Source organism: Salvelinus namaycush, chromosome 18, assembly GCF_016432855.1.
Source record: "Salvelinus namaycush isolate Seneca chromosome 18, SaNama_1.0, whole genome shotgun sequence".
In the NCBI taxonomy this organism is placed as follows: domain Eukaryota; kingdom Metazoa; phylum Chordata; class Actinopteri; order Salmoniformes; family Salmonidae; genus Salvelinus; species Salvelinus namaycush.
Window position 1 is genome coordinate 16,029,772 of NC_052324.1, and position 118,370 is coordinate 16,148,141.

At 43.6% G+C, this 118,370-nt stretch overlaps 6 protein-coding genes and 2 long non-coding RNA genes across 13 annotated transcripts in view; 6 read left to right on the forward strand and 2 right to left on the reverse strand.

Moving 5' to 3' along the window:
- The window catches only part of LOC120063139 (calcium-binding mitochondrial carrier protein SCaMC-2-like), a 7,660-nt gene extending 6,815 nt beyond the window's left edge, over window positions 1-845 (forward strand). Inside the window, exon 10 of the mRNA XM_039013326.1 lies at window positions 1-845. This exon is cut by the window's left edge and continues 574 nt beyond it. The gene's annotated coding sequence lies outside the window, so the exon portion shown is untranslated.
- A 17,630-nt stretch (window positions 846-18,475) lies between these two features.
- Window positions 18,476-21,873, forward strand: LOC120063140. 2 transcript variants are annotated; one of them, XR_005478474.1, is made up of 3 exons: window positions 18,476-18,659; window positions 20,805-21,449; window positions 21,583-21,873. It is a non-coding gene; the product is annotated as an uncharacterized LOC120063140 (long non-coding RNA). The 2 variants fall into 2 exon arrangements; XR_005478473.1 differs by lacking the exon at window positions 18,476-18,659 and having other exon boundaries at window positions 19,626-21,113; window positions 21,283-21,449.
- A 6,337-nt stretch (window positions 21,874-28,210) lies between these two features.
- On the reverse strand, window positions 28,211-33,664 carry LOC120063582 (serine/threonine-protein kinase N2-like). The gene is made up of 11 exons (XM_039013930.1): window positions 33,560-33,664; window positions 33,198-33,324; window positions 32,697-32,878; window positions 31,587-31,677; window positions 31,397-31,490; window positions 31,075-31,251; window positions 30,926-30,988; window positions 30,744-30,820; window positions 30,577-30,625; window positions 29,914-29,985; window positions 28,211-28,247 (listed from the first exon to the last, which is right to left on the reverse strand). The coding sequence occupies exons 1-11, from the start codon at window positions 33,662-33,664 to the stop codon at window positions 28,211-28,213; spliced, it is 1,074 nt and encodes a 357-aa protein (XP_038869858.1).
- A 9,983-nt stretch (window positions 33,665-43,647) lies between these two features.
- On the forward strand, window positions 43,648-50,624 carry LOC120063141 (protein SET-like). Its single transcript, XM_039013327.1, has 8 exons — window positions 43,648-43,947; window positions 45,068-45,125; window positions 47,048-47,190; window positions 47,281-47,384; window positions 47,487-47,600; window positions 48,633-48,803; window positions 49,557-49,685; window positions 49,785-50,624. Exons 1-8 carry the CDS (start codon window positions 43,875-43,877, stop codon window positions 49,806-49,808), a joined length of 816 nt encoding a protein of 271 aa, XP_038869255.1. The 5' UTR covers window positions 43,648-43,874; the 3' UTR covers window positions 49,809-50,624.
- Window positions 50,625-51,730: 1,106 nt separating this feature from the next.
- Window positions 51,731-53,171, forward strand: LOC120063145. Its single transcript, XR_005478476.1, has 3 exons — window positions 51,731-52,282; window positions 52,643-52,774; window positions 52,993-53,171. It is a non-coding gene; the product is annotated as an uncharacterized LOC120063145 (long non-coding RNA).
- A 4,119-nt stretch (window positions 53,172-57,290) lies between these two features.
- On the forward strand, window positions 57,291-65,833 carry gle1 (GLE1 RNA export mediator). 2 transcript variants are annotated; one of them, XM_039013328.1, is made up of 18 exons: window positions 57,291-57,442; window positions 57,589-57,701; window positions 57,937-58,618; window positions 58,900-59,151; window positions 59,259-59,420; window positions 61,262-61,410; window positions 61,553-61,613; window positions 61,707-61,961; window positions 62,122-62,347; window positions 62,471-62,583; window positions 62,739-62,808; window positions 62,945-63,087; window positions 63,272-63,462; window positions 63,645-63,774; window positions 63,909-64,013; window positions 64,113-64,195; window positions 64,325-64,388; window positions 64,545-65,833. In XM_039013328.1, exons 3-18 carry the CDS (start codon window positions 58,520-58,522, stop codon window positions 64,611-64,613), a joined length of 2,172 nt encoding a protein of 723 aa, XP_038869256.1. In that variant the 5' UTR covers window positions 57,291-57,442; window positions 57,589-57,701; window positions 57,937-58,519; the 3' UTR covers window positions 64,614-65,833. The 2 variants fall into 2 exon arrangements, with proteins under 2 accessions (XP_038869256.1, XP_038869257.1); XM_039013329.1 differs by having other exon boundaries at window positions 59,262-59,420.
- On the reverse strand, window positions 65,433-68,631 carry LOC120063144 (prostaglandin E synthase 2-like). 2 transcript variants are annotated; one of them, XM_039013330.1, is made up of 7 exons: window positions 68,327-68,631; window positions 67,847-68,038; window positions 67,350-67,405; window positions 67,096-67,248; window positions 66,702-66,902; window positions 66,492-66,606; window positions 65,433-66,338 (listed from the first exon to the last, which is right to left on the reverse strand). In XM_039013330.1, exons 1-7 carry the CDS (start codon window positions 68,612-68,614, stop codon window positions 66,210-66,212), a joined length of 1,134 nt encoding a protein of 377 aa, XP_038869258.1. In that variant the 5' UTR covers window positions 68,615-68,631; the 3' UTR covers window positions 65,433-66,209. The 2 variants fall into 2 exon arrangements, 1 of the variants encoding a protein (XP_038869258.1); XR_005478475.1 differs by having other exon boundaries at window positions 66,221-66,338; window positions 66,706-66,902.
- Window positions 68,632-94,661: 26,030 nt separating this feature from the next.
- Window positions 94,662-116,115, forward strand: LOC120063146 (ral guanine nucleotide dissociation stimulator-like). 3 transcript variants are annotated; one of them, XM_039013334.1, is made up of 18 exons: window positions 94,662-94,863; window positions 102,408-102,712; window positions 102,843-102,917; window positions 103,055-103,248; window positions 103,401-103,525; window positions 103,623-103,838; window positions 103,926-104,029; window positions 104,291-104,375; window positions 105,715-105,792; window positions 105,950-106,036; window positions 106,157-106,189; window positions 106,339-106,460; window positions 106,559-106,654; window positions 107,620-107,824; window positions 108,092-108,166; window positions 109,905-110,153; window positions 110,348-110,462; window positions 113,136-116,115. In XM_039013334.1, the coding sequence occupies exons 1-18, from the start codon at window positions 94,750-94,752 to the stop codon at window positions 113,309-113,311; spliced, it is 2,454 nt and encodes an 817-aa protein (XP_038869262.1). In that variant the 5' UTR covers window positions 94,662-94,749; the 3' UTR covers window positions 113,312-116,115. The 3 variants fall into 3 exon arrangements, with proteins under 3 accessions (XP_038869262.1, XP_038869261.1, XP_038869260.1); XM_039013332.1 differs by lacking the exon at window positions 94,662-94,863 and adding an exon at window positions 95,562-96,625; XM_039013333.1 differs by lacking the exons at window positions 94,662-94,863; window positions 108,092-108,166 and adding an exon at window positions 95,560-96,625.
- The last annotated feature ends 2,255 nt before the right edge of the window (window positions 116,116-118,370 follow it).

The following is a 118,370-nucleotide window of genomic DNA, read 5'->3' on the forward strand; positions in this document are numbered from 1 at the left end:
AGGTTAAGCAACAGTTCAAACTGCACCAGTCCCCTTAAGTAGAAACTACTTCAATCTAACATGATGTTTTCAGACATCTTCCTTAGCATTAACAGGTTTTCTGAGTAGTTATTGGTTCTTTCCCCACACCTGCTTTTGTCTTTGCCTGATATGAACATTTATATTAATTAGTGTTCCCTTCCCTGTATGTAGGCAATAGGACAAAAGCACATGTGGTGAATATTTTCCCTTCTCAATCGTTACAGATGAACAATTTATTCGCACTGCCATTTCTGACTGAATGATGCTGTATTTCTGATTGAGTGAAGTATTTATTGATGTCCATATCAATCTAATATTTATTCTTTTTTTTTTCTTTTTCTTTTGAGCGAAGATGATGGCGTTAAGTTTCTGTTCAGAACACGGCAGTAACTGGCTTTATGCTTATAAGTTTGACTTGTTATGGAAAACTAACTGAAGAGCCATATTTACCATTTATGTATTAAGAAGTGGGTATGTTTGCAACGCTTTAAATTGAGTCAATTTTGCCTATTTGTCCTCTATATATATTTGAATAGTTTGTTAGTTTACATTGGTGGTTGTGTTATCGAAATGAATTGCTTCTGTTTTGGTTGTCAGGTCACTTAATCAATGTCTTTGTACCTAAAACCAAAACTTGATTTTAGAGCTTTGAGTAGATTAACACTAATGCACTTTAATAATGCTGGAGACACATTTGAAGGTTTTGCATTAACTTTAGATACAAAGTTGGAAACCACTTAAACTTTGGTTAAACTTTTTTTTTTAATGGACCATTTGGTACAATGTTCTTTGAGCAAATAAATTAAAAGGATATGTAATATTCATGTCTTTGATGTATTTCTTGACTCCTTGAGTGTGTCCTTTCACTTGGAATTGGATGTTCAATAAGATATTTCAAAGATTCAGTGTTTATACATTTTAAAAAATAATAATAATGTTGAGTTTATTTGTGTGAAACATACATTGTATTGGCCTATGGTTATTGCTTTATCAAGAAAAGGGTGCCATTGAAAGGAATAAAACCTGGGGTAGCTGAAAATTGACCAATTGAAGGGGAAGATTCCTGGTGTTTGTGATGCTTGTTTGGTACTGTGGAGAAACAAGATTCATTCTGTTCTGAGTTTTGATGTTGAGGCTTTGCCTGACTAAAGTGAGGATATTTCAGTTATCCCATAATAGCTTGAGCCGACTCTATTATTTTACAGGTGTCGAGCTTATGGGCATGTAAAAGGGTTGGTTACATGCAGACCGGACACGTCGCGTGCGCGAGCGTCGCAAAATACATTTAGAAATCCATGTTATTCAATTATTGCGCCTGCCTGCGACGGAACACAAACCGCCTGCGCAGGTGCGCTATCATGCATAAATGTATTTTGTCCCCCTACACAACGCAATCACGACACGCAGGTTAAAATATCAAAATACATTTATGCACGATGGCGCACGCGCGCAGCCGGTTTGGGTTCCGTGTTAGGCTTCCACTTGCCTCTAAAGAAATGTGTATTTAATGTTCACGCACTCTTATTGGTTGGTTCAATTCCAATGACAATAAGGTGTGTTATTGGCCCTGCTTGCAGATAGGGGGAAATCGCGAACAGAAGGCCCCTCCAACATGAAAATGTGACGCAAGGGATCGACAGCCATCAACATTAAGCCCTGCACAACGAACGTGCTGTTTCCTATTTAATCACATAATGCTCAACTGAAACCACGGGGTGTGGGTGATTTATTTGAACTAAACAGAACGCAAGGAGAGCACGATTAACATCTGCTATTGTGAGGTTCTGAATTATGCACTACAACCCAATACTATATGTGATTGTGATTGAATATTAGCAACTGTTGGCCTGGGCGCCTGGGTGTCTGTGTGTGTGCTGGAAGTAACAGTTAGCCCCAGATAAGTGTGCTGGGAAGCTGTGGTTAGCCTTGAGCGAGAACAGTGGGCTTTGTATACAGGTGAAAATAGCTCAGACAATGTTGCAGAGCTGTCTGACCTCAGTTTCTGGGGTGAGGGAGCGTAATCTACACAGCAACAGCGCCGGGACACCAAAGAGCGCAAAGAGGCTAGGACTAGCCTGAGCGCCGGCGATAGGCTGGGTGAGTCTAAACCACGCCCAGTCTCTACTCTGACAGGCCGGCTCGGAAGCGGGAACTATCTCTGTCATGAGTATATTATAATATCTTTTGTCAGGAACAAGTCAGTTCCTTGTTCCACCCTGCGGGGTGGTGCAGTGAACCCGTATATACGGAAATTGCATTTGCCATTTATTAACTTTTGAATTAAACAATTATTTTAACCAAGTTCAGGTGTGCTATTGTTCCTATCTCAGTTCAACCTTCGCAGCCTTAACACTACACTGGTGCCAAGACTCGTCTTGTCTTCGCTGGACGTCGCGTGGAGGGATCCGCGAACCGGCTTCAAGAAGTACGGTGGTTGCTGATGCACACCGGAGGCCTAGCGTGTGCATATTAACTGTTTCGCATTCTGCACGAGCGGAATTTTCAGGAGGCTCCTGCATGAGTGAGTGGGGTAAATATAATATACTGTTCATTACTTGTATGTGGTGATAGTATGATTATTTAGTGACGCTGTTATGCTAGTAACTTTCCCACGCCAATGAACGTGAGTACGACGCCACTTTTCGCCAAACGGTGGCGACAGAGCTATTTATAAGGACGTTTCTTTTTATACTTTTCTGTGTCGTTTCTTGGTCTTGTTAGAGACGGGTGCAACTTCCATTTAACTTTTATTTTGAGTGCATTATTTTATGTGTGTTGATATTGATTGTGATTTTTATTTCCATCAACAACAAAAACAATAAGAGTTTGGTTTTGGGAGAGATACGGGAGTTCTTATGTTTAACCCTTCACTGTCAGTGGGTAGAGGGGCAACTATTTCTCCACTTATACACCTCTGGCCAGGTCAACTGCACAGGCAAGTGTGCACCTTCCACGTGATTTAGAGCTATCTCAACTCAGTGCATTCAAGCTAAGCTAATTGACCTAGTCCTAGAAATGGGGATGTGTCTATGGATTTCTTTGCAGGCATTGTTAAGCAGATAGGTCACTCCATAGGTGAAAATATTACCTCTTTGGAATCAAAGGCTGTGGGAGATAAAGTGGAACTTCAGGAGGATGATAATGTTGGGGGTACCAAGGTTGGGGCCAGCTCTACTCTAAATGTTCAGAGAAATGCACAGTACATGAGTGGGAGAAGATCATATTAGTGTACATGCAGATGAAGGGCTATGGTGGGCAGGAGAGGTCAGATTAAGTTTTGTGCAAGTTGACGGGACGGGCACGGGATGTGGTAAGAGTAATCCTACACAGTAACCCAGTTGACTTAAGCCAGGGCCCTAGACTTGTTTTTGACATTCTGAAGCATCACTTTAGCGACACAACTCTGACATGTCCCCAGCTGATGTTTATTCTACGTTGCCAATGGAAGGGAAGACTCCATTTGACTACTGGATTAGACTGAACAGGGCAGAGAGGTGGCAGAGGACTGTTTGAAGAGGCAGAACAAGGAGCTAGACAATCCATCACGTGTTCTGACTGTCATGTTTATCAAGCACTGTCTGAACCCAGAGCTGTCATTGATAGTCATGTGCAAACCATTGCATGAGTAGACGGCTGCAGAGGTCCATGGCAGGCTGGAAGAGTACCAGAGGAAGTGCAAGGCTCCACGTCCCTTGCGCCTGCCACCACTGGTCAACACACTGATGCAGGAAGTAAGTAGGCCAGTGTCGGCTGTTGCAAACTGTCCGGAGCCCTTGCCACAGCCCACAAATGGCTCATCCAAGGCATTGGATTGTTTGATTGCCATGCTTGAACAGGTCTTGGAGCAGAGGCCACAGCAACCTATGATAACTGTTTCCAGAGGAGGCCCAGGAGAAGGGCGAATCCATCTTTGCAATGAAAAGTGTGTGGGGATGCAAATCACAGCACAATAGCTCATTGTTATTCACACCACCTCTGCTTCCTCTGTTATGCAGCTGGGCACACATGTCAAGAATGTCCACGCGCTTCATCAGTAACTCCCGTCATTCCATCAAACAGCAACACTGCTCAGCGGCAGGAAAACTAGCTCCCTCAGTACGACCGAAGTGGTGTTGGTTGGCTGCGGGGGGGTTGAAGACCACCCTGTAGGTGTGGGCAAATTTAATCTGTCTGTGTATGGCAGCAGTATTTCTTTCCCTGTTCTAGTAGTGGATGGCCAACGTGATGAGCTCATCCCAGGCAGCAACTTGATAAAACACCTCATCAGGGAGCTGAAGACAACCAGTGACTTCTGGGAGAAGATGTCATCATCTGAACACAATGGAGATGACAAGCTGTTCTGTCTGCTGGCTAATGTAGAGAGATGGAAAGGAACCGAAGTGCCAGAAAGAGTGGGCACGGTAAGGCTGAAGCGGGCAGTCACATTGGAGCCTATGCAGGAGCATTTGGTCTGGGGCCGGCTGTGTACGCCTCAAAATGTATCCGCGGGCAGTGCTGTTGTTGCTGAGCCTACGAGGGCACGATCAAGACCGAAAAACATTCTAGTGGGGAGAACAGAAGCGACATTGTGGAGCAATGGCTGGGTTCCTGTCAATCCCTCAATCCCTCACTGGTAGTGCAGATAGCTTGACCATTGACTGACTTCAAACCGCACAGAGTGACAAGTGAGGTGTTGCGCGAGTTAGGGCTAGGTGACATTGACATTGAGTCCACTCAGGTGTCACAATAGTGTAAGGCCAAGCTAGTTCATCTTTTAGCCCGCTACGAGTCTATCTTCTCCCGGCACAAACTAGATTGCGGGATGGCTACTGGTTATGTCCATCGCAACAGACTCAGTGACACCAAGCCTTTTAGCCTACCTTACCATACGCTCTCCCCTAACCATTATGACAAGCTCAGGCAGGCCTTGGATGAGATGGAAGAGCGAGAGATAATCAGGAAATCCAGCAGTGAGTATACCTCCCCGCTCGTGCTGGTCTGGAAGAAGTCTGGCGATCTGAGACTGTGTACAGATTTCCAATGGCTCAATGCTTGCACCGTAAAGGAGGCTCACCCTCGACCTCACAAAGTTTTTATTTTGTATTTCCCCCCCCCCAATTCCGTGGTGTCCAATTGGTGGTAGTAGTTACAGTCTTGTCTCATCGCTGCAACTCCCGTACGGACTCGGGAGAGGCGAAGGTCGAGAGCCATGCGTCCTCCGAAACACAACCCAATCTAGCCACACTGCTTCTTGACATAATGCACATCCAAACCGGAAGCCAGCTGCACCAATGTGTCGGAGGAAACACCGTACACCTGGCGACCTGGTCAGCGTGCACTGCACCCGGCCCACCACAGGAGTTGCTAGTGCGTGATGAGACAAGGATATCCCTGCCGGCCAAACCCTCCCTAACCCGGACGACGCTGGGCCAATTGTCCGTCGCCCCATGGACCTCCCGGTCGCTGCCGGCTGCGACAGAGCCCGGGCTCGAACCCAGAATCTCTGGTGGCACAGCTAACATTGCGATGCAGTGCCTTAGACCACTGCGGCACCCGGGAGGCCGCGACCTCACCAAGTTGATGCTCTGGCGGCCCTGGGTGGCAATGTCTTCTTCTCTACGATGGATTTGACCTCTTGGCTACTACAATGTTGAGGTGCATGAAGACGACAAGAAGTTTACACCCTTCACTTCTCCTTCTGGGTTATATGAATATAGCCATCTTCCACAGGGCCTTTGCAATAGTCCAGCTACATTCATGACGATGATGTTGAGCATTTTTGGGGATCAACATGTTTCTAGCCTTCTTTGTTACCTGGACGATGTCCTGGTTTTTGCCCCGACTGAAGAACTTTGATTGAAACGCTTGGAGTCCGTTTTTGAGCGTCTCAAAGCCCATGGTCTGAAATTGGCTCCAAAGAAATTCAATTTCATGAAGAGGTCAGTGCGGTTCTTGGGGCATGTCATCAGTGAAGGAGGTGTTACCACAGACCATTCCGGAATATTCCGAATATGAAACATATAATTGTATGGAATTGATTAGAATGTATAAAATCATAATCAATAAATGTGTAGTCCTAGTCAGAATTAGGGTAAAGACAATATGTCTTTATGGTATTTTAAACACAGACTGTCTGAGCTTGGTGCCGACCTGACTAGAGATTTGGGAGAGAACAGGGAGTACGTGTCAAGTACAAGGTCACTAATCTCGGCTGGGTAGCAGGACGTGTGTGCGTCTGTTTGTGTGTATGTGTGTGCGTCTGTTTGTGTATGTGTGTGCGTCTGTTTGTGTGTATGTGTGTGCGTATGGTTGTGTGAATGTGTGGGCGTGAGAAGTCAGTATAAAATGTATTGTTTTCTATTCTTGATTTTAGAACGTTCCCGTGAATAAACCTTTTTGACTATTTATTTTAGCTGGGCCTCCGTCTGTTTCATTCGACCAGGATCTTACAAATTCTGGTTTGCAGACTGAATAATATAATTAAATTGGGTTATGTACCTGGAGAACAAAATTCTCCTATCAATAGGAAACTCGCAGCAGACTGGACTGGTGAGTGCAAACAGGCCTTCAGTCAGTTGAAACAAGCTCTCCTCGATCAGGTCATGCTAGCCCAACCTGACTTTAGTAGACCTTTCTTTGCGGTCTGTAGATGCATCTAGTAATGGCTGTCCTCTCCCAGGTGCCAGAGGAAGGGTCTGCAGCCAGACTGGTAGTATTCGCTAGCAAATCACTTACTTGTGCACAGTCAAAGTATCCTGCCCATAGGTTAGAGTTTTTTGCTTTATGCTGGGCTATCTGTAAGAGGTTTAGTCATTGGCTAAGTGGCAAGTATTTTACTGTATGGACAGACAACAACCCATTAACGTAATCCTTTCCCAGCCCAAATTGGACATCTGAACAGAGATGGGTTGCTAAGCTCGCTCCATTCGAGTTGGACATCAAGAACATCCCTGGCTCCAATAATTTTATTGCTGATGCACTCAGTAAACAGCCATTTGTGCAGCAGAGCGCTCTCCACCGCATCACAAGGGTTCCATACAAGGCGTTGCTGGAAGAAGCTGCGGGAGTACATGCTGAGAAGGTGCAAGATGTGTTCCACTGGTCGAACCACCCATTTGACCTCGAGAGCTGCTCACCGTCAATTGAGGCAGATTCCTGTGAAATTGTAATGAGCTGCCAAACTACCTCCTATCCCTCTCCTGGTTCTCTGTCAAAGGAAGCGGTGTCAGCAGTCCTGAAGTCGCAAGGGAAGGCTGGTCTACAGGACTGTGCACTGCTACTGCCTCAGCTCACTCAGTCACTGGTGCCATCTGAGATGTCAGATGTGAGTGCTATCCTATGATGACCTGATATCAAAGCAGTGTCAAGATGACACACTAGCCATAGTTGTCTTCTACGTGGACATGGGCTGGAGACCTCTAGGAGGGAACGTGGCCATGAACCAATCGAGGCTGCAGATTCTGAAGACCTGGGAGAAGCTCACTCTGAAAATGTGTGTACTATATCGTGTTACCAAAAGTTCACTGTCAAAGAAGACGTACCAATATGTAGTACCCACCTCCATAAGGGCGACAGTCTGGAAGGGTGTCCACGATGAAGCCGGTCATCAGGGGCAACAGCGGACGTTGTACCTGACGAGACAAGAGGTTCTTCTGGCATAGTCTGGAGTCTGATGTGAGAGAGTACATCAAGAGCTTCAAGGGGTGTGTGTTCAGTAAGGCCCCCGAGCAAGAGACCAGAGCTCCATTGTAGAACATCATCGTGACTGAGCCCCTCGAGTTGGTGTGTGTGGACTTCTGGTCTGCTGAAGACTCCAACATCAAGTCCTTGGATGTTCTGGTCGTTACTGACCATTTTACTAAGATGGCCCATGCCTTCTTGTGTTCGAACCAATCAGCTAAAGCAGTGGCCCTTCAGCTGTGGAACAACATCTTCTGTGTGTTTTGGTTTTCCTCGTATCCACTCCGACCAAGGGACCAACTTCGAAAGTAAATTGATTGCTGAGTTTAAGTGCTGCAGGAGTCCAGAAATTGCACATGACTCCCTACTATCCGATGGGGAAAGGGGGAGTTGAAAGGTTCAACAAAATGCTGGGAAACATGATCAGGGCCTTACCTACGAGAGCGAAGCACAGGTGGCCCCAGAAGTCGTTGACCTTCGCCTACAACTGTACAGTCCATGCAACCACGGGCCACGCCCCATTCCAGTTGATGTTTGGGAGAACCTCATGTCTGCCTGTCAACATGCTGTTTGGTACCATGCTGCAAGACTCAGAGGTTGTAGACTATGACGAGTACGTCAAGTCCCTAACGAGAGACCTGAGGGAGGCCATGGAGACCGTACAGGTGTCGGCAACCAAACAGCTGAAGAGGCATGCGGGCCTCTACAACAGGAAGATCAGAGGAGCTCCTGTGGAGGTCAGTGATCGGGTGCTGCTGGCGAATAAGGGTGAACTTGGAAAGAGGATGCTGGCTGATCGTTGGGAGAACAACCTCTATATTTTTACGGAGAAGAATAGTGACATCCACATCTTCAAGATACAGAACATGTCGACTAGCCAGGAGAAAACAGTCCACCGTAATCTGATAATGCCTGTAAACCTCTTGCCTCTCCCTGACACTTCCTTGGAGACACCTAATACGGGAGACAGTGAGGATCAGAGTGAAGAGATGGCGGCCTCATCCATGAATGATATACCAGAAATGGACTTGGGTGAGAGGACTAGTGTGTGGGTATCCGAGCAGACCTCTGGTGAAACACAGTCAGACCCCTCTGAAGAAGAGACCCCAGATGTGCTGGAAGATGGGCCACTGGCGAGGGAACCTCAGAACTCACCACATTCTGAGGGTGCCACTGGTGGCGCAAGTGTGTCAGAGCTAACCTTTAGAGAAGAAATGTCCGAACCCTCTGAAGAAGAAAGGCATTCTGAAGATGCCACTGATAGCACAAGCTCCAGCAACAGTCACATAACCTTTGACCTTGACTATCCACTGACTGTGGACAGTGACCCACCAATGGTGGTTGTAGTTAAACAGCTTAACCGTAATGATAACTCAGTTAGGCCTGTCAGGTCAGCGGCTGGTTGGGTTAGGAAACGCCCAGTGAGACTCATAGAGACTATGCTGACAGAGGGTTTTTCATACAGAGTTAATTGGAATACCTGTGCGAGTGTAGGATTAGAATCCAAGTTGGCCTGTAGATTTCCAGATCTTTAGCCCATTTTTTGGTTTTACCTTCAAGAGACCCCATGGAGGTAATGGGTCAGGGGTCAAGTAGGCCAAGGTTTTTCTGTCTGAGGTTCTTATTGTCACTGAGTGTACTGAACATGTAACAGGCATGTTTTCCTACAGGGTCTTTAAATTCCCCTAATTCTCTATAGAGAATAGTCTTTGCACTAGAATATTTGGTTATATATATATATATCTCAGCAAAAAAATAATTGTCCCTTTTTCAGGACCCTGTCTTTCAAAGATAATTCGTAAAAATCCAAATAACTTCACAGATCTTCATTGTAAAGGGTTTAAACACTGTTTCCCATGCTTTTTCAGTGAACCCTAAACAATTAATGAACATGCACCTGTGGAACGGTCGTTAAGACACTAACAGCTTACAGAAGGTAGGCAATTAAGATCACAGTTATGAAAACTTTGGACACTAAAGAGGCCTTTCAACTGACTCTGAAAAATACCAAAAGAAAGATGCCTAGGATCCCTGCTCATCTGCGTGAATGTGCCTTAGGCATGCTGCAAGGAGGCATGAGGACTGCAGACGTGGCCAGGGCAATAAATTGCAATGTCCGTACTGTGAGAAGCCTAAGACAGCGTTACAGGGAGACAGGACGACAGCTGATCGTTCTCGCAGTGGCAGACCACGTGTAACAACACCTGCACCGGATTGGTACATCCGAACATCACACCTGCGGGACAGGTACAGGATGGCAACAACAACTGCCCGAGTTACACCAGGAACGCACAATCCCCCCCATCAGTGCTCAGACTGTCCGAGGCTGGACTGAGGGCTTGTACCCCGTTGTAATGCAGGTCCTCACCAGACTTCACCGGCAACAACGGCGCCTATGGGCACAAACCCACCGTTGCTGGACCAGACAGGACTGGCAAAAAGTGCTCTTCACTGACGAGTCGCGGTTTTGTCTCACCAGGGGTGATGGTCGGATTCGTGTTTATCGTCGAAGGAATGAGCGTTACACCAAGGCCTGTACTCTGGAGCGGTATCGATTTGGAGGTGGAGGGTCCGTCATGGTCTAGGGCGGTGTGTCACAGCATCATCGGACTGAGCTTGTTGTCATTGCAGGCAATCTCAACGCTATGCGTTACAGGGAAGACATCCTCCACCCTCATGCGGTACCCTTCCTGCAGGCTCATCCTGACATGACCCTCCAGCATGACAATGCCACCAGCCATACTGCTCGTTCTGTGCGTGATTTCCTTCAAGACAGGAATGTCAGTGTTCTGCCATGGCCAGCGAAGAGCCCAGATCTCAATCCCATTGAGCACGTCTGGGACCTTTTGGATCGGAGGGTGAGGGCTAGGGCCATTCTCTCCAGAAATGTCCGGGAACTTACAGGTGCTTTGGTGGATGTGACGACCCTCCCACTCTGTCTGCCGTATTCTCTCTTTTGCTCTTGTTTCCTTATTAGGATGCCGGTGGGCGGAGCCGGGAGGGTCGTCAGCGACATGGGAAACACCTGGGCCCGGGTGTGTCCCAGGATAAATGGACCTCTTCCACATTCATTGGGAGACTGTCTCCATGCAGACACACTATTGTTTATTTGTATATAGGTTACCTTAGTTAATAAATATATTTTGTTTTTCGTTATCTCCAAGTTGTCTCCCTTTTTGTTACGGGCTTCGAGCCGGTTCGTGACAAGTGGGGGCTCGTCCGGGATCATAAGGTTGATTCCTAGACATTTTGGCGTATAGCACATTGTTGCATTATGAAGGACTAATACTAGTGTCATTTGGCTTTCTAGTATGTGTGTTGTGTTTGGGAGAAAACGTGGAGTTAATGTTAAGTTCTGTCGGTGCTTTGTTTGCATCTTTTGTTACAGTTTTTGAGTTTGGTAGGCCCAGTATTGATTGCCTTTTGTTTGGTAAACTTGCCACTGTGGAGGATAGTTGTGTGCTGTGTTGGAGAGCGTACATTGGTTAGTTTCCAGGCCCATGCCCAGGCTGGAAAATCTTGCTCTACTCGCTGTTGGGACATCGTTCCGAGGAGGTGAGTACAATCGGCTGTGTACCTCAGTAGGAGATTTGGGTAGGGTAGTGACACTAGCTACCCGGAGCTATATTTTTTTCCCCCTCTTAGTCTTAGCGATGTGTTTCACTTTGGAATACGTTGGACATGGTTATTTTGTTATTTTTGTGTGTGGTGTCTGTGGACTGAGCAGTTGTCTCGGGGGCACATCCGTGGCTTGGGGAAACCTGCCAGCGTGCTGCGGGGTTTATTTCCTTGCCAGCGGGCTACAGTGCGTAATTACCCACTGCAAATCCACACGAAGACTAGGGTTGAGTTACTGTAGGTTTTGGGGAAACTCCATATATATCTCATCTCTCTCCTGTGGTGCCCAGTGTGATTGTCATTTCTCTGGTTGTGGTCTCGTGTGCTCAGCAGAGGGGAAGAGCGAGATTTTTTTGGGACTATGGCGTCTTACGTAGATGAGTTCATTCGCTTTCCATCAGAGGAACTGTTAGAATTATGTGCTAAAGAACAGCTGTTGAAAGTTTCTCAACACTATAAGGTTGAAATTAGTGATAAACGTCTAAAATTATATTAGGTTGATATTGAAGGCCAATCTGATGGAGAGTGATATTCTTGAAGTTACCACTGGGGCAGCCTCTGCTGAGGACTCACCGTCTCCCCGTAACGTTACAATGGCCGCTCCATCAGTTAGTCCTAGTGGTCTTCTTTTTGAACAGCAGAAATTACTGCTTCTGTTACAGCTAGAGCATGATCGTGAGAAGCTAGAGCATGATTGTGTAAAGTATGAAAAATAATTGGCATTTAAACAGGATTTGGAGCATGCTGATCGGTTAAAATATGAAAAGGAATTGGCATTTAAACAGGATATGGAGCGTGCTAAAATCAAGCTGCAACAAGAGCGGCTAGAGTTGGTTAGGGAAGGAAAGCTCTCAGGGGAGAGTTTGCGCTGGGAAGGTGACCCAGATTTACCTAGGGGTCGTTCCTCTTTTGGTCGTGCCCCGGACACATTTGATATTGTTGGGAACTTACAATTGTTGCCTCAATTTAATGAAAAGGACCCTGATACATTCTTTTTGTTGTTTGAGCGTGTTGCTGACGCTAGGAGTTGGCCTGAATCTGACCGCACTTTAATGTTGCAGTGTGTGCTGACTGGTAAAGTGCAGGAAGCATATTCAGCTCTTAGTGTAGCCGACAGTGTCAGTTATGATAAGGTTAAAATGGCTGTGTTACAGATTTACGAATTGGTTCCTGAGGCTTACCGCCAACGATTTATAACTTTAAAAAGGGATGATAAACAGACTCATGTTGAGTTTGCGCGAGAATTATCTTCAGTTTAATCGCTGGTGTTCCGCCTCTGCAGTTATGACTTTCCAAGGGCTGTGTGATCTGATTGTTAGAGCAATTTAAGGACACAATTCCTGATCGTATAGCCACGAACATTAACGAACGAAAAGTAAAGACTGTCGCTGAAGCTGCGGTTTTGGCGAATGAGTATGTTTTGACTCACAAAAGTGTCGTTGCAGAGCCCCGTATTCGGAGTGAGTGGGGGCGTTCGGAGAGATTTGGGCCTCGCTCACCAAGATACTTTGGTTCACGGGCAGAGTTTCATTCAACTAGGGTTGAGCCTGACTCCCGTGGTAAAGCTGACTTTAGTCAAGAGTGTCACTACTGTCAAGGTTCAGGTCATTGGAAAAATGAATGTCCGTTTCTCAGGGCTAGGGGTAAATTCAGTACGTGTGCTTGCGTTAAATCTAAACCTACGGCGTTAGCTGCGCCTGTTCCACATCAGTACACTTCTGACACATTGTCTCAGGCCCAGGGGCATGTGAAAGTCCATATTGACCCAGACTATTTACCTTTCATTACGGAGGGTTTTGTGTCTATGTTAGGAAGTAAGGACCTAGTGCCAGTGAAGATCCTGAGAGACACAGGTGCCTCTGAATCATTTGTGTTGGAGTCTGTTACCCTTCTCTGCTGAGACTGATTCGGGGAATAGTGTTCTAATTAGGGGAATAGGTTTGAACACTGTCAGTTCCATTGCATAAACTGATGTTGGAGTGTGGACTGGTGAAAGGTGAGGTTGTTGTGGGGGTGCGTCCTTCGTTGCCTATTGAGGGTATCAACGTTATCCTTGGGAATAACTTGGCTGGTGAGCGTGTGTGACCTGTCGTGTTTCCATCTCTAGTGGTTTCCACTAAGCCGTCATTTGTAGGGATTCCTGATGAGAGTGCGCAGAGTTTCCCAGAGGTGTTCTCTGTGTGTGCAGTGACGCGTTCTATGAGCCGTGGCGAACTGGCCACTGCGCCGACTAACGAGAATACCTCAAAGAAGTCTGTCACTGCTTTCCCTGTTATCTGTATCCCGCTCCGATCTAATCAATGCACAACGGACTGACCCCACATTAGAAGAGTTGCGTGACCAAATTGTGCCTGTGGAACAGTTGGGAGATGTCGCCCATGGCTATTTTCTCCAAGAGGATGTCTTGATGAGAAAGTGGGTGTCTCATGGTAGTTGGTTTCTGGGGGAGGTGATTAGTCATTTTGTTGTACCAGTTAAGCTTCGTCAGTTGGTGTTGACAACTTCCCACAACGACATTGCTGGACATATGGGTGTGAGGAAATCCTATAATCGCATATTAAGACATTTCTTTTGGCCTAGGTTAAAGAGGGATGTTTCTGAGTTCATCAAAACTTGTCACACCTGCTATTAAGCCGATACTACTGTTTCCTATTCCTGTACTCAGCCAACCTTTTGAGTATCTGATTATTGTCTGTGTTGGTCCTCTGCCTCATTCTAAAAAGGGTAGTAGTTACCTGTTCACTGTGATGTCAGACCACTAGGTTTCCTGCTGCCTATCCTCTCCGGTCTATCACGACTAAGTCTGTTAACAGCTTTTACTCAGTTTTCTCACTGTTTGGAATCCCTAAGGTCATTCAGAGTGATCAAGGATCTAATTTCACCTCTAATCGGTTTGGTCTGGTTCTCCAACAGCTCCATATTAAACACAATTTGTCTAGCGCCTATCACGCGCAAAGTCAAGGAGCACTGGAATGTTACCATCAAACACTTAAGTCTTTGTTGAGAGCTTATTGTACTGAGATGGATAAGGATTGGGAGGAGGGGTTGCCTTGGTTACTCTTAGCCGCTAGGGAGGTTTCACAGGAGAGCACAGGTTTCAGTCCAAATGACCTTGTGTTTGGTCATAGGGTGCGTGGACTTCTATCTGTTCTCCAGGATGACTGGAAGTCCCCTTAGTCCCTCTTATCGTATGTGTGTGATTTCCGGCGCCTGTACGCCGCTGGTGAAATGGCTAAAGAGAAGCTATCATCTTCACAGAAGAAGATGAAGGGCATATTTGATCGGCGAACTGAGCCTTGTCACTTTAGTCCAGGTGACCAGGTTTTTGCTCTGCTGCCAATTGTTGGTTCTCCTTTTCAAGCCAAGTTTCAAGGTCCATATACGGTGGTGCGCCAGTACACTGAGCAAAACTATCTAGTTGCCACTCCAGAACGGAGAAAAGCACACCAACTGTGCTATATAAATTTGTTAAAACCCTATTATAAACGTTCCTCTGACCTGTTCTTTTGGCTGATACCGTTATTTCCCTGGGTTCTTGTCATGCTAGGTCCGTGCATGAGGAGGAAGATGTTCCTGGTCCCGACGATTGAAAAATTCAGAGACACTGGATATTTTAGACAGCCTTCTCGCTCATCTACCTGTTGATGGGCGGAAAGAGATGGTTGGTCTGATTCGGGAGATTTCCATGTTTGTTTTCTGATACACCTACACGTACAAACTTAATAGAACATGATATTGACATTGGAGATGTTGACCCCATTCGTCAGCGGTTCTATAGAGTTTCTTCAGAGAAAATGCGTTGTCTGGATGCTGAGGTCAGGTACATGCTGGAGAGTAAGATAGCAGAGCCTTCTTTCTCCAGTTGGGCTTCTCCCTGTATTTTGGTCAGTAAACTGGATGGGACAATACAGATTTTGTATGGACTACCGTAAGGTAAACAGTGTCACCAAGCCAGATTAATTTCCTCTTCCTTGGATGGAGGACTGCGTTGATCAAGTCGGCGCAGCTAAGTTTGTGAGCAAATTTAACCTGTTAAAGGGCTATTGGCAGGTGCCACTGACAAGTTGGGCACGTGAAATCTCTGCCTTTATTACACCCTCTGGTCTGTACTCGTATTCGGTTATGAGTTTCGGCCTGCGTAATGCACCTGCCACTTTTCAGTCGACTTATGAACAGGGTTGTCGCCAGTCTGGCCGGGTGCGCTGTTTATCTGGACGATGTAGTGATATATGCAGATACTTGGGAGGAACATCTGTCCCGTATTCAAGCCTTGTTCTACCGCCTAGCTGCGGGTCGCCTCACGATCAATCTGGCTAAATGTGAGTTTGCTCAGGCGACCGTTACATACCTTGGAAAGGTGGTTGGGCAGGGTGAAGTGTGTCCTGTTCGGTCTAAAGTGGTAGATATTGATGCTTTTCCACCACCAACTACTAAAATGGAACTGATGCGCTTCTTGGGAATGATTGGTTATTACCATAGTTTTTGTAGGAACTTCTCTACTGTGGTCGCTCCCTTGACAGATTTGCTGAGAGCTAAGGCTCTTTACGTATGATCTTCTCGTTGTAAACAGGCTTTTGAAGATGCAAAGAGGTTGCTTACCTCAACTCCGGTGCTGGCTGCGCCTCGCGTGGATTTGTCATTTACCTTGCAGGTGGATGCTAGTCATGTGGGGGCAAGTGCAGATGTGTCTGGGGTTGAGAGGCCTGTTAGTTTCTTGTCCAAAAGGTTTAACCATTATCAGTTGAACTACTCATTGAAAAAGAAGCGCTAGCATTCAAATGGGCGCTACAACACTTCGAAGTGTATGTCGGGTCGGGAGTAGTACCTCTTGTGGTTTACACCGACCATAACCCTCTTACCTTTTTGAGGTCCATGATGTGTCCTAATCAGAGGATAATGAGATGGTCTTTATTTTTACAAGTGTTCCATCTCGATGTGCGGCACATCCGGGGGACTGATGACATCATTGCTGACGCACTCTCTCGTGCGCCCTGTTCCTGAATGTCCATGTGACTGACCATTGTTTGGTATTTCCATGTTCTATCTCTCCTGTCTGTTCCCTCCTGGTCTCGTTTTCTTTCCTCTTAAACGTTGCTTCCTGTGCGCAAAGGTTGCTGGGGTCTGGTGAGGAGGAGGTTGGCTGGGGCAAGTGGAAGTGTAAACACCTCATCAATTTGGGACGCAGAGGCCGTGTCAATTTGGAACGCAGCGGCTGGTGCGTTGTTCTGGGGTCCTTGTTGGTCCCCGGTTTTATGGGAGGGGGGGGGTGACGACCCTCCCACTCTGTCTGCCGTATTCTCTCTTTTGCTCCTGTTTCCTTATTAGGATGCCGTGGGCGGAGCCGGGAGGGTCGTCAGTGACATGGGAAACACTTGGGCCCGGGTGTGTCCCAGGATAAATGGACCTCTTCCACATTCATTGGGAGACTCTCTCCATGCAGACACACTATTGTTTATTTGTATATAGGTTACCTTAGTTAATAAAGATATTTTGTTATTCCTTATCTCCACGTTGTCTCCCTTTTTGTTACGGGCTTCGAGCCGGTTCGTGACATGGAAGAGTGGGGTAACATCTCACAGCAAGAACTGGCAAATCTGGTGCAGTCCATGAGGAGATGCACTGTAGTACTTAATGCAGCTGGTGGTCACACCAGATACCGACTGTTACTTTTAACCCCCCCCCCTCTTTGTTCAGGGACACATTATTCAATTTCTGTTAGTCACATGTCTGTGGAACTTGTTCAGTTTATGTCTCAGTTGTTGAATCTTGTTATGTTCATACAAATATTTACACATGTTAAGTTTGCTGAAAATAAACGCAGTTGACAGTGAGAGGACGTTTCTTTTTTGCTGAGTTATATGTGTATTGCATACCTCATTTTGTTTTTATTTTTATTTCTTTATAGTATGCAAGTGGAATTCAGCAGGGCAGAATGTAACAGGGTTAGTTATGTTTCCACTTGCCTCTGAAGAAATGTGTATTTAATGTTCAAGCACTCTTATTGATTGGTTCAATTCCGATGACAATAAGGCATGTTGTTATTGGCCCCGCTTGCAGATAGGGGAAGATCGCGAACGTCAGGTCTCCCCAGTATGAAAATGTGATGCAAGGTATTTTACCATCGACAGCCATCAACATCATTAAGCCCTGCACAACTAACATGCTGTTTCCTATTTAATCACATAATAAATAACGCTCAACTGGAACTACTGGCTAGGGTTATTTATTTGAACTAAACACAACACAAGGAGAGTGCTATTAACGTCTGTTACAGGAGCACAGAGGTTCCTAGGTGTGAGAAGTGTGCAGAAGGGCATGAGAAAGATTGTGTAGTATTTGGGAAAGAAGCGGTATGTGTTAATTGTAGGAGTGCCCATGGGGCTGGGGGTCAGAAGTGACGGTGAGAGAGAGGCAGGTTGAGGTTACCAGGGTTAGAGTAGTGCATATGATGTCATATGCTGAAACCGTGAAGAAATTAGAGGAAGATGGGTCAAGGGGGAAGGATCCTGAGAGGATTCTCATGAGTAGTAGATCTGTTCCAGCACAGAGGGATAGGCCAACAAGTGATATATGCTTCAGTCTTCAGTAAGATGACCCAGCTATTCTCCTCCCGCTCCTGCTGGCTTTCACAGATTCTGCCTTTACTCTCCTGAAGTTTCCAGTAATAGGCTACAGGAGGAATCGGCAACCTTTCTCATGTGGAATGCCAATTTATCTTACAATTTCTACCGATTTCCGTGAAGTTATGGTTTTCCTATGCACATTTGTGTGAAACAATTTAATTTATAATAACGTCTTCATATCTCTGTCAATTTCATGTGGTTAATCAAAATTCTATCCAAGTCTAAATGAAAATGATACAAGCCTAAAAAGTTAATTCTATTGTTATTACCAACTATGTAAAAATAGCCTACATAAAGCCAACAAATAAAAACATTGCAGCCTGGAGGTATAAATATCCAATAAATCGCATTGGCTACATATGGCCTGTTTGCAAATAACTTGAAACATTGTATCAACTATTAATGTGGGTCTTGCCTGAAGCTTGCACTAGTGAACTTGCAACATTGTACAAAATATTCTGGGCCCTCAGGGTTTCCAGCACCAGTGAACTTCGAACAGACACAGCTGTAGGCTATTTGCACAAGGGATAAGCATTTGCTTGACTTGGGCAGGAGCTCACCGGAGCTGAGTACCAGCACCTAAAGTGTTCTACTGTTTGAGCTCCTGTTCCTCTTATAGAATATTAGCTCAAAAGTATTGTGGCACTCCTTTGCATCTAAAAATAAACAGCACCAGCACCCAAAATGAATACCGGAACCTATTTCAGTCCAGGTCAAGCACTGATAAGAAGTAATCAGGTAGGCCTATTTTGTGACGTTTTCACTGAATCGGAGCATGACATTTTTCCCAATCACGCTGAGTGGTTAACGAGGAACTATTGTAATTCTCAATGGATGTAAAAACAGACTTTGTTTGCTTGTTGTTTGAGGTGAAGAAAACATTACTTTGAGAAGCTCCACAGGTCATTAGTGGTGGTGTATTAAGCCAATCAGAAATACTATCAGATCCCCAAATGAGAACATTTATATGCCTACATTTGCACGCAGGCCAGGTAGCCTATAAACCTACTTCTATGTGTGCGTGTCCTTACTCAACATTGACAGGAGCGCTCCAACTAAATTGACAAAACTCAAATTAAATGAAATAAACCAAAACTTGTTTCTCACAAGTGTAGCGTAGGTCTGCAAACAATGTTTCTATTCCAACAATAACTGGAAGCCTGGAATAATAATATTGAATGCATTAACAGAAATGACCATAACCAAAGTAACAAACATTGTAGATTAGGAATTAACGGTAAATATACTGCTGGTGATATATGTAATGGGGAATTGATATACACTAACAATCAAACCCAAACAACTCACACAATGAAGTTATGAAACAATGAATGTGCACAAATTGTCAGGAGAGAGCGCATTCTGGAGAGAACTGCATTGTGCATCTTGGCCATGTTCTCATCTTGGCCATGTTCTCATCTTGGCCATGTTCTCATCTTGGCCATGTTCTGTTATAATCTCCACCCGGCACAGCCAGAAGAGGACTGGCCACCCCTCATAGCCTGGTTCCTCTCTAGGTTTCTTCCTAGGTTTTGGCCTTTCTAGGGAGTTTTTCCTAGCCACCGTGCTTCTACACCTGCATTGCTTGCTGTTTGGGGTTTTAGGCTGGGTTTCTGTACAGCACTTTGATATATCAGCTGATGTAAGAAGGGCTATATAAATACATTTGATTTGATTTGAGCGCATGGTCTATCTGACGTCTGCATTGGCCATGCAGCATTTACAGTGATATGGCCTCAGCAGAAGTCAGGGCATTTATACTTCTTGCGCTTCCCGGAGCAGTGCAGAGCTGTTGCCAAGGAAGTGAGTTTGACAAGATTGGTTGGCGGTAGAAAACACAATGTGGAGCTATACAGAGCCCTCTGCATTGTTACATTTTGTGGGAGGCACATGACGATGCGGCACAGAGCTCGAATTGGCCTCTGCATGCGTCTGAAGCCTCTGCAATTGCGTTACATCCTCCATATGCAGCTTCTGACCACATTTTCATGAAAGCAGATCGATCTTTTAGTCTAGGCCTCTGCAATGGATTAGTTCCTGAGATGGGCGCATAAAACAATCTTGGTAGACCAACAGCCTAACAACCAAACAATCGACCAGTTGACTAAATTGGGGTCAGCCCTAGTTCATAGTAATGGTTATCAACTGTACCGCAGGGATGGAACGTAAAGTTGCAGAAAATAGAAGTTGTGGCGGCAGCTGCAGAAAAGTATTTGGGTGTACGAGACTTGGTGTCAAGAGTTACAGGGTGTGTTGACTAGTGGAGTCCAGTCCTCTCAGGCCGGTTTAAATGGTGGAATAGGGTGGTGTTTTTTTAATTTTTATGAGTGTAGCGTTAGATTTGATTTTGTATTTTTTTTGTATTTTTTTTTTTACTTTCCCCTTTTTCCATGCAAAGTATTATGGGTTAATACCCCAGTCTAGTTGGTGGCAGTAAGGCAACATTTATTGGATGCCAACCGCCGCTAAACCTCATCGAAGACGAATAACTTTGCTAGCTAAAGTTAGTTAGCTAGTGTTCGACTTCGATTGTGCCATGATGTTTGAAAACGTGTTTCAATTTTGTTGACTAATTAGGACCGTACATGTCATCCTTACATGGGTTATCACACTGATACTATTCTTACAGGACACTGGCAAATTACTCTTTGAGGCGAAACAATTTAATTTGCCATTTAGCTAGCTAGCTAACGTTAGCATGCCAGGCAAGACCGACTGGGAGACTGTCACATTATGACAACAATACAAGCTAGTGATAGCTTGCAGGCTAGCCAACCTTATAATTTAGCCAAAGTGAATACAATAGCAATTTTAACAACCTTCCACTTGTTGCCGTGCTGGATTTCTGTGGTGTTTTGGTGAATTTATATCTCGCCTGTTAAGATATGCAAAGACAAGAGGAGAGTGGAGAGTTTATGCAGCATGTGGTGTTTTCCTTGCTGGTCCTGCTGTCAGTGATGCTGTATTACACTCTCTCTGATGCACCTGGGCTTTGTTCACTCTGTGTCAAGGTGAGCAATATCCTCAACCAACCACCCAAAAACCCTTCTTATAATATGTATTCCTTTCTGCTATTACATTATCGTTGCCCTTGAATGTGTTAGTGTGCTCAGGGCTCAAGTGAAGAATTGGAGATGATACCTCAAAACCCCACTCCTTGTCTGTGCCGGTGTGGCTCCTTTTTACTAACAGGTAGGACAGCGGGTAGATTACCATCCAATTGCAGTTAGATCATTACATGGGGAATAACTTATATACTTACATTACCACAATCTTAGATCACAGATTAAATAACATATTGGGTGTGTGTTATGTTATTGTTAGTATGTATGGCTTCTTCTCTCCCCTTGGTCTCAAGCAGCAGCCCATGAGAGCTAAGTACTGCCAGACCTGTAAACACTGTATATGGGGGTTTGACCATCACTGTCCATGGATAGAGAATTGTGTGGGTGAGAGGAACTACCGCAGGTTCATCATCTATCTGGCTGTGCAGCTGCTTGCTCTACTCTGGGCCCATCAGATTGCTTGGTGAGTGTGGGTGATTTAACCTGAGATGTGTTGAAATGCTTTTGGTCCAACATACACAATGGTTCCCTTTGTTGTATTATTGCTGTAAATATCATTTGATGTACTGTTAAATGACAGATGTTTTGTCTTTCAGGTCAGGTTTCCATTCAGCCGCCACTTGGAAACTGTGGCTCAGTGTGAATGGGTTTCTGCTGGCGGCGCTGTGTGTTGTACTTGGTGGTGGTCCTGCTCCTGGGCTGCCACCTCTATCTGATCTCCATCAACTCCAACGCCTGGGAGTTCATGTCCCAGTTCATGTCCTGCTACCAGATGTACTACAGAGTATAGGTCGACCGATTATGATTTTTCAATGCCGATACCGATTATTGGAGGACCAAAAAAAGCCGATTGTCACGTTCCTGACCTTATTTCCTTTATTTTGTCTTTGTTTAGTATGGTCAGGACGTGAGCTGGATGGGCATTCTATGTTATGTGTTTCTATGTTGGGTTCTTTTCAATTAGCCTGATATGGTTCTCAATCAGGGGCAGGTGTTTTACGTTTCCTCTGATTGAGAACCATATTAAGGTAGGCTGTTCACACTGTTTGTTTGTGGGTGATTGTTCCTGTGTCAGTGTTTGTGCCACACGGGACTGTTTCGTTTGTTAGTTTGTTCCTGTTCGTGCGGGAGAGTTTTCAGACGAGGAGGAGAACGAACGTTACAGAATCACCCACCAACCAAGGACCAAGCAGCGTGGGAGAAAGCAGCGGCAGAAATCCCAGGACTCCTGGACATGGGAGGAGATTTTGAACGGAGAAGGACCCTGGGCACAGGCTGGGGAATATCGCCGCCCCAAAGCTGAGCTGGAGGAAGCGAAAGCTGAGCGGCGGCGATATGAGGAGGCAGCGCGACAGGTACGAGAGGCAGCCCCAGATTTTTTTTTTGGGGGGGGGGGGAGGCTAGAGAGGAGTGTGGCTAAGCCAGGTAGCAGACCTGAGTGCACTCCTCGTGCTTATCATAAGCAACGCGTTACTGGTCAGGCACTGTGTTATGCGGTTAAGCGCACGGTGTTGCCAGTGCGTGCCCATAGCCCGGTGCGCTATAGGGCAGCCCCCCGAAAGTGTCATGTGAGTGTGGGCATCCAGCCGGGGCGTATTGTGCCTGCTCAGCGTGTCTGGTCTCCGGTACGCAGTTTCGGTCCAGGGTATCCTGCGCCGGCTCTGCGTGCTGTGTCTCCGGGGCGCTGGGAGGGTGCAGTGCGTCCTATGCCTACGCTCCGCTCGTACCGGGCAAATGTGGGAGTGGAGCCTAAGGGAGAGGTGCGCGTAGTAGGCACTAGATCTCCAGTGCTCATCCACAGCCCGGTTCAACCTGTGCCTGCACTCTGGAGGGTCCGGGCTGGAGTAGTATTCCAGCCTGGGGGAGTGGTGCCAAGGCTGCGCACCAGAGCTCCAGTGCTCCCCCACAGCCCGGTCCTTCAGGTGCCTCCTCTTAACATCAAGCCTCCTGTAGGTCTCTCCAGCCTGGTGGGTCCTGTGGCAGCCCCACGCACCAGGCTGTCTCTCCGTCTCCCCCCTACAGGTGTGCCCGTCTGCCCAGAGCCGCCTGTACTGCCCGTCTGCCCAGAGCCGCCTGCACTGCCCGTCTGCCCAGAGCCGCCTGCACTGCCCGTATGCCCAGAGCCGCCTGAACTGCCCGTCTGTCCTGAGCCTTCAAAGCCGCCCGTCTGTCCTGAGCCGCTAGAGCCGTCCGTCAGTCAGGAGCCGCTAGAGCCGTCCGCCAGACAGGAGCAGCCAGAGCCGTCCGCCAGACAGGAGCAGCCAGAGCCGCCCGCCAGACAGGACCCGCCCGCCAGACAGGAGCAGCCAGAGCCGCCCGCCAGACAGGAGCAGCCAGAGCCGCCCGCCAGCTATGACCTGCCAGAGCCGTCAGCCAGCCATGACCAGCCAGAGCCGTCAGCCAGCCATGACCTGCCAGAGCCGTCAGCCAGCCATGACCAGCCAGAGCCGTCAGCCAGCCATGACCAGCCAGCCATGACCAGCCAGAGCCGTCAGCCAGCCATGACCTGCCAGTGCCGTCAGCCAGCCATGACCAGCCAGAGCCGTCAGCCAGCCATGACCAGCCAGAGCCGTCAGCCAGCCATGACCAGCCAGAGCCGTCAGCCAGCCATGACCTGCCAGTGCCGTCAGCCAGCCATGACCAGCCAGAGCCGTCAGCCAGCCATGACCAGCCAGAGCCGTCAGCCAGTCCGGAGCTGCCCCTCAGTCCGGAGCTGCCCCTCAGTCCGGAGCTGCCCCTCAGTCCGGAGCTGCCCCTCAGTCCGGTGTTGCCCCTCAGTCCGGTGTTGCCCCTCAGTCCGGTGCTGCCCCTTAGTCCGGTGCTGCCCCTTAATCCAGTGGGGTTAGTATGGAGGGTGGCCGTTAGGAGGAGGCCACGGAAGCGGGGATTGACTATGGTGGGGTGGGGACAACGTCCAGAGCCAGAGCCGCCACCGTGGACAGATGCCCACCCAGACCCCCCCCTATAGGTTCAGGTTTTGCGTCCGGAGTCCGCACCTTGGGGGGGGGGGGGGGGGGGGGGGGGGGGGGTACTGTCACGTTCCTGACCATATTTCCTTTATTTTGTCTTTGTTTAGTATGGTCAGGACGTGAGCTGGGTGGGCATTCTATGTTATGTGTTTCTATGTTGGGTTCTTTTCAATTAGCCTGATATGGTTCTCAATCAGGGGCAGGTGTTTTACGTTTCCTCTGATTGAGAACCATATTAAGGTAGGCTGTTCACACTGTTTGTTTGTGGGTGATTGTTCCTGTGTCAGTGTTTGTGCCACACGGGACTGTTTCGTTTGTTAGTTTGTTCCTGTTCGTGCGTTCTTCGTTGTCTGTAAGTTCTCATGTTCAGGTCTGTTTACGTCGTTTATTGTTTTGTAGTTTGTTAAGAGTTTTTCCGTCTTCGTCTTTCGTTAATAAATCAAACATGTATTCTACCCAAGCTGCGTTTTGGTCCGATCCATGCTCCTCCTCAGACGAGGAGGAGAACGAACGTTACACCGATACCGATTAATCTGCCAATTTGTTTAATTTATTTGTAATAATGACAATTACAACAATACTGAATGAACACTTATTTTAACTTAATATAATACATCAATAAAATCAATTTAGCCTCAAATAAATAATGAAACATGTTCAATTTGGTTTAAATAGTGCAAAAACAAAGTGTTGGAGAAGAAAGTAAAAGTGCAATATGTGCCATGTAAGAAAGCTAACGTTGAAGTTCCTTGCTCAGAACATGAGAACATATGAAAGCTGGTGGTTCCTTTTAACATGAGTCTTCAATATTCCCAGGTAAGAAGTTTTAAGTTGTAGTTATTATAGGAATTATAGGACTATTTCTCTCTATACGATTTGTATTTCATATACCTTTGACTATTGGATGTTCTTAATAGGCACTTTAGTATTTCCAGTGTAACAGTATAGCTTCCGTCCCTCTCCTCGCTCCTACCTGGGCTCGAACCAGGAACACATCGACAACAGCCACCCTCGAAGCAGCGTTACCCATGCAGAGCAAGGGGAACAACTACTCCAAGTCTCAGAGCGAGTGACGTTTGAAACGCTATTAGTGCGCACCCCGGTAACTATCTAGCCATTTCACATCGGTTACACCAGCCTAATCTCGGGAGTTGATAGGCTTGAAGTCATAAACAGCACAATGCTTGAAGCACAGCGACGAGCTGCTGGCAAAACGCACTAAAGTGCTGTTTGAATGAATGCTTACGAGCCTGCTGGTGCCTACCATCGCTCAGTCGGTCTGCTCTATCAAATCATAGACTTAATTATAACATAATAACACACAGAAATACGAGCCTTAGGTCATTAATATAATCGAATCCGGAAACTATCATCTCGAAAACAAAACGTTAATTCTTTCAGTGAAATACAGAACCGTTCCGTATTTTATCTAACGGGTGGCATCCATAAGGCTAAATATTACTGTTACATTGCACAACCTTCAATGTTATGTCATAATTACGTAAACTTCTGGCAAATTAGTTCGCAACGAGCCAGGCGGCCCAAACTGTTGCATATACCCTGACTCTGCGTGCAATGAACGCAAGAGAAGTGACACAATTTCACCTGGTTAATATTGCCTGCTAACCTGAATTTCTTTTAACTAAATATGCAGGTTTCAAAAATATATACTTCTGTGTATTGATTTTAAGAAAGGCATTGATGTTTATGGTTAGGTACAGTCGTGCAACGATTGTGCTTTTTTCCGCAAATGCGCTTTTGTTAAATCATCCCCCGTTTGGCGAAGTTGGCTGTCTTTGTTAGGAAGAAATAGTCTTCACACAGTTTGCAATGAGCTAGGCGGCCCAAACTGCTGCATATACCCTGACTCTGTTGCAAGAGAAGTGACACCATTTTTCCTAGTTAAAAGAAATGCATGTTAGCAGGCAATATTAACTAAATATGCAGGTTTAAAAATATATACTTGTGTATTGATTTTAAGAAAGGCATTGATGTTTGTGGTTAGGTACACGTTGGAGCAACGACAGTCCTTCTTAGCGAATGCCACCGCATCGATTATATGCAACGCAGGACACGCTGGATAAACTAGTAATATCATCAACCATGTGTAGTTAACTAGTGATTATGAATGATTGATTGATTGATTGTTTTTTATAAGACAAGTTTAGTGCTAGCTAGCAACTTACCATGGCTTCTTACTGCATTCGCGTAACAGGCAGGCTCCTCGTGGAGTGCAATGTAATCAGGTGGTTAGAGCGTTGGACTAGTTAACTGTAAGGTTGCAAGATTGAATCCCCGAGCTGACAAGGTAAACATCTGTCGTTCTGCCCCTAAACAAGGCAGTTAACCCACCGTTCCTAGGCCGTCATTGAAAATAAGAATGTGTTCTTAACTGACTTGCCAAGTTAAATAAAGGTGTAAAAAAAAAAACTTTTAAAAAAGAGGTCACTTGAGGTCATGCCACAGCATCTCAATTGGGTTGAGGTCAGGACTGACTGGGCCACTCCAGAAGGCATATTTTCTTCTGTTTAAGGCATTCTGTTGTTGATTTACTTATTTTTGTTGTTGTCCTGCTGCATCACCTAACTTCTGTTGAGGTTCAATTGTCAGACAGATAGCCTTACATTCTCCTGCAAAATGTCTTGATAAACTTGGGAATTCATTTTCCCGTCTGATAGCAAGCTGTCCAGGCCCTAAGGCAGCAAAGCAGCCCCAAACCATGATGCTCCCTCCACCATAGTTTACAGTTGGCATGAGGTTTTGATGTTGGTGTGCTGTGCCTTTTTTTCTCCACACATGGTGTTGTGTGTTCCTTCCAAACAACACAACTTTAGTTTCATCTGTCCACAGAATATTTTGCCAGTAGCGCAGTGGAACATTGAGGTGCTTCAGACGTGCAGCAATGTTTTTTTGGACAGCAGTTGCTTCTTCAATGGTGTCTTCCCATGAACACCATTCTTGTTTAGTGTTTTATGTATTGTAGACTCGTCAACAGAGATGTTAGCATCTTCCAGAGATTTCTGTAAGTCTTTAGCTGACACTAGGATCCTTCTTAACCTCATTGAGCATTCTGCGCTGTGCTCTTGCAGTCATCTTTGCAGGACGGCCAGTCCTAGGGAGAGTAGCAACAGTGCTGAAATTTCTCCATTTATAGCAATTTGTCTTACCGTGGACTGACTTTTAGAGATACTTTTGTAACTCTTTCCAGCTTTATGCAAGGCAACAATTCTTAATCTTAGATCTTCTGAGTTCTCTTTTGTTCGAGGCATGGTTCACATCAGGCAATGCTTCTTGTGAATAGCAAACTCAAATTTTATGAGTGTTTTTTATGGGGCGGGGCAGCTCTAACCAAAATCTCCAATCTCGTCTCATTGATTCGACTCCAGGTTAGTTGACTCCTGACTCCAATTATCTTTTGGAGAAGTCATTAGCCTAGGGGTTCACATACTTTTTCCAACCTACACTGTGAATGTTTAAATGATGTATTCAATATAGACATGAAAAATTATAATTGTTTGTGTGTTATTAGTTTAAGCAGACTGTGTTTGTCTATTGTTGTGACTTAGATGAAGATCAGATCAAATTGTATGTAAAATGTATGCAGAAATCCAGCAAATTCCAAAGGGTTCACATACTTTTTCTTGCCATTGTATGAGAACATGGCATTTTTCATCTAAAGACGCAATTTATTTTTTGAAAAGGACGTATTGTAACAAGAATAAACAGCCTTTTTCATTTGCTCAGTCAGGCAGTGGGCAAAGCCTCTCACAGTGAAGCATAGAAACAGCAGCGTGTATCTTTCTGATGGGGACAGAGTGGTCCCCATTATAATAGCAAAATAAGCAAAGGCCACAAAGCATGCCAAATTCTGTCCCCATAGACCTCTCATCAAATTCCTTTATGTTTTGTAGATGGCAGCCATTTTTATTTGAGTGAAATCCATTCAAAAGAGCATTACACAGTAGTGTTCATTTTTGGATTTCACTGGGTACTATAAACAATGAAACAGTCATAGAACCAGGACGTCAGACTCATTCATGGCACAACAATACCAGGGTTGCATTCATTTATCCTGCTTATTTGGGTTTGTTGATGTTGACTTTGATGACAGTCTGCCTCATCTATGTACCATTAGGGTGTCATACATTCAGTTAATGTCAGTCAAGGTTGTGCTAGGAAACTGTTCATGCAACCGTTTCATGACCTGGATGCAACCCTCAGTCTCTGACTGCTTCATCCATGCAGAGCTGAGAAGTCAGTCTGTGAAAGCATCCTGCTGCTCAGGGGAGAGGCTGCAGGACACGGGAGGAGGTGCCAGGGTTGGCTGGAGAGTCGTGAACTCGCTATCAAAGTTACTGACGTCCACAGACTCCGTGATTTTTGTCAGGAAAAATAGATATGGTACATATGGGTTAAGTTACAAAATATAACTTATTCTCCCACAAGCATCTCAAAGATACGGTTGATGCATCTACACTACCGTTCAAAAGTTTGGTGTCACTTAAAAATGTCCTTGTTATTGAAAGAAAAGCACATTTTTTGTCCATTAAAATAACATCAAATTGATCAGGAATACAGTGTAGACATTGTTAATGTTGTAAATGACTATTGTAGCTGGAAACGGCTGATTTTTAATGGAATATCTACATAGGCGTACAGAGGCCCATTATCAGCAATCATCACTCTTGTGTTCCAATTGCACGTTGTGTTAGCTAATCGAAGTTTATCATTTTAAAAGGCTAATTGATCATTAGAAAACCCTTTTGCAATTATGTTAGCACAGCTGAAAACTGTTGTCCTGATTAAAGAAGCAATAAAAGTGGCCTTCTTTAGACTAGTTGCGTATTTGGAGCATCAGCATTTGTGGGTTTGATTACAGAATGGCCAGAAACAAAGAACTTTCTTCTGAAACTCGTCAGTCTGTTCTTGTTCTGAGAAATGAAGGCTATTCCATGCGAGAAATTGCCAAGAAACTGAAGATCTCGTACAGCGCTGTGTACTACTCCCTTCACAGAACAGCACAAACTGGCTCTAACCAGAATAGAAAGAGGAGTGGGAGGCCCTGGTGCACAACTGAGCAAGAGAACAAGTACATTAGAGTGTATAGTTTGAGAAACAGATGCCTCACAAGTCCTCAACTGGCAGCTTCATTAAATAGTACCCGCAAAACACCAGCCTCAACGTCAACAGTGAAGACGCAACTCCGGGATGCTCTGTCTGAGATATGATAAACAATTTTGAACAGTAGTGTATATCTAAAAGCATTGATTGAAAATGACTTGAACTAAACTAGCTTGAAAAATTGCTCGCCCTTCACTTCATTTGCGTCCCCCTCTCCGGCTCCCAGTTTTTTCTCTGTATTCCTCTCAAGAAGCTGCATGTACAGACAGGGTGAGGGTTCAAAACAAACGCTGGTATCTTCATAACAAAACAAATTCTGAACGGTTTCCAAATATATACAAATATGAGATACAAAATGAGAAGAGAAAGGAGGGTGGTTGCCTTTTGAGTGATGGAGATGGAGTCTGGAGAGAGGCATCCAGGATAATGAACATCATCATTAACTATGCTGTCAAGCACCTCCTCTTCATCTTCTCCTGGGAATGGAGACTGGCAAAAGATTGATAGAGGGAAGGCTTTATTCTGTTTTATGGCCAGTCATTGAAACTATATAACATTACATATCTGTGTATTTGTGGTTATTCATTTGTATTTGTATTTATTATGGATCCCCATTACTCTTCCTGGGGTCCAGCAAAATTAAGGCAGTTATACATTTTAAAAACATTACAATACATTCACAACAGATTTCACAACATATTAAGTGTGCCCCCTCATACCTCTACTCTACTACCACATATCTATAACACAAAATCCATGTGTACATGTGTAAAGTGTGTGTGTTATTGTGTGTTTGTATGCATATGTCTATGTTTGTGTTGCTTGTTTGTGACAAACTGTTTAGTCTGTCTGTGTTTTAGGGAGTGCATTCGTGTGTAGTTATCTTCAGTAAGCACCTCAGGCGCCAGGGCCCAAATTCACAAAACACTTCTTACGCAATTACTTAAGAAGCTTCTTAAGAAAAAAAATAAGAAGTTCATAAGATAGTTCGTAAGTGCAATTCCTCAACAATATCTTAAGATTCAATGATTTTCTTACAAACTTCTCAAATATCTTATTCCGAATCTTCTTAAGATGTGTGTTGCTAGGCAACTGATTTAGCTATCTAGCTAGCAATGGCAATCATGTTAGCATATTTCCTTCAGAGACTAGTTCTAAAACATATTATTGGGTTTAAAATAATCAATACTGAAACTGTCAGATGAAGTTTGTGAGTGAATTGCTTTCAATTGCTTTCATGAGCGTATTCTCTCACTACCCTGAGTTTAAGACAAGGGTTCAGCTATCTTAGAATTAAGAACAAATTCAAAAACCTTATTTAAAATAATCCAATTTGTTCTTAACTTTTTGCTTAAGGAGAAACATAAGAAATAGCGCAAGAACATTTCCAAAAACAACCTTTATGAGGAATAGCAACTTTGCTTAACTTTCTTCATAAGTCTAAAATGGCAGTTAAGAAGACATTTCTTCTGAAGAAGGTTGTGTGAATCTGGGCCCAGGAACTCTGGAGTTCCACAGAATGTTGACCTCCGGTCGCCATGCCCCATCCCTGCCAGGTCAACAGCAGATAGAGAAGTGTTTAACTACACACACACATACAGTTTGTAATATGTCATTTCCACACATACCCACATACTCTGTCTGAGATACGATAAACCATAATTTACCTTCTTTACAAAGTCCAAAGTCTGTGATTTTAACAAATCCGTCTGCGTCTATCAGCAAGTTGTCCAACTTCAAATTCCTGTGTAAAACACATCCAATTGAAATAAGCTGCAGATGCAAGCTATAGCTGTATTTAGGGCTGGTTTATAACACCCGTGAGTCAATTGACTCAGACACGACTTACCGATAAACTATCTTATTCAGATGCAGGAACTCTAGACCCAGCAAAACACAGGCTGAGTAGAACCTGTAACCTAAAGAAAAGTCAAGAAAATCTAAGAGAAGTCATGACAATCCAAATGTGCACTGTTAAGTGTGTAAGGTACAACTCACCTGGTTTGCACCTCAGAGAAGGCGTTATTATGGATATGGATCATGAGGTCACCCCCTGGTGAGTACTCCATGACAAAACATACATGCTCACTGGTCTGGAAGCAGCCGTGGAGGTTGACCAGAAAAGGGTGCCTCGACGCGTTGATTATCTCGAAGATCCTCCTCTCACACATAAGGCTGTCAAGCCATCAGAGAGAGCATTTCTTACTGTAAATAAGTTATTATCTGTGGGTATCACTACTGTATGTGTGTTAAGTGAGCAAGCCTATCCATTGTATGGTATACTGTATCATTATGTCTCCTATTCTTAAAGAACACTAACCTGTCTTCTTCATCATAGGTCACAATGTCCCTCTTCTTCAAGGCTTTGAAGACATAGAGTTTTCCTGTCTTCTTAAAGTCAGCTAGAAGTACCTGGATAGGGTGAATATTGGAGTACATGGTGCAGTGGGCTATTACAAAATCATATAATACTCTAACATCATGTTGTGTTGGCAAAAAACACTGGATCTTTCCAAAGTGTCCCCTTCCCAGGACAGAGATACATTTGAAATCTTTCATCTGCATCCTTGCTCTCTCTGTTGTGTAGTTTTCAATGGAGGACTGAAAAGGGGCAGACAGATATGCTACAAAGCTAGAACCATGGACACCAAGGCCAGTGTGATGGAAATGTCATACTTGTGCTTTTCTATTTACCAATTTCTATGTTCTATGTTTGTGCTTTTCTATAAACCAATTTTTGTGTTCATGCAAGTGACTGACTGAACAAATCCTTACTAACAGTAGCTGCAATTTGGCAGTACACCCAGACCTTGTTTTCAGAACGAAAGATATCTCAGTTTCAAGGTCTCAGCTTAGAGAGAAGAAGCCTCGTGAGGTATTGGTCTGTCACATGTTATGAACCAGTATTGGTATGTCACATGAATGAAACAAAACAGTAATGATGAATTAATTAAGCTAAATTATGCAAATATGACTTGTCTGTGTATAGCCATATATAAGACAACCGCTGGGACTGCCCCAGCAGAGCTCCTGACAGACATTCACTATGGTGCATTAAGTTTGTTGGAACCTCTCCAGCGCACTGACAATAAACAATCTTAAATCAATAAACAATTGGTTTAAGATTGACTGAGTGTCCCTATGTAAGAATTTCCACAAAACCAGTCATTCCTTTGAATAACATTTCATCAAAGTCTTCTAAAGGACTCTATGCACATGACTTTACCAAAATGGCATTTGACTGCCACAGTTTTCTGTTTAGTGGAGCTGGTAAAGGTGTTCACCACTTTTTCTGTCAGAGTAGGAATTTGTGGTGTTTTCTGTGCTGTTGAGATCATGTTGGGGATGCATCTTCCCTGGTCAGTGCTAGACGTTTTAGATTACTGCTCTTCACTTATGTTAAGCCTAATCACCGGCACGTCACTGCAGATCAAGAGAAACACAGTGATGGTCATGTATATAGTCAGGGAAATCATGCAGTGAAAGTGATATTACATATAGTCCCATAACCAAATATTCTTATAAATACACAACACACAATACCTGTTTTACAATTGATGTTCTTAATGCACACATTGTCTGTATTGTGTTTCCATGGGCAGCACTGTGCTTTCTCTCACCCTGGCAGAAAGGGGGTTGAGAGTGGCCTTATTGGTGGAAAGTGGCGGGTTGACCACAACATCAGAGGAAGTAAACAGACTCAAAGTGGTGAAGGAACTGCATTGAGGCAGGACACTCATCATCAGATGGCCCCATGTGGCAAAGTTCCTGTTCATCTGGGCAACACGTAGGAAGTTCTTCCCTGAGTGGAGGGAAAAGAACGCTGAGTTCAATCCATCAACCCAATATACTGTACCTATCATCAACAGTAACAGGAGTAGGCCTATTCGATCTGTGACTAAAGGACCAAGGCAGGTGACAGAGTAACTTTCTCTTTTGAGAAAATGCACCTTTCATTGGGTTGGCGCTCAATCACAGGTTTGACTAAATTAATCTGCAAAGCCACCAGAAAAATAACAAGTAGTGTGTTACATATGGATATCTGATTGATAAGCCGCACTGTGGCTATGCCATCTCATATTCGGAACTATAAACAAATCACACCTCAGTGAACAGTGTACCCTGGGGCTCCAGGCACAAACACAGAAAATGTTGTTGGTTGTCCAGGAACTCTTCCAGGCGCAGGTACTTGACTGTATACGTCGCCCTCCATTTTTGCCAGAAGAGCCCAATCCCCAGCTCCCGAGACTGTGGGGGTCCAAATATGAAATATATTTATAATCTCCCAACTGAGAATTAATATGACCTTTTACCAATATAGACATGTTCAGACTATGTATAACACATTCCTTTGAGTTCACATACAACCAGGTAGGGGCAGTACAATGGCTCCTCCTGGTGTTCTGTATAAGAACTAGCTCTACTAGTCACCCTTTCCACTTCAATGAGAATATCAATCACCCACTCTATTGACACTACTTGCCTGCTCCAGTTGGATGCTGAAGCTTTGTCTCCAGGCCTGCTTGTTCAGGGGTTTGCAGTGGGTGCAACCCACCATTCTGTTATCCAGTTTCAACACTGCACTCATCTCCACTGCCAGACACAAAGTCAGATATTACTGTTCTCTATTTACTTGACTACAATAACATGTAGAAGAGCTGGTTCTACAGGTACAGTACTTGGGATATTCAAACACGACAACCACAGCTTCAACAAAGAAGTCACAAGCCCTCTGGGCACTTAATACCATCCATACACAGTACACTCCCCGCAGGAGAGGAGGAGGTAGTGGATGTTCAATATAGCACTAAGGATGAGTAGGGCTAAGGTCCTTTATACAGGAACTTACAGAAGAGGTCTTCTGTGTGATCATGTTGGCTGTCAACTTTGGAATCTGTTGGGCTATCCGGAGCAGAAGATGCACTGGTTATTCGGCCTCATCCTGGCAAGGATTTCAGCAAGTCCTCACATCCCAGAAGCCTGACCTCAATTGTGCCTGTAAAATGTTACATTTATCAGGAGAACAGACCATAAAATAAATAGTATCATTCTGCTTTTACCTCAGATCCATAAACATACATAAAATATCTGTAAGGTTTGAAGAGAGTGGTTACCTGTTAGGGAGGCCGGCTTAAGTAAGGATGAGGAGGTTGAGGAGGAAAGGGAGAAGAGTAAACAACTTTGTCATTGTCCCCCAGGGGGAGGGGATCCTGTAGGGAGCCCCTCTTTGGTGACAGGCTCCTGGACAGCTTCCTGGGAGGACTCCCTCAGGCGATACTCCAGAGAAAGACGCAGAAGATGTAGCTTCTGAGACAAATCTTACACATGGAATTGGGTCTGGTAGAGATATACTGTATGCAATTCCTCAAACACACATAGCATAGAAACAAAAACAAATGTTCCAATGTAAAAACCAATAACCTGATGATGTTTTTCCAATCTTAAACTAATTTTACGAAAGGTTCCTTAGTCCCTGTGAATTTATACTAATTTTGTACTGTTTTCTAATAGAATAGTAAAAATTTTTTTTTAAAGTGTTTCTAGATATAACCAAGCTACCCACCTCAGCCAGGGCCAGTTGGCCGTGAGATGACAGCTCCTCAAGCTCCTTCACCACATCCCTAGCCACCTTCACCACCTCTGTCTCTCTCTGGACATAGTGTTTTAACTCTGCCACACGAATGTCCAGGGGATTGACACCCACTAGGGCACATCTTCCTGAGTCAATGGTGCATGAGAAAAAAAGCACAGATTTCAAGCACAGATCATATCAGAAAACATACATTGTAAATCTCCAATAAACATTAAAGAACCATCGTCCACATACTGAGGAACTGTCTCTCTCACCGTCTCTCTAATAAGAGTACAATCTCCATAACTTACTACTCAATCAGTGTAAAAATTCCAGAGCCATCATCCTTTAATTCATGGTTCTTCAAGCCGGATTGAGTTAACAACCCGAAGATATGGATCCAACACATACGAACGCACCTGACCCCTCCGTGCGGCCCCGTTCACAGAGAGAAAGACATCCCCCGGCTCACCTCGGAACATGAACCCCCAGCTCACCTCGGAACATGAATAGAACTGAAGAACTAAGCATCTATGAGTGGCAGGTCTTGCCATTCAGCACGACTTGTAGTCCCTGTTGCGCCATCTACGCTCTGCAAGGACACATTCAGGACAACATTGGAGTCAACCAAGAGCTTGTGAAGCCCGCCGAGGAGTCATTCTACGTGGACAACTGCCTTTGAAGCATACCCTCTGCCGATGAAGCAAGAAACATTGTTAATGGACTGCGGCAGTGGCTCCATACTGGAGGCTTTGAGATACACCAGTGGGCTAGCAATGTACCAGCTGTCATCGAGCACCTACTGCCCGAGGCAAGATAGGAAAGAAGCGAACTGTGGCTTTCCCAAAGTAACACGGATCTCCAGGAACCAACCCTGGGGCTACGTTGGAACTGCCTCAGAGACTCCTTGGGATACAAGCACTGCACTGCGGAGAGCTCAAAACCTACAATGAGTAATATCTACAGCATGCTCGCCCATCAATATGACCCATTAGGCCTTTCACAACCTGAGCCAAGGTACTCATCCAGGACCTGTGGAAGGAAGGGGTAGGTTGGGACGACCCCATTCAACCTCAGAGCCTGCTGGACAGATGGCTTGTCTGGGAACAAGACATTCCTGACCTTGTCCAGATGGAACTCCCCAGAACTTATACACCACCATATGCTGACAATATAAAGTCGACCAGAGACCTCCACATATTCTGTTATGCATCAGAGAGAGGATATGTCTCTGTGTTGCAGAGGTTCAGAACCTTAAGGATGTAGCCAACTGGAGGTATATGGATATCGCGAACAACCTGGCTGATGACGTCACTCGGGGCAAGGCCTTGAAAGAGCTGGCCCAACCAGATCGATGGCACCAAGGCCCTGAGTTCCTCCAACAGATCAGTGGCCTTCAATGTCTGTTGCTTACCCGGAGCCTGATGACAGCGAACTGAAGAAATCAGCCTTCTGCGGACATGTCTGTCAGTCCTAGTCCTCAGCTCCCAGATATAAGCAAGTTTGATACATGGAAAGACCTCATGAAGGCAACAACTAGATCCCTACACGGCACGGCCAATCCACTCTCCAGCGAAGCAGCAGACTACATAGAGAACCTCCTCCTGAAGCAAGCTCAGATGGAATCGTTTCCTGAAGAGGTCAAGGCCAACATGTCAAACCGGTCTTCTAACAGTCATCTGGGTCCCTTGTCTCCCCAGTATGATAAGGATTCAGGACTCCTTAGAGTTGACGGTAGACTATGAAGAGCAGAGCACCTGGAGATGGATGGTATGCACCCCATCGTCTTGGATCCGCTGACCAAGCTACTCATTCAAGATTTCGACAAGACTCTCCTCCATCCGCTACTCATTCAAGAGTTCGACAAGACTCTCCTCCATCCCGGCCCAGAGAGGGTTCTGGCGGAACTGCATCATAGATACTGGATTCTGCGGGGAAGGGAAGCCATCTGGGAGTTTCAGCACACCTGTTTGCAATGCCAAAGATAGTGTGTAAAACCTGAAGTTCCACTTAGTGTGTTGTGAATTTTGTTACGAATGTATTGTAATGTTTTTAAAATTGTATAACTGCCTTAATCTTGGCAAAACACAGGAAGAATAGCTGCTGCCTTGGCTAATGGAGATCCATAATAAATACAAATACAAATGGCAGACCTACCTCCTGCTCTTCTGCGACTGTACAAGCCACCTTTCTACTGTCCCGGAGTGGATTGTTCCGGACCATTCAACATAAAAATCGGACGTCGCAACGAAAACTGATGGGGCATCGTCTACAAATGCATGACCAGCCGCTGCACCTACCTGGACCTCCTGGAGAGCCTGAATGCCAAGGCCTACCTGATGTCTCTAAGACGCTTCATTGCACTTCGAGGCAAGCCTTTTAAGCTTCTTTCGGACAATGGTATGAACTTCGTTGGAAGAGACCGAGAACTGCGAGAGCCCTTCAAAGTGATGCCCCCCCCACCTGAAGGAACATCTCCGATGTCGCGGAACCAGATCCCGTCACATCGAGCCTCCTACTCATGGGACGCTATGACGCATCTCTTCCTCAGGTTTTGTATGACTCCAGTAACATCCTAGTGAAACGCCGCTGGAGGCATAGCCAAGTCCTTGCCGATCACATTTGGTCCCAGTTCATTCTCTATTACTTGCCCAGTCTACAGGAAAGACAGAGGTGGGGTAAGGATGGAAGCGAACTTCCTGTGAACCCTGTGGGTTCTCATCATGAACACTCAGCTCCCTCGAGCTCTCTGGTCTGTCAGGAAGGTGACTCAAACTTACCCTGGAGCTGATGGACGTATTTGGACTGCTGCTATCCAGGTTAAGGGTTAGACTTACCTACGACCAGTGGCCCGGCTGGTGCAGCTCCCAGCCATCCTCGATTACAATGCAGAAGAACCTGGTCACCTAGAACAGACTTTCTATCTGGTTACAATGTTGTAGCAGACATTCGGGGCGGCTGTGTAAGAAAGCCTGTTCTTTTAAGAACTCAGTGATGACGTCAAAGCTATCACAAGCTGGCAGAGTGTTTAGGTCATTACCAAGTGCAGCTCGCCACCTACTGCTGTGAACATAAATCTCCGATTTGGACATAATTTCCTTTCTGACCAATTTATTAATCACTGTGCGTGAATACAAAACTGTAAGTAAGGTATATGTTTGAATGACAAAGTTGTCAATAACGTTAGTTTAAGTATATTTGTGTCATTATTTCAGCATTATGTATCTCATTTTTATGCAAGCTATTTGGCATTGTTAGCTGGTTAGTCTGATGTTGCTAGCTACTTGTATTTTCGTTTCAGTCATTGGATTGTTTTAACAGATGAGAGCTATATATCTTGTTTGTTATTGCTAAATGAATGTGCCTTGTCTTAGTATTGATGCCATTGTATTCATGTTTATTATTGTCAGACCACTTCTTGTATGGAAAAATTAGCAGTTAATTTAATAATCAAAGCTGAGTGACATGGCACAGAATTGCAAACATTGTTAATCTCCAATCAATATTAAAGAATCCTAAACAAAGGGACTGTCTCTCTCACCGTCTCTCTAACAGGAGTACAATCTCCATAATTTATCCCTACTCAATCAGTGTATAAATTCCAGATGCATCATCCTCTAATTCAAAGTGTGTGTGTGTGTGTGTGTGTGTGTGTGTGTGTGTGTGTGTGTGTGTGTGTGTGTGTGTGTGTGTGTGTGTGTGTGTGTGTGTGTGTGTGTGTGTGTGTGTGTGTGTGAACAAACTAAAGCTTTCAGTCCAAGATGGCGTAGCAGTTGGACGTGTGTTTTTGTCTTGTCCCGTGTATATATTGTCTTCTTCGTATATATTTCGTATGTATTTAATCTCACTTTCCATCTATGGATTGAATATACTCTCCTGCAACCAACCTCACCCAATGTGGTACGGATCTGCTATTTTTATACTTTAGAACAGGAACCCCCATCAGAAGCTAGCCAACTGACTAGCTAGTAGTCAGTTAGCCACTGCTAGCGGTCCTCACCATTAACTCAGACATCAGCCAGCCTCAACCCGGTCAATCCCTGCCAGTCTGCACAGCGCGATATCAACCCAGAGCATTTCGGACTGTTTTTCTCTACCACATCTCCGGATTCCTAGCGCAAGCTCTGAACCTTTACACCGGATCATAGCAGCTAGCTAGCTGCTATTCGAGTAGCTACTCCAGGCTAACGTCTCTGTCCCGAAGCAAGCACCAGTTAGTCTGGAGCTAGCGTGGAGCTAGCCAAAGAGGTCCACCAGCCAATTCTTGGGCTACAATACGTCTTTTGCCAATTGGCCTGGACCCTTTACTGCCGACACAGAGCCCCGCCGATCCATCACGACTGGTCTGCCGACGTAACCGTCCAAGATGGTTTCAACAGGCTCTTCCATTGTAACGTCGCTGGATGCCCATCTGCTAGCCCCGGCCCGCTAGCTGTCAGAATCGCCGTGTCTCCAGCTCGCCTAGCGTAGCAGCGACTACGGAATCGGCTCCCTGACTCATCTAGTGCTACTCATTGGACCCTATGATCACTTCGGCTACACATGTCTCTCCCTAATGTCAATATACCTTGTCTATTGCTGTTTTGGTTAGTGATTATTGTCTTATTTCACTGTAGAGCCACTAGCCCTGCCCAATATGCCTTAGATAGCCCTTTTGTTCCACCCTCCACACATGCGGTGACCTCACCTGGCTTAACTGGTGCCGCTAGAGACAAAACCTCTCTCATCGTCACTCAATGTCTAGGTTTACCTCCACTGTACGCACATCCTACCCTACCCTTGTCTGTACATTATGCCTTGAATCTATTCTTCCGTGCCCAGAAATCTGCTCCTTTTACTTTCTGTTCCGAACGCACTAGACAACCAGTTCTTATAGCCTTTAGATGTACCCTTATCCTACTCCTCCTCTGTTCCTCTGGTGATGTAGAGGTTAACCCAGGCCCTGCAGCCCCCAGCACCACTCTCAACCGTAAAAGCCTTGGTTTCATGCATGTTAACATTAGAAGCCTCCTCCCTAAGTTTGTTTTATTCACTGCTTTAGCACACTCCGCCAAACCTGATGTCCTAGCCGTGTCTGAATCATGGCTTACGAAGGCCACCAAAAATCCTGAAATTTCCATCCCTAACTATAACATCTTCCGACAGGATAGAACTGCCAAAGGGGGCGGAGTTGCAATCTACTGCAGGATATCCTGCACAGTTCTGTTATACTATCCAGGTCTGTGCCCAAACAATTCGAGCTTCTACTTTTAAAAATCCACCTTTCCAGAAACAAGTCTCTCACCGTTGCCGCTTGTTATAGACCCCCTTCAGCCTCCAGCTGTGCCCTGGACACCATATGTGAATTGATTGCCCCCCATCTATCTTCAGAGTTCGTACTGTTAGGTGACCTAAACTGGGATATGCTTAACACCCCGGCCGTCCTACAATCTAATCTAGATGCCCTCAATCTCACACAAATTATTAAGGAACCTACCAGGTACAACCCTAAAACCGTAACCATTGGCACCCTCTTAGATATCATCCTGACCAACTTGCCCTCTAAATACACCTCTGCTGTCTTCAACCAGGATCTCAGTGATCACTGCCTCATTGCCTGCATGCGTGATGGGTCCACGGTCAAACAACCACCCCTCATCACTGTCAAACGCTCCCTGAAACACTTCAGCGAGCAGGCCTTTCTAATTGACCTGGCCCGGGTATCCTGGAAGGATATTGACCTCATCCAGTCAGAAGAGGATGCCTGGTTGCTCTTTAAAAGTGCTTTCCTCGCCATCTTAAATAAGCATGCCCCATTCAAAAAATGTAGAAACTAAGAACAGACATAGCCCTTGGTTCACCCCAGACTTGACTGCCCTTGACCAGCACAAAAACATCCTGTGGCGTTCTGCATTAGCATCGAATAGCCCCCGCGATATGCAACTTTTCAGGGAAGTCAGGAACCAATATACTCAGTCAGTTAGGGCTAGCATTTTCAAGGCTAGCTTTTTCAAACAGAAATGTGCATCCTGTAGCACTAATTCCAAAAAGTTTTGGGACACTGTAAAGTCTATAGAGAATAAGAGCACCTCCTCCCAGCTGCCCACTGCACTGAGGCTAGGAAACACTGTCGCCACCGTAAAAATCTACGATAATCAATCATTTCAATAAGCATTTTTCTACGGCTGGCCATGCTTTCCACCTGGCTACCCCAACCATGGCCAAATCAGCTGGGCTAGACAATCTGGACCCTCTCTTTCTAAAATTATCCGCTGAAATTATTGCAACCCCTATTACTAGGGGTTGCAATAACCTCAACCTCTCTTTCGTATCATCTGAGATCCCCAAAGGGGGAGACACTCTAGACCCAAACTGTTATAGACCTATATCCATCATGCCCTGCCTTTCTAAAATCTTGGAAGCCAAGTTAACAAACAGATCACCGACCATTTTAAATCCCACCGTACCTTCTCTACTATGCAATCTGGTTTCCAAGCTGGTCATGGGTGCACCTCAGCCACGCTTAAGGTCCTAAACGATATCATAACCGCCATCGATAAAAGACAGTACTGCATCTTCATCGACCTGGCCAAGGCTTTCGACTCTGTCAATCACCGCATTCTTATCAGCAGACTCAATAGCCTTGGTTTCTCAAATGACTGCCTTGTCTGGTTCACCAACTACTTCTCAGATAGAGTTCAGTATGTCAAACCGGAGGGACTGTTGTCCAGACCTCTGGCAGTCTCTATGGGGGTTCCACAGGGTTAAATTCTCGGGCCGACTCTTTTCTCTGTATATATCAATGATGTCGCTCTTGCTGCTGGTGATTCTCTGATCCACCTCTACGCAGACGACACCATTCTGTACACATCTGGCCCTTCTTTGGACACTGTGTTAACAAACCTCCAAGCAAGCTTCAATGTCATACACTCCTTCCGTGGCCTCCAACTGCTTTTAAATGCTTGTAAAACTAAATGCATGCTCTTCAACTGAATGTTGCCCTCACCCGCCCGCCTGACTAGCATCACTACTCTGGACAGTTCTGACTTAGAATATGTGGACAACTACAAATACCTAGGTGTCTGGTTAGACTGTAAACTCTCCTTCCAGACTCACATTACGCATCTCCAATCCAAAATTAAATCTAGAATCGGCTTCCTATTTCGCAACAAGGCCTCTTTCACTCATGCTGCCAAACATGCCCTTGTAAAACTGACTATCCTATCGATCCTTGACTTCGGCGATGTCATTTACAAAATAGCCTCCAACACTCTACTCAGCAAACTGGATGCAGTCTATCACAGTGCCGTCCGTTTTGTCACCAAAGCCCCATACATTACCCACCACTGCGACCTATATGCTCTCGTTGGCTGTCCCTCACTACATATTCGTGGCCAAACCCACTGGCTCCAGGTCATCGATAAGTCTTTGCTTGGTAAAGCCCCACCTTATCTTAGCTCCCTGGTCACCATAACAACACCCACCCGTAGCACGGGCTCCAGCAGGTATATTTCACTTGTCATCCCCAAAGCCAACACTTCCTTTGTCCGCCTCTCCTTCCAGTTCTCTGCTGCCAATGACTGGAACGAATTGCAAAAATCACTGAAGCTGGAGTCTTATATCTCCCTCTCTAACTTTAAGCATCAGCTGTCAGAGCAGCTTACCGCTCACTGTACCTGTACACAGCTAATCTGTAAATAGCACACCCAACTACCTCATTCCCATATTGTTTTTTATACTCTTGCTCTTTTGTACCCCAGTATCTCTATCATCATCATCTGCACATCTATCACTCCAGTGTTAATGCTAATTTGTAATTATTTCGCCTCTATTGCCTATGTAACGGATGTGAAATGGCTAGCTAGTTAGCGGGTACGCGCTAGTAGCATTTCAATCAGTTACGTCACTTGCTCTGAGACCTGAAGTAGGGTTTCCCCTTGCTCTGCAAGGGCCGCGGCTTTTGTGGAGCGATGGGTAACGACGCTTCGTGGGTGTCAGTTGTTGATGTGTGCAGAGGGTCCCTGGTTCGCGCCCGTGTCGGGGCGAGGGGACGGTTTAAAGTTATACTGTTACACCTATTTATTGCCTTACCTCCCTACTCTTCTACATTTGCACACACTGTACATAGATTTTTATATTGTGTTATTGCCTGTGTTTGTTTTTGTGTAACTCTGTGTTGTTGTTTTTGTTGCACTGCTTTGCTTTGCTTTATCTTGGCCAGGTCGCAGTTGTAAATGAGAACTTGTTCTCAACTGGCCTACCTTGTTAAATAAAGGTGAATAAAAATAAATAAAAAACTGAAAATAACAAACATTTTTTCTGCAATAGCAGTAGCCTACCTTCCCTTTGTAGCAGGGTAGAGTTGAGAGGGAAAATGCTATACAGCAAGTAAATAACTATATATTTAAAAGAGAAGAAACTGTTAGCTGTGATCGTGTAAAAATGATTATGTAAATACATACAAAATGTTACAAAGATGTTGATGTTTTTTTCAACAAAATCCCGCCTTTTTTTGTTAGTGGGTGGATTCGATTATACTGACCTGCAGGGCAGCGGTTTATGGCCCGTGCCTTGAACGGGCAAAAACGGTGAGGGGGGAGTGGCTTTCTCAAATAGAACAGTAATCTGCACCGCTCGGTCATGTTGTCATCAAGGCAGTTTTTGTTGCATCGTCCAGAAACATACATGTATTTTACATTAAATATGTTTGCATTTTCAAACTAGTTTTCATTGGGAAGGTAGATAAAGCGTTATCAAAAGCAATCACTTTTGCATGTGGAAACAGAATCCTACTCTTTACGTCACTTTTGTTTTGAGCCGTCCTCGCCTGGGCTTTGAACTAGATGCCTGGTTCCTAAACGAATGCAATCAACTTTCACCCGGTGTAAAACACGCCTGCCCGGGCCAGATTAATCGAATCACCTTAGTATATGCCAGCCCGTGTGCGACCTCGCCTATCAGAAAGCAACACTAGAATCAAGCAAGTAGACTTGTCCTCGAGAGGCGGAGCCCGGTTGGTTCCATTTGCTGAGGCGCGTTCGTAGTGAAAGGGAGCGCGTGAGTGGGCTTGCCTTGAGCTTCGTGGTGTCTGGCTTACTCGCTTTTTATTGTGTAGAGGAGGGCTGCACACGTTGTAACGGCACACCGAAATCGTAGGTAGAAATAATCATCTCCTGTTCGGAGAGAACAGAAAATAACGAATTCAGTGTTCTTTTCCGAAGTCTGTTATTCACAGCCTTCGAAAAACATGTCGGCATCGGCGGCAAAAGTGAGTAAAAAGGAGCTGAACTCAAACTATGACGGCGCGGACGAGACCTCCGGTAAGGAATGGCGGCCTCCAGTTAACCGCCATTTTCACTTTCTTTATTAGTTCTATTGAAATGTACAACTTGAATGCAAATGAGTTCACAGCCAGTAATGTGTTGTCCTTGTGCTTTTCCATATGAATATGCCCGATTCTGGGTGCAGTCTCTATTGTCTGCCGTGAGTGCGTAGTTCTAGGTTCTACTACGTTAGACCGGTGATGGAGGCCATGTTAGCTAACTACGTTAGCAACATTTCATAGCTAGCTAACGTTACCTAGCTAATTGTTTAATCACTGAATGTCCTGTTCAGTATTTTATTTCGCAAGTCTAGTCCTTGGTACTGTAAAAGCAATTGTACAACCATTTGTATAATAGACAGTGCATTTTTGATTGAGAAGTCATGCATTCTATGTTGAATGAAACCACCGTGGCCTTAACGTTACTTTGTTGTTGTGCATATCCGCCATGAAACTAGCCAGAGAAAGTGTTATTTGAAACATGGCTAACTAGCTTAACTTATAGTTAGTGAGCCGTTGTTTTCGAGAAGTAGGCCATTGGAAACATTACATGCGTTGATTCAACAATGCAGAGTTAGTTATAAACAAATAACTTGTGCATAGTTTCGATGCAATGCAGCTAACGTTAGTTAGCTAGCTGTAAGTCAGTGTTGGGGAAAGGAGGCACAGAGTGTAGTGTGCGGACTCCCACATTCAAACCACGCGGCCCTCGCTGTAGCCAGCAGGAAGAACCGCCGTTAACAAGCTGCTCTGAAATCGCTAGTTGCAGAGGTGTTGCTAACACTTTAAGTCATTCATGGCAAAAACAATTTGTTGATTAAGATGGATGTTTTCGCCCATTTTGCACCCCTTTATTCAGACTACAAATCGTTTACCAGCTCACTCCTGCAACGCTTTTCCATCCATGGACCTGAGTGAAGCTTGGGAGTTCAGGGTCAATTTCAAAACAAGAACATTAGCTCGTAACTTTCTTTGTTGGATATAGCTACATCTTTGACTATTGGCAGGTAAATGTGCAGGAACTTGGTAGTTACTATTTAATGTTGATGTATATCACCAATGCACTGCACCGAGAGTCTCTACAATATTTTCTGACATTATTGCATTTCTCATTACAGAAAAAGAGCAACAGGAAGCTATTGAACACATTGATGAAGTTCAAAATGAAATTGACAGGTAAGCCCCTCAAGTTAGTGTATATGTATCAGTATTAAACACATTTGTGTTTAAAGGTGTAACAATGTGGTATATATTAGCGGTTGACCTTTTTCAACGCAGATACCGATTATTGGAGGACCCAAAAAAAGATGATACCGATTTATTCGGCTGAATTGTATATATTTGTAATAATGACAATTACAACAATACTGAATGAACAATGAACACTTATTTTAACTTAATATAATACATAAATAAAATCTATGTAGTCTCAATAAATAATGAAACATGTTCAATTTGGTTTAAATAAGACTTCTCCGTGTTGGAGAAGAAAGTAAAAGTGCAATATATGCCATGTAAAAAAGCTACCGTTTAAGTTCCTTGCTCACAACATGAGAACATATGAAAGCTGGTGGTTCAATATTCCCAATTAACACGTTTTAGGTTGTAGTTATAGGAATTATGACGTGTCGACTGTTTCTCTCTACCATTTGTATTTCATATACCTTTGTCTATTGGGTGTTCTTAAGGCACTTTAGTATTGCCAGCCTAATCTCAGGAGTTGATAGGCTTGAAGTCATAAACAACGCTGTGCTTCAGGCATTGCTAAGAGCTGCTGGCAAACGCAGTAAAGTGCTGTTTGAATGAATGCTTACGAGCTTGCTGCTGCCATCCACCGCTCAGTCGGACTGCTCTATCAAATCAGACTTAATTATAATATAATAAACACACAGAAATACAAGCTGTAGGTCATTAATATGGTCAAATCCGGAAACGTTATCATTTAGAAAATAAACCGTTTTATTATTTCAGTGAAATATGGAACCGTTTTGTATTTTGTCGAACGGGTGGCAACCCTAAGTCTAAATATTGCTTTTACATTGCAGAACTTTCAATGTTATGTCATAATTCTGGAAAATTAATTACTTTCTTTTTTATGAAGAAATTTTCACGTATACCCTGACTCTGCTTGCGCTGAAAGCAAGAGCAGTGACACAATTTCCCTAGTTAATATTGCCTGCTAACATGAATTTCTTAACTTAATATGCAGGTTTTTAAAAAATATACTACTGTGTATTGATTTTAAGAAAGGCATTGATGTTTATGGTTAGGTACATTTTCCAAAGATTGTGCTTTTTTTGGTAATGTGCTTTTGTTAAATCATCACCTGTGTGGCGAAGTTGAAGTATGCTGTGATTCGATGATACAGGCACCGCATTGATTATATGCAACGCAGGACAAGCTAGTTAACTACACATGGTTGATGATATTACTAGGTTAACTAGTGATTATGTGAAGAATTATTGTTTTTTTTATATGATACATTTAATGCTAGCTAGCAACTTACCGTGGCTCCTTTCAGCCACAAGGTCCTTTTGACGCTGCACTCGCGTAACAGGTGGTCAGCCTGCCACACAGTCCCCTTGTGGATTGCAATTTAATCGGCCATGATCAGCGTCCAAAAATCCCCTAATTAATCACCTTGCCGATTTTTAAATAAACTTTTTCGGTGTAAACTTAAATGACTGAAACCAAATATAAAGTATGTAGAAAAGAGAAAGGACCTATAATTCATTTAACAGTATTGATTTTGTTACGTTTGAGCAAAAACATTAGCCATGGCAAAATGCATAGAATTACAGGAAATTATCTTTTAAAATGACTTCGCTCAGCTACATGGCAGAACATGTACAATTCCGTTTACATTAGCTTTAAAACTACACAATTCTCTCAGCTCCATGGCACAGTGTTTAGAATTTCAGGAAATTTGTGTTAAAACGGCAAACATTTCTCGTCTCCATAGAGTAATTTTGTTAATTTCAGGAAATTCACGTAAAACGCTAAAAAAATATCTATATACACAACTTTCGGGAAGAGAAACACCACCTAGGCCCTTTTTGATCCAGGAAAAACGCTGATATGCAATCTTTTCTCCACAGACTGAATGAGCAGGCGAGTGAGGAGATATTGAAGGTAGAACAGAAATACAACAAACTCCGTCAGCCATTCTTTCAGAAGAGGTCAGAACTGATCGCCAAAATCCCCAACTTCTGGGTCACAACGTTCGTCAACCATCCGCAAGGTGAGTTTCTTTAGTAGGCTCTCACAGGATTTTACCACTGGAACCTAGAATGCTCAGATGTTCTGACTGTTTTAATTCTTCCCCCTACAGTTTCTGCCCTTCTTGGTGAGGAAGATGAGGAGGCACTTCACTATCTGACTAGGGTGGAGGTTACAGAGTTTGAAGATATCAAGTCAGGCTACAGAATAGATTTTGTACGTGAAGGTTACCATCATATTGCATTCATAGGATATTGCATTAATGGCAGCAATATGTCATTTATTGGCTTAATTAAATTGAATTATTTTGTCTTCTAGTATTTTGATGAAAACCCATACTTTGAAAACAAAGTCCTTTCCAAAGAGTTCCACCTGAATGAGAGTGGAGACCCATCATCAAAGTCAACGGAAATCAAATGGAAATCAGGAAAGGTATTTCACATCACCTCTTTTCACATGCATGGACATATTGGAGATTCTCTGAATGTGCAATATGCAGAAATCGCTCTGCTATTTCCTGGTTGCTAAATAATTTTAGTTTGACAAAACAAGTAATGTGTAGAGAATCATTATACAATCTAAAATGATGTGAAATATATATTCAGTAACCCAACATTGTATTTTCAGCTGGTGTAAAAAAACAACTACAATGTAAGACGTAAAAACTAAACTTACGAATGGGTAGCATAGAAATGGCTCAAATAGAACATATCTACGGCTTTTTAGACTAGCTTTCAATGAGAATGACAGATCAATAACTCACATTTCTATGTGAATTTGGTTTGGTTGCCCAAAAAGTTACATATTGCTGCTTTAAAAGCACAGCATTTGGCAGAAACGAGTAGGGCACTTAAACCAGTATGTTGACCAGACTTTTTTAACACTACGTACCTGAATATGGGGGGGAAATATCTCTGCAGTTGCATGTAGCAAAATTATTTTAGGATAATATACATTTTGTCATAAGTATTGATTTCAGGTGAAAACTATGTATAATTCTACTGTGGGTAGCGTTAGCTGGCTGTACTTACGCCAAAACTCTGGGTTTTTAAATCATATAGCTAGCTTGCTCTCCATCTTTTTAAATAGTGAACCAACATGTTTTTGTCACTTATTACCCTGACTGATCAAAACTCACTTTCTCATTCGTGCTCCCTCTTTAGTGAGCAATATGCTTGGAACATCAAATCGCAATAATATCGCGGTATTTATTCGCAATAAATTTAGTTTCAAAATACATATCGTATCATGAAGTCCCTGGAAATTCCCAGCCCTAACCTGAATGTTGTACTTCAGTGTATATAGATCATTTTGGTTTTCATGCCTGGTTGTTGTTATTATTGCGAATGTAGTGAAATGCTTGTGCTTCTAGTTCCATCAATGCAGCAATATCTAACAAGTAATATCTAACAGTTTCACAACAAATACCTAAGTTGGTTTGTTACCCCTGTGACGTCTCTGAAGGACCTGACAAAGCGCCCCAGCCAGACGCAGAATAAAGCCGGCAAGAAGAGGCAGCATGAAGAGCCAGAGAGCTTCTTCACCTGGTTCACTGATCATTCAGATGCTGGGGCAGATGAGCTGGGAGAGGTCATCAAGGATGACATCTGGCCAAACCCCCTGCAGTACTACCTGGTAAGTATCCAACAGTGGTGTAAAAATACTTGAAAGTACTACTTATGTCGTTTTTTGTTGTTGTGGTATCTGTACATTCCTTTACTATTTTATATTTTTGATAATTTTCTTTAAGAATGTAGTGAAGTAAAAGTTATGTACTTTTTATTCCATACATTTTCCCTGACACCCAATGCTTATTAGCAGGACAGAAAAATGGTCCAATTTACACACTTATCAAGAAAACATGCCTGGTCATCCCTACTGCCTCTGATCTGGCGGACTCACTAAACACATGCTTAGTTTGTAAATTATGTGTGAGGGTTGGACTGTGCCCCTGGCTATCCGTACATTTTAAAAACAACAATCGTGCTGTCTGGTTTGTTTTAATATATAGATTTTGAAAAGATTCATACTTAAGTATATTTTAGCAATTACATTTACTTTTGATACTTAGGTAGATTTAAAACCAAATACTTTTAGGCTTTTACTCAAGTAGTATTTTACTGGGTGACTTGAGTCATTTCTTATGAAGATATCTTTACTTTTACTCAAGTATGACAGTTGGGTACTTTTTCCAACACTGGTCTCCAAGGCCTAGCACACCCTGTTATCGATGTTCTCTTGACTTTGGATAGGACTTGTTACCAGCTCTTTGACTTCTATGTCCATTGTGCAACTTTATTATTCCTTCTCTGGATGTCACCCAGGAGATTAAGTCTCCTGTGTAGATGAAGAATTTATAGTTAAAATGTTGGCTAATTTGATTGGCAGGTTCCTGACATGGATGATGAGGAGGCAGAAGGTGAAGATGATGATGACGAGGAAGGTCTTGAGGACATTGATGAGGAAGGTGATGAAGATGATGGAGAAGAAGATGAGGATGACGGAGACGATGGGGAGGTATGCCCTAGATAATTGCTTAATTTCCTCTTAATTGGCTATATTGAATAGTGAGATTTGTTTTTATGGTGTTGATGATTTTTCCTTTATTTTATTTAGGACGAAGAAGGAGAAGATGACTAAACCGAAAAATGACATCTACCAATACCCTTTCCTATTTTCACCCAATTTGGTTATCCACCCATATTTGGGAGCAAGATTTTGTATTTTTATTTTGTGCTTCGCTGTCTCATTCTGAAGCCTCACTCCTGTCTGTGCCATGTTAAGTTTCTTTGTCTCATCTAAAAACCAATGGCAAATTCCTGCCTTGAATTGTATGTACCACCCCAATTCCCAAATTCATCTGAAGAAAAATAAAAACTTACAAAAAAATAGATTCGGCATGCCATCTTGAGTAGAATTAAATAGCAATTTATATATATAATTTTCTTGCTGTTAAAAAGGTTGTGATAAATGAACAAAAGCCATGGTGCAGTGACCTAGCGCTAGCAGACCCCTCTATAGTTTTTATAATTTTGTTCAGTTGGCGAGTAGATCCCTGCAAATAATGTCCTATGTGGTTAAAAGTTAACAGAAAATACCAGCTTATTCCCATCACCTGTAATGTTTGGGGTCAATGCTGGGGTAGGGTAAAGGGATATCTTGGGGTGCTGGGGAGGGTGGGCATTTTGACACCATTACTATATCTTTTTTTTTTTTTATTATTGTTTTACAGACATCCATGAGATGTGAAATTACATTTTTAATAAACAAAACAAAAATGTAAAAAAAAAAAAATGCTTGTAAATTTGGGCCTCCCACTGCTTCATGGAATACAACCTGTTATCTCATGGAATTTACATCTAATCAAAGTTTTATTTTCCGCTGGGGGGGAAATAATCATCTGTTTTAAACTTAGCGGTGTACAAGTTGTTTTGTTACAATAAAACTTAATGTGTACACAAATGTGTGTGACTCTTCTAACCAACCATAGTAGTAAATTGTAGCGATTTATCTAGAGTCAGCAAACTACATGGATGTTAAATGTCTGGTGGTTATAGCTAAAATAGTGTACTTGTGTTACTGGACCAGTATATATTAGTGTTAATGACCAGTTTATTTTAGAAGTGTATACAATCACATAGAATACTACATGCTGTGTTGGCGCCACTTATTATGAAATGCAAAAGTTAATTGGAAGAGCCAGCTGAGCCAGGTATCCTTTTGTAACTTTGAATGCAGGAGTTGTCCACTTCTGAATGTTTAAAGTCATAGGAAGTGTTGATGGTACAATAATTTAGCAATCGGTTAGTTATCAAAGCCCCGAATGTCTGCGCCGATTCCTCAAATTGCTTTTTGGTTAGACTTTGGCCGTTACAAAACAAACCGCATAAGGTAGATAGGTGTATGGCATTGGTGCCTTCAATTTAGAAACACCCCACTTGGTTGCCAGACACGTTTGATGGATGAGACTAGACACACCACAATCAAAATCATATGCCGAAGTCTATTTTAACTCCCAACCCACCAAGGTGCGTGTGACAACTGTCCAGTACACCAGATGAAATGTCTCCGCCGAAAGTCATGTCTGTTAGCCCTGAGGGGGTTCGAACCACTCGACGGGCACTCCTAGTTTCCCTATAACAGTATCATGTGAGAGGGCGCAAGTCGACAGTGGATAAAGTTGTCATCTTTCTCAAAAGCCAATTCTTGTCCGCTGGACCTGCAGAACAAGTAAACACTTATTTACGCTTTAACTAGAACAAGTCACCGAATCCATCCACAACACAGGCTTCGACGAGCATTATCACACACAAATACAGTGAAACAAGTGTTTTCAGCCGAAGTTCCGACGGTTGTCTCTGCCCGCCAACTTACTTATGCAATGATACTAGTTACTCTTTCATATGTGTGCAGTCATGCAGATCAGGAACGAGCGAGATCGGACGAAACAGTTAAGAAAATAAATGGTGCTTGCTTAGGACATTTACAACCAATTCATATAATATTCGAAATGTATCCCTCAAATTTGGTTCGTTTGAGCACCCCATGGCCTGGAAAACTACGTCATGTTTACAAGGATGGTCGAATGAGTTATCGCATGATATTTTGCGGTAATTTTACATGTTGCAGAGGATTTCTCGTTGCTATTGGCAACGCGAATTAAAACGCGGGTCCAAGGAATGTTCTCCAATCACCAGACCGATATCTTTAGAGATGACCGGATCCGATCCCGTCGGTAGAGATTTAGCAGGTTAACAAATCACTCACTTTTGCCAAACCCGTTTTTTTATTCATAATCCGGTTATGAATAAAGAACATCTGTTGAGATTTAGCTTGCTGGTCATGCATGGAGTGATCATGAACATGCTCCCTCCCGGGTACTGTTCTTATCGTGGTATGATTATCTCAGGTTGTCTTGTGTGAATTTCTAGCAGCTAGTTGGCCTACTAGTGCAAATTATGCTCTATCGTGTGCTCCAATTCTAGATTAAGTTATTGGTTGAAAACGCGTGATTCTTCACCACCATTGGCATTGCATGTCCACGTGCCAGAGACCAGACCTGTACAATGTACACCTGAAGATGTCAGAAGAGCTGCACTGAAAAGACCCCACAGGTTAGTAAACGTTTAGTCAATAGAGTTCTAAACACTGATTCAACCTTTGAAATGAAGTGGGCCTATAACAGTTAAGCAATGACTGCCAATCAAAGAGGTACACATCAAAGGTGATATTGGGCACCTATGTGCCATGGTCCCCTGGGTGCTGGACCCAGGAAGAACCTCTACTCCGGAAGACACAAGTGGGAGGTCCTGCAAGTAATTGATCTGCTCCTCACAGATACATTTTCATCCAGTGCAATGGACATTGCTTACATTTCACATTTATAAACATACATCATTGCTCACTATTCCCAAAGGTATATCACGCATGATATCATTAGATATACTATCAATATTGATTTTCATGTCTCTCAGGGGCCTACTGTCTGGAGCAGTTGGCTGACCTGTCTCATGAGGATGAACAAGAGCAGAGAACATGGCCAGCGTAACAAATATGGAAAAAAGATTGATAGACTCATGATGGATGTTTGATCCCTGAAGAATGAGGTATGTCAGTTGATAATGTATAGTGTGTACAGTTCAATGTTTGCCCCTTACCCAACAAACCCTAGAAGAGGCTATCCCACTATCACAACATACAGAGCAAAGATCTAACTGGCAATCAGCAATATCCAGTGCCTTATTCTTTGTTGCATAAATGTGTCCTGTAAACAAAGAAACTGGGTGTGTGTGTGTGTGTGTTTCTGTCTGCTTTTGATGATCAGATTAGGCTGCGGAAGAAGGAGCGTCTGCTGGCGCACCAGTCTGAGTATCTGAGTGCATGCCAGCATGTCATCGACGAGCAGGAGGAGGATCTGCTGGATTCCACCAAAGACCTGGACCTTGGAAAACGAGAGAACATCTCCCTCCAACACTCCCAAAGGAAGAGGTGGGAGACTGGCCACAACAGGTGTGGAGTAATATCATGACATGAGCACATTTAGTCATCATGCATACGTTTACAAACTTTCACAAGACAATGTAAAAATGTGTGAGGCAGTTTAGGACTAGCTTGGTTTTAATCTTTCCATTTCGTGCAGGGCTGAGTCGGGGACTCTACATGGGGAAAGAGACATGCTACTGAGGAAGCTGGTAGAAGCAGATATTGATGGGGTGGCAGTGGCCACACAGTTGACAGCCCTGAATGAGACTATGGGTGGCGTGAAAAGGTGAGCTGCACTCTCCGAGAATTCTTCAGGGAGTGCCATGAACAAGAGGTACTCTCCCCAATACATGGACTTGCTTATATTGACAAGGACAGTGTCTTTGCAGGAAAATGGGAAATGACAATAAGAATTGTGGTCTTATATTTTGATTGGAAGAACAAAAATGTTTTAATATTGCAGATAGATTGTAGGTTCTATCATTTTAAATGTTTGCATAATTTCCAATCCCTTATTTTAAATGTTTTCCCTTTATACTTTCCCCCCCTTCTCTACCATCCCTACCCTAATTGGAGTAAACTAACTGACAACAATACTTTTACTGCTACTTACAGCTATTTCGGTCACATCTACGGTACATGTCGTTAAATCATTAAATATTCAGAATTTCCTCTCTTCAAGTGCTGTATTTTCACCCACAGCCGCCAATCCACCATTCATTCAGATCTTAACTCCAACCCACCGATGTCCACAGATTAACCCATCTTTCCCAGTATAATGCCATTTTGCTATTTCCTTTTGCAATACATCCCTCCATTTTACTATGATGTCTTACTGGGGTTCCTGAACCTCCCTATTTGTAAAAATGTATACCGATATTGCCCTAAAAATAAATGTTTTACCCAAGAGTATAATGATATTTTCCATTGACTGATCGTGGTTTTCCAGATCCCATAACAATGCAGTTTGCAGGTCAATCTGAACTCTGATATTATGACATAACAACCATTCCTGGACCTGACTCCAAAAGCAAGCCACAGATGGACAGTACCAGAAAATATGTTCTATTGATTCTGTTTCCTCATGCACAGAGTCTGCACAAGGCTGACTGTTCAATGCCCCATATATTGAGCATTCTTCAAAAAGAAAATGGTATTAATTGATAGACAGAATCATTGAGGACATCAAAGCAGAGGCAAGGCCTACTGGAGAGACTGGCGGGCAAAGAAGCAGAAACAGTGGTGTGTATCCATCACGGAATTTTCCTTTCACTCTGTGTGGTGCTTATCCATTGTCATAGATGACATTTCAAATGTTGTTTCTGCTTTTCTGGCTTTCAGCATCTTGCTGCAAAACTCAACAAAGGAGGTACAGCAGGAGGAGATACAGGCCTTGCTGGAGCAGCTGGAGGAGCTGAAGCAGCAGAGTGAAGAGGACAAAGAGAGTCTGAAGCAGGCAGACCAGACACAGAGGCAGAGAACAGAGCACAGTGAGGATTCAACCAGACAGCTCTCTGCAAAGCTGCTGGAGAAGGTCTGACACTAACAGGTCCTCAGGCTACTCTCACGGGTGGACATGTGGTGTTTGGATGGCAACAAGGTGGTTGGGTGTGATCCTGTGAATTATATTATATGGGAGGAACACATGTAGATACAGTGGGGCAAAAAAGTATTTAGTCAGCCACCAATTGTGCAAGTTCTCCCACTTAAAAAGATGAGAGAGGCCTGTAATTTTCATCATAGGTACACTTCAACTATGACAGACAAAATGAGAAAAGAAAATCCAGAAAATCACATTGTAGAATTTTTTATGAATTTATTTGCAAATTATGGTGGAAAATAAGTATTTGGTCAATAACAAAAGTTTCTCAATACTTTGTTATATACCCTTTGTTGGCAATGATAGAGGTCAAACGTTTTCTGTAAGTCTTCACAAGGTTTTCACACACTGTTGCTGGTATTTTGGCCCATTCCTCCATGTAGATCTCCTCTAGAGCAGTGATGTTTTGGGGCTGTTGCTGGGCAACACGGACTTTCAACTCCCTCCAAAGATTTTCTATGGGGTTGAGATCTGGAGACTGGCTAGGCCACTCCAGGACCTTGAAATGCTTCTTACGAAGCCACTCCTTCGTTGCCCGGGTGGTGTGTTTGGGATCATTGTCATGCTGAAAGACCCAGCCACGTTTCATCTTCAATGCCCTTGCTGATGGAAGGAGGTTTTCACTCAAAATCTCACGATACATGGCCCCATTCATTCTTTCCTTTACACGGATCAGTCGTCCTGGTCCCTTTGCAGAAAAACAGCCCCAAAGCATGATGTTTCCACCCCCATGCTTCACAGTAGGTATGGTGTTCTTTGGATGCAAATCAGCATTCTTTGTCCTCCAAACACGACGAGTTGAGTTTTTACCAAAAAGTTCTATTTTGATTTCATCTGACCATATGACAGTCTCCCAATCTTCTTCTGGATCATCCAAATGCTCTCTAGCAAACTTCAGACGGGCCTGGACATGTACTGGCTTAAGCAGGCGGACACGTCTGGCACTGCAGGATTTGAGTCCCTGGCGGCGTAGTGTGTTACTGATGGTAGGCTTTGTTACTTTGGTCCCAGCTCTCTGCAGGTCATTCACTAGGTCCCCCGTGTGGTTCTGGGATTTTTGCTCACAGTTCTTGTGATCAATTTGACCCCACGGGGTGAGATCTTGCGTGGAGCCCCAGATCGAGGGAGATTATCAGTGGTCTTGTATGTCTTCCATTTCCTAATAATTGCTCCCACAGTTGATTTCTTCAAACCAAGCTGCTTACCTATTGCAGATTCAGTCTTCCCAGCCTGGTGCAGGTCTACAATTTTGTTTCTGGTGTCCTTTGACAGCTCTTTGGTCTTGGCCATAGTGGAGTTTGGAGTGTGACTGTTTGAGGTTGTGGACAGGTGTCTTTTATACTGATAACAAGTTCAAACAGGTGCCATTAATACAGGTCACGAGTGGAGGACAGAGGAGCCTCTTAAAGAAGAAGTTACAGGTCTGTGAGAGCCAGAAATCTTGCTTGTTTGTAGGTGACCAAATACTTATTTTCCACCATAATTTGCAAATAAATTCATTAAAAATCCTACAATGTGATTTTCTGGATTTTTTTTCTCATTTTGTCTGTCATAGTTGAAGTGTACCTATGATGAAAATTACAGGCCTCTCTCATCTTTTTAAGTGGGAGAACTTGCACAATTGGTGGCTGACTAAATACTTTTTTGCCCCACTGTACATTACCAAGCGGTCCAAGTGTCACACTATTAACAAGCGGTCCAAGTGTCACACTGCCCTATGTATTTGTATGCCATCATTCAGGATACTAAGGTGGCAGAGGCCCTTTTTTCAGCTGAGAGCTTGTGTGCCCGCCACTCCAAAGAGATGACTGCAAAAAGGCAGCTTGAAGTGGAAATCACTGTTCTCAAGAAGTGAGTAATTGTGACTACCATGAGGCATTCAAGACATGTTTCATATGAATGATTCATAATGGTTTGTCTTTGGCAAATGACCTTGTAAAAAATAAGTTGTCCAAAACCTTGAAATAAGTGTATTTTGCAGGCATTTCTTCCTTTCTGATTACTGGATTATGTGCTCTGTTGTCTGTCTATGCAGCCAGGTGACTGAGATGACTGCACAGATCCACACTGTGGTGGAGAAAGGCCGTGCTGAGACGGGTGGGCTCCTGATCCGACTTCACCTCTGGCAACTCCGTCAACAAACTAGAGAACCAGAGACTGAAGGTAAATATATGTTTCTCTTTACTTTCAGTCATCAAGTGTAAAAAGTATAGAATATCAAACCTTGATAAGGACTGAAGATGACAAAACATTCTGTAACTTTGAATGTCAGGTTATTTGTGGATCTTCTTTTTGAGACCACCCTGTCTGCTGCAGAGGAGAACCTGACGCAGTCCCAGTCTGACGCCCAGCAGCTGAAGAGTTCAGTCAAGAAGCTAGAGAGCCAGGTGGAAAACTATAAGAGCAAGGTACAGTTGATCAGCCTATCGGAGTGTCGGCTGTACTTCAATCAAGGTGTTATAATCTAGCTATAATGCTGCATGCTATCCAGTCTGTAGCATAGATTTTGAATTGATATGTGACAATTGTGCTGCAGGTTCAGAGGGCCCGCTTAGAGTCAGAGGACTACTGCTTAAAGCTGGAGATCTCAGAGACGAATCACAGCACCCAGAAACAGCTTGAGGAGCAGGTCTGGGAGTGCAGCATCCTCTCCAAGCAGCTGGAGCAGCCCCTCAAGGCCGGACAGAGACAGGTCTGTCTTACTACTGAACATCACTCAAATACCTGTGCAGTCTTTCAGTTTATGTTTCAGTCTCAAGATTTTATTTTCGCATTTTTTAAATGTTTATGTTCTAAGTGTCAACTTGATAATTTCGGTTGGACTTCTTCAACTTTTAGGTGGATCAGAGCCTACAGCGGGCTTTATTCAAAGAGGTTCAGCCAGGCCAAGGCTCTGGACCTGGAGAGCCAGCTGGGACTCAGTAGGACAGAGCTCAGTCAGCAAAGAGGATGTGAGTGAGACATTTTAACCCAAAGACCTCGTTTTCTAGAGAGTTATCTATATGTGTTATACATTATACATCCAATATCTAGTAAAATATTTGTTACAACTTTGCAAACAATTTCAATGGACAGGAATACTATTTATACAAACTATAAAATCTGAACACCATAAAAAGGAATGATACAACAACTATGATAACTTTGTCAAACTGAACTGATATGGAAGTCTTTCTTTCTTTGCAGATGGAATGAATATTCCGGAATCAGTTGAGGAACCTGAAGGAGAGACTGGAACAATCTGACTCCACAAACCGCAGCCTGCAGAATTATGTTCAGTTTCTCAAAGCTTTGTATTGTAATGTGTTTGGTGACTCTGTGCTATTAAGCTCTCGACACACACACTCACCAATCGGATTGAATATTCTTAGAAATATTTTGTATGAGTTGTATGAGTTCTATTTTTTATATTCAGTTGAAATGTACTGTACTGTTTAACAAAACAATAACAAAAGCTTAAAATGAGAGTGGACAGTCTGGTGTGTTTCACAAAAAGACTCAGAAAATGAAGGAAAAAATCTAGATAGTTATCCAGCTTTTACCCCCAGTATTTAGATGAACATTGTTCACAATATGTTACGATTTTACCCATTATGAGGGCAAAGTAGCTTTGAGGATAAACAGCCTTGACTCGGAACCATAGATATATCAGAGTCGGAAATGGACCACGTCGGAGTTTGACTTTCAGTGGCACTTATACCGCATTCAGCAGCTAGCCTAACAATCACCTCTCTTAACGTGTTTGTCGTGTGTTTATTTACACGCCAAAATGCCTGCTGAAAGTTTACGATGGGATACATTGGAGGCCTTGAAAAGCTCACCAAAGGGAAGACTGAAATACAACCCAGACTGGCTCGAAAAGGGGGAGGTAATGAACGTCAACGTTAGCATGCTAGCTAACGGCTTCACATATATAACGTTAGCTCAAAGGTTCAAAGTTGTTTCGCATGTTCTGCATTCGCTAACTGACTAAAACAAAGTTACAACATCACCAATATAATTATTAGCCTGCTACCTAGCTGGACCATGGCATGTCTACGATTTCAGTATTCTAGCCAACATTGGACACGTTTTAAATAAGCATTTCATTGGATTAGATATGTGATATAGCCTAACGTTACTGGTATGATCCTTTCTCGTCCCCTGCAGGATATTTTGTCAGGTTGTAATGAAGCTCCTAGCTTGTCCCCACTCTCTGGGCTCATCTTGAAGAGGCTTAACATGAGCCCTCGAGCGCTTCAGAAGACCTGCTCTTTGGGCTCTGCTTCCCGTGACCCAAGCCCAGGCCTGTCTGAGGAGGCCCCAGTCTCCTCAACCAGCCCCTTCCCTTCAGCCAATGCTCAGCCCACTCCCCTCTCTTCTCCACTACTGGTCCCCAGGTTGAAGAAAGACACAAAGCAGGCAAGTCTCTTTCCTGCTCTGTTTATACCATTTTGTTACTCCCTCTGCACACAATTTGTTTTACATTTGTATGTATTCACCACATTTGTTTTCATATCGATCCACAGCAGATTGTTGGTGATGAGGACAGTGCCCCAGATGCCAGCGACGATCTCAGTCCAGTCACCAACCCCATTCCCCCCCCCACCATCTCCCTGCTGTCTCCCAGGGCAACTCAAATGGAAGGATGTATACGCATTTGTGAGGAGAAACATCGTGCCAAAGCTAAGGTTGCAAAAGCTTTTGTCTTTTTTTCTTCTTAGTTATCTTGTTCATGCATCAACATGGCATAATAATATATTGAATGCATTAACAGCAATTACCATAACCAAACAAACATTGTAGATTAGAATGGTAAATGTGATATTGGTGTGCCATCCCCGCGGCCTCCGCAATGTATTAGTCCACTCAGACAGGCGTGCATCAGACAGGTGTCTCGTGTACCATAACAAAATATATACAGTACCAGTCAAAAGTTTGGACACACCTACTCCTTCCAGGGTTTTTCTTTATTTTTACTATTTTCTACATTGTAGAATAATAGTGAAGACATCAAAACTATGAAATAACACACATGGAATCATGTTGTATCCCAAAAATTGTTAAACAAATCAAAATAGATTTTAGATTATTCAAAGTAGCCACCCTTTGCCTTGATGACAGCTTTGCACACTCTTGGCATTCTCGCAACTAGCTTCATGAGGTAGTCACCTGGAATGCATTTCAATTAACAGGTGTGCCTTTTTAAAAATCAATTTGTGGATTTTCTTTCCTTAATGCGTTTGAGCCTATCAGTTGTGTTGGTAGGGGTGGTATACAGAAGACAGCCCTATTTGGTAAAAGGCCAAGTCCATATTATGGCAAGAACGGCTCAAATAAGTTAAAGAGAAATGACAGTCCATCATTACTTTAAGACATGAAGGTCAGTCAATACGGAACATTTCAAGAACTTTGAAAGTTTCTTCAAATGCAGTCGCAAAAACTATCAAGCACTATGATGAAACTGGCTCTCATGAGGACCGCCACAAGAAATGAAGACCCAGAGTTAACTCTGCTGCAGAGGATACGTTCATTAGAGTTACCAGCCTCAGAAATTGCAGCCCAAATAAGTGCTTCACAGAGTTCAAGTAACAGACACTTCTCAAGATCAACTGTTCAGAGGAGACTGCGTGAATCAGGCCTTCATGGTCAAATTGCTGCTAAGAAACCACTACTAAAGGGAACCAATAAGAAGAAGAGACTTGCTTGGGACAAGAAACACGAGCAATATCCTTTGGTCTGATGAGTCCAAATTTGAGAATTCTGGTTCCAACCGCTGTCTTTGTGAGACGCAGAGTAGGTGAAAGGATAATCTCCGCATGTGTGGTTCCCATTGTGAAGCATGGAGGAGGTGTGATGGTGTGGGGGTGCTTTGCTGGTGACACTGTCAATCATTTTTATTTAGAATTGAAGGCACACTTAACCAGCATGGTTACCACAGTATTCTGCAGCGATACGCCATCCCATTTGGTTTGCGCATAGTGGGACTATCATTTGTTTTTCAACAGGACAATGACCCTAAACACACCTCCAGGCCGTGTAAGGCTATTTGACCAAGAAGGAGACTGATGGAGTGCTGTATCGGATGACCTGGCCTGCACAATCACCCAACCTCAACCCAATTGAGATGGTTTGGGATGAGTTGGAACGCAGAGTGAAGGAAATGCACCCAACAAGTGCTCAGCATATGTGGGAACTACTTCAAGACTGTTGAAGAAGCATTCCAGGTGAAGCTGGTTGAGAGAATGCCAAGAGTGTGCAAAGCTGTCATCAAGGCAAAGGGTGGCTACTTTGAAGAGTTCCCACACGTTTATCACTTTTTTTGGTTACTACATGATTCCATATGTGTTATTTCATAGTTTTGATGTCTTGACTATTATTATACAATGTAGAAAATAGTACAAATAAAGAAAAACCCTTGAATGAGTAGGTGTGTCCAAACTTTTGACTGGTACTGTATATGTGAGAACCATGGCATTATGTTAAGCTAGCATTTCATACCTAATCTAGACCCTTGAATTTCCTGGTGCAGATGGAGCTGAGTCTGAGGCAGGAGCTGCAGGAGAAGCTGGTGGCCTCAGTTGCGAGCCGTGAGTCGGAGCAGCTCAAACGCTTTGAGGAGTTGATGGAGCTGAAGCAGAGACAGGAGTACCAGAGTATGCGGGACATGATGGACAGAGAGTACACCCTGCTTGTTTTTATCTCTAAAGCATAATTGTCTCCTTTTCACCTACCAATATGCTGCTGTCCCTGTGACAGAATTGAAAATGTGTTTAAATGTCAAGAATCTTAATTTGCTGCTTGTCTTTCTCTTGTTTAAAAGAACACAAGAAAGCATTGGGCGCCAAGAAAAGTTGAAAGAAGAGCACAAAAACAGAATAAAGGTATTGAAAGTTTAACCACTGGAACTTCAGAAAGCAAAATGCAAAACAGTCGTATTCAGATATAGGTTGAAAAACCTCCTCCGCCCCTGACAGATCCTGAACCTGCGCCTGCGGGAAGCGGAGCAACAGCGTTTGCGGGAGGCGGAATTTGAGAGGCAGAGACAGGTGGAGGGTAGGGAGAGACTGCGTGCTCTCAACGCCATCCAGGAAGAGATACTTCAACTCAATCAGCTCCTGGAGCCGGCCGCACCCACCCAGTCAGGCCCCTCCCCTGATCTCACATCCTATAGCACCCGTGCCAACCAGCTATGCTCCCAGGTGTCAGAGGTGGTGCGCATGACAGCAGAGGTCAGTGTGATTCTCTTTATCCCTCATCTATGGTTGTATGTGTCTTTGTCGAAGTAGACCCATGCTATGGGGGAGCGGGGAATACCATCTATTGTTTTCATCCTGTTTATGTCCTTGCTCTGGTCAATATGGGTAAGTGGTTGTGATTGTGATTGTGTAGGGGGAGTTCCCCAGTGTGGAGGACATGACGGTGGCAGAGCGGGCACTGCATGAGATGAGGTCACTGATCCGGGTGATGCAGGAGGCAGCTGCCCAGGCCCAGGAGAAGAGGAAGAAGGAGCAGGAGGAGGAAGAGGAGCGCAGGAAGATGGCAGTGCTGCAGGCCCAGCAGGAAGAGCAGAAGAAGAGTGCAGCTCTGTCAGCCAAAGAGAAGGCACGGAAAAAGGGTAAGGAGAGGGAGGATAAATGGATGGATAAAAATGTCTTTATTTGATTACATAGGGTATGTACGAATGAGTGAAAGGTTAGGTAGTGAACAAGGGGTTTAAAAAGGACTCTTCTTTCCAAAGGCCTGCAGACTAAAGCCGAGCAGAGCACTCTGAAGTGGTACCAAGAGCTGCAGGACTCCGCTAACCAGTGTGCACAGGCTTTTGAAGGCTTGAACAACACTAAGGATATCCAGGTTGGTTGAAACTGTGCATGGGTGAGGAATGAACTGTGCCAGTATAGGAAAATGCAGTTCCCACATTATGATACACCTTCACATTAAAAGCTCAATTACAAACGATTGGCAACATTACCTTTTTGTTCCTATTACCTTTTATATTTGTTTTTCAGACAAAGAAACTAAGAATGGAGCTCCAGAAGGCAGCCACAATCCCTGTCAGCCAGATCTCCAGTATCTCGGGTGCGTCTGGGTTATGCAGAGGGCTCAGAAGCTTATAATGACACTCATTATATCTATGGTAAAGTGAAAGAAGGTGAACATTGCTATAATAATTGTGAGATTGAAATTGTCTGCGCCATGTTTGTCAAATACCCAGGTTCCAAGCTCAGGGAAATATTTGACAAGATTGACAAGCTGTTGTCTGGGAGATCAGTGGTATCCGGAGGGAAGTCTGTCTCCACCTCCCAGCATCCCAACGGCCTGGACTTTGTCAGCTACAAACTGGCCGAGAAGTTTGTGGTGAGTCCACATGACCTTGGCTTGAACTGCTGGAGACACAGGACTATTGGTCTGTATGGTCTCTTCCATACATTGCTGAATTTTTCTGTTACGTTTTATACTCCCGTAGTCATACAAATAAAAGACTGTAGTGTCTTGTTTTCATAGAGCTCTTAAATGCTTCCTTGTCAATTTGTTTCTCTAGAAACAAGGAGAAGAGGAGGTGGCGTCCCACCACGAGGCAGCCTTCCCCATCGCTGTGGTGGCCTCCGGGGTGTGGGAGCTTCACCCCAAAGTCGGAGACCTCATCCTCGCCCACCTTCATAAGAAATGCCCCTACGCCGTGCCCCACTACCCACCTATGAAGGATGGCACATCTGTAGAGGAATATCAGAAGTCAGTGAGGCATCACACTGTTTTGCAATGCATCTGGAACGAACTGTAATGAAACAGAAATTGATGTAATTCCATGACTTTGGGTTGAAAACACCTATGCTGCATTTCAAGTGAGTTGCTTACACGATCTTAGCAAATGAGGTTAGTTGCTCTGGCTGAAGTGTTGTTTTGTGTCCCACCAGAATCTTAGGCTACCGTGTGGAAGATGGAGGGGTGGAGGCTCAGGACAGCTTTTTGAAGAGGATGTCAGGAATGATCCGCCTCTATGCTGCTATCATACAGCTCCGATGGCCTAATGGCTCCAAGCAGGGGGTATCGACAATCCTACATTGTTTATATAACGAATGCTAATATCACTAACTATGTCAAAACACTTCACTGACCCCCCCAATTGTATACTGTTATTAGGCTGACCTTTATTATTATCATTGTGTCCACCCCTCCAGCCTGCCCCACATGGGCTGAACAACGGCTGGCGCTGGCTGGCTCAGATGCTGAACATGGAGCCCCTGGCAGACGTTACGGCAACACTCCTTTTTGACTTCCTAGAGGTGATGAGTCATGTCTCTGACACCTGTCTCCAAAGACGGTCTCTGGACTAGACATTTTATGCAGGTCACTGACGTCCACTGTTCTCGGTCTTCCCTTAGGTCTGTGGCAACGCCCTGATGACGCAGTATCAGGTTCAGTTTTGGAAGCTCATTCTGCTCATCCAAGAGGAATACTTGCCAAGGTACAATCACCACTCTCAGCAGTTCAGTTTTACATCAGAACAAAATAGTCTGCTGTGACTTTGTGGTACACTCTACCTTGGCCGCTCTTTCAATGCTCAGACTTCATGTTGTCATTTGTTCTCTCTTAGGATTGAAGCTGTCACCAGCCAAGGGCAGGCGGGCTCAGTCACGAGGCTTAAGCAGTTCCTGGAGGTGAGTGTGCTGCAAGGCCAAGCTGCAAGGCCAAGTATAGCACAGTATCATAGGCACCGTTGTTTAACTGACACTGATGCACTGTCTTTAAAACCTACTGAACTCTTAAAATTGGTCAAAAATGATCCTGTGTTTTCTTTTTTGTCTCCCTATCAGAGTTCATTAAGAAGCAGGCAGATCCCTCCCCCCAAAGGCCAGCTGAGCTCCCACTTCTGGAGATCCTGAGTGGGGGAAGGATGGGAAAGAAGGTTTTGGACATGATGCATCAGTTGGATTCAAGGCTGCATCACCTCAGTCCACAACTCATAGAATGCACTAGGTAGAGAAGCTCTGTCTTGATGTGGAAGTTATGTTTGCAATGATGCACTATATTCTGATCAATTTGCTTAATAGTATGTATACTTATAATTTGGTTTTAGCCAACTATACTAACTGGCTTGTATCGTGACTGCAACATGAACCATTGTATCCAATCTTCGTGCTAATCCTACTGCATAGTCATCCGTTGTTGTTTTTCTCCTTACCATTGTTGAGAACATTATACAATTAAGGTAGTTATGTAGCTTCTTGCTGTACAGTTCAAGGCTTTTCCCCGTTTTTTTTCTGATTCACTGCAATGTGATTATTTTGCTTTACCAAATTCATATCGTATGACTTATTTTAAACTGAGGGATTTCTTTCCCTTTGTTTCTATTTGTATTTATTTTTTGTTGACTGCTTTTAGATCTGATTACTCAATCATGACATCCCCTATTCAAGTCATATTGTCAGTGTGGTCATAATGGAATCCACCAACATGTTTATAATTTGTACATTTACATGTAATTAACTGTTTTTATATAGTGTGAGGATTGAAGGTTTGCATTTACCACTCTGTTAGTGCTGAGCTTGTACCAAACCGTTAAGGCTGCGTTCACAGGCAGCCCAATCCCAGATCATTTTCAGAGCAGATGAAAACCGATCATAATTGGGCTGCCTGTCTAAATGCAGTCTTAGAGTGAAATGAATAATACAAGTGTAACTCAATTAAAACATGATACATTGTTTACTTATTTTTATATGTATGCACATCATTAGGCTGGTTAATACATAACAATTTCAACCAGTTTGTCCAATGGTAGCTCCCAAATTATTATACCCATTTCACTTTGCACACTAACACCAAGCTATATCCTGCATAATTGAGAATACATTTTCTGCTCATAATTCAATCTGACTGACAGACATCTGAGGTAGAATAAGCAGTCAGGTAGTTAACAAGAAAATCCTGAAACAGGTAGCCATAATTGAGTATACTTTCCATCAAAGCATTACAAGTGTATTTCCTACTTTCATAACTTATGGAAGATCAAACCTAGAGGGAAAATTACATTAAGTCATCAAATGTAACATTAGCTTGTTGAAAATAAAACGGGGGCAAATAAAAATGGAACCTAAAATGCTAAGACTGGAGGTAATGTTTTGCACTAAATTTAAAACTGCCAATTTGGTTTTACCCATGTCATACACGTTGTTCAAGTCTGCAGGGACACCAGGTAGACAGTAAACAAGTATCTAAACAGCTAATTGCTTCCAGTTTTTTAAAGAAAATCAACAAATCATTGGGTGCATTTTCACAGACAATATATCAAGGTTGGAAGTAGATTTCTGTAAATTGCAACAGGTGGAAAAGGTCCTTGGGACAAAATGTTATTGCCCATCATGCAGTCTTTACTTAACGCAATCACTTTTCCCATCTCATGACATCTACAGATTTAGTCTTAAGGCTGGAAGTGCTACTGAATTCAAGTCTCCTAGTGCTGGTCAATGTTTTGAGCAGGATCAGTTATGGTCCTCATGGCTTTCTGTAGCTTTCTCCATGCGTCTGTACCAGCTCTTCACCTTGGTGTTCTCCATCATGTCATTCCAGGCCTCAAGACCCTCCATCACTCTCAGAATCCCATACACTGCCTGCAGAAAGGAGAGTCAAGGACAATCAGCAAAACACACTTTGGCTATTGTAAACAAATAGTCTCATCAGGAAATCTGCATCTGAGACAAAGTAGACAATACAAGTTCTAGAAGTCTAAGATAATACTTTAATGACAGATGTGATGCTCTTACCAGGTCAGCCAGATTGGGCTGGTCTCCACCCATGAACAACTTCTTGCCAATGGCCGCCACCCACTCATTGACTGCCTTGTACAGATCCTGTCTCACATCATCCTGCAAGTTGTGTCTGCAGGATAGAGGCATTCAATTTAAACAGAGCTCATCACTAAGCATTATTGGCTAGTTATATATCAGACAATCACACAAAAAATTGTCACCCACCTACTTTTCAGTCTTTTTGAGATGACAAACATGGCAGCTGCTCCAACATACTTTGCAAAGAAGCCCTCATAAGTGCCAAACTTGCCCTCACGGACAATATAGTCAAAGGAGGCCAGGGCCTCTCCAGTGGACCGGTACACGTTGGGCGAGATCAGGTGAACCAGCCAATCATCTGCCCACTTACGCCATTTGATCTCCTCTCTGAAGAAGATGGACAGTAAAGAGAAAGGGACATTTAAGCCTAGATGATGCTTGACAGAATCTATCAAGAGTAGTGATGCACAGTATGTCTTTAGGGAGGTTTGGACAGATACATTCATTTTCATTAATATCCCATGCACTGAGAATTGTCATTATGGGCAGCAGTAATTTGGCATCCAATGTGTTCACCTACTTTCTGGAGTCTTTCTCTGGGTACATCGTCTGACCTTCAGCTTCATTCACCATTACCCAGTACTTGTTGTTGAACTCTGTCACCTCCTTCCCCTTCTCATTGACCGCTTTCATCTCTGGGTAACAGCGCAGAATCTCTGAGATGGTTTTATCTCTGGAGGAAGAGAGAGAATTCAGAATGCTTAGTTATCATGATCAAGAAGGAACACTATGTAAAAAAACAACTAGAACACTTCTCGGGAGGTAGCTACTTACTTGCTCACCAACTGTGTCTTCAAAGCGCTGATTATTACTGAGGAATCGTTCAGTTGCTGATAGGTCAAGAGCACAGAAGGAGAGCGATCACATGACAAGTTTTCCATCATCCCATACACACCTGTAACTAATACCAAGCCTAGCCAGCAGATCCGACCCACTTGCTTACAGGTGCACTATGGTCGGACAGGCTTCCTGTGTAGATTAAGCCACTGTAGAGCCGGTGCGAGATATGTACTCCGAATTGTCCCATTATCCCCACTGTTACACAGAAGACTGAGCAACTGCTAAAAAACTAGCAGTCGTTCAATCTTCTCTTTGTAACAGTTAGGATAATGGGACTATTCGGAGAACGCACTTCTTATCCCTGGAATGAGGTACGTTTTCCGAGCCATATATATACAGGAAGCCTGTCTGACCCTAGTGCAGCTGTAAATAAGCGGGTCGGATCTGCTAGCTAATACCAAGCCATGCAGAGTGACTCTGTCCCCCCTTACCACATCATCGTTCACCATTAGGATTGGCATTTTTCTGTAAGTTGACCACCTGATTTCCTTCCTCATGACGGGGTTGACCTCCACAATCTCATATGGAAGCTGATGGTAGTCCAGAAAAGCTCGCACTTTACTGCAGAACGGGCAGGTCTTGTACTGGTACAGGGTCAACTTCAGGCTACCATCAGAATAAGCCTGTGGAAGAGATACAAGTCAGAAAAAGTCAATTTTATTAACTGCAAATATTTAAAAAGGCCAAATTTGGTTGACAGTGGATGTAACATTGGGCAAACTACATGACAAAAGCACACCAGCCAGTAGTCCCAAATGTGGCGATGCGTTCCATTGTGTACAGGTCTGATTTATTAGGCAAACCACAGACAGGTTGTCAGCTGACACAATCCACCTGACATGCTTTGCTTCAGGTAGACTATATGGACATCAATGAAAATACATTTCATAGCTAATATTATTGCCTATTACCTTTGCTTCTTCTTCTTCAGCAAGGTGATGTTGGACAGACAACTGTATTGTTTTATACAAGCCAAGTCCCCCTCCAAGCAGGAACGCACAACCCAGGACACGGCCACCGCGCAGAGGGGAGAAGGGCAGTTTGGATCGGAATCCTGAACCGCCCGTTCCGTGTGCCCTGCTTGATCTATGCAGCGAGACCCTTGGAACCAGAGAGGCAATATTTCCAGCAAGACATACTGGAGACTCCAAAATGTGCCAGCCGATCTTACCGACAGTTCTCGCACAGGAAGCTGCCATCTTGATTTTACATAAGTTCCCACAATGCAGTGCGTAGGGACTTGTTCAAGAACATAGTATCGATTTGCGATTTGGTTGGGTGTTGGGGTGTTCAAGAGCATCAATGTTTTTAGAAGCTTAAGGTCGAGCATACTGTAAAAAAAAAAATGTATGCGTCTGGCTGCTACCTAAGAGCCGGACAGAAGGCAGTAAATAGATATTTGACATAGGTAGGCCAGTTGTTCTTTTTTGCCAGTCTCAGTGCACAGCTGTAAATCATTTCCTCCAAAAGTTTATTTTGAACATAAGTGGACAGAATAAGTCACTGCGTGATGCTGCTATGTACACCAAAGCAAAATGATAGGATCAGGCATTATATGACCCGTAATTTGTATTTTTTATTTATTTAGTTAACTTCATTTGTATGACTATTTGGGGGGGGGGTTAAATTAACAATTGCAAATAAAGAAATCGCATGAAATTGTTCAAATCAGACCAATGCGCATTGCATGCTTCCTATGGTTGCAGGAGGGCATAATCAAGATAGAGGATGAAGCTAGAAATTAAATGCACGAATGCTGCAATTTACTGTGTAGTTTAGACTAATAGCTGAATAGACTAGTACAGTAACTGTTGTCCTACTACAGTACATGTCATCTCAAGGTGGTGCTGGACTCACTGGACATTTCCACAAGGGTAAACATATGTAACGGATGTGAAATGGCTAGCTAGTTAGCGGGTACGCGCTAGTAGCATTTCAATCAGTTACGTCACTTGCTCGGAAACCTAGAAGTAGGGTTGCACCTTGCTCTGCAAGGGCCGCGGCCTTTGTGGCGCGATGGGTAACGATGCTTCGTGGGCGACCGTTGTTGATGTGTGCAGAAGGTCCCTGGTTCGCGCCCGTGTCGGGGCGAGGGGACGGTTTAAAGTTATACTGTTACATTGGTGCCGTAACCCGGATCACTGGTTGCTGCGGAAAAGGAGGAGGTTGAAAGGGGGGTGAGTGTAACGGATGTGAAATGGCTAGCTAGTTAGCGGGTACGCGCTAGTAGCATTTCAATCAGTTACGTCACTTGCTCGGAAACCTAGAAGTAGGGTTGCACCTTGCTCTGCAAGGGCCGCGGCCTTTGTGGCGCGATGGGTAACGATGCTTCGTGGGCGACCGTTGTTGATGTGTGCAGAAGGTCCCTGGTTCGCGCCCGTGTCGGGGCGAGGGGACGGTTTAAAGTTATACTGTTACACATACACGCTAATTTGATGCACGAGCATCACTGTGGATAATATCGTTATCAAAATGCTGGATGCTGGTGCAGAAGAAAAGATAATATATCCTGAACATGCACGAGAAGAGATTTTAAGGTCATGAATCTGAGAGGATGATAATGCTGGAAAAACAGGTATGCTTACAGTCACCTGGGAAACATTTAGTATGTGAGATGCACCTGTCCTGTCACTCTGTTGTAGTGTTGCATAGACCCACATAATAAATAATACACCATCATATTATTATATTATATTTTTTACTTTGGTAGATTATTTTAACCTGAAACCTCACTGGATAAACCCCTGACCTAGATGCATGTGAATAGTAATTTGTCAGCATGCCCATAACCCCCAATATCACCAAATGACTCTCTTGGATGTGTGGACAATTCTCCCAATGGTCTACTACGCTGAAGCTGAAACATCATCCCCTCATCATCATTGAATGAGCAAACATCATTATCACATCCATCATTGGAACTGCATCTGTTAGTCAGTATCCTTGGATATGGTTTGAATGTGATACACACACACTCTCATTTTTTCTCTCTCTCTCTCTCGCTCACACACACACACACACACACACATATACACGTAAATCCATGCACGTGCGCATACACAAACATTCACACACATACACATACACTCATGCATGCACATACAAGCACACTTTTCTACTTAAAAGATGAAGGGCATGGCGCTGAATATTTAAGTGTCTGTATGTTGTTTCTGGACAGGCTGTGCATTGATAAGAATGAACAATAAACACAATGATATTCTTGGCAAGGAAGTGAAGCTTTCTAGGAAATATGCTTTTTGGATCAGGCCCACTGGCCTTCAGCATCAGAGGGAGGGGGACCTCCCATGGTTAAACTCCAAAGTCAGCTCTTGGGCTATAAAAAAAGCAAAGAAAGCCTACCCCAAAAATAACAAACTCGCTCTAACAGCCGTTGAAAATGGACTTGTTCTATATCTTTTCCCCCCTGCCCTTTAATCATCAGAATAAGTTGCAATGTGAGATAACTTACAATATGATGCTTTTGTATGTAACCTTACCTTGCAGGTTGTCATTGTTCCAATGGTATAAAGCAGAGGGGGCTGGTGTGGGGAGCTCTGGGAGGACAGGCTCATTATAATGGCTGGAATGGAATCTTTGAAATGGTACCAGACACACCAAACACATGTCTGACTCTGTCCAGTTGATTCCATTCCAGCCATTACAATGAGCCCATCCTACTATAGCCCCTCCCAACAGCCTTCTCTGGTATAAAGTCTATACCATTACTGCTGTAAGAGCCATTTCGGCCTACTTTTGTGGTTGTTGTCCATTTGTGTATTCCACATCATTTGTACACTAGAGGGCACTATGTGTTGGGTCATCGGTCACAGGTCACATGTATATTGGCGCACAGGTGACCAGGAAGTAGGGATGCACAGGTATGGAGAGCATACAGTTCTCACCGTTGACATTATGGAACTAAGATTAGCCTACGTACCTGTAATACAACCTGGTCTCCGGGCAATTCGGCTGCAGAAACCAGGCGGGGTAATAACATCTGCCTGTATGGAATTATTGCTATTTTATCTTTGCTGATAAATGGGCAAAAGACCCAACCAAAGAGCGACGTTTGGAAAGCAGTTATTTTTGCACGTGTCTATGAACATTTGTAAATCCCAGTGTATTCCACCTGTGCTAGTGGCTATCAGGAAGGTTAGCTACTACAACTACAGTTTGGGTCCTGTTAGTAACTATCCCAGGCTAACTAGGTGCCGACATGGAAGTTCCATGAAATTATTTGGAGATCACCAAAGACGTTTTGTGTTCACAACATGCTGAAATTGGAGAAGAAATAGGATATTATTAATAACAAATAGATGATGTCCGGTGGCCTAGACTATTATGCTCTTAAAGTTTTCATAAAAAACAAATGTTTAAGGCTTAGTTATAGCGAAACACATTCATTCTGATCTTCATTTTGACAGTTCATTGCAAAAGTTATATATTTTGGTCTTTTAGTAGTAAATCTAGCTCTTTTTGAAATCGTGATTTAGAGAAGGTGCCTCTATGTCATCTCAAGGGAGGGGTTTGGTATGAAATACACTCCCTTAGAGATGCTAGATGTGCTGGGGGGTACCACCGCAATGCTTACTTTAAAAGCAGGTGACAGCGTGCCTTATTTGGCAATGGTCTTGGTAAGTGGAGTGTGACAATATGCACAACATGGCCAAAATTATATGGACACCTGCTCATCAAACATCTCATTCCAAAATCATGGGCATTAATATGGAGTTGGTCCCCCCCTTTGCTGCTATAACAGCCTCCACTATTCTGGGGAAGCTTTCCGCTAGATGTTGGAACATTGCTGCGGGAACTTGCTTCCATTCAGCCACAAGAGCATTAGTGAGGTCGGACACTGATGTTTAGCGATTAGGCCTTGTTCGCAGTCGGTGTTCCAATTCATACCAAAGGTGTTCGATGGGGTTGAGGTCAGGACTCTGTGCAGGCCAGTCAAGTTCTTCCACACTGATATCAACAAACCATTTCTGTATGGACCTTGCTTTGTGTACGGGGGGCATTGTCATGCTAAAACGGGAAAGGGCCTTCCCAAACTGTTGCCACAAAGTTGGAAGCACAGAATCATTTAGAATGTTGTTGTATGCTGTAGCGTTAAGATTTCCATTCACTAGAAAGGGGGCCAAGCCCGAACCATGAAAAACAGCCCCAGACCATGATTCCTCCGCCACCAAACGTTATAGTTGGCACTATGCATTCGGGCAGGTAGCATTCTCCTGACATCTGTCAAACCCAGATTTGTCTGTCGGACTGCCAGATGGTGAAGTGAAATTAATCACTCCAACTCCAGAGAACGCGTTGCCAATTTCCACTGCTTCAGAGTCCAATGGTGGCAAGCTTTACACCACTCCAGTCGACGCTTGGCATTGCACTTGGTGGTCTTAGGCTGCTCAGACATGGAAACCCATTTCATGAAGCACCCGACCAACAGTTATTATGCTGACTTTGCTTCCAGAGGCAGTTTGTAACTGGGTAGTGATTGTTGCAACCGAGGACAGAAGATTTTTAAGCGCTACGGGCTTCAGCAACCGGCGGTCTCGTTCTCTGATCTAGTGTGGCTTACAACTTTGTGGCTGAGCTGTTGTTGCTCCTAGATGTTTCCACTTCACAATAACATCACTTACAGTTGACCGGGGCAGTTCTACTAGGGCAGAAATTTGACGAACTGACTAGTTGGAAAGGTGGCATCCTATGACGGTGCCACGTTGAAAGTCACTGAGCTCTTCAGTAATGGGCCTGTCAGCAACGGTTGTGGCTGAAATAACTAATAAAAATGTTGATGTAATAAATGTATCACTAGCCACTTTAAACAATGCCACTTTATATAATGTTTACATACCCTACATCAGTCATCTCATATGTATATACTGTACTCTATACCATCTACTGCATCTTGCCTATGCCGTTCGGCCATCGCTCGTCCATATATTCTTATGTACATATTTTTATTCATTCCTTTACACTTGTGTGTATAAGGTAGTTCTTGTGAAATTGTTAGATTACTTGCTAGATGTTACTGCATGGTCAGAACTAGAAGCACAAGCATTTCGCTACACTCGCATTAACATCTGCTAACCATGTGTATGTGACAAATAAAATTTGATTTGATTTAACTGAATCCACTAATTTTAATGGTGTCCATATACTTTTGTATATATAGTGTATGTTTGGATACACACAGTATATATGCATATATGGGCATATACAATGCATTCGGAAAGTATTCAGACACCATTCCCTTTTTCCAAATTGTGTTACATTACAGCCTAATTCTAAAATAGATTTTTTTTTTAAATCCCTCATCAATCTACGCACAATATCCCATAATGACAAAGCGAAAACAGGTTTTTATAAATTTTTGCAAATTTATAAAAATTTAAACAACAGAAATACCTTATTTACATAAGTATTCAGACCCTTTGCTATGAGACTCGAAATGTATCTCAGGTGCATCCTGTTTTCATTGATAATTCTTCAAATGTTTCTACAGGTTGTGAATTAGAGGGTAATGCCTCTGGAAGTTATACACTGATTGAGTAGGTGAAGTTATGGACATTGTACTCCTATAAGACTAGAGAGACGGTTAGAGAGACAGGTCCTCAGTTTAGGGTTCTTTAATGTTGATTGGAGATTAACAATGTTTGCAATTCTGTGCCATGTCAATCAGCTGTGATTATCCAATTAACTGTTTATCCATACAAGATGTGGTCTTACTTACAGTTTTGGTGTTCATGCACAGTGATGAATAAATTGGTCAGAAAGGAAATAATGTCCAAAACTGAGATTTGTGTTCACAGCAGTAGTTGGCGAGCTGCACTTGGTAATGAACTAAACACTCTGCCAGCTTGTGATAGCTGTGATGTCATTACGGAGTTCTTAAAGGGACAGGCTTTCTTACACAGCCGCCCCGAATGTCTGCTACGACATTCTAACCAGATGGAAAGTCTGTTCTAGGTGACAGGTTCTTCTGCATCGTCATCAAGGATGGCTGGGATCTGCACCAGCCGGGCCACTGGTCGTAGGTAAGTCTAACCCTTGACCTGGATAGCAGCAGTCCAAATACGTCCATCAGCTCCGGGGTAAGTATGACTCACCTTCCCGACAGGTCAGAGAACTCGAGGGAGCTGAGGGTCCACGATGAGAACCACTTGATCCACAGTTAGTTCTCTTCCATCCTTCCTCCACTTCTATCTTTCCTGTAGACTTGGCAAGTAATAGCAAACGAACTGGGACCAAAATAAATTGGCAAGGACTTGGCTATGCCTTCAGCAGCGTTTCCCTAGGATGTTACTGGAGTCATACAAAATCTGAGGAAGAGATGTGTTGTAGCGTCCCATTAGTAGGCTCGTGTGACGGGATCTGGGTCCGTGACATCGGAGGAGAGGTACCCAAGGGGTTTTGCGTTGAAGATTCCCTCCACTTCGGTAAGCACAGTGCAGAGCACGGTTTCAGTGTTGGTCTGTTCCTTGAGTATGACCTTGAGAGCAATCTTCACTGAGTTCACCTTTCTTTCCCACGTTCCAACAAAGTGAGGGCTTGGCGGGTTTAACTGGAATGTTATCCTCTGCTCGGCCAACTGTTCCTTCAGGTGGGGGGGCCATCACTTTGAAGGCCTCTCGCAGTTCTCGGTCTCCTCCAACGAAGTTCGTACCATTGTCCGAAAGAAGCTCGAAAGGCTTGCCTCGACGTGCAATGAAGCGTCTTACACCTTGCCCAAACCGGCTGCGTGCGTGCGCCATCGTGCGCTATCGTGCATAAATTTATTTTTCCCCCCCACACCAAACGCGATCACGACACGCAGGTTAAAATATCAAAACAAACTCTGAACCAATGACATTAATTTGGGGACAGGTCGAAAAGCATTAAACATGTATGGTAATTTAGCTAGTTAGCTTGCACTTGCTAGCTAACATTAATTTGTCCTATTTAGCTAGCTTGCTGTTGCTAGCTAATTTGTCCTGGGATATAAACATTGAGTTGTTATTTTACCTGAAATGCACAAGGATCTCTACTCCGACAATTAATCCACACATAAAACGGCCAACTGAATCGTTTCTAGTCATCTCTCCTCCTTCCAGGCCTTTTCATCATTTAAATTATATGGTGATCGCATCTAAACTTTCATTGTATTACCACGACTACCGGCAAAACAGTTCGTCTTTCTATCACCCACGTGGGTATAACCAATGAGGAGATGGCACGTGGGTACCTGCTTCTATAAACCAATGAGGAGATGGCACGTGGGTACCTGCTTCTATAAACCAATGAGGAGATGGGAGAGGCAGGACTTGCGGCGCGATCTGCGTCAGAAATAGGAACGACATCTATTTTAGCCCTTGGTGTCGCAGACGCTCGTTGGCGCGCGCAAGCAGTGTGGGTGCAATAATTGAATAACATGGATTTCAAAATTTATTTTGCGACGCTCGCGCACGCGACGTGTCCGGTCTGGTCAGCATGTTAGAGACATCAGGAAGGTATCGGCATCCAGGCTCTCCAGGAGGTCCAAGTGGGTGCAGCGGCTGCTCAATGCATTTGTAGACGATGCCCCATCTCTTTTCGTTGCGACGTCCGATTTTTATTTTGAATAGTCCGAAACAATTCACTCCGGTAGAGTAAAAGGGTGGCTTGTACAGTTGCAGACGAGCAGAAGGTAAGTCCGCCATATTTGGAACTTCAGGTTTGGCGATCAATCTTTGCCATTGCAAACAGGTTTGCTGAAACTTCCGGATGGCTTCCCTTCCCCGCAGAATCCAGTGTCTATGACTCTGTTCTGCCAGAACCCTCTCTGGGCCGGGATGGAGGAGAGTCTCGTCGAAATCTTGAATGAGTAGCTTGGTCAGCAGATGATTTGGATCCAAGACGATGGGGTGCATAGCATCCATCTCCAGGTGCTTTGCTCTTCGCAGTCTAAAGCCAACTCTAAGGAGTCCCGAATCCTTATCATACTCAGGAAACAAGGGACCCAGACGACTGTTAGAAGGTATAGACCGGTTTGACATGATGGCATGGACCGAGTGATGTGATCCGCTGGGTGGTTCGCGGTATCCACATACCTCCAGTTGGCTACATCCGTAAGGTTCTGAATCTCTGTAACTCGAGTTCCTACAAAGACCTTGTATCTACAAGATTCTGACTTGAGCCAATGAAGGACTGTGGTGGAATTGGACCAGAGGATGACTTGTCCGATGGGCAGGGTGAGTTCTGCTTGGAGGACACTGGCCAGCTGAGCTCCAGTGAATGCAGAACTCAACTCCAAGCGTGGCATCAACAGCTGCTTCTTTGGCGCAATGCGAGACCTGGCCAGAACGAAGTAAATGTTTACTTGCTTCTGGTCATCCACAGTCCACATGTAGGCAACAGAGCCATATGCTCTCTCTGACGCATCACCGAATATGTGCAGATCTCTGGTCGACTGTCAGCATATGGTGGTGTGTAAGTTCTGGGGAGTTCCATCTGGAAAAGGTCAGGAATGTCTTGTTCCCAGACAAGCCATCTGTCCAGCAGCCTCTGAGCTGAATGGGGTCATCCCAACCTATCCCTTCTTTCCACAGGTCCTGGACGAGTACATTGGCTTGGGTTGTGAAAGGCGTGATTTAGCCTAGTGGGTTGTATTGAAGGGTGAGCATGCTGTAGATATTCGTCATTGTAGGTTTGGAGCGCTCCACAGTGTTGTGCTTGTATCCCAAGGAGTCTCTGAGGCAGTTCCAACATAGCCACAGGGTTAGTTCCTGGAGATGCGTGCTACTTTGGGAAAGCCACAGTTTGCTGCTTTCTGATCTGGCCTCGGGTGGTAGGTGCTTGATGACAGTTGGTACATTGCTAGCCCACTGTCGTATCTCAAAGCCTCCAGTATGGAGCAACTGCCACAGTCCATTAGCAAGGTTTCTTGCTTCATCGGCAGAGGGGATGCTTTGAAGGCAGTTGTCCACGTAAAACTTCACAAGCTCTTCGTTGGCTCCTATGTTGTCCTGAACGTGTTGCTGCAGAGCGTAGATGGCGCAACAGGGACTACAAGTCGTGCTGAATGGCAAGACCTGCCACTCATAGATGCTCGGTTCTTCAGTTCTATGCATGTTCTGCCAGATGAAGAGTAGCACCGGTTTGTCAACTGGTAAGAGGCGGATCTGAGGAAACATGCCTTTGATGTCACCACTTACAGCTACGGCATGTTGACGGAATCTGAGGAGGCCACAGAGCAGGGATGGTCCCAATGTTGGTCCAGGGAACAGGTCATTGAGCGACTATCCTTTATGCTGGAACGAACAGTTAAACACAATCCTATCCTTTCCATTGTGATGCACAATATGGTGGGGTATAAACCAGGACTCAGTAGATTGTTCAGCTACCTCGGGTGGCACCAGTGACACGTAACCTGCCTTCTGCAGCTTCTCGATCTTTTGGCAGTACACCTTGGGTCTTTGGCAAGTCTTCACTCCATGCTAGGGAGGCATAGCGCTGAACGCCATCAAATTCTATTCTAGAGGTGGACGTCTGGAGAAGGGTCATGGCTTGCTGGTCTTGTTTCCAGCAAGTTGCCAGCTTCTCACTCACATAGGGAAGGGTATTGATCTGCCAAAGTCACTCCACGTTTCTGAAGAGCTCGGCAGAAGGCGAGACGGTAGTGGTGAACAGGCACTGTTCAGCTGGTGCTGTGTGGACAAAGCTAGTAGGGCCTTGCAGGGACCAGCCGAGTTCGGTGTGGACGGCAATGGCTTCACCAGGTGGGCCTGTTCACACTGTCTGTATGGGTATCAGGAGGTGAGGCATGTCTAAACCTTTCAGCAACAGAGGTTGAGCTTGGTCCACCGGTGGCAAAGGCAGCTTACAGAGGTGGTCATATCGCTTTTGGAGAGCTGCTACTGGGCAGGAGTGTTCGGAAAGGCCTAGGTTGTCTGCGGTGAATGCCTGACATATCTGATAGTACCTGAAAGGTTTGAGCAAGGGAGGACACGTCAAAGGTCACTGAGGCACCTCGCAGTTGCACAACGTCTTGTCGAACTGTCCTGAGGATGAGGGTCTCAGGCTCAGAATTGAGGTTTAGTTTTTGAACATCTTGTGGTAGGATGATGCTACGCTCTGAGCCATCGTCGAGCACGGCGTATGTCTCCAGGGCTGGGTCTCCTTTGTGAAGTAAGACCTTCAAGACCTTCAGCATTACTTTAGCCGGTCAGTTCGGTCTGTCCGGGTACACCTTGGTCGTAGGGACACGCCTTTCTGGTTTTCCTGTATGGTATCATGAAGGATTGTTAGGTGCTGCTCTTTACATGTCTTGCAAGGTCGCCTGAGGGTGCAAGCATCAGCTTTGTGGGATCATCCACACTTCCAACACCTTTTTCCATCCTTTATCCACTTGACGATATGTCCTGTGTTCAGCTTCTTGAACTCTTCACATGAGTTGAGAAAGTGTTCTTTATTGTCACAGTAGGGACAGTATGGCTTGGGGTTGAGCAGGCTCCTTGGGGTTGGGATCTTCACTTGCGTTGAAAAGGATTGAACCAGATTTCTTCTTCTGTCTCGTTAAGACATGTTGGTCTTTCTTGAATGGGTCAGGCATATCACATTGATAGAGGGCTCTGGCTCTGCTTGATATGTGCTTAGCCTGGGACTTCTTCTATAACCAGACTGCCAAGTCATGCAAGGTGAACGTCTGGTCTGTGCCAGTCCTGAGGATGCTGCGATCGAAGCAGTACTCAACGAATTCATCCCGGTAGCTCTGTGGCATCTTTCTCAAGAGCCGGTCGACATGGGATCCACATCTGAGGTCAAAGCCGTTCTGCCACTCAAGGGTCCTGAGCATGCCTACCAGTGAGTGGATAGAAAAGGCAAAGGTGTCAAAGGCTTCTGCATCTCCAAACCTGATGGCTGGGAAGTTTAGGATGGTGACTAGCTCACACTGGACGAGTGGCGGGGCTGACCGTACTTGTCCTGCGGGGCTTGTAAGGCAGCAGTGTAAGGTCTCAGGTCGTGCATGTAGGCCTTAGCGAGCTGGACTTGCACTCTGTAGTTTTAGGTGGGCCAGGAGCACTTGATACTTATACCGCTCGTTTAGGTGCCTGTGAATGCTCATCAGGTCATCTAGGGCCATCTTGAGGAGGGCAAAGTCACTCTCTCTATCGCTCTGAAAGTAGGGCAATGACTGCTTCGGCATGCCATATGATGAAGCAATCAGCTGATCCGTGCCAGGTGGCGGAGCAGGCTCCGGGTAGGGTGCCATCTGTCTTGGGGCAGGATGTGGTGCTGGATTGGGTTGGGCACACCTAAACCTGGATGGAAGCCTGGCACTGCTGGAACTGGATAAGCTTTGTCCCGCAGATAAGTAGGGTTCACCTGGAACAAGGTATGGTGTAAATCCTGGTGCAGGATGTGGCGCAGCGGATGCTGGTCCAGGGTATGGAGCAGGTGCTGCAGGTGCTGTTCCTGGGTACGGATCCACGGGAGCTGGAGCTGGGTTCAGAGCCACGGGAGCTGGAGCTGAGTGCAGAGCCACAGGAGCTGGAGCTGGGTGCCGAACTACAGGAGCTGAAGCTGGGTGCGGAACCGCGGGAGTTGGAGCAGGGTGTGGAACCGTGGGAGCTGAAGCAGGGTGCGGAACCGTGGGAGCTTGAGCAGGGTGCGGAGCCGCGGGAGCTTGAGCAGGGTGCGGAGCCGCGGGAGCTGGAGTAGGTTGCGGAACCACGGTAGCTGGAACAGGGTGCGGAACCACGGGAGCTGGAGCAGGGTGCGGAACCATGGGAGCTGAAGCAGAGGGGGGAACCATGGGAGCTGCAGCAGGGGGGGACCACGGGAGCTGGAGCAGGGTGCGGAACCACGAAAGCTGGAGCAAGGTGCGGAACCACGGAAGCTGGAGAAAGGTGCGGAACCACGGTAGCTGGAACAGGGTGCAGAACCACGGGAGCTGGAGCAGGGTGCAGAACCACAGGAGCTGGAGCAGAGGGGGAGAACCATGGGAGCTGGAGCAGGGGGGACCACGGGAGCTGGAGCAGGGTGCGGAACCATGGAAGCTGGGTTTGGAACCACGGGAGCTGTCGCTGCGTGCGGAACCACGTGAGCTGCTGATGAGTGCCTCGGGTAGGCAGGGAGAAGATGGTGTGAATCTTCATAGGCTCCTCTTCTTTCTCCTAGGTTGGCGTGTTGTGGCTGTGTCTATGGAATAGATGCAAAGCTGTAACATGATTCATCAGACGGTGCTAGTGAGGGGCTCCTCTGCTCTGAATGAGTCATCTGGGTTCTGGCTACATCAACACCTTAATCTCTTACTTTTTTAACTAGGTAGGCCAGTTGAGAACAAGTTCTCATTTACAACTGCGATCTGGCCAAGATAAAGCAAAGCAGTGCGACAAAAACAACAACACAGAGTTACACATTAACAACCCATAAACAAACCTTCAATGTTTTAAGAAAGGATGTGACAAGCTTGGCTAGCTCTAGCTCAGTGGTTCCCAAACTTTTTATAGTCCCGTACTCCTTCAAACATTCAACCTCCAGCTGCGTACCCCCTCTAGCACCAGGGTCAGCGCACTCTCAAATGTTATTTTTTGCCATCATTGTAAGCCTGCCACACACAAACTAAACAATACATTTATTCAACATAAGAATGAGTGTGAGTTTTTGTCACAACCTGGCTCGTGGGAAGTGACAAAGGGCTCTTATAGGACCAGGGCACAAATAATAACATAATAATAATCAATAATTTAGCTCTTTATTTAGCCATCTTACATATAAAACTTTATTTGTTTATCAGAAATTGTGAATAACTCACCACAGGTTAATGAGAAGGGTGTGCTTGAAAGGATGCACATAACTCTGCTATGTTGGGTTGTATTGGAGAGAGTCTCAGTATTAAATCATTTTCCACATAGTCTGTGCCTGTATTAGTTTTCATGCTAGTGAGGGCCGGGAATCCACTCTCACATACAGTGAAGTCGGAAGTTTACATACACCTTAGCCAAATACATTTAAACTCAGTTTTTCACAATTCCTGACATTTAATCCTAGTAAAAATTCCCTGTTTAAGGCAGTTAGGATCACCAATTTATTTTAAGAACGTGAAATGTCAGAATAATAGTAGAGAGAATGATTTATTTAATATTTTATTTCTTTCATCACATTCCCAGTGGGTCAGAAGTTTACATACACTCAATTAGTATTTGGTAGCATTGCCTTTAAATTGTTTAAATTGGGTCAAATGTTTTGGGTAGCTTTTCACAAGCTTCCCACAATAAGTTGGGTAAATTTTGGCCCATTCCTCCTGACAAGAGCTTGTGTAACTGAGTCAGGTTTGTAGGCCTTCTTGCTCGCACACACTTTTTCAGTTCTGCCCACACATTTTCTATAGGATTGAGGTCAGGGCTTTGTGATGGCCACTCCAATACCTTGACTTTGTTGTCCTTAAGCCATTTTGCCACAACTTTGGAAGTATGCTTGGGGTCATTGTCCATTTGGAAGACCCATTTGCGGCCAAGCTTTAACTTCCTGACTAATGTCTTGAGATGTTGCTTCAATATATCCACATAATTTTCCTTCCACATGATGCCATCTATTTTGTGAAGTGCACCAGTCCCTCCTGCAGCAAAGCACCCCCACAACATGATGCTTCCACCCCCGTGCTTCACAGTTGGGATGGTGTTCTTCGGCTTGCAAACCTCCCCCTTTTTCCTCCTAACATAACAATGGTCATTATGGCCAAACAGTTCTATTTTTGATTCATCAGACCAGAGGACATTTCTCCAAAAAGTACGATCTTGGTCCCCATGTGCAGTTGCAAACCGTAGTATGGCATTGTTATGGCGGTTTTGGAGCAGTGGCTTCTTCCTTGCTGAGCGGCCTTTCAGGTTATGTCGATATAGGACTCGTTTTACTGTGGATATAGATACTTTTGTACCTGTTTCCTCCAGCATCTTCACAAGGTCCTTTGCTGTTGTTCTGGGATTGATTTGCACTTTTCGCACCAAAGTACGTTCATCTCTAGGAGACAGAATGCGTCTCCTTCCTGAGCGCTTTGATGGCTGCGTGGTCCCATGGTGTTTATACTTGCGTACTATTGTTTGTACAGATGAACGTGGTACTTTCAGGCATTTGGAAATTGTTCCCAAGGATGAACCAGTCTACAATGTTTTTTCCTGATGTCTTGGCTGATTTCTTTTGATTTTCCCATGATGTCAAGCAAAGAGATTTTCCCATGATGTCAATGAGCCTATCAGAAGCTTCTAAAGCCATGACATCATTTTCGGGAATTTTCCAAGCTCTTTAAAGGCACAGTCAACTTAGTGTATGTAAACATCTGACTCACTGGAATTACAGTGAATACAGTGAATTAAATGTGAAATAATCTCTGTAAACAATTGTTGGAAAAATTACTCGTGTCAGGCACAAAGTAGATGTCCTAACCGACTTTCCAAAACTATAGTTTGTTAACAAGAAATTTGTGGAGTGGTTAAAAAAGGTTGAAGTTTTAATGACTTCAACCTAAGTGTATGTAAACTTCCGACTTCAACTGTAGGTACATGGTTGCAAAGGGCATCAGTGTCTTAACAGCTCGATTTTCCAAGGCAGGCTACTCTGGGTACAGCCCTATCCAGAAATCTGGCAGCGGCTTCTGATTAAATTCAATTTTCACAGAACCGCTTGTTGCAATTTTCTTGTTCAGATATCGGTAAGTGGACTGGAGGCAGGGAATGAAAGGGATAATGAATCCAGTTGTTTGTGTCGTCCATTTCGGGAAAGTACCTGCGTAATTGCGCACCCAGCTCACTCAGGTACTTCACTATATCACATTTGACATTGTCCGTAAGCTTGAGTTAATTTGCACACAAACAATCATACAATGACGGAAAGACCTGTGTGTTGTCCTTGTTAATGCAGATAGAGAATAGCTCCAACTTCTTAATCATAGCCTCAATATTGTCCCTCACATTGAATATAGTTGCAGAGAGTCCCTGTAATCCTAGATTCAGATCATTCAGGCGAGAAGAAACATCACCCAGATAGGCCAGTTGTGTGAGAAACTCGTCATCGTGCAAGGGGTCAGACAGGTGAAAATGATGGTCAGTAAAGAAAACTTTAAGCTCGTCTCTCAATTTTAAAAAACGTGTCAATACTTTGCCCCTTGATAACCAGCACACAGTATGTTGTAAAAGCGTTACATGTTCGCTGCCCATATCATTGCATAGTGCAGAAAATACACGAGAGTTCAGGGGCCTTGCTTTAACAAAGTTAACCATTTTCATTGTAGTGTCCAAAACGTCTTTCAAGCTGTCAGGCATTCCCTTGGCAGCAAGAGCCTCTCGGTAGATGCTGCTGTGTACCCAAGTGGCGTCGGGAGCAACTACTTGCATGCGCATTACCACTCCACTATGTCTCTCTGTCATGGCTTTTGCGCCATCAGTACAGATACCAACACATCTTGACCACCAAAGTCCATTTGATTTCACAAAGCTGCCCAGTACTTTAAAAATATCCTCTCCTGTTGTCCTGGTTTCCAGTGCTTTGCAGAAGAGGATGTCTTCCTTAATTGACCCCCCACCATAAATGTAACGGACATATACCAGGAGCTGTGCCAGGCCCGCCACGTCAGTTGACTCATCCAGCTATAATGCATAGAATTCATTGGCTTGTATGCAAAGCAGTAATTGTTTCAAAACATCTCCTGCCGTGTCATTGATGCGTCGTGAAACAGTGTTGTTTGATGAAGGCCTTGTCTGTGTAGTTTTTCAGTCCTTTTCCCCCAGCATTGTCCCAGCCATATCCGCCGCAGCAGGAAGAATTAAGTCCTCCATAATAGTATGGGGCTTGTCTGTCCTAGCCACTCGTAGCTCACCATATAAGACGCTTCTAGCCCCTTCTTATTAATGGTATCTGTTGCCTTTATACATGTCTTACTACTCAAAAGTTGTATTTCATGCTTAACTTTTTCCTGTGTGTGTCAAGAATGGTCCACCACCCAAAGGACATCCAGCCAACTTGACACAGCTGTGGGAAGCATTGGAGTCAACATGGGCCAGCATCCCTGTGGAACGCTTTCGACACCTTGTAGAGTCCATGCCCAAACGAATAGAGGCTGTTCTGAGGGCAAAAGGGGGAAGGGGGTGCGCCTCAATATTAGGAAGGTGTTCCTAATGTTTGGTATACTGTATCCAATGTATATTTTATGGAAAAGAGATGTTGTATGTTTCTGGACGATGCACAATGCTGCCTTGATGACAGCATGACCGAGTGGCACAGGTTACTGTTCCATTTGAGAAGGGTGCTCCTCCCGCTCAACGCTTTTGCCCGCTCATGTCACGGTTCATAGGCCGGAGCACCGCAGTTAATAGAACTCCCTCACTGAGGCAAGACTTGCATGAATTCAGCCATGGCATTGGCCACACAATTTTTCTTCATGAGGGGAAAGCTTTGCCGTACAGTTTCCATGACAACTGCTCTTCTACAGTAGGCAGGCAATGTGGATCTCTGCATCTGAAAACAGTTTTCAGTGTCTCAAACCTTATTCTATTGAACATAGCACATATACTATTTTCACTGCCCATCTATCTGTCTACCTATAGCCAATGTTAAATTGCACCACAATACTATCTGCGAAATACGATTTAGTTTACATTTCAAATCTGTCTCTTGGGTCATTCCACCTCAAAAAGATAGAGGATTTCGTCACCCACCATCTCAGATTGTTCTGAAATCGTTTCTGTTGTTAGAAACAGATAAGATAAGCATTCCTGCAACATCATTTTGTTGAAAGACAATTTGAACAATTTGAGCTAATTGATTGCACCCAAATTTGCCATTTCAATTAATAGGATTCATATAATATTTAATAAATATAGTACGCAACAACCGATTTAGACCAAACCTCTTCTTAACAAGGATTAAGACGTGATGACACCAAGCCCACCCCAATGGCTAGTATAAAGTACCAGTTCTCTATGTCTGACAAGTAGTATGAAGCTGCAGATAGGAGTATTGTTTCCTCATACAATGTAATCTATTCAGTGAATTTGATTATGGTTATTTTCCCCTGTTCAGAGAAATTCTGACCACTAGAGGGTGCTGTTCCTGCTATTAGTGGGAAAAGTGTGAAGAATCCCCCCCCCCCTTCCTCAATGTTAATTCAAGATTGAACCTTCAAATGATTTATACATGTAGAGTGAAGAGCTAAAGTCAGAACAATGTATTTGCCCAAATACACATCAAAGAAAAATCATCAACAGAGCTGAGGACTACTCATATCTCATTTTATTATTTCACTTTCTTTTCCTTTAGTGCATCTTCTATTGCAGTGATGTATCTACATCCCAAATGATGTTGGCGACCAGTTGCAGGGGTCGTTGCATTAATGGTGCAGATGATGCTTGGTTTTGGTACATAACATGTGTCCTTTATGTTTGGCCAAGAGAATGACCTTGCTGGATAACTTGGATGCATGAATTTCAACTTTACGTCCATGTTTTCATCATCCACAGCATCTGCAGTTCCAATCCAGTACTCATCATAGCAGCAAACTATAACACAAGAACTCTGCCAGGAACCCGCATCTTCCATTACTTTGTTCCACTCTCCAAAAGCCTCATAGGTGCAAAGAGAGTTTCCAGTGACACATATTATGCCATTAAGTTTGATATGGTCCTTGGGAAATCCATAGATGAGCATACAGTGGTGAATGTGTGAGAATCTTATTTTCTAATCAGACTGATACTATATAATGGCTGTTGGGGTGGGCTTGGTGTGGGGTGTGAAGGGTCTGTGGGTGGCTCTTGACCATTTATTTGGATTCCTCATGTCTTAATCATTGGTAGGATGAAGTTTGGTACAACTCGGATGTTAGGTACTATATTTATTGAATATTATGTGAATCCTACAAATTAAAAGGGCCAATTTGGTTGCAGTCAATTAGCTTAAGATCAAATTATATTTCAACCAAATAATGTTACAGGAATGCTTATCTTATCTGTTGCTAACTGCAGAAACCATTTCAGAACAATCTGAGATGGTGGGTGTCATGGCTTGCTGAAATGACATGGAATGACCCTCTTCTCACTTCTCTGAATGAGCATTGTACACTACATGTTGATGCTTTTGAAACGTATATTTCACAACCGTGAATCCCCCTGGTGAATGATGAAACAGGACGTTAGTCATATTCCAGAATTGTACATTGTACACAAAAGTACCAAGTGTGTATGTGCGGTCTTCAGGGGAGGATCAACTTTTTTTCCAATCTTGTAAGAAATTACTTTAGCCTTTAGCCATTTGAGGTAAAAGCCGTGTGACCTACATATCATGCATAAGATTCATTTTAGCTCTGCTATTAGTTTGAAACCCTAGGGAACTACTAGAGATGGTACAGAAGCAGTACTTCATGCAGGAAGATGCATGGACTGTGTACACATTGTACCTCTAATGTATGTAGCCAAACAAACACTTCTAATGTTGCCTTGACCACAGCCCACATTGCGACATCCTTTCGCCCCAGAGTAATTTCTCTTGTTTTCCCTGGATGTGTTGTTTATTTAGCACCTCTGGTTACACATAACAATGTAGCTTGGCTTCCAGTGTTAACATTCATTCCACTGCAGCACAGTCAGAGACTGAGGCAGAGGGAGATGAGCACACCTGCTGCATTTCACATTCGTTTTTTTTCTCTGCCTTCTGCATACAGTACTTATTATGCAGGCTATGGTCAGTGTGAAAGGGTGTGTGAACAACATTACAATGCTACTGAGGAAGAGAAAGCAGCCACTAATGTTGGATAAGCAGCTGAATGATGAGAGGTTCTACCTACATCTGCAGGATGAAATAGATGAAAGCAGAGAGGGCAGCAGCTGAGAGCACAGACATTCCCTTGTGAGAAACACTCTGGGAGAATCGCATTTTCTCACTCCTCGCGTCCTCTCTTCTCGCCTCCTTCTCAAAACTTATTGGATGAGAAAGCCAAAGGTCCCGCCCCTCTGACCTTCTCCTCCAATGGGTTTTGAGAAGGAGATGAGGAGAGAATAGAGACGACGCGAGGAGTATACAATTTAGATTCTCCCAACGTAGCGCCTGAAGGAGAGTGAGAGGGGAGGGAGGGAGGGAGAGAGAGAGAGAGGCTAGAAGAAGCAGGTGAGGGAGCCGAGGGGGTTTCTCTCCCTCTCAGACAGGTTCCTTCAAGTCTTCAGTAGAGGCAGCGGCAGCAACAGTGGTAGTTGTGGTGGTGTTTCTGTTAACAGCAGCCCAGAGTTCCTGTTTGTTTGTTTGTGTGTGTGTGCGTGATTGATGCAGAGTGAGCGTTAAAGCGAGAGGGAGTGTAGCGATCTGTTGCTCCGGGAGCATCGGTCGTCTGTGCTCCTGGGAGTGCTTTAGCAGCATGGAGACCAAGTCCCTCTTCAGCCTTCACAAAGCCTTGGCTCAGCCAGTCAAGATGTGTATGTTTGACTTCCCTGTCAACATACTGGATGATCTGGTAAGAAAGAGCTCATATGTTGTTATTTGATTCAGTCGCAGTCTTTTTGGCTGTGTGTGTGTATGTGAGATAAAGAGTTTATGGGTGAGAGAGAGGGTGGTGATTCAGAGAAGGAGGATGTGTTTGTCTGCTACAGTATGCTACCACCAGGGTGGTGGTTCAGCTGTTCAGTGTGTCTGGCACACATCCAAGAGCAGAGTTAGGCAACCATTCCCCTGTGGTGTGCGTTTACGTCGATATGTTTTTCTTGTGCATGGTTGGTCATGCCCACTATTGAATGTGGATGTGTTTTTATTGTTTATTACATAGTTATAAATATAGTATTACTTGCTACTTGGTGGTTCATTCTTTTTGTTGGTGTTGGAAATGATTTGGTTTTGTGTTGTTGTTATTCACTGAGTTTGGAAATAGACTGTGTGACATTGGTCTCTAGTTCCTTCTCACTGTGACAAGTCCATCTCTGTGTGTTTCATTGTGTCAGCTGTTTTCCTCTAGTCCTGCTCTTCTTGCTCAAACCCTGTTACACTTGATTATAGAGGAAGTTGCTTTTGTTGTTCCCTATGGTAGCCGCTGGTCTATGATTTATTTCCAATTACATGTTGAACAAAGAAGTTGGAAGACAGAATCTTTGCACTAGAGGCATTTCGTAAAACTTTGTGTTCCTGCTGGCAGTCTTGGCCCAAACCCAATCAGAAAGACCCTGCTTTTCCCTGCTATTAGATAGGGTGTCTCCTTAAGGTATTGTTAAGCTGCCTCAGAGGGGTTGCTTTTCAAATGGTCCTCAGTTAGCTGCAGTGCAGTTGTCAAAAAGTTTTTAAATGCTAAGACCTACGAGCTAGGAGTGCCTCGGAATGGGCCTGCAGCTCCTTGAAATAATGGTGAGCAATAAATCCATCCGTTCATAAGAGCAGACTCTTTCGGTCAGGTAGTTAGGAGTGTTGTCGTTCTCAGAAGTTATTTCACTCTGTTTGAATGGGACGTTTCGTAGCCCTTTCCTGCAGTCCAATGACAGAGTGGCTTCATGGGTCGAATGTTATGAATATTTTAAATTAATAAACGTTATTTTAAAAAACACACAGAAAATCCGGTGTTTCTATGTCAGTTTTGTTATTTCAGTCTTCTGTGATGTATATAAAGTGTAATATTGGGATGCAAACTCAAAATTGGATTAATTTCAACTCTATTTCTGACATGGTACAGGTGTCTTCTTTTTTTTAAGCCCGTAACTAAACTTAACAAAAAAGAAGAAGAACTATATTATGAAGCCAAGATCAATGACATAAAGAATGATGGAAAAAAAACTTTGGAGTACTTTAAATGAAATTATGAGCAGAAAGACCAATTCAACTCCATCTTTCATTGAATCAGATGGCTTATTCATCACAAAACCATTTGATGTTGCCAATTATTGTAATGATTACTTAATTGGCCAAGTGGAAAAACTTAGGCAGGAAATGCCAAAAACTAACAGTGAGCCATCGTATTCATGCATAAAAAAAACTAATAATTAAAGAAAGCATTGCAAGTTTGAATTTTGTAAAGTTAGTGTGGAAGAGGTGGGGAAATTATTGACAAACTTAGATGGAAAGCTACTGAGGATGGTAGCTGACTCTATAGCCACTCCTATCTGCCATATCTTTAATCTGAGCCTAGAGGAAAGTCTTCGTCCTTAGGCCTGGAGGGAAGCCAAAGTAATTCCGCTACCGAAGAGTGGTAAAGCGGCCTTTACTGGTTCTAACAGCAGACCTATAAGCTTTCTAGCAATGCCATTTCGCTGTAAACAAATTAACAACAGACTTTCAGCATGCTTATAGAGAAGGGCACTCAACATGTACTGCACTGACACAAATTACTGATGATTGTTTGAAATAAATTGATAATAATAAGATTGTCGGAGCTGTACTGTTAGATTTCAGTGCATAACCTGTTGTTGAAAATATGCATGTGTTATGGCTTTTCAGCCTTTGCCATATTGTGGATTCAGAGCTATCTATCTAATATAACTGAAAGGGTTTTCTTTAATGGAAGCTTCTCTAATGTCAAACATGTAAAGTGTGGTGTACCGCAGGGCAGCTCTCTAGGCCCTCTACTCTTTTCTATTTTTAACAATGACCTGCCACGCATTAAACAAAACATGTGTGTCCATGTATGCTGATGATTAACAAAGAGTTGTAGTCTGTTTTGGAATGGGTGGCCAGTAATAAACTGTTCGGCTTCTAGATCACATAACGCCCCATAAAACTAGGCTCTTATGTAACCTTTATAAGAGATTGACGACAACGCCTGTAACTTATGGTGAACTCATTCACGTGTTTGTCTTGTTGTTGTACTCCACCATAAGGAAGCTGTACTAGTGTTGGCACTGCTTTTGGTTTGACTGCCTATGCTCACCATGTTTGCTTTCGGTTTACATTTGTCAGTTCATTAGCTGATTAACTGATGAAAATATAGAATTGCCATAATCTATTTTGTTAGGCCTTATATACATTTTGCCTCACAATTTCAGCTGAATAGGAATAACCCTGGGAATTTCAGGGTAACATGATGCCAGGGATTTCATTTGTATTTTCTGTTCAGAGAAATACAGTGCCTTCAGAAGGTATTCATACCACATTACTTATTCCACATTTTGTTGTGTTATAATCTGAATTTAAAAAATTATTAAATATATTTTTTCTCTCACCCCTTTACACACACCATAATGACAAAGTGAAAACATGTTTTTAGAAATGTTGCAAATTTTACGGCCTCCTGAGTGGCGCGGTGGTCTAAGGGACTGCATCGCAGTTGCTAGCTGTGCCACTAGAGATCCTGGTTAGAGTCCAGGCCCTGTCGCAGATGGCTACGACCGGGAGATCCAGGGGATGGCACACAATTGGCCCAGCGTTGTCCGGGTTAGGGGATGGTTTGGCTGGCAGGGATGTCCTTGTCCCATTGTGGTCTAGCAACTCCTGTGGCGGGCCGGGCGCATGCACGCTGACATGGTCGCCAGGTGTACAGTGTTTCCTCCGACACATTGGTGTGGCTGGCTTCTGGGTTAAGCGGGCATTGTGTCAAGAAGCAGTGTGGCTTGGTTGGGTTGTGTTTCGGAGGACGCATGGCTCTCGACCTTCGCCTCCTGAGTCTGTACGGGAGTTGCAGTGATGCGACAAGACTTTAACTACTATTTGGATACCACGAAAAAAGGGGTAAAAGTTTTTTTTAAATTATAATGTTTGCAAATTTATTGAAAATTAAATACAGAAATATCTCATTTACATAAGTATTCACACCCCTGAGTCAATACATCCTTGAATCACCTTTGGCAGCGATTACAGCTTTGAGTCTTTCTGGGTAAGTCTCGAAGAGCTTTGCACACATGGATTACACAATATTTGCCTATTTTTTTTTTAAAGCTTTGTGAAATTGGTTGTTGATCATTGCTTGAGAACCATTTTCAAGTCTTGCCATAGATTCTCAACCAGATTGAAGTCAAACCTGTAACTCGCCCACTCCGGGAACATTCACTGTCCTCTTGGTAAGCAACACCAGTGTAGATTTTGCTTTGTGTTTTAGGTTATTGTCCTTCTGAAGGGTGAATTCATCTCCATGTTTCTGGTGGAAAGCAGACTGAACCTGGTTTTCCTCTAGGATTTTCCCCGTGCTTGGCAAAATGTTTTATCCTGAAAAGCTCCCCAGTCCTTAATAATTACAAGCATACCCATAACATAATGCAGCCACCACTATTAGAGGTCGACCGATTAATCTGAATGGCCGATTAATTAGGGCCGATTTCAAGTTTTCATAACGATCGGAAATCGGTAATTTTGGACGCCGATTTTTTAAATATTTTTTTACACCTTTATTTAACTAGGCAAGTCAGTTAAGAACACATTATTATTTTCAATGACGGCCTAGGAACGGTGGGTTAACTGCCTTGTTCAGGGGCAGAACGACAGATTTTTACCGTGTCAGCTCAGGGATTCAATCTTGCAACCTTACGGTTAACTAGTCCAACGCTCTAACCACCTGCCTCACGAGGAGCCTGCCTGTTACGCGAATGCAGTAAGAAGCCAAGGTAAGTTGCTAGCTAGCATTAAACTTATCTTATAAAAAACAATCAATCAATCATAATCACTAGTTATAACTACACATGGTTGATGATATTACTAGTTTATCTAGTGTGTCCTGCGTTGCATATAATCAATGCAGTGCGCATTCGCGAAAAAGGACTGTCGTTGCTCCAACGTGTACCTAACCATAAACATCAATGCCTTTCTTAAAATCAATACACAGAAGTATATATTTTTAAACCTGCATATTTAGCTAAAAGAAATCCAGGTTAGCAGGCAATATTAACCAGGTGAAATTGTGTCACTTCTCTTGCGTTCATTGCACACAGAGTCAGGGTATATGCAACAGTTTGGGCCGCCTGGCTCATTGCGAACGAATTTGCCAGAATTTTATGTAATTATGACATAACATTGAAGGTTGTGCAATGTAACAGGAATATTTAGACTGATGGATGCCACCCGTTAGATAAAATACGGAACGGTTCCGTATTTCACTGAAAGAATAAATGTTTTGTTTTCGAGATGATAGTTTCCTGATTCGACCATATTAATGACCTAAGGCTCGTATTTCTGTGAGTTATTATGTTATAATTAAGTCTATGATTTGATAGAGCAGACCGACTGAGCGATGGTAGGCACCAGCAGGTTCGTAAGCATTCATTCAAACAGCACTTTAGTGCGTTTTGCCAGCAGCTCGTCGCTGTGCTTCAAGCATTGTGCTGTTTATGACTTCAAACCTATCAACTCCCGAGATTAGGCTGGTGTAACCGATGTGAAATGGCTAGATAGTTACCGGGGTGCGCACTAATAGCGTTTCAAACGTCACTCGCTCTGAGACTTGGAGTAGTTGTTCCCCTTGCTCTGCATGGGTAACGCTGCTTCGAGGGTGGCTGTTGTCGATGTGTTCCTGGTTCGAGCCCAGGTAGGAGCGAGGAGAGGGACGGAAGCTATACTGTTACACTGGAAATACTAAAGTGCCTATTAAGAACATCCAATAGTCAAAGGTATATGAAATACAAATCGTATAGAGAGAAATAGTCCTATAATTCCTATAATAACTACAACCTAAAACTTCTTACCTGGGAATATTGAAGACACATGTTAAAAGGAACCACCAGCTTTCATATGTTCTCATGTTCGGGGCGGCAGGGTAGCCTAGTGGTTAGAGCGTTGGGCTAGTAACTGAAAGGTTGCAAGTTCAAATCCCCGAGCTGACAAGGTACAAATCTGTCGTTCTGCCCCTGAACAAGGCAGTTAACCCACTGTTCCTAGGCCGTCATTGTAAATAAGAATTTGTTCTTAACTGACTTGTCCAATTTGTAAGTCGCTCTGGATAAGAGCGTCTGCTAAATGACTTAAATGTAAATGTAAATGTTCTGAGCAAGGAACTTAAACGTTAGCTTTCTTACATGGCACATATTGCACTTTTACTTTCTTCTCCAACACTTTGTTTTTGCATTATTTAAACCAAATTGAACATGTTTCATAATTTTTTTGAGGCTAAATTGATTTTATTGATGTATTATATTAAGTTAAAATAAGTGTTCATTCAGTATTGATGTAATTGTCATTATTACAAATACATTTAAAAAATCGGCTGATTAATCGGTATCTGCTTTTTTTTGGTCCTCCAATAATCGGTCGACCTCTAACCACTATGCTTGAAAATATGGAAAGTGGTACTCAGTATTGTGTTGTATTGGATTTGTCCCAAATATAACATTGTATTCAGGACAAAAAAGTGAATTGCTTTGCCACATTTTTTGCAGTATTGTCTTGTTGCAAACAGGAAGCATGTTTTGGATTCTTTTTTATTCTGTACAGGCTTCTTTCTTTTCACTCTTCAATTAGGTTAGTTTTGTGGAGTAACTACAATGTTGTTGATCCATTCTCAGTTTTCTCCTATTACAGCCATTAAACTCTGTAACTGTTTTAAAGTCACCATTGGCCTCATGGTAAAATCCCTGAGCGGTTTCCTTCCTCTCCGGCAACTGAGTTAGGGTTAGGGTCTGTATCTTTGTAGTGACTGGGTGTATTGATACACCATCCAAAGTGTAATTAATAACTTCACCATGCACAAAGGGATATTCAATGTCTACTTTTTTTCTTTTTTACCAATCTACCAATAGGTGCCCTTCTTTGCGAGGCATTGGAAAACCTCTCTGGTCTTTATATGTGTGGGGTACAGAGATGAGGTAGTCATTCAAAAATCATGTTGAACACTATTATTGCACACAGAGTGAGTCCATGCAACGTATTATGTGACTTGTTAAGCAATTTCTTTCTCCTGAACTTTTTTAGGCTTGCTATAACAAAAGGGTTGAATACTTATTGACTCAAGACATTTCAGATATACATTTTTTATTAATTTGTAAAAATTCCGAAAAACATAATTCCACTTTCACATTATGAGGTAGTGTGTGTAGGCCAGTGACAACAAATCTCAATGTAATTACTTTTAAATTCAGGCTGTAACACAACAAAATGTGGAAGAAGTCAAGGGGTGTGAATAATTTCTGAAGGCACTGTAAAGTACCGTTTATAGTTGTAATTTGCAATTGAACAATGGGACAGTTTCTTCACTCTTACAAGCTATGAACAGGCTTTTTGGAATCCCTATCATTTTTTAGTAGAAGTTAATATTTTATTGTTCAGTTTCTTGCGTGTTGACACAATTGTTTAAGTAAACACCCACTGGAGTGGGCCTGAGGTGGTCACCCAATCTGTGACTGGGGAGGGGGGAGAAGGGACAGCCCTAAGCCGTGCTTTTGGTTCTCTGTCCCGGTCCGGTTTTATTCTCCAGTCTTATTCCTTGGTTCTGAGGGAAGCAGTGATGTGGTGGGCTCAGTGGACCTGTGGACTGCTGAGGGGTGGAGACTGCTGTAGGACTCAGTCTATGTGCCAGGCTGCCTTCATTACTGTGAGACGCAGAGAGGTAGACCGAAAGGTAGCTATCAACTCTGATACACTCAATATTATGCCGGAAATATTTGAGTTTCTTTGATAAATGACATTTTTTTATGAGCCTGAGCATGTGCATGTGTGCATACAGTATGTGTTCCTCACATTTAGCAGTGGCATATTATCCAATAGCTTGGCTTTGTTGTTTCTGTTCTGTGTGATATGATCATAATTCTGTATTTTGTAGTTATAGGTTAGTTGTAATAGTACAGTTAGTACATGAGCACTTACTGAGAGTAAACCATGTTGGGGTATCTGCCATAGCAGAACAACACTGTTTATTGATTCAAGCAGGAAGCCTGACAAATGGAAGAGGGATGGACTGTGGTTCAATCATAGGAGGGCAAAAGGTAGCCAACTGGTTGCACCTCCATGCTGACAACTCTCCCTCTCCCTACCCCATCCATTTCACTCTCTCTCTCTCCTCTCTCTTTCTGTATCTCCTCATCCAATACAGCTGTTCAGGGAGAGATTTGTGAATCTGAATCATAGCAGCACCAGTAATCTCTATATTGTGCTGCTGAATGATGGGACATGGGAGAAAATGTGGGCTCAGGAATGTATTGGAGAAAACACCCCCTGTTGTTAAAGCAGATGTTGTCATAGTCACACCTGTTTTTATTTTCTTTCTCACACTTAGATTAGTGTATGTTGTTGAATATTGTATTTTGCAATGTGTTGTAGTAATGTTTGGTTCTTAAGAGGTTCCAAGTGTGTTCCAATTCTGACCAGCAGAGGGAAGTGTCACTCTAGAGAAATACCATCAAAATTGTCTATCCAGTCAATGTTGGAGATGACATGAGCACTCATCCACAGAACATACAATTATACCCCTAATGATACCATTCCTTTGACCTGCAACCTTATCATCTTTTTTAGATAACCAGCTGTTTTCAAAATAGGAGAAAAGTATTGAATGTTACTTGTAGTTGTTGCCTCACCTCAATATAATTGCTTAGGAGTCATTGCACAATTGTAAAAATACCCCAGCTCTAATTGTAGTTGTACTGTTATACTCACCCATTCCGTGTGAGTTACATAACGTCTAAAGGATTCACTTGCCTTCAAAATGCTTCACTGACTATGGTCCATCCATTAGATTTATTGTAAGGTTTTGGTGGCCTATACGCTCTAGTTGTGTTCTATACTTTTATATTTCTACTGAGGTATAATACCTCTGTTGTTGCGCGTAATGGATACATGCAGTGAATACATTTTAACCGGACGAATGTATTAATATACAATACCTTCTCTGGAGACGGTTTCCTCAGCGACATAATAGTAACAACGATTCCCCGAGGGACGGGTACCGTAAGAAAGGTGGAGCTATGAAGCACTTTCCGTAACTGAGTCATGTATTACCAAGTACAGTAGGTCGAGGCGCTTGCCTTTAGTACAGTAGCATACTCCGTCTATATAAGTCCGTTTTTACTGTGTGGGTGGGTCCATGGTAAAAAATAATGTTATTGTAGCCTATCATACGAAGGAACTATGGATGTACGACCAAGATAGGTTGTCACAGCAGCGATTGCCTGCCATAATCGTATCCTTTATCAATGGTCCACTTTATGGGGATGTACTCGGATGCGCAAAACATCAAATCAGGATACCTCGATGAGATGTTTGATGCTGGAACATGGAAGGTGCGAAATATTTGGGATGGGGTAAAGCTGGAGGTTGGCGAGGACGAAAGCCCGGTGGTTCTTCACAGTTTTACCCATTTGGACCCTGACCTACCACTATTTGAGGTAAGCCAGTGAGCTGTGCGTAAAGAACTCTACATCAATACCGAATCAGTAATTATAGGCTCATGGCCTATAGCTAGTGTCCCTAAACTGAACATTTGGGATGTGGTAGTATCCTATTGATTTTGAGTCTTATCAAAATGTATAAAATGTAGGCCTACTGAAGTTCATAGTGATGTTTCAGGGTTTTTATATGGTTGTTATCATGACATAAGTCCTGAGTGTCCTGTACTACCCACATTTCAAAGGAAGATTCAAAAGAGTGGGATATGTTCCTTCTAACTTAGGCTACTATCTGCTGATGCTCAATACTGGCCTTATAGGCAGATGGGGAACGTGTAAAGAAGTACATATACTTCAGCACATACGTATTATACTATGGGTCTGTACTTTTAACAGTTGTTTTTCACTGAGAAGTTGCCGCAAATAAAGCATTGGGGATGACTAATCAAATTGGTTGGCCTTACATAATGCCTCCTTCGATCAGAGGAGATCAGATGAGGACGAGAGCGTAATTGATACAGTGACTTTGAATGTTGTTAGTTGTTACATCAGATCAAGAATTGGCAGGCAAAACATCTGTAATTCTGGGAAAGTGCGTTTACAAACCGTGTGTGTGTGTACTTACTGTATGTTACCAGTAACACCACCGTCTGGCATGCATGTTTCTAAATATGTTCAATATCCTTCTGAAGAATAAATGCTGCCTTAATTAAGAGTTTCAACAAGCTTGTGAAACGAAAGGCAGGAACTCAAACGCTCCATTATTATTAAAGACAGTATGTTTCCTTCATTTGTCACAAGTGTAGAGGGCAATTCAGTCTCCACTCCTACATGCACTAACTCTCTCTCCTATAATCTAATCCTCTCCAGTAACACAATTACCTAATGCTTAATCCCCCTCTTTCATTGGCCTAGGAGCTGCCTCTACAATCACAGCCATTCTTCTCCTTCAGCTGAGTAGGTGAATGTACAGTATTGGAATTCAATGGTTCAGTTGTGTATAAAGAAACTCAGTCCATTGAAATTCATTTGACACTTCAGCCAATGGCTGTTGATTGCTTTAGGACCCCTATAGCCCCTGTAACACATATGCAGTTATATATCCTTGAGCTGAAATGATGGTGTAGTGGGAGTCTGTAAATAACTCGGTCTATCTCAGGAGTGCTGTGTCACAGGCTTGGCATAAGATTGATACTGTTATGGTCATTCTGTCATCTGAAATATGACATTACTGATAGTGGTACAACCAAGGGTAGAGAGGAGGAGGCCCTTTGTCTTGTGGATGATGTCCTCACCCTGTATATGTGTGTCCTTCCTTTGGCCCTTGTCCATTAGCCATGATGCATAGTCATCTAGCCAATAAACTGTTATGATGATAAAGTACTGCACTTTATAGCTAATTGTTTATTTCGGTTTTGAGTTTTTAGGTCAATCAAAGAGATTAAACTGGTGATATTGGCACAAATTCTCCTTGGTAAAAGATGACGGACCGTAATTGAAAAGTGTTATTGTTAATAATATGCAATAATTAAAATATTAGGGTATTTCCACATATGTGGTAATGAACAAATTGGACATATCATTTGTCAAACAAATAAGTAAAAAGCAAATCATACTCTCCCTCCGAATAGTTAATTACATACTTTGTTGTTGTTTTGTGTGTGTTTATGTATGTGTGTGTGTGTTTGTGGAAATGCTCTACAAATGTCCTTTTGTTAAGGAGACCATTGTTTGTTGGATCTTATCCTGAAGACTGCAGACTGCAGGCGGAAGAGTGACTGAGTACTGTAATGAGAAACTGTAGGTCGATTTGTAGCTCATTTGAATGGAGACAGAAAGGGAGAGCAAGGGAAAGGGAGAGGAAGAGGGACAGCAAGTGAAAGAGAGGGAGAGTGGCACTGAGGTTCAGGAAGGTTGAATGAAAGAAACAGACAGTGTCTGGAATGTTTAGGCCTGCATCCTGGAAGTTTTTGAAACTTAATACCAAGTAAGTAGTTGTCTTTGACTTACTTCCAAACATGAATTCCTACTTATGTCCCAAACCGTAGGCTACTAATGTTATAGCAAGGATGTAGGCCTTGTTCTGTCTGACTATTCCAAATATAATTTTTGTGGATATAGCTCCTGATATGAATTCACATAGAACAAAGAACATTCTGAACATTCAACTCTCTTGTGCTCACAGGCCCTCTCTTAAAGAACAGCACTCAAAAGAAAATGAGCAAGACAAGCAGATAATGCACACGCGCATTTTACCCTTGCGTACTAAGTTTTGTGTAAATCATAAATTGATGTCTACGGGACATTTTCTGCAAAGTTTGTGTAATTTGTGTGTATATTTGTGTTTGTAGTTGAGATTTTGCTCTAGAAAAAAGTGATCCTAAGCTGTACATGATCTCATTGGCTTTCAACAGCCATTGTGTGTGAGCGGAAGCTGCTGCTGCCCGTACTGTTGGACTGCACTATTGCTTGTGTTGTGGATTTGTTTACTTTATTTCGGAGTAGATCTCTTTCTGGTGTGGACTTTCTATGTGTCAGTTCCCTGAACAACTGGAGGAGAGGATGATTATGAAACCAGCTGTGGATTTGCCAACAATTTCCCAATAGCCAACACTATCAACAAACTACTGAAATACAATTATGAAAAGTAGATTGTTATAGCGATGCTATGTGCATTAGCTGCAATTGTGCCATGTGACAATGTGTATTCAGGCACATGTATAGAACGGATTATCTGCAACTGTTGGCTGAAGGATGGAGGTCTCTGTTGCTCAGAGTCCAAAGATCAATGCTTTGTTTATGTGGTCATTGTGGCTACAGCCTCGCTACATGCTATTCATAAGGTTTCTAACTGACTGAAGCTAACACATCCAGATATATATTTTTTTTATATAGGTGGGATGCATAGTACATACTGTAGGTGAGACCATGAATATGACCACTCATTGTCGACTTGCATTGACAGAGGAAGTTCCCCATAGAAGTTTTCATTCTGACACAGTCTTGCATAAAAAGTGATCTTGCAAAACAGAACCCATTCAAATGTTGCAGTTGCTGTGGTTACAGTCAGGTTCCTGGCCTGTCAATTAAAGACTCGTTTTCATTCTTTCGTTTTTGATGGACTTTCCAGTTAGAATTCGCTTTCCGATAAACTGATGACTTGTTTAAAAGGAGACTCTTCCCCACGTGAGTCTCGTTTCCTTTCTTCCCTATTAGATATTTCCCACCATTGTCTAGTATCTAGTCATCATCACACCCTTGTGACAGCAGCACCTGTTTGTCATGATGAGGAAGGTTACTTCTAGAATGCATGGTGCCACCCTATTAGTGTGTGCTCAAGTACAACACTTGATCAAATCAACTCAAGATCCAACACTTAATACAAAATCAACTCAAGTAGGCCTATCAACACTTGATAAAAATTATCATATTACGTATTATCATATACGAGTACTCACAGAATAATGAAAATCTGTCAATGAGATGGTTCGTGACAAAGGTCTTCGTAGTTTACTTGAATCTGATGGTGAACAGATGTAGGATCTTAATTTGATCACCTTGTTGCAGGATAACTTTACGGCAATGCAGGACATTTAAAAGGTGTAATGCATTTGAGATTTAAAAAGGATTCTGAAGTTTGTAATTTCCACTTTGAAATTTCAGGCTTGATTTTCCCTTACAAAAATGTATCAACCCCTACAAAAAATGTCCATTCATTATAATCCACATAATAATGAACATTTCCTGTTGCTGCAGGATTACTTTCATGCTGTAGCAAACTGGCTCAAATTAAGATCCTACATCTATATATTGTATGTTTGTGATGGTGGCTCTTTTTGTGTTAGAACAACAGAAAGTGGAATTGAGACCAAAGGCACACTACTAGGGCTAGTCGCTGACTAAGCTATGAGTCAGGCAAAGAGGGAATATGACTGGTTAAGGCTAAATGGGGGAAGCTGTTTTCACTTATATGTCTGTTTCCTGGCCCTACTTATGCCCTGTTCCTGTGGCTCTTTGGGAGTTTCCTCTGGTTTCCATGGTAACCTGGTCTCTGGAGAGTCGCCTGACTTTTCTGCAGTTGTAAATAGGTCCTGTGTGGCACAGCCATACCACAGGCAGCCACAGTTCATCACTGTATACACATACACAGACTACACAAATAGAGTTTTCCACCCAAACCTAATCTTATCTAAACCCTTTAATCTACATTTACATTAGGATTATGGTTTCTTTCTTCTTTTCATTCTTTCACTATTCAAGACCTGGTGAATCTGAATAGCACTGATTTGTGGCCTTGCTTCATGAACCTAGAGAGGTTGCCATTATATTAAGAGCAGGGCTGTGTTCCATTGGGTTAATATTGATAGGCCAGCAGCATTTCTGTATGGCTCAGATGATAAGGGCTACTCTCACTGTCAAGTCCAGTACTGGTGTGCTCAGCCTCTGCCATACAAGGGAAAGGGAAAGGGGGATACCTAGCCAGTTGTATAACTGAATGCATTCAACTGAAATGTTTCTTCCGCATTTAACCCAACTCCTCTGAATCAGAGAGGTGTAGAGGGCTGCCATAATCGACATCCACGTCTTCGGCGCCCGGGGAACAGTGGGTTAACTGCCTTGCTCAGGGGCAGAGCAACAGATTTTTACCTTGTCATATTGGGGATTCGATCCAGCAACCTTACGGTTACTGGCCCAACGCTCTAACCACTAGGCTACAAACATGTAAAAAATTATTTGTAACAACATACAGTAAACACTTCTGTTTAAAAATAGGTTGCATCATTGATAGTAGGAATATAGCACTTGAACTGGAAATGCAGCTGCTCCACTCTGTGGAAACCAAGCAAAACAGAGCAGCTGTGTGATTGAAGGTGAGAGAGTACAGAGTAGGCTACGACTAACAGCAGATGTCTGAGGGAGAAGCTGCTGTATACCTAGCTACTGAAAGGTTCCGATGAATAATGTGTGACAGATACACAAGTAAGGGTATGACTGATGTCTGTGGCATGCTAGATTACTGTACGTACCAGTCCCCCATAGAGGTCGGAAGCCAAAAAGTGATTAAACCGATGTTGCTTGGCTATCTGGGTCAAGTGCCTGGGATGCTCACTGTAAAGTCCTGTAATGTAAATGTATTCTGCTACATGTACTGGTTATGTCAGACTGTGTGAGTTTAAATGACCATTACTGTTTACAACATTCTGTGTTGGAAAGCTGGAGAAAAAAACGAATGGTGACAACAATCAACAACATTGAACTGTTTTATGGCCTCTTTCATTGGGCTTCTACACCTGCATTGCTGGCTGTTTGGGGTTTTAGGCTGGGTTTCTATACAGCACTTTGTGACATCAGCTGATGTAAGAAGGGCTTTATAAATACATTTGATTGTTAGTTCCTTGTTTGTAAAGCAGGGCTGTGTTGTTGGGCTGTGTATCTATAGCAACCTCTGTTTGCTGAACAGTATTGTTATTTATGCATATACCCCAGTGGAGGCTGCTGAGGGGAGGACGGCTCATGATAATGGCTGGAATGGAGTTCATGGAATGGTATCAAACACGTCAAACGTGGTTTCTATGTGGTTGATGCCATTCCATTGACTCCATTCCAACCATTATTATGAGCTGTCCTCCCCTCAGCAGCCTCCACTGATAGACACACAGATGTACACTCTAAGTGTGTGTATGAGTGTGAGTGATAGAGAGAGGGAGAGAGAAAGAGCAAAGCCCGATCTCAAACGTTGCTTGTGTATTTCCAACATTTTGCTGTCTTATTTTTTCTGTAGAGCTCGACACAGGAGATCGGAGAGGAGGTGGAGGAGGGGGCAGTCTTCACCATCACCCTGAGGAAAGTGCAGCTGCACCAGTCGGCCAGCAAAGCGCAGCGATGGCTGGGGGTGGAGACAGACTCTGCTCTCAGCCTTTATGAGACATGTAAAGTACGCACCATTAAGGCTGGTACACTGGAGAGGCTGGTGGAATACATGGTGTCTGCGTTCAGGGGCAAGGACTCCACCTACGTCACTATCTTCCTCTGCACCTACCGCTCCTTCGCCACCACCCAGCAGGTGCTGGGCCTCCTACTCAACAGGTACAGACACTGTCGGCTATGAAGCTAAAACCACACCTGCATGTGTACACACAAACACACACAAACTAACACAGTGTACGTGTCAGTTCCCTCTGTAGAACGTTGACAGATGTTGTCCTTCATGTCTTAGGTATGCCAAGCTTCAGAACCAGCCTGGTATAGACATGCACAGACACACTCAGGAGGACCACACAGAGATCAGACAGTAAGTGTCTGGGGAGACCAGCGTGTTCAAACAGTTTGATCTTTCAGATTTCTAATGTACCACAGGTGCTCTTCCCTCTCTGTCATCTGCACGTCTCCTCATTCCCTGCCTCTTACCATCCGGGTTGTGTCTTGCAGCAATGTGTCGTCCATCCTGGGGGCGTGGCTGGACCAGTACTCAGAGGACTTCTGGAGTCCTCCACAGTATAGCTGTCTACACCACCTGATGTCCTACCTGCACCAACACTTCCCTGGCTCCGATCTGGAGCGCCGTGCACTCAACCTGCTGGCCCTTTTCCACCGCAGGCATCGGTGTGAGCCGGACCTTAACGGTGAGAGCCAGGATAGGGTTAAACTGGTCTGTGTCTCAGAGATATCAGGGATGATGGGGATGCTGATGCTTATTAAGGGCCTGTGGTGAACTGGTAATATAGACGGTCATTTAGGCAGTCTGATTATTATCTCAGCTGTGTTTTCTTTACAGTGGAGCAGGTTGGCTGTCCGTTCGCCACGCAGGAAGAGAGTGTCTTTGAGGACGAGCTTCCTGCCCTGAACTTACTGTCCTTTGACCCCATCATGGTTGCTGAGCAGTTCACACTCATGGATGCGGTGAGACATTCCCCTCTTAATTTGAAGTTACTTCAATTTCAACTTCTTTGTGCGCACCCTTACTTACCCTTACCTTTTCTCTCCCTCCCCCCTGTAGGATCTGTTCAAGAAGGTGGTCCCCTACCACTGCCTGGGGGGCATCTGGTCCCAGCGGGATAAGAAGGGGAAGGAGCACCTGGCCCCCACCATTCGGGCCACAGTGGCCCAGTTCAACAGTGTCACCAACTGTGTCATCACCACCTGCCTCAGCAACCCCTGTCTGAAGCCCACCCAGCGGGCCAGACTGGTGGAGCGCTGGATAGAGATGGCCAGGGTAAGGCATTAGACCCACTGTCTGGCTCAATCACTCAACAGTTAGTTTCATGTGTAGGTCATTGGTCATGTCTGTTTTTGTGTTTAGGAATGTCGGATCCTCAAGAACTTCTCATCTCTGAGAGCTATCCTCTCTGCCCTGCAGTGTAATTCTCTCCACCGACTCAAGAGGACCTGGGATGAGGTGTCCAGGTGAGACAGGGGATCAGCAACAGAGGGATAACAGTTGGGTTGGAGGGTGTACTATTAGATTATGAATTGAACCAGGGGGGTTTCATGGTCAAGTTCCCCAACCACCAAAGAAAACATCATTAGTGACATGGGTTTATGGTTGGGTTGATGGTAGAAGTTAAAATGTAATTTTGTGTTTTTTTGCAGTGGTGGTTTAGGTTTGTCTTTGCCACTGAGATATCAGGTTCATCTTTTGACCTATTTGACTTATTCTGCTAACAGAGAGAATTTCCGCACCTTCCGTGAGCTGTCAGAAATCTTCTCAGATGACAACAACTACTCTCTAAGCCGAGAGCTGCTGGTCAAGGTGGGTCAAAGATCATAGGGGAAAACGTGCATGTAGAAACGATTGTGCACATAAATGACCCAAATGTTACTCAGCACCTAGTAGATCTTTTAGGATATGGACTGCATAAACAGGATGTGGTTGTGTCAAAAGTGGGTTTTGACAACTAAGTAGTTGACAGGAAATATGGCTGGCTGACCCATTACTGCTTTATTGGCCCTCATCTCTATCTGTACAGCTGGGTCTCCATAGCATCCTGAAAATAAATACACAAACTAGCTAACACCTTGTCTCCTCTCAGTTGAGTTGAGTTGTACAACACAGTATAGAATCTTACCTTGTAGTGTTCTCTCTAAAGTGTATCAGATCCACCAGTGCAAGTATCAGTGTGTTTGTGTTTCGAGAGGACTTGATATGACTAACCACATGCCTGCAGAAGAAGAGCGTGTCACCAGTAGTCATTCATATTTTACTCTTTCAACATGAGGCTCAGTGCTAGAAGCACTCTTTCAACATGAGGCTCAGTGCTTCTACCAGGACTAGAGGCAGATCATATTCTCTTTGATGAAGATCACAGAGGATTAGATAGCAGACAACATATCCAGTTATATCTGAATCCTCCAAGAGAAACATATTTAGTCTGCTCACCTGAATACATTACTACACAAAGAAATAGGAAGTGCCCTCGTCGTTGTTATGCCTATTTAGCATAAGTTACTCTTTAACTGCCAGCATATTCTTTCACTGGTGAAATGGTGAAATTGTTTTGATGTCATACGAAGCAATTATGATTGGAAAAAGCAGAGGGTTTCTCCAACAGGTATTCCTATCCACATTCCTAGGCTATTAGGCATGTAAATGAATTGGCCCTAACAATGAAGCCTGGGGTGCTTGTTGACGTAGTTGTACATTGGCTGTGAATTGACAGAGGAAACCTGTGCTTGTTCAGAGGGAATCCCTGCTGACGTCATAGGCAGTTGGCAAGTACAGATAAGAGCCCCACCCTAATGATGCATGAGCCTGTAAGGGATATCCTAAGGCGTTGTCCTGCTTACCTCTGCTCCCACTTACCACTACTGCTCTATCTATCTGGGCCAGCTCAACCAGGCCTGTGTAGGATTGCAATCTCTCATTACCTGGGGTGAAGAATCACACTGGTTTGCACCATTCACAGAAACGTGAGAGCTAACTCGACAGTGCCCATACCGCACCCTCTCATACATTTGTGAATTAGTTAAGCCCTCTCCATCTACTCTTCTGAAATGGAATCATGGCCATTACCAGTTGTGTTTCACATTTGGTTTTTGCACTGTTCTAGGCAGTTTTGTAAAACCAGATTCTCCTCCCTCTCTCTCTACAGGAGGGCACCTCCAAATTTGCCACCCTGGAGATGAACCCTAAACGAGCACAGAGGAGACACCAGCAGCAGAGAGACTTGGTGAGTCTAGGTGTTTTTTTTTTACATGAAATACCAAAGTCAACCACTTTATGCTGTTATTGTGTTCATAGCGCCATCTAGTGGTTAGATGAGTGTTATTGCTCCTGTGGTCACTGCTCTTTGATAACTCCTCTCTCTGACTCTGTCTCTGTCACAGGGGGTGATGCAGGGGACCATTCCTTACCTGGGCACCTTCCTCACTGACCTGGTCATGATGGACACGGCTATGAAAGACTTCACAGAGGTGAGAGTCTATCTCTATCTATCTCTGGATGCTGTAGCCTCTTCAGTCCACTTGTTAAGTCTCTGTTTATAGCAGCATGAATAGTGCCCACATCTTATTGTTCTTTGTTCTCTATTCCAGAGTGGACTTATTAACTTTGAGAAGCGACGAAAGGTAAATTAAATTCATATGTACCTATGATAAATAGGTGTTGGTAAACAGGGAGACACTCTGGTATTCTGGTTGTGGCCCACCAGAGGTGACTGGCAGACTCACCTCCCCCCTCTCTCTCTCGCTCTCTCTCTCTCTCTCTCTCTTTGCAGGAGTTTGAGGTGATAGCTCAGATTAAGCTTCTGCAGTTGGCGTCCAACAACTACAGTTTCACCCAGGACAGCCTCTTCAGGGATTGGTTCTCAGAAGTGGAGAGACTCAGTGAGACAGAGAGGTGAGGAGAGGCCTAAGGATTTTTATGAAATGTAAAATGAAAAGAATCAAGTCTATATGGGCATACAGTGTTGTCATTTCCATTCCTTTTCTCCACAGCTACACTTTGTCCTGTGAGATTGAACCGCTTTCTGAGTCTGCCAGCAACACTCTCAGAGCCAAGAAGAACGGGGGCATCATGAAACGCTGGAGCGAGTAAGTCCCATATAGTATAGACAACTTTTCACACTATCCCTAAATGTATTATACACTGAACAAAAATATGAACGCAACATGTAAAGTGTTGGTTCCATGTTTCATGAGCTGAAATAAAAGATCACAGAAATGTTCCATACATGGTAGTGAGCATTTCTCCTTTGCCAAGATAATCCAGGTGTGACAGGTGTGACATATCAAGAAGCTGATGAAACAGCATGATCAGTACACAGGTGCAGCTTGTGCTGTACACAACAAAAGGCCGCTCTAAAATGTGCAGTTTTGTCACACAACACAATGCAATTGGAATGCTGAATGCAGGAATGTCCACCAGAGCTGTTGCCAGATAATTGAATGTTCATTTCTCTACCATAAGCAGCCTCCAACGTCGTTTTAGAGAATTTTGCAGTACGTCCAACTGGCCTCACAATGTCCCAGTTCTTCCATGGCCTGCATACTCACCATTGAGCATGTGTGGGATGCTCTGGATTGACATGTACAGCGTGTTCCAGTTCCCGCCAATATCCAGCAACTTCAAACAGCCTTGAAGAGGACTGAGACAACATTCCACAGGCCACAATCAACAGCCTAATCAACTCTCAACTCTAAGAGATGTCACATTGCATGAGGCAAATGGTGGTCACACCAGATACTGACTGGTTTTCTGATCCACGCCCCTACCTTCTTTTAAGGTATCTGTGACTAACAAATCCTTTATTCCCAGCTGTGAAATCCAGAGATTAGGGCCTAATGAATTTATTTCAATTGACGGATTTGCAAGAACTGTAACTCAGTAAAAATCTTTGAAATTGTTGCATGTCGCGTTTATATTTTTGTTCAGTGTAGTTGAAAATTAGTAATGACATTTTTAGCGTACATCCTTACCCAGTGTTTTCCATTGTGTACAGTCTGATGTTTTTAGAGGTCCGGTTCTTATACGTCTCTGTGTTTTCCTCCATCTCCAGTCGCCAGTTAACTGAGGCCAGCTGCAGCAGTGCAGGAAGCCCCCACTCCAAGTCGTTTGACCAGTCCCACTTCAGACCGTACCAGGGAGGGGGAGTTGATAGTGGGGACACCCTCAGCGTCACCTCAGCCGGCTCCAGCGGCTCTGACCTGGAGGATGTCAACTCCAGCTTCCTGTCTGACTCACCGGACGCCCAAGAGAGAAAGGTGAGGAGGCGGGCCATGGTCACATGGGGGGGAGGAGAACACTCCCACCAGATGCAGAGGCATTTCATAATGCCGCACACATCCATCTTGATTTTTTTTCTGAGATACTGAAATTACAGCATCACTGCAGCAATTTCAGTCCTGACATCGTCATGTCTTTGAATTAATCTTCTATAATGATTAAGGGCCATGTGAGTTGACACTGCCCCATGTACTTACTTTACCGGTCACACTTTTGGCTAACTGTGGCTGTGATTCCCTCTATAGACCTCTACATCCTCAGTAAAACATTCCGTCTCTGCTTTGGGGAAAGAGTGGCAGACCCCTGATCCCAACTTCACGGTACTTCCACTCAGCAGCCTTTTCTTTCTAACCCTCTCACTCTCATACGAGGGGGTTTCTTCTTTCTAACCCTCTCACTCTTACACGAGGGGGTTTCTTCTTTCTAACCCTCTCACTCTCACACGAGGGGATTTCTTCTTTCTAACCCTCTCACTCTTACACGAGGGGGTTTCTTCTTTCTAACCCTCTCACTCTCACACGAGGGGGTTTCTTCTTTCTAACCCTCTCACTCTCACACGAGGGGGTTTCTTCTTTCTAACCCTCTCACTCTAACACGAGGGGGTTTCTTCTTTCTAACCCTCTCACTCTCATACGAGGGGGTTTCTTCTTTCTAACCCTCTCACTCTCACACGAGGGGGTTTCTTCTTTCTAACCCTCTCACTCTCACACGAGGGGGTTTCTTCTTTCTAACCCTCTCACTCTAACACGAGGGGGTTTCTTCTTTCTAACCCTCTCACTCTCACACGAGGGGGTTTCTTCTTTCTAACCCTCTCACTCTCACACAAGGGGATTTCTTATTTCTAACCCTCTCACTCTCACACAAGGGGGTTTCTTCTTTCTAACCCGCTCACTCTCACACAAGGGGGTTTCTTCTTTCTAACCCTCTCACTCTAACATGAGGGGGTTTCTTCTTTCTAACCCTCTCACTCTCACACAAAGGGGTTTCTTCTTTCTAACCCTCTCACTCTCACACGAGGGGGTTTCTTCTTTCTAACCCTCTCACTCTAACACGAGGGGGTTTCTTCTTTCTAACCCTCTCACTCTCATACGAGGGGGTTTCTTCTTTCTAACCCTCTCACTCTCACACGAGGGGGTTTCTTCTTTCTAACCCTCTCACTCTCACACGAGGGGGTTTCTTCTTTCTAACCCTCTCACTCTAACACGAGGGGGTTTCTTCTTTCTAACCCTCTCACTCTCACACGAGGGGGTTTCTTCTTTCTAACCCTCTCACTCTCACACAAGGGGATTTCTTATTTCTAACCCTCTCACTCTCACACAAGGGGGTTTCTTCTTTCTAACCCGCTCACTCTCACACAAGGGGGTTTCTTCTTTCTAACCCTCTCACTCTAACATGAGGGGGTTTCTTCTTTCTAACCCTCTCACTCTCACACAAGGGGGTTTCTTCTTTCTAACCCTCTCACTCTCATACGAGGGGGTTTCTTCTTTCTAACCCTCTCACTCTCACACAAGGGGGTTTCTTCTTTCTAACCCTCTCACTCTAACACGAGGGGGTTTCTTCTTTCTAACCCTCTCACTCTCACACAAGGGGGTTTCTTCTTTCTAACCCTCTCACTCTCACACGAGGGGGTTTCTTCTTTCTAACCCTCTCACTCTTACACGAGGGGGTTTCTTCTTTCTAACCCTCTCACTCTCACACGAGGGGGTTTCTTCTTTCTAACCCTCTCACTCTCACACAAGGGGGTTTCTTCTTTCTAACCCTCTCACTCTCATACGTGGGGGTTTCTTCTTTCTAACCCTCTCACTCTCACACGAGGGGGTTTCTTCTTTCTAACCCTCTCACTCTCACACGAGGGGGTTTCTTCTTTTCTAACCTCCTCACTACTGTCTCATCACAGACATTACTTCTCAGCTTCTCACCCCCATTATCTTTATACTTACGACTCATACTTTCACATTTCACATTTTATTTGTTTATTGCAGCATGCCACTCTGCAAACAGAAGCTTGTTCTGTGGACTGTAAATGGTTGTAATCAATCTCTCTCTCTCCGTCTCTAGTTTTGGGAGTCCACCTCCCTGTCGTCTCTAGACACCTCAGGGATGGGTTCCGGTTCAGGCTCCAGCAGCGCTTCGTCCTCCTCTGTGTCCTCCTCCACTCCTCTCCCAGGCGCCTCCCACTCCCACAAGCGCTCCGTCTCAGCCGTATCCTGCTACTCCCTGCCCCGCTACAACCAGCAGGTGGATGACTGCTGCATCATCAGAGTCAGCCTGGAGGTGGACAACGGCAACATGTACAAGAGCATCCTGGTAAGACCAAGGAGGAGGAGCAGGAGAGAGTTATTGTAGATTGATAGATTCATTTCTTGTGAAATGTTGTGGAAAATGTTAATTGTTAGCAGAGGGCGGTTGATTCAATGAACAATGTCGGGGCCAGAGACGAGATTTCAGGCAAATCAGTTTTATATGTCAACTAAAAATGTGTTCTTTATCTCCTGGTGCAGGTGACCAGTCAGGACAAGACGCCAGCAGTCATCAGGAAAGCCATGGTGAAACACAACCTGGAGCGAGAGAAAGCTGAGGACTATGAGCTGATGCAGATAATCTCTGAAGAAAAAGGTAATATGATAATTTACCAAAAATATGTTAAAGGCCCAAAAACTTGATTTCCTGTGTTTTATATTTCCATAATATGAGGTACTGTGAAATTATGAAAATGATATTAATGCCCATTTAGTGTAAGAGCTGGTTGGAGTTTTGGCCTGCCTGGTGACATCACCAGGGGGTAAATTAGTTAATGGACCAATAAAAAAAGAGTTCCAAACTTCTCTGCCAATAACAGCTGGTTTACTGTTTTCCCCTCCCCACTCAGACCAAGCAGTTACAAGAATTTCGCTACACCCTGCAATAACGTCTGCTAAACATGTGTATGTGACCAATAAAATTTGATTTGATCCCTCCCAGACAGTCCTAGCAAAATTCTTCCTTGAGAAGTGTCTCTTTGCTAATAAGCTATTTTTGTTTCTCTTTGACCATTTTAATTGAAAACAATCACAGTAAGGTACTTAATTGCTATCCCTTCTTAAGAAAAAAAAATACGTTCATAAAATATTTCGTAAGTGCAATTCCTCAACAATATCTTAAGATTTAATGATTTTCTTACGAACTTCTCAAATATCTTCTTACAAATCTTAAGATGTTTGTTGCTAGGCAATCGTTTTAGCTTGCGATCTAGCTAGCAATGGCAATTATGTTAGCATATTTCCTTCAGAGACTACAGTTCTAAAACATGTTCTTGGGTTTAAAATAATCAATACTGAAACTTTCAGATTAAGTTTGTGAGTGAATGTTAAAGCAATGTTCAAACTCTTTTATGAGTTTAGCTATCTTTCCATTAACTTTATTTTCAAGAATCGAAATTCTTAACTTTTTACTTAAGGAGAAACATAAGAAATAGCGCAAGAACATTTCCAATAACCTTTTTGAGGAATATCAACTTTGCTTAACTTTCTTCTTAAATCTATCTTAAATCTAAAATGGCAGTCCCAAAGAACCCGACTCAACCTGCTGAGCTACCGTTCAGGTTACACTTAATTTAAAAATCCTAACTACATTCATTGTAAGTACGATGTCCAGTAGAGGTCGGTGTTTGAAAGCAGCTTGGAATCGAAGAAAGCATTGGAAACACAGCGAAATCAGTGGGATCTCGCTTTTTGCAACACCGGTGTGAAAAAACACTTCAGATGTCGTTGATCACGTGATGATGTTACTTTGAAAATAGTGCCACAGATAGAACAATGAGACAGATATTTCACTGGATGTATAAATGTGAAGCATCCGCTTGGCGTTTCCACTCACTACCAACGATGGTAGTGAGAGGAAGCCCAGTGGCCGGCAGTGGGAGAAGATGGAACGAGATGGATTTTGGACGACATTCTGCAAATTTTCTCATCGATGAAACATTTAATCTCAATGCAGTTTTCAATTCCCAAAACAAAAATATGTAACGAACAGAGTGGACTAAGTTTTGTAGACTTTACCCTTTGCCAGAGTTTTTAAAAATTGCGTTGTTTAGGAGTGCAAATGCGAATTGAGTTATTGCACATGCACACTTCAAAGTAGGCGTTCCCTAACGGAAATATGCAAATAAAATAAAATGTATTTATATAGCCCTTACATCAGCTGATATATCAAAGTGCTGTACAGAAACCCAGCCTAAAACCCCAAACAGAAAGCAATGCAGGTGTAGAAGCATGGTGGCTAGGAAAAACTCCCTAGAAAGGCCAAAACCTAGGAAGAAACCTAGAGAGGAACCAGGCTATGAGGGGTGGCCAGTCCTCTTCTGGCTGTGCCGGGTGGAGATTATAACAGAACATGGCCAAGATGTTCAAATGTTCATAAATGACCAGCATGATCAAATAATAATAATCACAGTAGTTGTCGAGGGTGCAACAAGTCAGCACCTCAGAAGTAAATGTCAGTTGGCTTTGAGAGTATCTCTACCGCTCCTGCTGTCTCTAGAGAGTTGAAAACAGCAGGTCTGGGACAGGTAGCACGTCCGGTGAACAGGTCAGGGTTCCATAGCCGCAGGCAGAACAGTTGAAACTGGAGCAGCAGCACGGCCAGGTGGACTGGAGACAGCAAGGAGTCATCATGCCAGGTAGTCCTGAGGCATGGGCCTAGGGCTCAGGTCCTCCGAGAGAGAGAAAGAGAGAAAGAGAGAAAGAGAGAATTAGAGAGAGCATACTTAAATTCACACAGGACACCGGATAAGACAGGAGAAATACTCCATATTTAACAGACTGACCCTAGCCCAACGACACATAAACTACTGAAGCATACTGAGACAGGAGGGGTCAGGAGACACGGTGGCCCCATCCAATGATACCCCCTGACAGGGCCAAACAGGCAGGATATAACCCCACCCACTTTGCCAAAGCACAGCCCCCACACCACTAGAGGGATATCTTCAACCACCAACTTACCATCCTGAGACAAGGCCGAGTATAGCCCACAAAGATCTTCGCCACGGCACAACCCAAGGGGGGGCGCCAACCCAAATGATATTGAGATAAAAATGGCTGCATTGGACCTTTTCATATTTCGTTTTCACCCATATAATACTTTTCATTATCATTCAAACAGATTGTCATTAATAGTATATCAATTTGTTGTTCTTACCACTGACACTTATCTCCATCCATCTTGTATAGTGTCCTAATTTATTCATTACTTACCTGGAAAACAAATGTTTTTACTAACAATATATACACCTCTCCTCTCACCCTATAGAGCTGCAGATCCCAGACAATGCCAACGTGTTCTATGCCATGAACTCTACCGCCAACTATAACTTCGTGCTGAAGAAACGTACCTCATCCAAGACAGGCCGGGCCAAGAGTGTAGCCAGCTGTACGCTGCCCCGCATGAAGCAGAAGGGCCTGAAAATTGCCAAAGGGATCTTCTGAGGGCGAGTGTCCCAGCTCCCTGTCAGTCTTCTGGATTAAGGCCCTCTAAATCCACCTACACTAAAGTATCTGATAACTACACTAGAGACGGAGCCTAGTGGAAAACAAGAACTGTCTGCATGCATCATAAGCAGGCAGCAAAGCAGGAGAAGCAATTACCGGTATCAACACAATTGTGTCCAGACCAGGACTCTCCAGACAAGCCTGAAGAGACTGATGTCTTCTTGGCTCAGGCCTTGATTATTGGGAGCTTAACAATGTGCTGTCCCTAACCCTTCGTGCCTGAGTTTGTGTCAATGGTGTTTACAGATATTTGGAATATCTGGTCATGTTACATACTCTCTCTGACTCTGTGATGATAAGAGGGGTGTTAGTAAATACAGTAAAACAGGAGCACAAGGAACGTACAGAAAACTAAAGTGGCCTGTTGTGATTAGATAGAGAGGTGCTCCTTTGTAAGTTTGAAGAGTTTACTGCAGATGCTGCCATATTGAATATAGGTTCAAGTCTGTGCCCATTTCAGAGCAAACAAGGTGTGAATAGTGTACACTCTATTAAGAGCAGCCAAGAGACACATCTTGTTATATTCAATTATAACCACTACAAGGAAGAAGGATGTAGCAATGGGGCTCAATATGCTCAAAATAAACATTAGAAAGATTACAGAGAGGTAGGGGAAAAATAAGAGAAAAACGTGATAGCATAATATCAGCATTACTTTGCAATGGACCTTTATGTTTGACGATGTTCCCATTACAGTTAGGCTATTGCTTTAGTTTTTTTTGCCACCCTTTCCTTTGCTATGGGGCTGCTGCTAAATGTACATTTTCTAAAGGTCAATAATTCACCTTAATTTTAAAAAAACTTTTTGGGGTGAGGAAAGGCATGACTTTGGGACTTTCATACGACTGCATGGTATTGAGTATCACTGAGTGATTCAGGGGCTCAGAGGACAGCATTTCATACCACCCTGTCCCTACTGGACTATCTCTGTATGGAAAACAACGGTTTACATCCCAGTACTGACAGTGGGATAGTGGTATCATGTATAATCTGTAACTGCCTGAGGATTCCCCTTATGGCTGCCCAATCATGCAAGAGGAGTTAACAATTCTCGCCTCAAAAGAAAGCAGTGCATCAAACCCCAAACAAGCTTCTTCTTACTTACAAGCAGACAGAGTGAGAGCAATGACACCAACTCTGAAATTATTACGAGCATGCCAGTGGTCTTTTTATGTCATGAAATAGACGACCAAAAAGTTGTTTGTCATTTCACTGACATTACATGCCTTTATTGCTCAGTGCTGTATGCTGGTCCCAACCCCTTCAGTTGCCTTTTAAATGTGTGTCCTTTCCTTGATGACCATGGTAGGACCATAGAGATGAGTAATAGCAATATGGTGGAAACTCTCCCATGATGTTAAGAGTTCTTTTTGGGGGGACATACATAGCATAATGATTGGTTATCTCTTCTGGGCTGTGTCACTGAGGGTATTCAATTAATGCCCCAGACTTCACCCGGGTGAACTGGGATAGCTTTAATTGCATTAGTTTTGTAACCGGGTTGCCTCCTAGGAGTGAGCCATGTTCCCTGTTATGGCCGATGGCGAAGTTGGCTCTAAACAAAAGTGACGTAGGTTAAGCACATAGTTTAATGACTAGGATTCTGTGTTTTCACATGCAGAAGTGATTGCTTTTGATAAAAAAGGCTTTAACTGCCTTCCCAATGAAAACTAATTAGAAGATTCAAACATATTTTATGGAAAAAGAGATGTATGTTTCTGAACGATGCATGATGCTGCCTTGTTGACAACATGACCGAGCGGCACAAATTACAATTCGATTTGAGAAAGGTACTCCTCCCTCACCGCTTTGGCCCATTCACGTCATGGGCCATAGCCTGGTGCACTTAATCGAACTCCCTCACTGTGATTTGCTCCCTTACACTGTGATTGGGTCTTTGCCGATTACTCCGATTGGCTCTCTTCTATGCAGAGCACTGTGAACACACATTCTCTCTCTGTCTCTCTCTCCATTATGACACAATTAAATGGGGAAAACTCAACCCTGACGGAGAATAGATAGAGGTCCATGTGGTGGTAGAAAATATTTCAGGCCATGGAGAAAGGTGGCTGGTTTACCCCTCCCTATATGTACCAAAGAGATGAGTAGAGTGGGTGAGGGAGGGAGGGAGGACGAGGGGTCTGTTACTCTCAAAATACAATGTTTGTTTCATTTCTCTATCACTTGATTTTTCTTGGGGAGATGGCCATTTCTGAGTGTTATGTTCTGAACACTACAACAACATTCTAAGAACCTCAGATATACTGTTCAAGCCAAGGTGGCAGTGTGGTTATTACTGGTTACCCTTGGAGAAACTGGACCACCGTCCTGAATAGTAACAGTAACTCATTTGACTCTTGACATTTGAAATGGTTCAGTATATTTTATGCTTGTTTACTACCACTTGATTGATCACTGATTGTTTTGTGGTGTTATTCATCATTTACTGGAGCCTGCTTTGCTTTACCTGGAATGACTGGTCCTACTCTGCATATTACTTTGGCAGAATCTGTTGCCATTATCATAGAGTTAAAAACCTTTATATGTATTTGCAGTGTCATGTCTCATGACAATATTAAGATGTCATATGGAATTGTCTTTGTTTATGTATTTGTTGACCTGGCATTATTTATTGGTTTGTACAGAGATTTTGCTATGCATTGTACATTATTTCCTCTTACATAATTATAGATTCATATATATACTCATGTATATACAAATAAACACTTATGTTTACAATACTCACTAATTTCACTCGTTGTTTTGGTGTAATTTAGTTCAATCAGGTGAGAAGGTGGCTCCTTCATTTACATTTAAGTCATTTAGCAGACGCTCTTATCCAGAGCGACTTACATTTTTAACATTTATTTAACTAGGCAAGTCAGTTAAGAACAAACTCTTATTTTCAATGATGGCCTAGGAACAGTGGGTTAACTGCCTTGTTCAGGGGCAGAACGACAGATTTGTACCTTGTCAGCTCGGGGATTTGAACTTGCAACCTTTCGGTTACTAGCCCAACGCTCTAACCACTAGGCTACCCTGCCGCCCCTCCTTCCTTGGCAGATGTGATAGTAATGCTCACCCCTGGTATAAACGGATCAACAGTTTGATACCCTCATACAGCCTACACAATAAATTACAGCAATTGAAGAATATTCACAGGAAAACATCTATGATGAACATAGGCTACAGTATATTATCCCTGGGATGTCCCTACTCCATTGAAGTTGAATTTGCAATGGTTCAGTTAAGGGTTAGGGGTTAAGGGTAGGGACGTCCCAAGGATCCGTATCCAGAGGCTACCCTGAGAGAGCGCTTGTTTGAAATTTAAAAGTGTCGCGGTAGCTTTTGATAAAGAATAACATCAATACATGCTGGTGTAGAGACGGGAACCATTTTGCTGGTTCTGGAGACGGGTCTTGGTTAGGTCAATAGGAAATACACATGTCACACCAATCAGTCCAGCAACGTAAGGACGTAAAGGACGTAAAGGTAACGTAAAGGTAATGGCGGACTGAACGAAGTTATGTAGAGCACCTCAAGATAAAACATAATATTCGAAATATCTGCTAAATTAGACTAAAATATTAGCACTAAATAATCTGGTGGGTGATAACCTTCAATCTGGATAATAACACAAAACAAATCCTAAGACTAGAGACATTTATCGACAAATATTACGAAAACAAGCAACACCCAAACATGACGGAGAGTAAGACAGGGGAACCGATTCAAAAACGAAAACGTGACTCCTCAACCGACACTGATGATCTAATATTCTCACCACCGGCAATGGTAAAGGTCGAAACCGATCTGTTAAAATCAATAAATGACAAACTGGGTATACTTGAATTAGTTAGTAAAGATATAAAAGAGTTGAAGGCAAGCCTAGAGATGAGTGATGAAAAAGCTGCGGCTTTGGAGAAGGAAACACACGCGCTAAAAGGGACAGTCAATAAGATTGAAACCGAAATGAATGAATTTAAAAAGGAGAACAACGTTCTGAAGGAATGCTTACTGGACATACAAACTAGATCCATGAGAGAGAATTTGGTACTTACAGGTATCCAAGAGAAAGAAGGAGAGGTTCCTGAATCTGTAGTTAGAGAGTTCCTTTTTGCAGCGCTTCAGATTCCACGCGAAGTTATCGATAAGATCCAACTTGAACGTGTACACCGCCTCGGACAGAGAGGGCAGAGGTACGAACGCCCAATCGTTGCCAAATTTGCTTCATTTAAAGATAAAATAATGGTTAAAAGCCTGGGTAAAAGACTTGCTGGGACCAAAATTGGCATGAATGATCAGTTTCCGAAAGAAATTGCAGAACAGCGCAAAGTTCTGTATCCAATTTTCAAAGAAAATAGATTAAAAGCGAAACGAGTAGCTCTCGTCGTTGATAAACTATATATTGATAACCAGTTGTTCAGAGACACAAAGATTACTCCATGGTTATTTTAAAAATTACAAAGTTCTCATAGATGAGGAAAATAAACACAATTCAAGCCCGGTTACTGATTGTAACAATACAATACAAAATATAGCTTTTCTATAAATCTTCACATATAACTAATTGAACACAAGCACTATTTCTACATAGTGAAGATAAAAACTAAGTAAACAGAAGGCACAGTATGTGTGGATGGTGTGGTGTGTGTTTATTTTTATTTGTTATGTTTGGAAAGTTGAGTGAGTGAGTAATGAAATAGTTGCATATCCCAGAGCCAGTGTATTGCTGTGGGCCGGGTATGAGAGGGCTTTCAATGTTGTTCAGATGATGGATATACTTTTATAATGAATTATACGTCTTATTTATTTATTGTCCTATCATGGGGAACTACATTTTTAAAATAAATTATATCTAATTATTTATTATCCTATTTTAATGGTACGGTCCATGGCCCTATACCCTAGACACCCACATGAATGGCCCAGATACTAAGGAGAAGTCCCTAACTGTTTTATGTGCATGCTGTAAGCGGTCTGTATGCAGCCAAAA

Excerpts from the sequence above, each read along its gene's own strand:
- LOC120063582 (XM_039013930.1), bottom strand. The coding sequence starts at position 33,664 with ATGAGTGCAGTGTTGAAACTGGATAACAGAATGGTGGGTTGCACCCAC. Across the intron at positions 30,626-30,743 it reads CTTTGGACTTTGTAAAGAAG|GGATGGGGCATGGCGACCGG; the intron begins GTAAATTATGGT and ends TTGACCTGGCAG. Across the intron at positions 28,248-29,913 it reads AAACACAGACAGACTAAACA|CCTCTCCCCTGAGCAGCAGG; the intron begins GTTTGTCACAAA and ends CGTGTCCTGCAG.
- LOC120063141 (XM_039013327.1), top strand. The coding sequence starts at position 43,875 with ATGTCGGCATCGGCGGCAAAAGTGAGTAAAAAGGAGCTGAACTCAAAC. Across the intron at positions 47,191-47,280 it reads GTTCGTCAACCATCCGCAAG|TTTCTGCCCTTCTTGGTGAG; the intron begins GTGAGTTTCTTT and ends TTCCCCCTACAG. Across the intron at positions 48,804-49,556 it reads ACCCCCTGCAGTACTACCTG|GTTCCTGACATGGATGATGA; the intron begins GTAAGTATCCAA and ends TTTGATTGGCAG.
- gle1 (XM_039013328.1), top strand. The coding sequence starts at position 58,520 with ATGCCTGCTGAAAGTTTACGATGGGATACATTGGAGGCCTTGAAAAGC. Across the intron at positions 63,463-63,644 it reads TCTGTAGAGGAATATCAGAA|AATCTTAGGCTACCGTGTGG; the intron begins GTCAGTGAGGCA and ends GTGTCCCACCAG. Across the intron at positions 64,389-64,544 it reads GGCTTAAGCAGTTCCTGGAG|AGTTCATTAAGAAGCAGGCA; the intron begins GTGAGTGTGCTG and ends TCTCCCTATCAG.
- LOC120063144 (XM_039013330.1), bottom strand. The coding sequence starts at position 68,614 with ATGGCAGCTTCCTGTGCGAGAACTGTCGGTAAGATCGGCTGGCACATT. Across the intron at positions 67,406-67,846 it reads TAATGGTGAACGATGATGTG|CAACTGAACGATTCCTCAGT; the intron begins GTAAGGGGGGAC and ends TTGACCTATCAG. Across the intron at positions 66,339-66,491 it reads AGCCCAATCTGGCTGACCTG|GCAGTGTATGGGATTCTGAG; the intron begins GTAAGAGCATCA and ends TCCTTTCTGCAG.
- LOC120063146 (XM_039013332.1), top strand. The coding sequence starts at position 96,434 with ATGGTCCACTTTATGGGGATGTACTCGGATGCGCAAAACATCAAATCA. Across the intron at positions 104,376-105,714 it reads GCCGAGAGCTGCTGGTCAAG|GAGGGCACCTCCAAATTTGC; the intron begins GTGGGTCAAAGA and ends CTCTCTCTACAG. Across the intron at positions 110,154-110,347 it reads ACATGTACAAGAGCATCCTG|GTGACCAGTCAGGACAAGAC; the intron begins GTAAGACCAAGG and ends CTCCTGGTGCAG.